General features: G+C 43.2%; 2 protein-coding genes across 2 annotated transcripts in view; both read left to right on the plus strand.

The window, feature by feature from the left end:
• Positions 1-12,357, plus strand: part of LOC309554672 (intercellular adhesion molecule 1-like) — an 89,811-nt gene extending 77,454 nt beyond the window's left edge. The window contains exons 6-8 of the mRNA XM_082256381.1: positions 2,556-2,804; positions 7,403-7,675; positions 12,109-12,357. Of these exons, the coding sequence (XP_082112507.1) occupies positions 2,556-2,804; positions 7,403-7,675; positions 12,109-12,293 (707 nt within the window). The 3' untranslated portion in view covers positions 12,294-12,357. The remainder of the gene's footprint in view (positions 1-2,555; positions 2,805-7,402; positions 7,676-12,108) is intronic.
• Positions 12,358-39,771: 27,414 nt separating this feature from the next.
• On the plus strand, positions 39,772-118,490 carry LOC309553201 (intercellular adhesion molecule 1-like). The gene is made up of 8 exons (XM_082254147.1): positions 39,772-39,965; positions 72,790-73,038; positions 75,654-75,968; positions 87,664-87,933; positions 94,007-94,279; positions 104,654-104,896; positions 106,666-106,932; positions 118,222-118,490. Exons 1-8 carry the CDS (start codon positions 39,908-39,910, stop codon positions 118,395-118,397), a joined length of 1,851 nt encoding a protein of 616 aa, XP_082110273.1. The 5' UTR covers positions 39,772-39,907; the 3' UTR covers positions 118,398-118,490.
• The last annotated feature ends 25,689 nt before the right edge of the window (positions 118,491-144,179 follow it).

Raw genomic sequence — 144,179 nt, forward strand, 5'->3', positions numbered from 1 at the left:
TATTACTATCTTGTTCTTATTTGACAGTATACAGAGCTGGACCTTTAAAGAGAATTATTTATTTTTCCTTCCTTAGAGTGAATAGCTGATCAAATAAAGGGGACATAGAAAGTAAGGTCTGAGAATACAGGATACCAGGTTATATACATAAAGCTAAATGAGTCAAAGGGGAGAAAGGCAGCCCCCTTCCACCTCATATGGCCCTGATCAGATCTTCAGCAGCAGTCTTAAGTGCAGAGCTAGTACTGGGCTTTCTTATTAGCTAGCCCAGCATGAACTAAGTATAGAAGCACCATGTAGTAAATATTTGTTTGTAAAATAGAAATTTTAGACATAATAAATATAATAATATCAAACATTAGTATTAGGCTCGGTTCACACTAGGGCGACCTGTGAGGCGACCTGGTCGCCTCACAGGTCGCCACAGGTCGCCTCCCATAGTGAAGCTGCGGACCCGTTCTAATAGGAGCGACACAAGTAGCTCCGACCTATAAAAAGGGTCCGGAGCTTCTTTGGGGCGACCAGGAGGCGATTGCGGTAATGTGAACCGGCGCTAATAAAACTAAATCTCGCCAAAAACCACTATAGTTTCCATTTAGGTCACTATCTATTGAGTTTTTAATCTCCTTCAACCAGATTACTGTTACTTGTGTAGGATTTCCCTTTTGTCCACATGATGTGAGTGGTGAAATTCCCACTTTAGGGCACGTAATGATTCTGTATACACCTTTGATATACCTCCTGTATGCTGCACTAGGTATTGGAGATTAGTTGGAGATTCCTAATCTCCAGTTTATCTGGCCCTAGTGAAAGGGCACTGCTGTAGACTAGGGGTCTCCAAACTCTCTAAACAAAGGGCCAGTTTACTGTCTTTAAGACTTTATAGGGGCCTGACTGTGGCCAGTGGGAGTCTAAATTGTTCTGGCATCAGTGGGAGTAAACAATCCATCACTGGTGTTCATGGGGAGAAATACTGCCCCATCATTGGTATTAGTGAAAAGAATAGTGCCCCATCTTTGGTATCAGTGAGAGGAATAGTGCTTATCATTGGTATCAGTAAGAAGCATAATGCCCCATCATTGGTGTCAGTGGGAGGAATAGTATTCCATCATTAGTGTCAGTGGGAGGAAAAGTGCTTCATTATTAAAATCAGAGTGTGGAATAGCGCCCCATCATTGGTGTCAATGGGAGAAATTATGCCCAATTGTTGGTGTCATAGGGAGGAATTGTGTCTTGTATCAGTGGGAAGAAAGATACTCCAAAGGCCAGATAAAGGGGAGCAAAGGGCCGCATTTTTGGTGACCACTGCTCTAGAGCCTTGAAGTGCCTAATCCTGAGCATTTCTAAGCTCCATTCATTCTGCTTGCAGAAGCTTCTGCACCGGTCAAGGGACCTTGAGCAGGCTGCTCAGTATTGCAGATTCCTGAAAGCATGCTATAACAGCCACAAAGCGCATGTTTTGGGGCATAGAGGCGTCCTGCTGCAATGCTGCATTGGGAAGCCCAGGTAAGATGAATGGACTGAATAACATCTCAATGCATGAAAAAATTCAAAGCATCGCAATGCACATCACACATTGCCATGGGCTGTGGTGCTTTGCAAAGAAGGTGCATTGTGGAGGTGTATTGGGGGGGGATTCAAAATTAGAGTCTCAGGTTGTCTCAGAGTCTGTAATGTCATAAGTACTGTAAATGAAAACATGATACTCTTTGGAATTATGGAAAATAAACTATTTTGGATCTTAGGAGATTAAAATTTATCATACAAGATATGGCCAAAAGTTTGTAGACATCTAACCATCACACCAACTTCATGGCCCGAAGCATGTAGACAAATGTATGGGTTCAGGTGTTTCCAGTGAGTGGTACTGTTAACACCACAGCACATTTTAGACACTTAAGGGAAGATTTACTAAACCTGGAGAGTGCAAAATCTGGTGAAGTACTGCATAGAAACCAATCAGCTTCCAGTTTTTATTATCAAAGCTTAATTGAACAAGCTGAAGTTAGAAGCTGATTGGCTACCATGCAGAGCTGCACCAGGTTTTGCACTTTCCAGTTTTAGTAAATCAACCCCTTAGGCACTTACAAACATGTAACAAAAATTGGGGAAGGTTTTTTTTCTGCTACTGCATGATTGTGCCCCTGTGCACAAAGCTAGTTCCATAAAGACATGCTTTAATTAGTTTAGTGTGGAGGAACTTGAATGGCCTTCGCAGAGCCTTGACTTCAACTGCGTTGAACACCAATAAGATGAATTAGAAGGCTTGTGAGCCAGATCTTTTTGTCCAACTTCAGTACCTAATCTTACAAGTTATGCCCATTCTGGTCAAATGGGCATAAATCCCCAGAGGCACATTCCATAATCTTATAGAAAGCCTCCCAGAAAAGTGTTGGCTGTTGTAGTTGGAAAGAAAAAGAGGGGTGAGTCGGGTGTTCACACATTCTTTTGGCCATATAGTGTTCTACATACTGTAAATCTAGCAGGCAGTCTTTCTACAGTATATGGACATTCTGAAATATAATTGCTCTTCTCTTTGTTTTCTTTGGTCACAGATCCGCCAGAGTTCAGTAAAAGTTCCTGTCCAGACTCTATCATTTGGGTAGAGGGACAGGAAAGGATGTTTGGTTGTAGGTCTGAAGGGAACCCAACTTCTGAAGAACAGTGCACCTTGCATCTTGCAAACTTTTCTCTGCAAACCACAACATCCATCCTTGCAAAAAGAAACATGTCTGGAACCTATAACTGCCAAGCATCAAATCCTTTAGGAACCGTGAATAAATCTGTGGAAGTTACAGTGCAATGTATGTATATACTATCAAACAATGAATTTAAGTTTGTATTTTTTAAGTTACTGTGGTCATACCTGCAGGTGCCTTATGAGTATAATGATGTAATTATAGATTTCAAATTGGCAGTCATTTGACTGATTTTTATTTTTTTTGACTTATTGCTGCAATAGTCACCAAGACACCCACAGCTAGCAATGGCTGCCAAGTCTGCAGTAGGGATGAGCTCAGGCATGTTTGAATCCTAGTCCAAACCCACCGAAGCTATGCCACTAGGAAGCTGTCAATATACTTCGCCAATCATAAGTGGCCAAGTCATTCCCCGTCCTGCAGCCGCATGTATACCCACTCCTTTTGATTATGATTGTTTATGATTATGATTGGCCAAGTACACTTACATCTTTCTGGCAGGATAGCTCAGGTGGGTGATATGGGTGACATGAGTATAAAACATTAATGCAAAACTAATTTGTTAAAACAATGATCCCATAGGCAGATCACCTGCTGGTAAAAGGATCTATCCACCAAAATTAGATATTTCAATTTTTAGTAGACACTAAAGAGTTAAAGTTGTTCTAATATCTAAACTTTTTTACTTTTATGCGTTCCTTGCATTGAGGTTAAAACATGTTTAGCTACCTTTTCTACCCCCCTTCCCCTAAACACCGGTTTCCTCTGATTATACCAGCACTGTGCCCAGCTGCAGCTCTTCTCCCTTCACTTCCTCTTCTCAACTGGAGAATTCAGGCTGCAGCCTGCTGCTGTCAGTCAAATCCAGTGAGGAGGAAGTAGGGGCCATTGCTGAGCCGCACTGTGTATGTCTATGGACACACATAGCCTGGCTTGTGCGCCCTCACAGGTGCCCCATATCACACAGCTTATGGACAGCGCAGCTGGGGAATTAAAGAAGAGGTAAGGGACTGCTCTGTGGATATCACACAGAACAGGTACTGTAAGTAAAAACCTCTTTTTTTCATTTTAATTAAAAAAAGCTTAAAGCGGAGTTCCACCCTGGAATACTTTTTTTAATAAAAATACCCCCGGGACAGTCAGGGCTAGTACATTCCACAATGGCTAGCCTCTGATCTGTCCTGGGTTGCACTTACCTTTTAGAAGAAATACTTGAATACCTTGAAAAAGTATTGTCCAGCGCTGCCATCTCAGGTGTGGGCAGCTTGAAGCCAGAGCGTCCTCTTCTGCGTCCTCTTCCTTCTTCCTCGGTCCCACGATGCACCGCCCTGGCCCCGCCGTCACTTCCGGTTCCGCAGCGTCATCCCTGCACAGCTTCTGGGCATGCCCAGAAGCTGTTTAGCAAGGTATGACGGCGCCGGTACCGGAACTGATGTCGGGGCCAGTGCAGGCGCATTGATAACTGGGAGCGATGACGTTCAACTCCCAGGAATCATTGCAAGCCAGGAAGTGACGAATCGCCGTGGCCGCTGAGGGGAGGAAGAGGAAGTAAGGTAAGTATATTTTCTTCTAAACCAGGTAAGTAAAAAAAAAAAAAAATTGCGATTATCCATTTGTTTTTCAGGTGACCCCGGGCATGAAGATGGAGGTAAGTTTAATTTTAGGGTGGAACTCCGCTTTGAGTATCACTTTAAATCCCCCAAGAAATTCATATATGACAATTTATGAGATCCCTACACTGAGCTCCCAGATCTTCTTGATTGCTGTAGCCATTATGCGAAATGCTTCTTCCTGTGATGGATATTTATTTATTTGCAATGGGAGGAACTGGAACGGTGGGGGGCTACTAATACCATTTCAGCTGCATATCTAAAAGATTAAATGAAAGTCCAATAACTGAGATAGTTGGCAAAAATGATTTAAAGTAAATATGTGCTTTGCCCCCGCAGAGCAGAGAAACAGGTTCACTTCAATACAGGTCAACCCAGTAACACATATTTACTTTTCTTTTTTTTCCACACTGCTCCGTTAAGTCATAAGGTTTAAAAAAAAAAAAAAAAAATCCTTTGTATACTGCTAGTCCCTAGAGCCTGATTGTCTCAGCGGTGTGACATGAAGTGGTTCATATGCGTCTACACACTGAAGTAAGGAGGGGTAATTCCTTCAGCTCTTGGTATTGAATGGAGTAGTGGGAATGAGGTAAAGGTAAGGAAGGATATGCTGGGAATAGGATGTTTAAAGCAAACCTGTTGCTTTGTCATGAAGGGGCAGAGCACTAATTTCCGGGACAAGGTCTTCCGGCGCCCTGGCCAAATATGCCAAACTGCGCCCCCTCCTTACCTTAGGATTAGGGTCAGGGTGCCCCCCATCCCTGCAATAACCCACTGCGCCCAGGGCAGCTGTTCCTCCTGCCCATGCCTAGTCTCGGCCCTGAGAGCACTAGTTAGCTGCAAGCAGCTCTGGGAAAAATTCCTTTAGCACCCATGGAGAAAAGGATAAAGTAGCCCCCCCCCCCCCCCCGCCATGAACAGCATAGGTTGCAGACCCTGTCCTTTATGTGCCCCCTCCTGCTGAAGCACTTAAGGCACCCCTTCTTCTACTTACCCCACAACTCAGTCTTAGTGCAAGTTTACAAGAAAAAAAAAACATAGTTCCAACTTCCTCAACAAAGTATGTATAAAACTCTAGTTCCCAGATGCAGACAAATGGGATTTGTCACTGATACCTGGCCAGGCCTGCTTTTATGTCTCTAGGCCATTCTAGTGTATTACAGTATGAAAAGTGTTAAATGTATTGGGCCCAGCCATTCCTATACAACATGCCCTCCAGTACAGTTTAATTGTGTAGCAAACATTATATTTTTCTTCTCATTTTAAACTAAACTAATTATTGCATTGCATATTTTCTAAACAGTCGCACATTTTTTATTTTTTTTTTATTTGAGCCCTCAATGGGTTCATAAAGAAATAAATAAACCATATGTATGAAAAAAGAGAATTCAAAACACATGTTGTATGTCGCTGGTCCCCTGCCAAAGAGGAAGGACCCCTCCCTGACACAAGCCTCCTGTTAAGAGCAGGGCATTCCAACTGGTCAAAAGGTCTGGAGGGCCCCTCTCCTTGAGGCTAGCTGAAGCCAACCCCTGGGTACTAGGTTTGGGCTATCCGTAAGAGAGGCTGCTTAGATACAATTAGCATTTGTCAGTGTTCAAAGTCACATAGCAAATCTTCACTTTCTGAAGTCAGTTCCACTTTAAACATCCTTATTAGTTTTTCTGTAACTCTTTGTTAAGCCTGGTACACACAGGCCGAATATCTGCCGGTTAAACAGAACCTAGACACCATTCGACCTGTGTATACATTAATATATAATGGGAATTGCTGCGCTAGATATTAAAAAATACATTAATAAAATAGTATTAAACCATATATAAAGCTGCTACACAAAATTATTCTGAAAGAAATCAATAATAACAGTATAGGTGGAGGTGTAGCGCTAATCCAAAAGTCCAATGATCAATAGTCCATGAAAGAGAATATATATCCACGTGAAACTAAAACATCACATCAGCAGGCTTAATAGTGAAAAAGAGTAGGACAGATCCACCGCTGGGATGTTCTTTAAATTGCCCTTACCAGACCGATAGACCTAAACAGGTCACACAGGCAAACGCCAGGTAGCGGAAGACAAAGGTCTAGGTCTCACTCCCCTTTTCTCTTGGCATAACATTTTGGGCCGCCTATCAATCTTAGTCATATGGATCTTAGTCATATGCTACCACTCTGCATCCAAATGACTAAGATTGATAGGCGGCCCAACATGTTATGCTAAGAGGAAAGAGAAGTGAGACCTAGACCTTTGTCTTCCGCTACCTGGAGTTTGCCTGTGTGACCTGTTTAGGTCTATCGGTCTGGTAAGGGCAATTTAAAGAACATCCCAGCGGTGGATCTGTCCTACTCTTTTTCACTATTAAGCCTGCTGATGTGATGTTTTAGTTTCACGTGGATATATATTCTCTTTCATGGACTATTGATCATTGGACTTTTGGATTAGCGCTACACCTCCACCTATACTGTGTATACATTAGCCTGTCCAATAGAATGGCTGGCTTCTGTCCAGCGGGCATGTTGGAAAAACAGCAGGCGATCAGCATCCGATCAGCACTGGCAGCCAATGACTGCGAGCGCTGACCGGTGTGTTCCGCTCTCAGACCTCTCCTCACTGAGCTCTGCCGAGTGTAATTTCTGATCTCCTCCCTCTTTTTCTGAACTTTATATTTCAGCACTTTGAATGGATGTGGAGAAGAGAAGACTTCAGATAAACAGATACAACTTACATTATAAAGGAGGATTTTTTTCATCTCTGTGTATCACCTGAGGATAGTCCCTTCACTGGGAATATGTAAGGGTTTACAGCCACCTTAAAATAATACCTTTACAAATAGCTAAAAAGATCATTGGTGTCATGCTGCTGCCTCCACCAGTTGGTGTTGGCCTGGAACTATATGGGCACCATCAGATGGATGGTCAGTTAGAACATTGGTTGAGAATGGCTGTAATATGGTGTCATGTACTGTTGATATAAAATACTGTACAGCACTCTTCCTTATGTAAGGAACAAATAAATGTTACACTGTATAACTTTGTACATAACTTGAAATCCCAATAAATATATATTATACATAAAATTCTTTTGCTTTTCAGACCCACCAGAGCCCCCTACAGTGGTCATTTCAACAACATCATCAGTTAGCACAGGAGATTCTGTCAATTTAACTTGTCATTCAGAAGCTCTGCCTCCTCCTATGTACAACTGGGAAATCCCACCTCATGCCCAGGTGGACTTCTCCCAAGACAACAGATCCATTGCCATCAAAGGAGCATCATCTTACCATACCGGAATATACACCTGTTACGTCAAGAACAGACATGGGAATTCATACGCACGGAAGGATTTAGAAGTTAAACGTGGTAAGTAATGCCAAAAGACATTAAAAGGAAGTTCATTTAAAAAGGAAATCTACTATTTGCTAGTGCGGTAACCCAAAATTGCTCCCTGTTATTGTACCTATCAAATCTAACTGCCTATGTATCAAATACTGGGATAATTTTTACAAGTTCTACAGTAGAAATAACACAATATACAGTAAGTTAGGCTGCTGCAATTCCTTTAACATTTCCAGAACCAAATATGGATTTACCCTTTTAATTTCTTGACAGAAATGTTAAATATTCCTTCTGGTATAAGTTTGTGAGTTGGTATTAGTTAGAACCTCTGTCAGGTTTTTTTTTCTTTTTTTTTTGCTTGAATAGGGACTGGATGTGAAAAGTGCCAAAAGCAGAAGGTGAAATGTCCCGATTTAATTTAAAGCAGACTCCTATATTCACGAGAGGCCAACATGTTTCTGGGATTTAAAGGGTCGGAAGAAAAAAAATCATAAAAACTAGATAGACTGAGCTCAACCTCAATTTGCAAAAGTGTAATTTATCCCTAAACTGATATATATATATATATATATATATATATATATATATATATATATATATATATATATATATATATTAAATAAACCAAAAAGTAGTGTTGCGCCAGTCATATGCACAACACTAATTTTTGGTTTATTTAGCTTACATTGTGTGGTTTAGACACTTTTAGTGTGTGCAGCCGGTCTTTATATCATTTGATTATTGCACCATTCACTATTGATATTTTTTTGCGCTGATAGTTTTTGTTATACATATATATATATATTAGAGACAATGAAATAAAAATAACTTTATTGAACACCTATAACCTAGAACATACAAAAGCCCACTATCCATCTAAAAAAATCATAATTGGGCAATTATTAAAAACCCAAACATGGCAGCTGCAGGGAAATTGTGTGAGCAACCCCTCCCCAAAAAAGAACAAAATTGTGCCATTCAAAATGTTCATAGGTATTTATACCCCAGTAGGTGGTACAGTCTGTGTGAACTTGGTCACAATATTAAAGCCTCTCTTCCATATTGATGTTCAAGATTAAAAAAAATATATGTAACTGAACATTATTCAGAATTCCTGGAAAGATCCTCTGTTAGGATGTGTTCCGGGACCAACATGTGGCTGGATTTCATTCAAAGTTCATTAAGGGATCCTCTAATGGAATATAAAGTGAAACCAACCCACATATAAACAGTGTTGATTGGCCACTACATGTGGCTAAAAAGCATTTAAAGTCTGTGAGGGTGTCCCTTAATAAAATGTGATGTGGGACCAACTCCCAAATAAGCAGCGTGGAGCCAGAGTAAATTATGCACATATATCCAGCATAACTGGAAATTCCCAGGGAGAGGTGACTATATCATCATGTATAGCCTTCATATAGCTTGTAGCATGGCACTCTATACCCTCCCTTTGTTGGCAACTAGATCCACATAGGAAAGTGCATTCAACTGCGTAGTATGCAACACATAATTGCCCAGTGTGGGAGCCATCAGTTTTGATCAGGAAAAGTTTCCAAGCCATATAACACTCAAATAGATAGTATTTAGCCATCCATGTGGGTCTTAGAAAGTCCAAGCTGTTCTTATAGAAAGTGATGGTCTAAAAGTCCATATCCAGACTAGCCATGTCCCCTAAAAGGATGGGGGAGATAGGGGAGGAGGTATCCCAAAAGCTGTCATCATGGGAGCAAGGCTGGAAGCCTGACCGGTTTCACCAGTCACGCCGGCTGCTTCAGAGGCAGCACATGAACTACTGCCAAAGTAGATCGATGCTAACTATATTAGGCCTAGACCGACTGGTTGTGCATTTTCTATAGAAATGAAGAAAATGGGAGATGGAAACAAAGGTGACTTCCAGGACGGTTTTATGGAAGGAGGGGCAGTTCTTTATGTTGTTCTTCTGCTGGCTATCGTTGGGGGTCCTTTTATGAAGTATTGGTGCACCTAACAATGGTTTTGATAAACCAGCATGCAGTAAAGGTACAGTAAAGAAAACACAAAATGAGGTTGAAGGATTGTAAGAGGTGCATGAAAGTCAGCCAGCCCCCAGTTTGATGTACTCACCTTCCAGTCTGTCACCAACCAAATAAGACCTGTCTCTTGGTACAAAGAACAGGGGTTTAGTTGACACACATTTGCCCATCCACCCATTAGCGGCCATGTGCCTCCAGTGTGAGGACACTAAATTAAGAGTGTAGGACTGCAGATTTAAACAGGGTGCCGTGACGTGGCTCTGCAGCTTTCACATGCGTTTGCAAATGTGTGTCAACTAAACCCCTGTTCTTTGTACCAAGAGACAGGTCTTATTTGGTTGGTGACAGACTGGAAGGTGAGTACATCAAACTGGGGGCTGGCTGACTTTCATGCACCTCTTACAATCCTTCAACCTCATTTTGTGTTTTGTTATAGGGATGGAGACGCCGGGCAACACCAGCTTGGGTCTCATCTAAAGTCCCACCTAGTCCATTATGTTTAAAGCAACCAGGGATGGAGACGCCTTGCTTACAGCTTGGTGCCTCATCTAAAGTCCCACCGTGCGATTTTCGTGCGTTTTTGGTGGATGCAGTTTTTGATTTGACCCTAGTGTTTTCCGTATACAGGGATGGAGACCAATAGCATGACCTGCTTGTCTCATATAAAGTCCCAAAGGAAATAAGGGATTTCAAAGGCAGTGTGCTTTACAGGCCATGCCCCATATATAAAATCCCTTCCTATCCATATACTGCATCCACCAAGGGGATGGAGGTGTAATGCTTTTCAGCTGGTCTTCTCCAGTTTGCACCATGGTTATATTTTAACCTAATTATTTGAACTTTTTGAGACAATAGCCAGTCGTGCATGGGGATGGGTTGGGGGAGGTTGGGCTGTCTCCCTCTCACCTGTTCCCCATCCACCCATTAGCGGCCATGTGCCTCCAGTGTGAGGACACTAAATTAAGAGTGTAGGACTGCAGATTTAAACAGGGTGCCGTGACGTGGCTCTGCAGCTTTCACATGCGTTTGCAAATGTGTGTCAACTAAACCCCTGTTCTTTGTACCAAGAGACAGGTCTTATTTGGTTGGTGACAGACTGGAAGGTGAGTACATCAAACTGGGGGCTGGCTGACTTTCATGCACCTCTTACAATCCTTCAACCTCATTTTGTGTTTTGTTATAGGGATGGAGACGCCGGGCAACACCAGCTTGGGTCTCATCTAAAGTCCCACCTAGTCCATTATGTTTAAAGGTACAGTAAAGATGCTGTAAAGGTGCAGTATAGATGGTATAGTATCAGTGCAGTTTACTTAAAAGGATAATTTCACCTTTTTAAAAAAAAAATTAAATGAATGGACATTTTTTTTTCACAGGTGAAAATAAAAATGTGCATTTTCTTTTGTAGGAGCTTGGCAAGCATTGCACCCGTGATCAGGAGACTGCAGGTACATACAGGGCTCCTGCAGACTGTCAGTGTAAGCTGACTGCTTGTACCTCGTACAGGCAGCCAATTACACAATGACAGGAAAAACAAATGAACTACCTAGAGCACTCAACAGCGCCCTGGAAGTTCATTGAGAATTACAAGCTGTCAGCTGTAAAGTATGTCGGTACTTCACAGAAATTTGTAAATGAATGACACGGCCTTGTGGGCGGAGCCCCACGCGACTGCACTCTTTTCAAATAGTGACAGTTGGTGCTGGGAGAAGATCACTGTTCCGCTGTTACAGAGATGGGGGTGGAGGGTGCCTTGCAGAATTCCTTCAGGCTGTCAGTGAAAGCTGTCTGCTTGTACCTCATATGGACAGGAAGAAACAATTAGCTACCTAGAATGCTCAACAGCTCTCTTGTAGTTCATTGAGAATTACAAGACAACAGCCACAAAGGCTACTTGTAGTTCTCCCTTTCACAAAACTCTGTGCATGAATGAATGATGCCACCGGGGGGGGGGGCAGCACCACATGGCAGCGTTTTTCTTAAAACTGACAGCGAGTTTGGGGAGAAGACCCCCGGCTCGCTGTCACCAGAGGTGGTGGGTCAGGGAAAAAGGCTGCATTACTAGGAACATGGAACATGTTCCACCCTAAAAACAGGTGGAACATGTAACATGTCCCCAAAGGTGAACTTATCCTTTAATTCCCTGTATGCTCAGTTTTCTGCATTGGAATCTAAAGTGTTTTCTGGCTATAGTTCCCCCAAAATTTAGCATAACAGCAGAAAGTGAAAACAAACTGATTGTAAAGAGGGAAACATCTCCTTCTTCCCCTGCTTCTGTAGTTCATCACCTGGCTACACACGTAATTCCCTTTAAGACTATAATGGCATTATGGTATAACAAATTTTCATTAGAAACTTATTAATAATGGAAAATTTATGTTCAGGTGAGTTTATACATTTATGTAAGAAGTATTAAACTAATTTGCTTTTTCCTGCTTTTTTTTTTTTTTACAGATAACACTACACTTTGGAAAATTATTGGCATTATAGGATTGGTTTTGCTAGTAGCCGCAGTAGTAGGCTTTGTCATGTACCGTTTTCTTAAAAATGGAAAAAAAGGGTTTTATGACCTTGTGAAACGAACACCAAAAAATCCTGAAACCTCAGAAGTTCCACTGCAGGAAAAAGATTCAGTCTAGGCTAGTTACCCATTTTAAGTTATACTGTCAGCACAGACATTTCGAATGTATAGCCTGGTCCAACGCAGATTCTTATGCATACCTCCCAACACAGTTATCATTTCTGAAAAAGGATCAGGCCAAGCCAAAGACACATCCTTGGAACACATGTATGAACAATCTGAGTATGAACCTTGTATATATGAGTGTCTCCCACATCCTGGACAATAGATTTTAATGGATTTTATTCTTTATATTTTGTACAGATCTCGATTTGCATGTGTGTTTGTTTGGTATGGTGTTACACTTTCCTGCTGTATACATACAGTACTTTTCTGCACTCTACTCTGGATTTAATATTTTTGCTTAAATTGGCAATGCTCCTATAGTTTGGGAATAATGCCATTATTTTTATTAGAGATAGATACTATAGAACAACACTAAAATGCACAATATTGCCGGACAGATTGGCAGAGTAGGTATAGATCTACAGTCATAAATATGTAAATGTGATCAATGTGAAAAGATGTGTATACTCTATATAAGATGGAGCCAGAGATAGGCATCATTGATTAGGATATGTATACAGATGTATGCAGGACAGAACTAAGGGTACACAGGAGAGGTGATAAAGCAATATACCGTTGTGGACATTTTTGAATTCTGTTATGTAAAATTATAAGGAATGAACTGCAAAGGTGAACGAAAGAATAAGAAAGGAGAATGAGTTGAGACCCGATAGAATAAACATTATAACACAAAGGATGGGATACAAAGGATGGGAGGATATAAATGAAAATATATAGGAAAGGATGTCAATGACCCTTAACAAGGTGGAAACAAAAAGACTGGATGGAGATGAGGACCAATAGGTTTCCATGGGCATGTTGACATACATTATTACTGAAAACTAGGATGGAATGGAAATGGAAATGTTATTAGAATAGAATGAAAATGGACCCAATAGGCTATATAGAGGGCACATTAGACCAGGAACTGGGAGAAGCAAATTAGGATTAAAGAGGATTAGAAGAGGGATGGTTTACACCATTTGGAGTAGAGCTAAATTAAAATAGGAAAGGGAGAAACAGGAAAGGACAGAATTGGGAGGGACAGAGAAGAATGAAAATGGGAATAGACGGTACAGAACTGGAAAGGGGGCAGACAACATAGGGCAAGAATGGGGAAACACAGAAAGGGGCAGGAATGGGGATACACAGAAAGGGGCTGGAATGGGGATAGACAGAAAGGATAGGGATGAGGGATGAGGGATAGATGTATTTTATGGGACAAGAATGAGGATAGACAGAGTAGTACAATACAGAGGATACACAGAATAGGACAGGGAAAGGGACAGAGTACAGATAAAAAAATATAATGTGATAAGAAATAGGTTTTTGAAACTGATATCTACAAATAAATACAACTATTTACAGCATTAGATATGCTTGAACCTCTGCCCCCTTATGTAATGCGGGACACTGATGGGGACTCTGATGTAAGGAGGGTCCCTAATGGAGACCCTGATATAAGGTTGGTACCAATGGAGATTTTTTTCGGCCCAGGAATATATGTAAAATATACAATGTGGTCCTCATACTGAAAAGTTTGGAGACCCCTGCTTAATGCCCTAGACTTACATCCAGCAGCAAGCAATACCAGTACTGGGATTCTGGTATCAGAATCTTTAATTTTGTCCTGATTATGTCCTCTTGCCAATATAGTTCCAATTCTGTACATTTTGATTTTATATCTAGTACAAATGTTTGTTGTGCATAGATGTATTTTTTTAAAGATTGTAATGTTTATATGTTTAGATTATATCTGTTACCAGGGCTTTTTTTCTCAGAGAATAGGTGCAGGAACTCCCCCCTTCTGGGTCAACCCCTGTGTCTTCCCCGTACTCACCTCTGAGCACTGTTCCTTGGTTTCATCCCCACCCCACCTCCCAGCATCACCCCTTTTAGTGACTACAGAACCAAGTATCATTTGTGGTGCTAAGTGATTTGTATGGAATTTGTTAATGATAACAAGAAAGACAGTAAAATAGATTCCCTGTAGCTAGCAACAATGAACCTCCATCAAAAATGGATCCACCCCAGCAACATTAGACTTCCAACAGCCAGCATCAATAGACCCTCCAGCAGCCAGAAACAATAGACTCCTCCCTCAACAGTAGATCCCTCACAGCAATGATCAACCCCCCCCCCCCCAGTAACATAAGACCTCACCCCCAGCAGCAATAGATCCTCCACCAGCAACAATAGACCTCCCCAGCAACAACAGACACCCCTGAAAAATAGATCCTTCCAGCAACAGTTGATTCCCCAGCAGCCAGAATCAATAGAACCTCCAGCACACCCCAAAGAAACCCCTTGCCATTACATACATTCAGTGCTAGAGGTTCCGGCACTGCATTTCCCCCACATTCCTGCTGAAAAAAAGCCCTGTCTGTTACTGTTGCTGATTATGTATTATACCTTTCGGAGCTGTGCAAATCTCAGGAACCAGGTAACCAAAGTGGTTTTAAAAAAATGCAGCTACTTCCTAATGTTTATCTTTATATGTGTGCAGAAGCTTATATGCCAAGGCTTTTTTAAGCAGAACTCAAGGCAAAGATGAAAAAGACACCCAGTCTAGTTATGTAGTCATTAAAAAATGTATTTTAATTACTTGCTAGAATAAGAACCAGAAATCAGTATTATGTTATCTCCCTATGATTTCTACGTTGAACCAGTAGGGTCTTTATTCCAATTTACCATGTGTTTAAGGCACTAGATGATGAAGGAGGAGTTGTTCAGGGAGGATCTCTTTAATGTGCTATCCAATGAGCAGGAAACTGAAAAGGTGTAACAAATAGTGTTACCCTCTGTGCAGGGTGATAGCTGTGTGTAAATCACATGACTGGATAGAATTGTAAAGTATTTTTTAGAGGTATCCATGTAATTTATATAAATATTGCTTCCCTGTAGTTCTGCTTTAAAAGTAAGTGTTGGCTGTTAGATGAAATGCACTTCCCCCATGAGGGGTTAATCCACATCCTTCATTCTAGATGCATTATTTTAAAACTACCTAACAGTCCTTTATTCATCTTGGGTATTCCTGATATCTACACTTGAGTTTCCTGCTACCTACTGTGAATGCCAATGGACCCCACTTACCCTTTTACATTTTCTATTTATTTTGTGTTGTATTTTATTGAAAAGGATGAGTAGAAGCACATAAGGTGGACAGGACAATTCATAACTCCAAGGTGGGATCAGATCAAAAACTCCTCCAAGACTATCATTTTTAGGTGGGGTGACAAAAGTGAGTGTTGCCAACCATTGAAGTGTTTACTTGAACTGGTAAAAGAAGAATGGAAGCAGAAGTGTGATAGTTCCATGAAACTCGATCCTCATAGTTGTGTCTTATTCCTCATAATTTTTCTTATGACTTTTAGTGGTCTTCATTTTCCAAGAATACTTTAGAGTTTATGTCATGATAAAGGGGCTTAAAGGGACCTTTCGTTCTCCCCAAGAAAGTGGGTGAGCACCGTTGATCTTGTTGTTCAACAGTTATGCCACCTTTCTGGCTAATGGGAGTGTTGACTTGCATTCAAGTTCGACTTGCATTCAAGTTCAAGAGATAAACAATATAGCTCTAGAGAATAAACAGAGCAGTGACTTAATGAGCCTTACAGACCAATAAGGTTTGCCATATAAGTGTACAGCTGTGGCCAAAAGTTTTGAGAACAACACTAATATTAATTTTCACCAAGTCTGTGCCTCAGTGTTTTTTAGATCTTTTTGTCAGATGTCACTATGGTATACTGAAGTATAATTACAAGCATTTCATAAGTTTAAAGGCTTTTATTGGCAATAATTTATGCAGAGAGTCAATATTTGCAGTTATGACCCTTTTAAAAGACCTCTGAAATCCTCCCTGGCATGACCTGGAATGCTGTCAATCAACTTCTGGGCCACATCCTGACTGATGGCAACCCATTCTTGCATAATTAAATGCTTGGAGTTTCTCAGAATTTGTGGGGTTTTTTATGTTTATCCGCCTCTTAAGAATTGACCACAAGTTCTCAATGGGATTAAGGTCTGGGGAGTTTCCAGGCCATGGACCCAAAATTTCAATGTTTTGTTCCCAAAGTCACTTAGTTATCACTTTCGCCTTATGGCAAGGTGCTCCATCATGCTGGGCAAGGGCATTGTTCCTCACCAAACTGTTCATGGATGGGTGGTAGAAGTTGTGAGTGAGCCCACTCCCTTGGCTAAGAAGCAATATCAAACATTAATGGTTTTAGGATGCATTACTGTTGGCATGACACAGGACTGATGGTAGCGCTCATCTTTTCTTCTCTGGACAAGGTTTTTTTCAGGTGCCCCAAACAATTGGAAAGGTGATTCATCAGAGACAATGGCTTTAACCCAGTCCTCAGCAGTCCAATCCTTATCCCTTTTTCAGAATATCAGTCTGTCCCTGATGTTTTTCCTGGAGAGAAATTGCTTCTTTGTTGCCCTTTTTGACACCAGGCCATCCTCCAAAAGTATTTGCCTCACTGTGCGGGCAGATGCACTCACATCTGCCTTCTGCCATTCCTGAGCAAGCTCTGCACTGGTGGTGCCCTGATCCCACAGCTGAATATATAGCAATGATGGTGAACCTTGGCACCCAAGATGTTTTGGAACCACATTTCCCATGATGGTCATGCACTCTGCAGTGTAGTGAAGCATCATGGGAAATGTAGTTCCAAAACATCTGGGGTGCCAAGGTTCGCCATCACTGAACTATAGGATACAGTCCGGGTGCTTGCTGGACTTTCTTGGGCACCCTGAAGTCTTTCTCACAAATGCAGCGGCAATGTTTTTATGGGATTAAGTTAATTTTCATGGGAGGGACTTTGCAATTAATTGCAATTCATCTGATCAATCTTCATAACATTCTGGAGTATATGCAAATTGCCATCATAAATACTGAGGCAGCAAACTTTGTAAAAATTAATATTTGCATCATTCTCAAAACTTTTGGCCACAACTGTAGGTTTTTTCTTGCTCAGCCCATGAGCTGAAAAAGGAAAATTGAACAGGTTCTTCCATACACACTAAGCAGCATGGATGAAGGCATCTGCCCCGCTGGCTATTGAATTCTGACAGCCAACACGCATAGCTGTCAAAATGCCTGAACAGTGACTGCATCTGTTTGGATGCAGGCGCTGCTCAGCCAACAAATTTGGCCACCCAGCTCCTTAAAAGATTGACTTTTCTAGAGCTAGGTGGTGCCAAAAGGGCCACCAATTTTGGCAATTTGTACATTTTCCAGAACCCCATGATCAAATTGTAGTGTCTTGGGTAGCAACAGGAAGGTTTTGGGAGACGTATTGGCTTTTCAATAACTGTTTTATTATCTTTTACGTGCAAAAAAAAAAATACATATATGATCCATTCTGTCAGTAACATTAGCACAGCAGTTAATTTTTTTCCTGTGGCCTGTTGATTCTGCCAGTAGATATGTTATTTTTATACTTCTTGGAGCAGGGTGACACTGTTGTTTGTTCAGCTAAAAAAATCACACAGCAGTGTTGTCACCCTGCAGACAGGATTGTTTTAGATGCACATTTAGTTTACAATGGACTTTAAGTAAGAAAAAAAAACATATAGCCTTACTGTATGTTACAGCGTTACAGCAACCATTTTTCTTTTCTTTTGGAAAAAAGGTTTAAACATATCAATTAAAGCTGCCAGGCATCTTGGCCAATGAAAAAATAGAAAATAACCGATCTATTGCCAGGATTAGTTGGTAATGCAAATACGTTTAATAGGGGCTTTAAAAAAAATGTTAAAAAAAAAAAAAAAACTGCTGCATTAATAGACATTAATGACAGACTGCATTATACTTATTTTTTTATTTTGACCAAAGTTCCCCTTTCAGATATTTGTATTACATGTCTGTAAATATTGTTTTAACGTGTTTTATTTAAAGGCTTTTGCAATAAAATTCTTTTTTCTAAAAAAAAAAAAAATTGTGTCTTTGTGATAATGAATGTACAATGGCCTATATAGGTTGCAATAAACTGTCTTAAAGCAATTGTAAAGGTTCTTCCGATCCGGGCCAATTTTGGCACTTCCCTCCTACATGAAAAAATTTGTGGGTGGTGCAATTTTTTATGTCACACGGTATTTGCGCAGCGGTTTTTTAAACACAGTTTTAAAAAAAAAAAAAACACTTTCATGAATTAAAAAAAAAAAAAAAACACTAAAGTTAGCCCAATTGTTTGATATAATGTCATGCTTCAAAGTTGCATCTGGCTGTGGAATTGCCACAAACTACGGTGCTTAAAAATCTCTATAGGTGACGCTTTTAACGCCTTTACAGGTTACCAGTTTAGAGTTGCACAGGGACCTGGTGCTGGAATTATGACTCTCGCTCTGAAATTTGTGTTGCGATTAACTTTTACATATGCGTGCGGGAGTAACGTATGCATTCGCATTTGTGAGAAAGCATGGTGGGACGGGGCCGTTCTAAATATTTTTTAATTATTACTTATTTTATATCAAAATAAATTTTTTACACTTTTTTTTGGATTAACTTTATTGCTATCACAAGGGATGAACAACATCACTTGTGACAGCATGGGCCGTGACAGGCCCGCTTTATGGAGAGAACTGGGGTCTAATAGACCCCAAATCTCTCCTCTAGCCTCCCATGCAGCCAATCAGACACAGATCGGTCTGATGGGCTACTTTTGGCCAGTTAAACAAAGAGGTGGAACTGAGAGTGATGAACTACTCGTCGCTCCCAGTTTCCACCATTACAGAGAGGAACAATGTCAGTTCCTCTCTCTCTGTTCAGGGCAGCAATCGCCGCCGGCCGCATCGTTCCTGGGCTCCGCGATGGGACGCTACAGCCCAGGAGAGGCAACAGCTGCCACCTGAGGGGGGTGGCACCCCCTTCCACCACCCGCAGAAGTGATCGAGTGGTTGAATAACCACTCAGATCACTTCTGCCTGAAAGGGAATTGCCGGCTGAAGAGCTACATACTGGGATGATGCCTGTAGGTGCAGGCATCATTCCGTTATAACCACTGAAACACGAGGACGTCCATGGACGTCCTCCCAGCGGGTAGTGTCCCCTGCCGGCACTCCTGGCTCCTTCTGCCTTGCAAGCCCATTGCTATGGGGGCCCACTCGTGTGGGCTCAATCCCGAGAAGCACTGTGTGCCTCTATTGACACACATAGTGTGGCTCAGCCCCATCCCTTGCTCCCTTGTCACTGGATTTAATTGACAGCAGCAGTACTCTGAGTCCAGTGAGGAGGGAGAGAGCAGCACTGCTGCTCTTAGGCACTGTGCTGGATCAAGATGGGGCCAATCTAAGCTTAGGGTGGGGGGCTGCTCTTTGAAGTTTTTTTTTTTTTTTACCTTAATGCAGAAGGTGCGTGACAGGAAAAAAACCTTTAGTCTTTAGCCACTTTAAAGTAAGATGTTCTCTTTGCTCACAGCAACCAAATTCCAGATAATATTTTCTTAATGCAGTGTTATGCAAGAAAAATAGGAATCGAATGGCTTCCAAAGGGGATGATTAAATATGAGAAAAAAAATGTTTTTTTAGGAAGATTGGTCAGGGAAAGTATATGAAGCCGTTTAAAGGGTAACTCCCCTTTTGTGGAAAAAAAATATAGTGCCTTGAAAAAGTATTACCCCCTGAACTTTTCCACATTTTGTCATGTTACAACCAGAAAGGTAAATGTATTTTATTGGGACTTTATGTGATAGACCAACACAAAGTGGCACATAATTGTGAACTGGACAGAAAATGATAAATGGTTTTCAAAATATTTTACAAATAAATATGTGAAAAGTGTGGTGTGCATTTGTATTCAGCTCCCCTGAGTCAATACTTTGTAGAACCACCTTTCGCTGCAGTTACAGCTTCCTTTTTTTTGGGTATGTCTCTACCAGTTTTGCACATCTGGAGAATTTTTGCCCATTCTTCTTTGCAAAATAGCTTAAGCTTGGTCAGGTTGGTTGGAGAGTGTCTGTGAACAGCAATATTTAAGTCTTACCACAGATTCTCAAATGGATTTAGGTCTGGACTTTGACTGGGCCATTCTAACACATGAATATGCTTTAATCTTAACCATTCCGTTTGTAGCTTTGGCTGTATGTTTATGGTTGTTTTCCTGCTGGAAGGTGAACCTCCGCCCCAGTCTCTTCTTCTAAAATTGCCCTGTATTTGGCTACATCCACCTTCCCATCAACTCTGACCAGCTTCCTGTCCCTGCTGAAGAAAAGCTTCCCCACAACATGATTCTGCCACCACCATGTTTCACAGTGTGGATGGTGAGTTCAGGGTGGTGTGTCATGTTAGTTTTCCGCCACACATAGTCTGCTGTTACACTTGTGTAAAATGTAATGCATAGTTATGGTAATGTTTGTATAATTGGTTTTTATACTGCCATCTTGTGGTTATTTTGGTTATAGCATCATCTTTTCCTGTTTTATTCTCTCTGCTCCACCCATTTTGTCATGTATTTCCTGTTCCTGCTTCGCTATGCTTTGGGATAAGAGATGGCCACTTCTGTATAAGCCTTTCATGCACATGTCTCACATCCAGGAATACATTAGCATGTTTTGACCTGCAAAATATGATCTTTCAATCCTCTGCCACATCTTGTTGTCTGCTGTAACTGTTGTAGTCAATAAATATCTCATGGATGGAAAAAAGTGTTTTGGTGAGTTCAGCTATCTGATAACGGCTGTCCGCGGTGATTATATCTGCTTATACAGGCCAGGCATAGGTCTCAGCAAGGGATAATTCACTATTACGACAGTTGGAGTCAGAATACATAGCATTTTGCTTTTCGGCCAAAAAGTTCAATTTTGGTCTCATCTGACCAGAGCACCTTCTTTCTTGTTTGCTGTGTCCCCCCACGTTGTTACTTGTAAACTATAAATGGGACTACTTATAGCTTTCTTTCAACAGTTGCTTTCTTCTTGTAACTCTTCCATAAAGGCCAGATTTGTGGAGTGCACTACTAATAGTTGTCCTGTGGCCAGATTCTCCCACCTGAGCTGTGGATCTCTGCAGCTCCTCCAGAGTTACCATGGGCCTCTTGGCTGCTTCTTTGATTAATTCACTCCTTGCCTGACCTGTAACTTTAGGTGGACTGCCATGTCTTGGTAGGTTTTCAGTTGTGCCATACCATTTTCAGATGATGAATTGAACAGTGCCCCGTGAGATGTTCAAAGCTTGGGATATTTTTTTATAACCTAACTCTGCTTTAAACGTTGCCACATCTTTATCCCTGACCTCTCTGGTGTGTTCCTTGTGTAGTGGTGCCCCAGTAGGGGCCGCTGGTGAAGTGGTCGTCTCCCACCCTGTACAGCCAGTCACATGGATTTTCAGACACTCCAGAGACAAGAAACAGTCCTTGCAGCTTTGTTTGTTTTTTTATTAGGGGAAATTAACTTGGATAGGGAAGGGTTAATATGGGATGCCCATTTGATTGATTAACTTTGTGAGGACTTTCAACTATATACACTCCAGTGTATTTATTCTCTTCTCTTCTACATCCAGCAAACACTTGCTTGCAGACCCAGGACCAGCTAGCACTGTTGTGAGGACCTGACACTGACTTTGTCAGGCCCAAAGCAAATGCCCTTTGCAGGCAGGGACCCCTATGGTGTAGCAAAATAGGTAGTCAATTGTGTTAGCTGTCCAACATGTGGCTTCTGCTCCCAGTACCACCTCTTCAGGCCCTGCCAGCCCTCCTGGTTGCATCTGCCTCTTTCCACTGCCCATACCAACACAGTCCTCCTGACTGGCTCTGCGCAAATCCCAGGCTGCTCCATCTAAGTCTTCTCAGGCGTGCCTCCCAGACCTCATGACTGTGTGTCTCTCACCAGCCCTCTTGGCTGTTCTTGTTGCTCCTGGAGACTTGCTCGGCAGTGTTCTCCTGCTGTCCTCTCCTTGCTCCCAGTGCCTCCTGTCCAGGACACCTCTGTGTGTCTTGAGAGGGTCCTGTTGGCTCACAAGCCTAGATTGGGGAGCTCCCTCAAAGTCCCTGACAGCCTTACACTCCATCCCCAGCTTCCACCCGATCACAACACCCCCCCACTGGCAGACCCCTGAGTATTTCAGGGGGCCTTCCCCCTACCAATCCAAGTTGGGGATTGGTCAAGGCCCTCAGAATACTCCAGGCAGCTCCACCTTAGTTTCTCTCTCATCTTTCTAGAAAGTTCCAGTACATTCTAGAAATAGGGGGGAGGTCTCAGTAATGCTGCCTATGAGTCATACAGCTCTCCCTGGATTTCTGCCCAACCCAGAAAACAAAAACACAGACAGGCTTGGAAAAAATGTACCTACACTAAAGAAAACCTATCTACAATTCTAGCACTAGAGGGTGCTATACTAACCCCACCCCCAATGTCCAGCCAGTCCAGTCCCTTGGTTGGAGAATTTGAAAAAAAGATGCAAGGTCATCCCATATAAATACAGTTTTGGTAGGGGGAAACGGAATAAACTGAGACAGGGCTAGGTACAAATAAAAATACCAAGTAGAAAATAGACATTATTGTCTGTACAATCATATATACACATTCCTAACTACAGATCCCTATGTATCCGCCAGATACAACAACAACACTGTACATCATAGACCAGAGCACCCCCCCCCCCCCCCCACTCTTAAGAAAAGACCCTTAAGAAAATCTTGACTCCATCCCGAGCAGAAAAGACAACCGTCCATGCTGGAAATCTGCAACAGAAAGGAACAACAAAAAGAACAAAACACCATCCTATCTCTACCAACTAACTGTACATACTTTCTGTTGGGAGGGGGGTTATTATCCTGCCGACAGAAAGAAACTAACATTAAATCAAACACATTACTTTTTTCTGTTTTAGTGCTGTCAGCAGGGCATTACTATCCTGCTGACAGAAAAGCTAAGGAAGTGAAAAGTAAACAGTTCTCTTTGGAGTTCCTGGTGGGAAGGGCCCCTCCCCAGACTTTCAGGCTTCTTAAGGAGTTAAAGCAGAACTAGGATTCACCCAAAGTTCCTCAGTAGGGTATGTTCCTCAAACTGGCACAAATCAAGGTGGCAGATCAGCCTAGTCCCGAATGTAATCAGAGAAGCAACACAAGCTGCAATCTTCTCAGAAGTCCATGTAACAATGTCAAATGGTGAGCTGCACACTCCAGCAGTCCCTCACGCATAGAAATGCGTATCAGGCAGTCTCCTCCTGCTTCCCTCAGCTTCTCTTATGGAGACAAAGTGGCTCCCAGCAGGCTGTCCTGCTTTCACGACCACCACTCTGTCTTTGTAGATTGCTCTTCCCAGCCTCCATTCCCTCAAAATGTCCTGAAACCAGGCCCAGGTCTCCTCACAGTTTGGCACCCACAGGGGGTTTGAGAATGTGCATGTACTCCCACACTAGGTCATCCTCCCACTCTCCCTGGGAACTCTCAGTGACATCCATAGTGTCAGGAGGGACATAGGGGTAGTTCAGACTCCACTCCAGAGCAACTCTGCACTGAATTTCCTGATGGAATCTGGAAAACCTGGGCAGTTTTCTTGGCTTCCCTTTTCCTGGCAGCACACAAGCGTTGTGGGCCCTCCTGACCCACTGCTTAAACTCAGCTGCTCTGGTCTGGGTGGTGGACGGTCTGTTATATGTAGCACTACTCCCATGAGAGCTGCTGGTTACAGGTTACCCATAGCAACAACTTGGCAATGTAACATATTCAAAGTGCTTGGCTCAGTCATAAAACAGTCTAGGGGTTTTGGTTTTTGGTTGATTTATTTGAGAACTTGGATAGGGGAAGGGATACTCCAACTATATAAACTATGCACAATTGCTGGAAATTCAATATAACGCTGAGTGTGGCAAGGCCGCTGCTTCACCTTGTTACTGCAGTGAAGGAGAATTAGATGAACTGTACTGTACTGTGTATCCCTCTTCAGGGTCCTACTTAGCACCCCCTTTGTCCCTACTCTTCAGGGTTCTAAACTGCACCCTTTTACTCTGACATTCTGTGTGAGCTGGCCCTTGATCCTCTGACTTCACTGGAGTGGTCCCCCTTCCTGGGCAGACCCTTTGGCAAGTCCCCTGGTACTCACTGACACTGTTTTTCCCAGAAGATTTCTGCCAGCAGCTCCACTGTCAGCCTCACTGGATCCTCTGCAGCTCAGCTCCACACCTGGTTCACTAGGCCGACTGCCTAAGACCACTTTCCTCTTGCTTCAGGAGTAGAGACAAGCCATCAGCCTCCTCCTTGGACTCTGCTTCCCGCCAAAGACGCCCTGCCACATGTCCCCCTGGCTTTTATGAGTAATCCCAGGATGCACTGCAAGGGTGCCCACCCACTGAGACTCCCACGAAAACCAATGTGTCACTGGCTAGGTTTCCACCACCGTCCAACAAGCTCCCCCATTGGATACAGTGGGGACACTCCGTCAGACCCAGTGAATCACACCTGGAAACATGTAACAGGCAACCTAACAGATTAGTCTCCCCTGATAAGCAGAAAGAGCAATATATGCTTTTACCTAGCACCTTTGCATAGGAATCACCAGGCTCAGAATCGACCCCGCCTTTCGCAGATAATCCAAGGCCGGCTCTGACCTTCCGGGACTTCCCTGGCTGTGGTAGACACAGTCCTGACTGCAGGTCCACAATGTAGCATTGTAGCCCCTGCTAGCTGGCTACTAGCCAGGTGAGCAGCTCATCGCAGTGCTCGCACCGGATCCAGGCACTGACCACCGCGGTTGGCACCTGGCATTCTGGACACAGCAGACACAGTCGCTCTGTCCTCTCGACCCCCCCCCCCCCTCCCGAGGGCGAATCCTCCATGATGCTCCAACCGAACACCGGTGTCCACCAGCGTCTGCTTCTGCAGATCGCACAACCAGGTCAACGCTGGAAACACACAAGCACACTCCACCATCTTGCTCTTCCCTCTCTCCACTAGCAGGCGAATGCTGGGTCTCCTTTAGGGCGTGGCTCCGCCCCCTCATTTCCAGACAGGCTGGCGTCTGCAAAGCTGATTAGCAGGCCTTTTCCCACGTGCACTGCTGTAACTCCTTGACTGTACTGAAGTTTGCAGGCACACTGATGCTAGCAGGACTTGTATGGCCACGTCACTGCTAACTGTGCCCGAGCAACTGTGAGCAGATGACTGCTGAATTTCCCAGTGGTTGCCGATAGCAACAATAATGTTTTTAGCCCATGCCTCAATGAAAGGAAAACACTTAAAACAGTCCCGAAGCCAGAGTTTGGAGAATAAAGTGACAATGTTCAGCCTTAGCAGATCGCTGGACTTATTTGTAATCCATGGGCACGGTCGCTCGCCATGGTTGCCACGGATGACAGTACATGGTAAAAGTTACTGAATAGCAGGTTTAAGCACAAGTGTCTGTCCCAGCTGCAGTTGGGGCAACTGGGTCAACTGGGTCAGATGGGTAAGCAGGGCAGCAATAACTTGAACTTGAAAGGCAGCTCCGCTGATTGCTATGGACAACAGCACTTGAGTTTTTGCAATGACAGTCACAAATGGGCAGAGCACACAAGTCCTTCCCCGGTTTAGTCCCTCTGTGGTTTTTCGAACAAAGCAGTGCTCTCTGGCTCTTTGCAACACCGGTTGCTAGGGCTTATTGCTGGCAGGTTACTCTAGGGCAGACGTCCGGGAACAAGCTCCCAAATGTAGCGGTGCCTAAGTAGCTGGTGAAGTGGTTGTCACCAGCTACTTAGGCACCCTGCAGAGTTAATATCTTGTACTGCCCCCTTTGGCAAGTATCACAGCTTGTAAACGCTTTTTGTAGCCAGCCAAGAGTCTTTCAATTCTTGTTTGAGGTAGCTTTGCCCATTCTTCCTTACAAAAGTCTTCCAGTTCTTTGAGATTTCTGGGCTGTCTGTCATGCACTGCTCTTTTAAGTCCTATCTATAGATTTTCAATTATGTTGAGGTCAGGAGATTATAAAGGCCATGGCAAAACCTTCAGTTTATGCCTCTTGATGTAATCCCCCGTGGATTTCGAGGTGTATTTAGGATCATTATCCATTTGTAGAAGCCATCCTCTCTTTAACTTCAGCTTTTTCACAGATGGCATCAAGTTACCATCCAAAATTTGCTGAAATGTTATTGAATCCATTTTTCCTTCTACTCGTGAGATGTTCCCTGTGCCACTGGCTGCAATACAACCCGAAAGCATGATTGATCCACCCCCATGCTTAACAGTTGGACAGAGGTTCTTTTAATTAAATTCTGTGCCCCTTCTCCAAACGTACCTTTGCTCATTCCAGCCAAAAAGTTAAATTTTAACTTCATCGGTCCACAAAACTTGTTTCCAAAATGCATCAGGCTTGTCTATATGTTCATTTGCAAAGTTCAAACGCTGATTTTTGTGGTGAGGACGTAGAAGAGGTTTTGTTCTGATGACTCTTCCATGAAGACCATATTTGTACAAGTATCTCTTTATAGTGGAATAGTGTACCACAACTCCAGTGTCTGCCAGATCTTTCTGGAGGGATCGTGCAGTCAAACGTGGGTTTTGAATTGTTTTTCTCACAATCCTGCGAGCTGTTCTGTCTGATATTTTTCTTGGTCTTCCAGATCTTGCTTTAACTTCCACTGTTCCTGATGACTGCCATTTCTTAATTACATTCCAAACAGAGGATATTGACAACTGAAAACGCTTTGCTATCTTCTTATAGCCTTCTCCAGCTTTGTGAGCGTCAACTATTTTCAGTTTCAGTTTTCTAGACAACTGCTTAGAAGATACCATGGTGCTGATTGTTGGGGCAAGGTCAGATGAGTCTGGGCATTTAAAACCTTTGAGATTGACATCACCTGGTCTTCCCAGACGATGATTGAGAACAATCCATGACACTGGCAGGTCTCAGCCTTGCAAAGGGGGCAGTACATGCTATAAATTCTGCCCAAACTTTCGCAGACGCCATTTTTTTTTGTTTTCTGTAATTTTGAAAGTGTCAATGATGGAAATAAAATCTAACTTTTGTTGACATATTATAAGAATGTCTAATCTGTAATTTGATTCCTTTTGGAGATTTTTCCATCTTTCCTTGGCTTCTTTATGCACATTAATACAAATTTTTACCTGGGGTGCCCAAACTTTCGATCACCACTGTATGTGTTATAGACTTTATTTCACCCATTGAATTCATTACAATAATTTTTAAACTTTTTTTCTGTGTGCGGAGAGGGAGGTGTCAGAGCCCCATGCATCTATATGGGGGAATCAGATGAGAGTGGACCGCCTGTCCGCTCTCATCCGATCCTATCCGATCCAATCCCCTGGACGGATGGAAAATAGGGTTTCCATCCGTCCGGATTTCCCGGACAGGATCGGATGCGGATGGCAGCGAGTTTCAGTGGACATGTCTCCGCTGACATCCGCTGCCCCATAGGGATGCATGGAGCATCCGATCTGATCGGAGCGCTCGTGTGAAAGGACCCTAATTTATTCACTCTGTTCTATGTTCCACTGGTGATTATTGATCATGATATTGTTCACATTTTGAGTAGCGCACCATTGTATTTATCTAGTTTAAAAAAAACTGCTGTGCTTATCAGTTTAGGGACCCATCTAAGGTATGGAGTCACCTGTGGAATGCCAGTTAATGGTGGGTTAACTAGTAGGTTAAAATTGTGAGGTATCTGCAGAATGTTGAGGTCGTCCCTGAGCCAGTGTGGTGCGGCTGGGGACCGGGTAAGTAGTTATGCAGATGCAAAGTGGATAATTGATACTTGGTGCCTCCAAAATGGGCACCCTCATGTTTCTTGTTATTGTATTATTATTTTGGTTCCTGTTTTAAGGAATGTTTGTTATATTTTGTTCGGTTTTAATCAATGCCCGTTATGGCCAAAGTTTTACTCCAACAATTGTGTTTTGGCATTTTTTCTACAAATAGTTGGGGTAAAAGGGGGTTTGGTTTGTTAGGGGTTATGATGAGGTTGAGGATTACATCCGGGGTGCCTTAGTCATGGCTCTGTATTTATTCTGTACATATGTATATATGTTTTTATTATGCTGTATGTTCGTAAGATTTTTAATAAACAAAAATTTACACTTGGCCTTCATGATGCGGTTTGTTCACTAAGGTTCTCTAACAGACCTCTGAGGGCTTCACAGAACAGCTGTATTACATATGAGATTAAATTACATACAGGTGGACTCTATTTACTAATTAGGTGACTTCTGAAGGCAGTTGGTTCCTTTAGATTTTAGTTAGGGGTATCAGAGTAAGGGCTCTTTCACACGGTCCGCCTCCATAGGCGGATCCGTTCTGCTCAGCGGGGATCGATCCGCCGATCCCCACTGAGCCGGCGGATGACAGCTCCGTCTCCGCTTGCAGTGCGGAGAGGGAGGTGTCACAGCCCCTGCTGCTCTCTATGGGGGATCGGATAAGAGCGGACCGCCTGTCCGCTCTCATCCGATCCCAAGGACGGATGGAAAATAGGGTTTCCATCCGTCCGGATTTCACGGACAGGATCGGATGCGGATGGCAGCGGGTGTCAGTGGACATGTCCCCCGTGACATCCGCTGCTCCATAGGGCTGAATGGGCATCCGATCAGCCCTAAAAAAAAACTGACAGGGGGATCTGATCGGAACGCCCATGTGAAAGAGCCCTATAGGAGGCTGAATACAAATGCATGCCACACTTTTAAGATATTTATTTGTAAAACAATTTGAAAACCATTTATTATTTTCACTTTACAATTATGTGCCACTTTGTGTTGGTCTATGCAAAAAGTCATATTTTACTTTAATGTTATTAAAAATGACCTTTCCTTTTCAATCTGCAGTGCTGTAATATTCTGTAAAATACAATGCAATATAGCAACCTGGAGGCGTTCTGTACACAGTTGGTGTGCAGAACACCCCCCAAAAAAATGTAATTTCCTGCTTGTATAATTGGCTTACTGATTTCTACACTAAGTATAATTTTGGGCATCCCCTGCAACAGAAATATCATTTTTGGTGAGATACTCCCAAAAGGTAAATCATGTCTAAAGGAATGCTGACCATTCCACTTTCCTCATTAGAAAACTGTAAGGGCAGCTGCTGATTGGTAATAATTAGGTCACTCCAATTCGCATTTATTTTGCACATGGATACATGTAGCAAGGTGCAGTGTGACAGCAGAGTCCAGTTGCAGAAAATATAACTGTATTGAAATAGAAGTTCAATAATATACAATAATAATATACAACAAGCCTGGCAGGAAGACAACCCAACCAGGCACACTCACAGAATGTACAGAGATGAGTGGTAGCAGTAGGTTTCAGGTGCGCCAGCAGCATCGCATCTCTCTCGAGGATTGGAATGAGGCCTGGCCGGTCAATACCCTAGTGGGGAGGCTTCCATGAACATCTCGTCTGGAACATCTCCCGCATACTAGCACTGTCCCTGACAAAGGGGTGACCTGTCCTTACTCTGTCCACTCATGAAATACGCACCAAACCCGGGAGCCAGGGTTTTAAATGACTCTGCCTGACCCAAGATGGCGGCCAAAGCCACATGGGATGCCAGCATCAAATCGGATGTCGCCTCTCTGTGACTGAAGAGATCATAAAAGAACGAGGCTCCTCTTGACTTACTCCTCCACATGCATTGCCGTTACGGGTGAGCGCCACCTGCAGTGAAGAAAATAGACTGCACCTGGTTACACACAGACAAACAAACAGCTATTTCTTTAGAATAACAAAAGGTAGGAATCTGCAGCAAAAGTTTGTTAAAATCCTTGCACTGTACATAGATAACTTAGAGGGCATTTTTTTCCCAACAAAGTAGAGTTACTCTAAGGCTTCATTCACAACACAGCCTTAAAAAAAAAAAAACAGGCAGATTTTTTTTTTTTACGGATCTGAACGCACCGCATTGCTTTCAATGGAGATATTTACACAAAACATACACTTTATTCAGATCCATTAAACAAAATTCTAAAAATCTGCATCTAAGGACATATAAACGTACAGACAGGCCGGAAGCAAAAAAATGAAATAAGCATAGGGCCTCATGATAGGGGAGACAGGGATACTGGTCAGTTCAAGGGGTTAACTAGCTGGGATCATGGGCAGGTCAGTTTTTGGGATTGGTCAGAATATGGATAGGTCTGGCTATAGGTAGAGTAATGCAAGGGGCAGATTATTGCGTTCAGCAGAACCCTTTTGGAATGCGGATCAAGCAAGAATCTCCACCCTCCCGCCCTGGTGCGTGTTTTCAATGGTTGTTTTTTTTTTTTTTTTTAAAAAGAAAAAAATAGTAAGTAAGTAAATAAAAAACTAATGGTTTGGCAGTTGGGGTCTTTGGAGGAAACAATGAAAAGTTCATAGGGTGACCCATCTAAAGTTTAGCCCACTCCAGTGTATCCCGGTTAATGGTGGATAAATGGGGAAGTGGTAACAAGGAGGTATCTGTGGTCAGGGCCGTCTTTAATATTGTTTGGACCCTGGGCAAGCATTTTCTTGGGCCCCCCTGACCATGCAATTTCGCTGTCTACCCCAAAAAACAACCACATACTCTGTACCCACCTGTCCACAGCCACCTCTGTATCCCTCCCCTGTCCACAGACACCTCTGTACCCCCCTTGTTCACAGCCACCTCTGTACCCCACTTGTTCACAGCCACCTCTGTACCCCCCTTGTTCACAGCCACCTCTGTACCCCCCCCATCTACAGCCACCTCTGTACCCTCCCTTCCACAGCCACCTCTGTACCCCCCCATGCACAGCCACCCCTCCTGTCCACAGCCTCCACTGCCACCGCCCTTTCCACAGCCACCACCACTGTACCCCCCCCGTCCACAGCCACCTATGCTCTCCCCCTCCCCTTTCCGCAGCCTCCACTGTACCTCCTCTGTCTACAGCCACCTCTGTTCACCCACCTGTCCACAGCCACCTCTGTATCCCTCCCCTGTCCACCTCTGTATCCCTCCCCTGTCCACAGCCACCTCTGTATCCTTCCCCTGTCCACCTCTGTATCCCTCCCCTGACCACAGCCACATCTGTATCCCTCCCCTGTCCACCTCTGTATCCCTCCCCTGTCCACAGCCACCTCTGTATCCCTCCCCTGTCCACAGCCACCTCTGTATCCCTCCCCTGTCCACAGCCACCTCTGTATCCCTCCCCTGTCCACCTCTGTATCCCTCCCCTGTCCACAGCCACCTCTGTATCCCTCCCCTGTCCACAGCCACCTCTGTATCCCTCCCCTGTCCACCTCTGTATCCCTCCCCTGTCCACAGCCACCTCTGTATCCCTCCCCTGTCCACCTCTGTATCCCTCCCCTGTCCACAGCCACCTCTGTATCCTTCCCCTGTCCACAGCCACCTCTGTATCCCTGTCCATCTCTCTATCCCTCCCCTGTCCACCTCTGTATCCCTCCCCTGTCCACAGCAACCTCTGTATCCCTCCCCTGTCCAAAGCCACCTCTGTATCCCTGTCCATCTCTCTATCCCTCCCCTGTCCAAAGCCACCTCTGTATCCCTGTCTGTGATGGTGTTCACCATCACTGGAATTTAAGGACAGATGGGTGAGGGGTTGAATTGCTTCATTTTTGTCAGCAAGGTCAATTGTTCCCTTTGCCATGAGGTTTCTGAGCAGGAAGCCCATTCCTAATATGGTCATCCCAGGAAGTTCTGAGGAGCCGGACTGTCTGGGGGTGGCTCCCCATTCAACTATTGTCAGGTGGGCTAATGCTAATGACCGCACCTGTTGTCTGCTAAGGGAGGTATTGACACAGAGTAATGTGTATTCAGGGCTCGTTAGACAACCATTGTTCTGTGTCTGACTATTGTGTACATTGATTGCCCCCTGGGGCTTCTGTCTCCTTGCATTGGTCAAAGTTATCTGACCAATCACTACTGACTCATTTTCAAGCCCTCATTTGCATTGGTCAAAGCTATCTGACCAATCCCTGTTGACTCATTTCAAGCCCTCATTTGCATGGATATTTCACTTTCTGTATAAAGTGTGCTGTGTTCTTCCAATAAATTGTCTTCCTGCTTGAACTTACATACAGCCTGCTTGGTGTTTTGTTCTAATGGATTCCGAACGGCACATAGCTGTAGTTCGGATCCCGGATCCTTGGTTGACCGAACCATCAGACGATGCGATCTGCAAGCTGACTGACTAGAAACAGAGGAGTGTCGGGAGAGCGGACAGGGCGAGCAAGGGTCTCGTCACACTGTCCATCTCTGTATCCTTCCCCTGTCCACAGCCACCTCTGTATCCCTCCCCTGTCCACAGCCACCTCTGTATCCCTCCCCTGTCCACCTCTGTATCCCTCCCCTGACCACAGCCACCTCTGTATCCCTCCCCTGTCCACAGACACCTCTGTATCCCTCCCCTGTCCACAGCCACCTCTGTATCCCTCCCCTGTCCACAGCCACCTCTGTATCCCTCCCCTGTCCACAGCCACCTCTGTATCCCTCCCCTGTCCACAGCCACCTCTGTATCCCTCCCCTGTCCACCTCTGTATCCCTCCCCTGTCCACAGCCACCTCTGTACCCCCCCCGTCCAAAGCTGCCTCTACACCCCCCCCCCCTGTCCACAGCGGCCTCTGTACCCTCCCTGTCCACAGCCACCTCTGTACCCCCCTGTTCACAGCCACCTCTGTACCCCCCCCCCCGTCACCTCTGTACCCCCCCTGTCCAAACTCACCTCTACATCCCCCCTGTCCACAGCCACCTCTGTACCCCCCATGTCCACAGCCACTGAAAATGAAAACCATTGAACTAGTTTAGTGTGTCACAGGGTTGAATTGGATTGGAAATCAAACAGATCTGCACTTTTTTTTTTTCTATTTTCTATCTAGTTTATCCAGTTTACATAGAATGCTACAAAGCCAAATCATGTTTTTATGGGTTCCTAAATTGTGTGGCTTTCTCAAGACAGTTCTGCATGGAAATATTCAGGAGAATAAATGATTACAGGGAAATAAATGGCAGTTTTAAACCTTTTACATGAGGCAACATGGTTTTAAAGCTGAAGTCTAACCATTATAAAACTTTTCTCTCACTTTAGTTAGCTAACCTGTCTGTTCTGAAGGATGTCCCATGTCATGCAGGCAGCTAGATCTGGGGAAATATTCACAGCAGGAAAACATTTTAGTACCCCAAATGTCCACAGCCACCTCTGTATCCCTTCCCCCCATGTCTACAGCCACCTCTGTATCCCTTCCCCCCATGTCTACAGCCACCTTTGTATCCCTTCCCCCCATGTCTACAGCCACATCTGTATCCCTTCCCCCCATGTCTACAGCCACCTATGCACCCCCCACCCCTTTACAGTTCTCACCTCTTTTCACAAATGCACCCCATTCCACTCACAGTTCTCCTCCTCACAGTCAGTGCAGAGATGCTGCCTGCACAGTTCTGTTATGTGTGTGCTCGTGCTCTTTTCCCATCACACACACAGTGCAGTCTCCGCCTATCAGAGCAGCCACAACACTTCACGTTTTGTGCTATTGAACTCTGAGAAGAGGAGGGGGGAGGAGGGAGGAGGGAGGAGGGGGAAGCACGGAGAGATGCTCTGCCTCACTCCCTGTCAGCTGAGCCAGCTCTTACACATAGAGCCCGCAACTGTCCTTCTCCTCTCTGTGTCTGTCTTGTGCAACAGCAAACAGGGGAGGACGGGACAGCTTAATTGACCGCTACAGAACTATTCAAGGCTCCAGGGGCAGCAGCTTTTTGGGCCCCCAACAATGACAGGGCCCTGGGCAAATGCCCCTTTTTGCCCTATGGTAAAGATGGCCCTGTCTGTGGTGAAGTGTGTTTGTCCCCGTTGCGCGGCTGGGGACCTTTTAAGTATTGACGCTGACACACAGTTTTCATTGGTTTTTTGGTGCCTCCCAAGACAAGCAACCTTTATGTTACGGGCAGGGACGGCCTTTGGGGTGTGCGAGCTGTGTGGCCGCACAGGGCACCATGGGAAACAGGGGCGCCGTGCGGCCATCACAGCTCGCAGACTGTGAGTCGCAATTAGTTACTCACATGGTTCACATCAGTGGAGTCCGATCCGAACGAGTCACACCAGCAGGTGCTGCCAGGTCCCCCTGCCCTGGGACTGGGTGAAGGCATCGCCGTATTGGCACCTGAAAAAAAAATGGCTGCTGCCAGCTCCCGAAAGGCACACTGCGCAGGCGCCGCTGCTCGGAAAAACCCGAACACGCTCGGCTATTCTCGGGCAGACGGCACATGCGCAGTGGCGTCTAAGCGTCGGGAGGCACAATTTTTAAATGCAAAGAAAGCCACCATCCACAGAAGTGACAGAACGGTAAGTGTCACTGAGCCCTGTCCAGTTTTTAAGAGAAATTAGGCTAAATACTTTTTATTTTGTGTTGACAATGAAGGGGAGGATATAAGGGACTATAAGGAAAAAAAAAAAGAAGAAGTAAAATACAATAAAATAATACATTAAAATAATATGTTTACTAATTGCATTGGTAATGGCAGTTACATACATGTATGTAGTGTATACATGTATGTAATGTAATGTATGCTTGTATGTAATGTAATGTATGTATGTAATGTATACATGTATGTAATGTAATGTATGCATGTATGTAATGTATACATGTATGTAAAGTAATGTATGTATGTAATTTATACATGTATGTAATGTAATGTATGTATGTAATTTATACATGTATGTAATGTAATGTATGTATGTAATGTAATGTATGTATGTAATGTATTGTATACATGTATGTAATGTATGTATGTAATGTATGCTTGTAAGTAATGTAATGTATGCATGTATGTAATGTAATGTATGTATGTAATGTAATGTATGTATATAATGTAATGTATGCATGTAATGTATGTATGTAATGTAATGTATGTATGTAATGTAATATATGCATGTAATGTATGCATGTATGTAATTGCCATTACCAATGCAATTATGTTGTAATAAACATATTATTTTTATTAATTATTTTATTGTATTTTACTCCTTTGTTATTTGTCTTATGTTAAGTCCCTTATATCCTCCCCTTCATTGTCTAGAATAGGGATGGAGGTGCCTGTTTCACATGTGGAAGAAGATTATGGATAGTTTCTATTTTATTTTGTTTATTTGTTAATAAAATGGCCTATAAGGCCGAATTTTCCCCAGACTGGTGTCATTCGTTATTTATTCAGAGTCAGATATACAGTATGTAAATGGGAGGTTTTGGCGTTATTAATGATTGGGTGTATGCCTCTGTAATACCCTAATCATGTATGCCAGATGCAGGTACTGGAAAGAAAAAAAACAGGACAATTTTACACAAGTATTTACTGATCATTACGCGGGAACTTTTGTGCTAAAAAAATATGTGTGATAAGATCAGTACAACTTTTACACCCATGTGAATGTAGCCTTATTAACAAAGACATTTTGGTGCCCATAGTAGCCAATCAGATTTCACTGGAATAAATGGACTCCTCTATGTAAAGTGGTTAGCAAGGAATACTGGGACAGAATGGGCTCTAGTCACTGCGCTGCAGTGTCCCTACCAATCTCCCATGTAGTAATGGATTATACAATATTTTTGGCACATTTGTAGACTGGGCTGCAGAATCATCAGCTTTGTAAATGAGAAATATGGAGTAACTGTACATGTATTAAATGCTGTATCTATGTGATCACAACATCGAGTAGAAATGGTGGACTACAGTGCCTTGCGAAAGTATTTGGCCCCCTTGAGCTTTGCGAACTTTTGCCACATTTCAGGCTTAAAACATAAAGATATAAAACTGTAATTTTTTGTGAAGAATCAACAACAAGTGGGACACAATCATGAAGTGGAACAAAATTTATTGGATATTTCAAACTTTAACAAATAAAAAACTGAAAAATTGGGCGTGCAAAATTATTCAGCCCCCTTAAGTTAATACTTTGTAGCGCCACCTTTTGCTGCGATTACAGCTGTAAGTCGCTTGAGGTATGTCTCTATCAGTTTTGCACATCGAGAGACTGAAATTTTTGCCCATTCCTCCTTGCAAAACAGCTCGAGCTCAGTGAGGTTGGATGGAGAGTGTTTGTGAACAGCAGTTTTCAGTTCTTTCCACAGATTCTCGATTGGATTCAGGTCTGGACTTTGACTTGGCCATTCTAACACCTGGATATGTTTATTTGTGAACCATTCCATTGTAGATTTTGCTTTATGTTATGTTTTGGATCATTGTCTTGTTGGAAGACAATCTCCGTCCCAGTCTCCAGTCTTTTGCAGACTCCATCAGGTTTTCTTCCATGGTCCTGTATTTGGCTCCATCCATCTTCCCATCAATTTTAACCATCTTCCCTGTCCCTGCTGAAGAAAAGCAGGCCCAAACCATGATGCTGCCACCACCATGTTTGACAGTGGGGATGGTGTGTTCAGGGTGATGAGCTGTGTTGCTTTTACGCCAAACATAACGTTTTGCATTGTTGCCAAAAAGTTCGATTTTGGTTTCATCTGACCAGAGCACCTTCTTCCACATGTTTGGTGTGTCTCCCAGGTGGCTTGTGGCAAACTTTAAACGACACTTTTTATGAATATCTTTAAGAAATGGTTTTCTTCTTGCCACTCTTCCATAAAGGTCAGATTTGTGTAGTATACGACTGATTGTTGTCCTATGGACAGAGTCTCCCACCTCAGTTGTAGATCTCTGCAGTTCATCCAGAGTGATCATGGGCCTCTTGGCTGCATCTCTGATCAGTCTGCTCCTTGCATGAGCTGAAAGTTTAGAGGGACGGCCAGGTCTTCGTAGATTTGCAGTGGTCTGATACTCCTTCCATTTCAATATTATCTCTTGCACAGTGCTCCTTGGGATGTTTAAAGCTTGGGAAATCTTTTGTATCCAAATCTGGCTTTAAACTTCTCCACAACAGTATCTCGGACCTGCCTGGTGTGTTCCTTGTTCTTCATGATGCTCTCTGCGCTTTAAACGGACCTCTGAGACTATCACAGTGCAGGTGCATTTATACGGAGACTTGATTACACACAGGTGGATTCTATTTATCATCATTAGTCATTTAGGTCAACATTGGATCATTCAGAGATCCTCACTGAACATCTGGAGAGAGTTTGCTGCACTGAAAGTAAAGGGGCTGAATAATTTTGCACGCCCAATTTTTCAGTTTTTTATTTGTTAACAAAGTTTGAAATATCCAATAAATTTCGTTCCACTTCATGATTGTGTCCCACTTGTTGTTGATTCTTCACAAAAAATTACAGTCTTATATTTTTATGTTTGAAGCCTGAAATGTGGCAAAAGGTCGCAAAGTTCAAGGGGGCCGAATACTTTCGCAAGGCACTGTACATGTAGTATAAAGGCCCATCCACACTACTGCTGCAGTAATGCACACAGTATTGTGACATACAGCAACGCATGGTATGGGGTTGGGGCTGGGCTCCCTAGACTACTTACTGGTCAGTGAGGCAGGGATTGGTATAATTTTGATCCATGTATAGGCAAGGTGGTTGTATACAAGGTGATATACCGATTGACCTTTGTACACCCGCGCTGTCAGATTTCTCCTGCTCGATTATAGCCAGCAGCACTGATCAGTGCTTTTTGGCAGAAAGGTACAAGGGCATAAAAGAAGAAAATAGTCGCACACCACCACGGAATCCAATGAAGAAATGTTCCTTTATTCACATAAGTGGTACAAGGTACAGCAGGACAGTAGACGTGTTACACACAACTGCTACGTGCTTGTTCACTAGGTAGTGAACAAGCACATAGCAGTCATGTGAAATGCGTCTACTGTCCTACCCTGCTGTACCTTGTACCACTTATGTGAATAAAGGAACTTTTCTTCATTGGATTCTGTGGTGGTGTACGACTATTTTCTTCTTTTATGCTTCTCCTGGTGGGGAGCTGAGGTTCAGCACCCACCTTGAATCCTGGACTTTGACTAGCCTGAGCGGTGTTATCTCTCTTCAGGGTACAAGGGCACACTGGGAAGGATTCCCCCTTCCATGTTGAATGTGTGGATGGGGGAATTGGGTATTTTTTTTTTTTTTTTGTTCAACCAACAGATGAACAAAAGCATCTGGGGGCTGCCTAAGGCTCCTTTCACACGATCGGACCGATCAGGTCCGCCTGTCTGTTTTTTTTTAGGCAGACCTGATCGGGCCACCCACTCTCCTCTATTGAGGGGCGGATGTCAGCTAAGATGTGTCCGCTGAAATCTGCCACCACAGGCATTTCCCTATTGGGCCTGGGACGCATGTCCTAAAAAGAGCGGCCTATTGATGAACGGGGGAGGTAAGCGGCGACTGTGGTCGCTGCTCACCTACTGCTATGCAATCATACATGTGTTTCCTTTTTCCTTTTCCAATGATGTCATCTTATCAGCAGAGGGCAGGAGGAGCTGGAGATCTGCGCAAAGAGTGGGAGTCTTTTCATATTAGCAAGCGGGTAATCACTTGCTTGTTAATATGATCCAGATCTGCAGCTCCCCTGGCCCCCTGCCCTGCTTATAGGATGACATCATTGGTGGAGCGGGAGACCCTGTAGAAGACACCCAGACTGAATACTGCCTCTGCCCTGCAGAAGGTAAGACTGTGCAGGGGAGGCAGAGAGTAAAAGCGGGCACTGTGATTAGAGAGGAAAGGGGGGGGGGGTGACTGCAAGGAGCACTGTGATGGGGGGGCTGTGATTGCTAGGGGCACCATAATGTAAAGGGGCACTATGATGGGAGGCAGTGATTGCTAGGGGCACCTTAATGTAAAGGGGCACTGTGATATAAAGGGGACTGCACTGTAATCATTACAGTGGCCCTTGACAGGGCAGTCCCCTTTATATCACAGTGCCCCTTCAGCAATCGCCCCCATGAACAACTGCCCCCTCCCTTTCCTTTCTCAGTCTAAAATGCCCGGACCAATGTTTTGACCTAGTCCCCAGGCCTGCTACTGGCTTTTGTATTCAGCAGCTGGCAGGACCTACGGCTTCCGGATACCTGAATAGTGGCTGCATCAGACTGGATGCACTCATTGTTTGGTCAGCAATTTTCCACCCAGCTTCTTTGACAAAGATCAATTGAAAATTTTTGAGCCAGGTAGTGCCAGCAGGGAAACCCACAGCCCAAATTTCAAATGATTTAGAAGAAATTGGCTGTAATTTGAATAGTGTAAGGCCAAATTTACCCACCCTATCCTGGCGAGGGTTCCAAATCGTACGTTCTAGCCAGTGGAAGCTAACAATACAGCTTTGTACGTTCACCAAGTGACAAAGTATTACAAAGTACACGCTGGGTAAGGTCAATGCCATGCAGAAGCTGAGGAAGTGCCATCCTACGCTCCCACTGATTACACTAATTCTCAGCTGGAAATGTTTTTTTTATATTTGTATTTTTTACCACTAACTGAAAAAAATCTTGTCTGTATCAAAACGAATAGACAATAAGAATGTGAGCGAAGAAGAGGGAGCCTTGCAAATGGAAGTATAAATAAACTTCCGTTAGATAAAACCTGTGAAGGGGAGGTTCAGCGTTACAGGAAAACAAGTGAGGTTCATTAATTTCCCTTGACATACCACAAGATATCAGCATTCTCAACGACAGGGGATCAGAGAGAGAAAGTAACTGACTTGTTGCATCATCGGGGTCTTCGACATTACAGCTTGGAGCTTATTCTCTGCGTTAAACCTCACCATGGGAATCTATTGGGTTCTTCTGGCTGTATTCCATGGGGCTGTCCTTGTTTATACAGGTATGCTCTAAGTGTGTATATGTATGTATGTTAAATGTTATTTGGATACTTGGACATTATCATATATTTGGGCTTTGCATAGCATATAGAACCCTTTGTGTCAGGTGACTGCACAAGGTCACTCTCGGCTGTGAGAGTAAGGGTATAACATAATGCATCTGGAAAAAAGTGGTTTACGAACACGTGGTTAACGGACAACTCTCTGCAGAAAAGGTCCTTTTCATAGATGACTTCAAATGCCCAGAATGACATGACCAAGCAGGCCATACACTAAGCAAATTTTATCTGGTTCCTAATGAACTGGACGAAATTTGGTCAGTGAGTGACCCTTTTAGCTAATCAAAGAAGCCAGGCAAAAAATTATCAACTGAACAGCTCATGAACCCAATCAAATTTTGAGTCCAACAGTTGGTGGCATCGGCTGTCGGGATACAATGGCAGCAACAAGGAGATTTGTCCATCCACCTTGTTTAGTGTGGATGGAGGAATCTATTAGACTTTTTTTTATTAAGACCGCAGACTGAACAAAATAAATGTATGGGTATGTGGTATGTATGTTAAATGTTATTTGGATAGTTAGACATTAATATGACATTGGGCTTTGCATAGCAAATAGAACCCTTTATGTCTGGTTACTGCACCAGTGGAGCTAACAGTCTAATTTCCATAGTGCAGTCATACAGCAGGTTCATAATTTGGGTTAGGAAGTATTTCGGCTGTGAGAGTTAAGTAAAGCATGTGGAAAAAAGTTGTTTTATGAACATGTGGATAACGGACAACTCACTGCAGAAAAGGTCCTTTTTACAGGTATGCTCTAAGTGTGTGTATGTATGTATGTTAAATGTTATTTGGATATTTGGACATTATCATATATTTGGGCTTTGCATAGCATATAGAACCCTTTGTGTCAGGTGACTGCACAAGGTCACTCTCGGCTGTGAGAGTAAGGGTATAACATAATGCATCTGGAAAAAAGTGGTTTACGAACACGTGGATAACGGACAACTCACTGCAGGAAAGGTCCTTTTCATAGATGACTTCAGATGCCCAGAATGACATGACCAAGCAGGCCATACACTAAGCTAATTTTATCTGGTTCCTGATGAACTGGACGAAATGTGGTCAGTGAGTGGCCCTTATAGCAAATCAAAGAAGCCAAGCAGAAAATTATCAACTGAACAGCTCATGCATCCAATCAGATGCAGGCATTGGTTGTGTATTCTGAGTCCGACAGTTGGTGGCACCGGCTGTCAGGATACAATGGCAGCAACAGGGGATTTGTCCATCCACCTTGCTTAGTGTGGATGGAGGAACCTATTCGATTTTTTTCATTAAGACTGCAGACTGAACAAAATACATTCATGGGTATATGGTTAGCTTTAGCATGCTGCCCAGTACATGACTAATTGTTACAAAAGAATCACAATTTACTGGGGGTTTAACCCCTTCATGCCCCTCCACACCTACACAGGTTGAACTGGATGGACTGTTGTCTTTATTCAACCTTAACTACTATGTAACTATGTAACTATACCTAAGCAGTTTTTTGACTCTTGTTGCTTACAAGTTAAAATCAGCACTTATAATCCCCAAATATTATATATATATATATATATATATATATATATATATATATATATATATATTTTTTTTTTTTTTTTTTTTTTTTAGCAGAGACCCTAGAGTATACAATGGTGATCATTGCAATATTTTTTGTCACACTGACAAAACAGTTAGTCCATGTTCTTAGTATAATGTGAAAGATGATGTTACGCCGAGTAAATAGATACCTAACGTGTCATGCTTTAAAATTGCACACACTCGTGGAATGGCAAAAAATTACAGTACTTCAAATCTCCTAGGAGATATTTTAAAAAAATGTAATGGTTACCTGTTTAGAGTTACAGTTAGGGGCAGACTGAGAAGCCTCAGGGCCCCTGGGCAAAATAAATCAAGGGCCCCCTTCCAGACCCCACCAATGTTCTGCCTCCAGCCACACCATTGCCCTGCCTCCAGCCACACCCACGTCCCACCTCCAGTCACATCCACATCCCTCCTCCAGAAGAAGGGGAGGAGAGCGGACGTGTGTCTGCTTTTCTCTCTCCCCTCTATGTGTCGGCACCTGCTATGCCAGGCCCAGACGCCGGAGATGGGCAAGCGGCACTCAGGATACATAGTTGAGGGAGGGGGCACTATAATGGGGTGCAGTGTTGTCAACCCCCCTGCGTGAAATTTACTGAGAGGGTGTCCGAAAATTTACTAACAGAGCCACATTTTTAACAGACAATTCAAAAAATTACATAAAATGGCTAATTTCAGTGCAAAACAGTGCAAATATCAATATTTAGGCTATATATTGTGTTAATCGCACATGTTACTAGTGTGATTAGCAATGTGTTTAGGTATACAGTAACCAAGGCCAAAAACATATTTCTCCATTTATATGAAGGTCAGGGTAATAAAACCCAACACAGGGTTTTTCTTTACAGTGTAAGTGGGAACTCTGCGGACCCTGATGTAAAAGAGAACATTGTGGACCCTGATGTAAAGGAGAACTCTAAGGACTTTGATGTAAGAGGCTTTGCTGTGGACTCTGGTGTAAAGGGAAACTCTGATGTAAAAGAGTCTCTGGTCACCACAGCCCCCTTTACATAAGACTCCATAGAGCTCCCCCTTACATTACTGTCCACAAAGACTGCATATAATGCACAAGAGATGGTCAGAGACTGCATACATTGCACAAGAGATGGTCAGAGACTGTGGACATGGCACATGGGATGGTTAGAGACTGCATAAATGGCACAAGAGACAATAAGAGGCTGCATAAATGGCCCAAGAGATGGTCAGTGACTGCATACATGACACAAGGGATGGTCAGAGACTGCATACATGGCACAAGAGATGGTCAGAGACTGCATGCATGGCACAAGAGATGGTCAGAGACGGCATACATGGCACAAGAGATGGTCAGAGACTGCATACATGGCACAAGGGATGGTCAGAGACTGCATACATGGCACAAGAGATGGTCAGTGACTGCATACATGGCACAAGAGACAATCAGAGACTGCATAAATGGCACAAGAGATGGTCAGTGACTGCATACATTGCAAGAAGAGATGGTCAGAGACGGCATATATGGCAGAAGAGACAATCAGAGACTGCATACATGGCAAGAGAGATGGTCAGTGACTGTATACATGGCAGAAGAGATGGTCAGAGACTGCATACATGGCACAAGAGAAGATCAGAGACTGCATACATGGCACAAGAGATGGTCAGTGACTGCATACATGGCACAAGGAATGATAAGAGACTGCCGACATGGCACAAGGGACAATCAGGGACTGCGGACATGGCACAAGGGGTGGTCAGTGACTGCAGGCATGGCACAAGGGGCGGTCTGCGGGCATGGCACAAGGGGCGGTCAGAGACTGCAGGCATGGCACAAGGGGTTGATAAAAGACTGCAGGCATGGCACAAGGGGCGGTCGGAGACTGCGAGCATGGCACAACGGGTGGTCAGAGACTGTGAGCATGGCACAAGGGGTGGTTAGACTGCAAGCATGGCACAAGGGGTGGTCAGAGACTGTGGGCATGGCACAAGGGACAGCCAGAAACTGAGGGCATGGCACGAGAGGCAGTCAGTGACTGCAGGCATGGCACAAGGGGCGGTCAGAGACTGCGGGCATGGCACAAGGGGCGGTCAGAGACTGCGGGCATGGTACAAGGGGTGGTAAAAGACTGCAGGCATGGCACAAGGGGCGGTCGGAGACTGCGAGCAGGGCACAAGGGGTGGTCAGAGACTGTGAGCATGGCACAAGGGGTGGTTAGACTGCAAGCATGGCACAAGGGGTGGTCAGAGACTGTGGGAATGGCACAACGGACAGCCAGAAACTGAGGGCATGGCACGAGAGGCGGTCAGTGACTGCAGGCATGGCACAAGGGGCGGTCAGAGACTGCGGGCATGGCACGAGGGGTGGTAAAAGACTACAAGCATGGCACAAGGGGTGGTCAGAGACTGCAGGCATGGCACAAGGGGTGGTCAGAAACTGCGGGCATGGCAGGAGTGATCAGAGACTGCGGGCATGGCACAAGAGGTGGTCAGAGACTGCAAGCATGGCACAAGGGGTGGTCAGAGACTGCGAGCATGGCACAGGGGGTGGTCAGAGACTGTTGGCACGGCACAAGGGGTGGTCAGAAACTGAGGGCATGGCACAAGGAATGGCTGGTACAATGATATTCACAGCCAGATTCTGACAGCATGAAGATAAAAGTTTGCCCTACCTCCCAGAGATGGTATGGAGAAATCTTCATCTGTGGTGGTACTGGTGCCACTGAGCCCCTCCCCCTGGTTTCACTCGTCTCCAGGCTCCTCTCCCTCTTCTTACTCAGCTCCAGGCTCCTCCCCCTTGTCTCACTCGGCTCCTCCCCTGGCCTCACCTGGCTCCAGGCTCCTTTACCTAGTCTTCAGGCTCCTCCCCCTCATCGACAGGCCCCTCCCCCTCACCTAGCTCGGCTCCAGGCTCATCCCCCTGCTCCGCCTCATCTCACATGCCCTCCAGTTCAGCAGCCATAGTTTGTGTGCTGCTGAACTGGAGGCGTTCCTGTCCCTCTCTCTGCCATCGCCCAGATGGAAGGAGGGATTGTTTTTTTCAAGATACAGTGATCTATGCTTTGAAGAGAGGGGGCGGAGTCTTCTAGCCGAGGCTGTCTCTCTGCCCTGCATCTGAGCAGGAATGAAGTAGGCAGTGCCGGTCCCCTCCTTCCACGTAAGTAGCACCGGCCGCCGGGCCCCTCTCCTCCTCCTACTTACTTGGTAGCCCCTTACTTGGTAGCTCCGAGAGACAACATCGGGTGAATTAATTCTGAACTGGGCGGAAGTGCCCGACCGCTCAGTCCGCTCCTGGTTACAGTGGAGGTCTAGTGCTAGAATTATGTCTCTCTCTCTAACGATTGCGGCGATACTTCACATGTGTGGTTTGAACACTGTTTACATTTGCGGGCGCGACTTACGTATGCGTTCGCTTCTGCGCACAAGCACAGAGGGATGGGGCGATTAAATTTTTTTTTTTTTTCTTATTTATTTTCTTGTATTTTTTTTTTGTTTTTACACTGCACCTTTACATTTTTTTTTCTTGATCACTTTTATTGCTGTCACAAAGAATGTAAACATCCCTTGTGACAGTAATAGGCAGTGACAGGTAATCTTTATGGAGGGATTGGGGGTCTTTTACAATAAGACCCCAAATCCCTCCTCTGCACTTGAAAGTATTTAAAATGCCAAGTTTGGTTGTTTTGAATACTGTAATTTTTTTGTAAATCTGGTGCCTTTAAGGCTCCAGTAATCGGAAGTGCTGTCATGACATCGGTGTGGATCTTTCGACTGGTCGCTCGCGTCTCCCAGTGGGACAGAAGACCCGGGCTGAGCGGCGGGAGGGGGAAACTGTTAAGCCGCATTGGTTTTTGTCACAAGAAAGCCGACCATCCGCTCTGAAAAATGGTACCGGGGTGATGCCTTTAGCTGCAGGCATCACCTCGGTACAACCCCTTGAAGCCGAAGGACACAAATATGCGTTACGTCGGCGTGAAGGGGTTACACTCACCGGCCACTTTATTAAGCACACCTTGCTAGTACCTGGTTGGACCCCCTTTTGCTTCAGAACTGTCTTACTTCTGCGTGGCATAGATTTAACATGGTGCTGGAAACATTCCTCAGAGGTTTTGGTCCAAAGTGACATGATGGCATCACACAGTTGCTGGAGATTTGTTGGCTGCTCATCCATGGTGCCAATCTCCCGTTCCACCACATCCCAAAGGTGCTCTATTAGATTGAGATCTGGTGATTGTGGAGGTCATTGGAGTACAGTGAACTCATTGTCATGTTCAAGAAACCAGTGGTGAGATGATTTGAGATTTGTGACATGATGCATTATCCTGCTGGAAGGAGCCATCAGAAGATGGGGACACTGTAGTCATAAAGGGATGGACATGGTCAGCACCAATACTCAGGTAGGCCACGGCGTTTAAACTATGCTCAATTGGTACTAAGGGGCCCAAAGTGTGCAAAGAAAATGTCCCCCAAAAATATCCCCCACACCACCATCAGCCTGAATCATTGATACAAGGCAGGATGGATCCATGCTTTCATGTTGTTTATGACCCTACCATCTGAATGCCGCAGCTGAAAATGAGACCCAGCAGACCAGGCAACGTTTTTCCAATTTTGGTGACCCTCAGTTTCCTGTTCTTAGCTGACAGGAGTGGCACCCGGTGTGGTCTTCTGCTGCTGCAGCCCATCTGCTTCAAGTTTCGATGTGTTGTGCATTCAGAGATGGTATTCTGCATACCTTGGTTGTAATGAGTGGTCATTGGAGTTACTGTTGCCTTTCTATCATCTCAACGTCTGCCCATTCTCCTCTGACTCCTGACATCAACAAGGCATTTTTGTCCACACAACTGCCGCTCACTGGATATTTCCTTTTTTTCGGAGCATTCTCTGTAAACCCTAGAGGTTATTGTGCATGAAATCCCAGTAGATCAGCAGTTTTTGAAATACTCAGACCAGCCCGTATGGCACCAACAACCATGTCACGTTCAAAGTCACTTAAACCCCCTGTAGTGAAAACTGATGAGTATAAGGAGGCAGAACTTCTGCTCCTGGGAATGTCCCTCACATGATCGTGGTGTGCCCAATGACGTCAGACAGCTAAGCTGAAACCCTGATCTCTCGTTGCCTGTCACAGAACCCCCCTCCCCCCCACACACACACACAGTTAGTAAGCATATTTAGGCATACATTAACCCCTTTGATCACCCCCAGTGTTAACCCCTTCCCTGCCAGTGTCATTTATACAGTAACAGTGCATAATATTTAGCACTGATTACTGTATTAATGTCATTGGTCCCCAAAAAGTTTCTAAAATGTCAGTTAGGGCCCGATCTGTCCGCCGCAATGTCGCAGTTGCAAAAACGCTGATCGCCGCCATTACTAATAAAAACAAAAAAATTTATAAAAATTCCAAAAATCCCGTAGTTTGTAAACGCTATAACTTTTGTGCAAAACAATTAAAATACACTTTTTGGGATTTTTTTTTTTTACCAAAATTATGTATCAGAATACAAACTGGCCTAAACTGATAAAAAAAATTGGATTTTTAAAATTTTTTTATTGGGAATGTTTTATAGCAGAAAGTAAAAAATATGGTGTTTTTCTTTTTTTTTCAAAATTGTCGCTCTTTTTTTGTTTATAGCGCAAAATATAAAAGCTGCCCAGGTGATCAAATACCACCAAAAGAAAGCTCTATGTGTGGAACAAATAGGGTATCAATTGTATTTGGGTACAGTGTTGCAGGACTGCGCAATTTTTCGTTAAAGTAACGCAGTGCCGAATTGCAAAAAATTACCTGATCTTTAAGGGGGTAAAACCTTCTGGAGCTGAAGTGGTTAACAGATGAAAACAGAGGGCAAAAGCCAAAGAAAATAAAACTTATGCAGCCACCAAATTTAATGATTGGTAAGCTGAAATATAATCCATTTTTGCTTATGGGTCTAATACCGCTTTAATAGGCTTACTCTAGAGAAGTTTTGAATCAGCTCAGAGAAGAGCAGAGAGGGAAGGAAATTGATGAAGTCATACATGTATTCACATACAGGATGTGACCGTCCCTCCCCTCACACTCACACAACCCAAACAGTGGCTTCAGTTTTAACTGTTAAGCATCGCCTTCATCAGTGTGATAAATAAGCTGCATGACTTTACTGACTGTGCATTATGTTTCCGACAAATGACTGCATCGTGTTCTGTACCCACTCACGTGTTCAGACTCAGAGTCATGTTAAGCACTTCCCGACCGCCCTATAGCAGTTTTGCTGCTACACGGCGGTGGCTGTGTGCAGAATCACGTATATATACACTGCTCTAAAAAATGTAAAGGAACACTTTGAAAACACATCAGATCTCAATGGGGAAAAATATCATGCTGGATATCTATACTGATATGGACTGGGTAATGTGTTAGGAATGAAAGGATGCCACATCGTTTGATGGAAATGAAAATTATCACCCTACAGAGGGTAGAATTCAAAGACCAATTTCAAATTCCAAAAATCGAAGTAAAAAAAAGATGTAGCAGGCTAGTCCATTTTTGCTGAAATTTCATTGCAGCAACTCAAAATGGTACTCAAAATGGTTTGAAGTAAAAGTAAACAACTGCGCTAGACCAAAGAAAAAATTGTAAAGCTGCAAACTTCAAGTGTGACTGACACCTTAAAAAACAATATAAAAATAAGTTGCGCTAAAAAATGAAAAACATATGTTGATCGTATGTTGTGAAAGTCCGTAGTAAAGTCCGTATATAAGCAAAACAGCACGTCAGATGAAATAACTGTGCAGGTACCGCTTACCGGAAACTAATAGTATTTAGGCCAAAAGAACTCCAGAAGCCCTCAGGAAGTAGACGTCAAATGAACCTCGTATTTCCTGGATGGATCTCCTCAGTGTAGTATTAACATGTGAAATACAAAAAGAGCAAACGCCATAGCGTAAAACCAAAAATACAAAAGAAAACCAAAACACCCCAAGTGATAGGAATGCCAAAAATCAGGTGCTGAAATGATTCTGGTGAGTAGATGTGAAAAGCTCAGATCCCACTAGGACCCAATAGTCCTAACCAGAGTAATGAGAAGTGATCAGCAAAGAATAAAGTCAGGAAAGCCTCCCCAGATAGGACTGCAGCTTACCAAAGGAACAAATGTGATGAACATATATGAAGTCCCAGCCGTGCAAACGAAGAGGGCTAACCGTATATATACCCTTACCAACTCCAAATTGTATGAGGCAGGAGGGTTCCGGGATCGACCAATATACTTCCACTGGGGACACTGATAGGGACTCAGCATGCAGGTGAAGATGTCAACCATAAAATATAGAAAGGCAGACCATAGCGTAACACCCACGGATAATTTATTGGTAAAAAAAGGGCAAACACTTACAAACATCGAATGTCAAATGCCAGAAAGGAGAGAGGTAAACAGCCGCTGGCTGGACGGCTCCGCTCGCCCGTTCCTTCGTAGGACAATAGCGTAAAGGTGACGTCAGCACGCCGTGATCTGACACGTTTCATCAAAGATGATGTTCTCAAAGGTACAGGCGGCGTGCTGACGCCACCTATATATAGCCAAAAAAGTCACCAAATCGATGACCGGAAGTTCCCTTACCGCCATGTTGATTATGGTGCTCCGGAACCGGAAATGAATGCACTACCCGGAATTAATAACTACTGGGCCTTAAGAAAGATGTAAACATCATGACGTAGGATCCGGGATACCCGGAAGCGAAAGTCATGTAAGAGACCCGAATCTGGTAAATAATAAAGGTAAACACCGTGACGTGGATCCTGTCACAGTATTACAAACCAGAAAAACCGGGCTTGCCATAAATTATCAAAATGGGCTAAGAATAACACTATTCCCCAATAATAATTATGGTATAAAATCATAAAATTATATTTATTAAGATATAAAAACAGGAAATTCTGGTAATGGATTTGCACCAAAGGCAATTAATAAATAAAGCCTCATACCATTAAAATACAATTGAATATTAATAGTTCAAAACAATCCATTAATTGCAATAGTAAAAACCTTAGCATAAATTGTCATAAAATCTTCGCAGGTACACCTTAATGGGTAATATACATAATACATAACATGTTAAATTTAAAATTAAATTTAAAATTATTGAAATTAGCAGCAAATATTGAGATCAATACCATGCTGTATAAGCCCATAATAGACACAATACAGCAAAGGTCAAGCCAAATGTAGATAAACCAATAAAAGTAAAGTAGATACATGGAAAGGGACCACAAAGAAATTGCACAGACCCCATCTAAAGGGAACCACTCATGAGTTGTCAATAAACGCATTCACTTCTGTGTCTACATTCAATCCAAAAGGTGTATACGTTTTGATCCTATAGATCCAAGACATCTCAAGGCGGGAAATGCCTCTAGTTAGGGGTTCTCCCCTCCAATGAGGTGTAAACTTGTCTATTCCAAGAAACAGGGTATTTTTTGGATCGCTATTGTGAGCTTGTGCATAGTGCTTGGAAACCGAATGTTTCGGAAATGCCTTCCTAATGTTGGCCACATGTTCATTGAGCCTAATGTTCAACGGACGTTTGGTCCTGCCAATATATTGGTAGCCGCAAGGGCATTGAAGCATATAGACAACTCTCTTGGTGGTGCAGGATATAAAAGGCTCAATGTCATGTGTTTTACTGGTACTGTGAGAGGTAAAGGTTTTAGTATTACGTTTTTTCACAGCATTGAGGGAACAAATTTGACACCTGTTGCATCTATAGTATCCTGTGAGTTGATCCAAAAAAGTGGCTTTAGGTTTTGGAGGTTCAAGCACGTTAGGGGCTAGGCGGTTTCTCAAGGACATAGCGCCCTTAAAGATGACCCTAGGCTTGTCAGGTAAAGTTGTGCTCAGAACTGGGTCATTGTTCAAGATATGCCAATGACGGCGAATCAGATTTTTAATGACCATATGCTGGCTGGAAAAAGAGGTAATAAAGGGTGAAACAGATAAAGTAGATGTAGTATTAGTGTTATCTATCCTCCGTGGTCTCAGGAGTTGGACCCTATCGTGTTGTTGGACCTCCATGAGTGTGAGTTTTTGGAGAGAGACTCCCAAATCCCCTTACAACAAATCTCTTTTATTATGAGACTTCTTGAGTATGCCACCCATCATAACTATTTTTGGTTTGATGGGAGGTTCTACCGTCAAATAACGGGTGTGGCTATGGGGGCCAAATACGCCCCATCCCTTGCTAACCTGTTTATGGCACAGTGGGAGGAGGACGTCATCTATGCCCACCAAAGGCCACAGCTGATGTTGTGGGCCAGGTATATGGATGACGTCCTCCTCCTCTGGGATGGCCATCAGCAGGATTTAACAGCTTTCATGGAGTTGCTGAATTCTAATTCGAGGGGCATACAATTGAACTATGAAAGTAGCCAATCCACCATCCATTTCCTTGACATAACCATATCTATCAGGGATAATCGGTTCACAACATCCACCTATTTTAAGGCTACGGATAGGAATGCATACATTCCCGTAGACGGTTGCCATCATGACCCCTGGCTAAGGGCGGTACCTAAGGGGCAATACCTCCGCATTAGGAGAAATTGTTCCGACCATCAAGAGTTCTTATCCCAGGCTGAGGTTCTGACTAAAAGATTTCTTGAAAAGGGGTACAACTATGAATTCCTCCAAGAAACACTCATGGAGGTCCAACAACAAGATAGGGTCCAACTCCTGAGACCACGGAGGATAGATAACACTAATACTACATCTACTTTATCTGTTGCACCCTTTATTACCTCTTTTTCCAGCCAGCATATGGTCATTAAAAATCAGATTCGCCGTCATTGGCATATCTTGAACAATGACCCAGTTCTGAGCACAACTTTACCTGACAAGCCTAGGAGCGCTATGTCCTTGAGAAACCGCCTAGCCCCTAACGTGCTTGAACCTCCAAAACCTAAAGCCACTTTTTTGTATCAACTCACAGGATACTATAGATGCAACAGGTGTCAAATTTGTTCCCTCAATGCTGTGAAAAAACGTAATACTAAAACCTTTACCTCTCACAGTAACGGTAAAACACATGACATTGAGCCTTTTATATCCTGCACCACCAAGGGAGTTGTCTATATGCTTCAATGCCCTTGCGGCTACCAATATATTGGCAGGACCAAACGTCCATTGAACGTTAGGCTCAATGAACATGTGGCCAACATTAGGAAGGCATTTCCGAAACATTCGGTTTCCAAGCACTATGCACAAGCTCACAATAGCGATCCAAAAAATACCCTGTTTCTTGGAATAGACAAGTTTACACCTCATTGGAGGGGAGAACCCCTAACTAGAGGCATTTCCCGCCTTGAGATGTCTTGGATCTATAGGATCAAAACGTATACACCTTTTGGATTGAATGTAGACACAGAAGTGAATGCGTTTATTGACAACTCATGAGTGGTTCCCTTTAGATGGGGTCTGTGCAATTTCTTTGTGGTCCCTTTCCATGTATCTACTTTACTTTTATTGGTTTATCTACATTTGGCTTGACCTTTGCTGTATTGTGTCTATTATGGGCTTATACAGCATGGTATTGATCTCAATATTTGCTGCTAATTTCAATAATTTTAAATTTAATTTTAAATTTATCATGTTATGTATTATGTATATTACCCATTAAGGTGTACCTGCGAAGATTTTATGACAATTTATGCTACGGTTTTTACTATTGCAATTAATGGATTGTTTTGAACTATTAATATTCAATTGTATTTTAATTGTATGAGGCTTTATTTATTAATTGCCTTTGGTGCAAATCCATTACCAGAATTTCCTGTTTTTATATCTTAATAAATATAATTTTATGATTTTATACCATAATTATTATTGGGGAATAGTGTTATTCTTAGCCCATTTTGATAATTTATGGCAAGCCCGGTTTTTCTGGTTTGTAATACTGTGACAGGATCCACGTCACGGTGTTTACCTTTATTATTTACCAGATTCGGGTCTCTTACGTGACTTCCGCTTCTGGGTATCCCGGATCCTACGTCATGATGTTTACATCTTTCTTAAGGCCCAGTATTTATTAATTCCGGGTAGTGCATTCATTTCCGGTTCCGGAGCACCATAATCAACATGGCGGTAAGGGAACTTCCGGTCATCGATTTGGTGACTTTTTTGGCTATATATAGGTGGCGTCAGCATGCCGCCTGTACCTTTGAGAACATCATTTTTGATGAAACGCATCAGGTCACGGCGTGCTGACGTCACCTTTACGCTATTGTCCTACGAAGGAACGGGCGAGCGGAGCCGTCCGGCCGGCGGCTGTTTACCTCTCTCCTTTCTGGCATTTGACAGTCGATGTTTGTAAGTGTTTGCTCTTTTTTTACCAATAAATTATCCGTGGGTGTTATGCTATGGTCTGCCTTTCTATATTTTACGGTTGACATCTTCACCTGCATGCTGAGTCCCTATCAGTGTCCCCAGTGGAAGTATATTGGTCGATCCCGGAACCCTCCTGCCTCATACAATTTGGAGTTGGTAAGGGTATATATACGGTTAGCCCTCTTCGTTTGCACGGCTGGGACTTCATATATGTTCATCACATTTGTTCCTTTGGTAAGCTGCAGTCCTATCTGGGGAGGCTTTCCTGACTTTATTCTTTGCTGATCACTTCTCATTACTCTGGTAAGGAGTACCTATTGGGTTCTAGTGGGATCTGAGCTTTTCACATCTACTCACCAGAATCATTTCAGCACCTGATTTTTGGCATTCCTATCACTTGGGGTGTTTTGGTTTTCTTTTGTATTTTTGGTTTTACGCTATGGCGTTTGCACTTTTTGTATTTCACATGTTAATACTACACTGAGGAGATCCATCCAGGAAATACGAGGTTCATTTGACGTCTACTTCCTGAGGACTTTTGGAGTTCTTTTGGCCTATATACTATTAGTTTCCGGTAAGCAGTACCTGCACAGTTATTTCATCTGACGTGCTGTTTTGCTTATATACGGACTTTATTACGGACTTTCAGAACATACGATCAACATATGTTTTTCATTTTTTAGCGCAACTTATTTTTATATTATATATACTCAAAATGGTTTGTATGGCTCCCACGTGCTTGTATGCATGCCTGACAAGGTTGGGGCATGCTCCTAATGAGATGACAGATGGTGTCCTGGGGTATTTCCTCCCAGATCTGGACCAGACTGATGTGCAACCTGGCGGCGTCAGATGGACCGAAACATAATGTCCCAGAGGTGTTATATTGGATTTATGTCAGGCGAGCGTGGGGGGCCATTCAATGGTATCAATTCCTTCATCCTCCAGGAACTGGCTGCAAACTCTCGCCACATGAGGCTGGGCATTGTCGTGCACCAGGAGTAACCCAGGACCCACTGCACCAGGATAGGGTCCGACAATGAGTCCAAGGGTTTCATCCTGATCCCTAATGGCAGTCAGGGTGCCATTGTCTAGCCTGTAGAGATCTGTGCGTCCCTCCATGGATATGCCTCCCCAGACCATCACTGGCCCATCACCATGATGAAGGATGTTACAGGCAGCATAACGTTCTCCAGACCCTTTCAAGTCTGTCACATGTGCTCAGGGTGAACCTGCTCTCATCTGTGAAAAGCACAGGGCGCCAGTGGCAGACCTACCAATTCTGGTGTTTAATGGCAAATGCCAATCAAGCTCCACAGTACCGGGCAGTGAGCACAGGACCCACTAGAGGATGTCCGGCCCTCAAGCCACCCTCATGAAGTCTGATTGTTTGATCAGAGACATTCACACTAGTGGCCTGCTGGAGTTCATTTTGTAGGGTTCTGGCAGTGCTCATCCTGTTCCTCCTTGCACAAAGAAGCAGATACCGGTCCTGCTGATGGGTTAAGGACCTACTATGGCCCAGTCCAGCTTTCTTAGAGTAACTGCCTGTCTCCATGTTCTTGAGGCTGTGCTGGAAGACACAGCAAACCTTCTGGCAGTGGCACGTATTATTGTGATATCCTGGAGGAGTTGGACTGCCTGTGCAACCTATGTAGGGTCCAGGTATAGCCTCATGCTACCAGTAGAGACACTGACCCTAAATGCAAAACTAATGAAAAAGAGCCAGAAAAGATGAGTAGGGAAAAAAAAAAATGCCAGTGGCCTCCACCTGGAAAACCATTCCTGTTTTGGAGGTCATCTCATTGTTCCCCATCTAGTGCCCCTGTTGTTAATTTCAATAACACCAAAGCAGCTGAAACTGATTAACAAACCCCTCTGCTACTTAACAGAGCAGATCAATATCCCAGGAGTTTAATTGACTTGATGCTATACACTGATTAAAAAGTGTGTGGGAAAAAGACAGGCGCCACTCTAAGTGTAATATGACTCGTGTTTATTGGAAATTCAACACACTACATACTAACAATCATGTAAGTATAAACAGCAATGGATATTCATCCATGGGGTTCGGTAAGTCTGAGTGCCTCTGCAGAAGAATCTGACTGGTCCGCTGTGGAGATCCGTTGGGGCCGATGGAGAACGGCGTATCCCGGACCCAGGGGACACTGTCGGAGCCTCCGGCGGCGTACTTCCGGCTTGGACGTGGAGTGTGATGATGTTAACAGGCGACGCGTTATCGGAGCATGCGCTCCTTCCTCAGGCCTCTATGGCGCCATCTTAGAGAAGGGCATTATATAGGGCAAAAACGCTGGACTACCGCTGGGTCCTAAACTGACAACATTGCTATTGATCCATTATTATGCACTAAAAACACCTATACGATTGTCATGACTGGGGATAAATTATGAACAATTCTAGATAAAAACATATTTTAAACTAGTGATATAAAACAATACGCAATATGGAATAAATACATGCTGATGTGAAAACAATATATCTAAAACCGATCTTGGGCCACACCACAAAAAATATTATTTTAAAAATAAAAATAATATATAAAATAATATATAAAAAAATATATATATATATATATATATATATATATATATATATATATATATATATAAAAAATAAAAAAATTATAGGGGAAAAAAATTTGAAATTTCCCTATAGTTCCCTCCCTCCCCTCCAACACATCATGTAAGGGATTTTTTACCTAAGTCCACTGTTCAGATCCCTCACTTCCACTGCTGATCCAGATGTGCAGGTTATCCCTCACCATCACCGCCCAAACCCCTAACTTCCCCTCCCAATTATGTCATTCCTCTTCTGGATCCTGAGAGAACCCCATAACTGGACAGCCAATAGGAAGTGCCCACATCAAGCAGGTAGTGATTTGGACACCCAAAGAAAGACCCTGCCAGTAAAAACAGAAGAGAAGTGAAGGGTCAGGACCTAAAAGTCATGTAATTGCAGGTTTGGGTAAGTAGAAAGAATATTTAGAAAGTCTTTATTGGTATTCTAACATTCAGCCAGAGGGTAGTAGGAAGAAGGGGCAAGAGGGAATTTGTTTCCTACCAAAAGTCAGGCTTGAAGAATTTGAACAGAACTTTAATGTACTCAAGAAAGAGCTTTCTTCTATTGATGTGTATACGTATGATGTTGGACCAGGAGAGTCAGCATCTGCTATGCAAGCATTATTGGCAGTGATAACAGCCAATATGGGGTTGATTTTGCTAAAACTGGAGAGTGCTGCTAAAAATATAGTGCTGCTCTGCATAGAAACCAATCAGCTTCCAGGTTTTTTTCCGTCAAAGCTTAATTGAACAAGCTGAAGTTAGAAGATGAATGTCTACCATGCCCAGTTGCACCAGATTTTTCACTCTTCAGTTTTGGTAGTTAGTGGTTAAACATTGCTCAACATTTTAATTCAACGGTTATCCTGGGTGCACACTGTTCATGTATGATAACACACATCAACAAGCATTGTGGCAGTCTATTAATTAGCAATGCACCCCAGCGCAGAATAAACTGTGCATAGTGTGTTGCCATATATATAGAGGCATGCTGCACCAGTGTGTTGCCTTAGTGTGTTGGGGTGCAATCATGACATCATCAGCCCTTCTCTACACCTCATCCAATTGGAGAATGCCTTGTATTCATTAAAAAAAAAATATTTGAATGGAGGTGGTGGTGAGAGAGTGACCCCCTTTGATCAGTGTCCAGTGGGGAAGCCAATCAGCACAGGACCCGGAAGATTATGGTGGTCACGCTATTAGGACCAACTAATAGTGTTAATCAACTTCCACAGTGGTCCCTTTTCGGCCTTCTTTCCCTAATGGAAGCTATCAACAATCTTTTTTCTGATTTGGGTGGTTTTATCTACTGATCAGGAGGAGAAACCTGTTCATGGACATGCTGCTTGGGATTGGAGCTGCAGCTGAAGAACTAACATCTTCTCCTGGAGGATGAGAGCGAGCGACCTAGACCTATTTTACCACACTAAGCTCTAGGGAAAATGAGCGCAACTGCACTTGCAATGTGCACGGTTTATTAGCCTTTAGTAAATCCACCCGGTGTTGTTACAATGTATTCAGACTATTTTTTTTTTATGTGCAGAATAATAACGTATGTTTTGAAATGCACATCAAATTTACAACCTCACAAATGAAAAAAACATTTTTTTTTAAGTTGTTTCTATTTAGTCCTATATTTACTCTAATTTTACCATAATCAGCCATATTTAGAATGTATAAGCGCCGGTTCACACTACCGCGACGCTACTTCGGGTGGCGACCTCCGAGGTCGCGGTGCGAGCAGCGCGGCGCGACCTCGGAGCGGCCGCCACGGACTTCATAACATTGAAGTCTATGGCGGTCGCCTCCTGGTCGCCCCAAAGAAGCTCCGGACCCTTTTTCTAGGTCGGAGCGACTTGTGTCGCTCCTATTAGAACGGGTCCGTAGCTTCCCTATGGGAGGTGACCTGCGGCGACCTGTGAGGCGACCAGGTCGCCTCACAGGTCGCCCTAGTGTGAACCGGCACTTAATCTTGAATATTGACTTATCTTGTTTGCTGCCTTTTAGTTGGTTAAATATACAATTAAAAGCATGTTGTTATATCTGTTCAATAAGTGCTAAAAACAAAACAAAACTTGGTCTTGCCTCTGCTGATTGTGATAATGGATGGGCCGAACGACCCCCTGTTCGGGTTGCGGCAGCACTTTCGAGCATCTTGAAAGTTCGGAACCGAATAACGAACCGCATTAAAGTCTATGGGACCCAAACTGGAAAAATCAAATGTGCTCATTTTGAAGGCTTATATGCAATTAATTGGGCATACAAAGGGTATGGGGGTCTGGGTACTGCCCTGGGGAACATGTACAGTGTGCATTGTGAAAGTATTCGGCCCCCTTGAACTTTTTGACCTTTTGCCACATTTCAGGCTTCAAACATAAAGATATAAAACTGTAATTTTTTTTGAAGAATCAACAACAAGTGGGACTCAATCATGAAGTGGAACGAAATGTTTTGGATATTTCAAACTTTTTTAACAAATAAAAAACTGAAAAATTGGGCGTGCAATATTATTCAGCCCCCTTAAGTTAATACTTTGTAGCGCCACCTTTTGCTGCGATTACAGCTGTAAGTCGCTTGGGGTATGTCTCTATCAGTTTTGCACATCGAGAGATTGACATTTTTGCCCATTCCTCCTTGCAAAACAGCTCAAGCTCAGTGAGGTTGGATGGAGAGCGTTTGTGAACAGCAGTTTTCAGTTCTTTCCACAGATTCTCGATTGGATTCAGGTCTGGACTTTGACTTGGCCATTCTAACACCTGGATATGTTTATTTGTGAACCATTCCATTGTAGATTTTGCTTTATGTTTTGGATCATTGTCTTGTTGGAAGACAAATTTCCATCCCAGTCTCAGTTCTTTTGCAGACTCCATACAGGTTGGTCCTGTATTTGGCTCCATCCATCTTCCCATCAATTTTAACCATCTTCCCTGTCCCTGCTGAAGAAAAGCAGGCCCAAACCTGTGAACAGATGTGCTCTATTATCAGTAACAAAATCAATAACAAAACCTCCGGCAGCACTGAATGCCCATTCGAAAAGTACGCTGGATGCAGATCAGCCCAGAAGCTCAATTGCATACTGGGCAAGTTCTGGCCAGTGGTCTATGCTCATGATATTTTAGAAAAAGGAAAAAGGTGAAAATCACTAAATAATAAAGGGGTTAAATACTCACTGACTCACCGTTAAGGTGTGGTAATTGCCTAAAAAATAAACATAATTAAAGAGAGATGGCAGCTGAAGAAACGGACTGTCAGATAGTAGGCAATAATCTACCATGCAGTTTAGTATGCAATAAAGTTTATTGAAACTTATTATAAAAATATATGTGGATAGCCATCAACTTTAAGGGTTAAATCTTCCAAAGGATGAACATAAATACATCATACAAACCACAACAATATTAAAAACAATCCGGATTGTTGCCTAGTGTTGGATGAATGCGCCTAATCCAATAAGGCTGATATAATCAATCAATAGACCATATGAAACTTGATTCAGATGAACTTCAATATAAAGGATTTAACGCACAATTCCGACATCAATGGTAGAGAAAAGATATATCCTACATATACCATGAGATATTGAAAATGGGGAATTACCCCTTTAAATTGGACATAGACTTGCAAGCTAGTCAATCCATTCAAGTAGTTGAGCAATGACTCAATATCTATTAAATGTATCACTGAGATGCAGAGGTAAGAAATATGTCCTGATAGCTAATTCCAGGGAGAGAGATAAATAATTAGTGGCCTTTTGCAAGCAGCAAGCAACAATGAATAGAGCAGGAAGCATATACATATGTCATCAGTAATAGTTAGGCAGTCGACAGATGTAAAAACTATCCAGTCTTTTGCCTTCCACTGTGGTTCAGTGTGCTACTTTGCACTTTTAGTTTAACAGTGCAAGTTAAAAAGTTGTTGACATCATTATATTGGCAGAAAGTATATTCAGCATAGCAAGCTGACAATAAACAGATAAGGTGTACTAAGCTGGAGGAATGAAGCCTTAAGTGAAATCAGAAGGTCAACGATCAAAATTGTTTTGAATATTGTTGTGGTTTGTATGATGTATTTATGTTCATTCTTTGGAAGGTTTAATCGCTAAAGTGGATGGCTATCCACGTATATTTTTATAATAGGTTTTAATAAACTTTTTTGCATACTAAATTGCATAGTAGATTATTGCCTACTATCTGACAGTCTGTTTTTTTAGCTGCCATCTCTGTCTATTCTCATGACCCAGTAACCCAGTGGATCATCAACTATAAAGCTCTCCATCTCAATTTTCGGCCCTAGATAATTGTCCACCATATATGATGCAGATGTTGCCAATAGGATGTTAAAGCTGACAGCCCTGGGCGCCGAAGACTAAAAAAAAAAGTGAAATGCATCACTTACGTGGCCCACTTCTTCACCGCTCCTCTCTTGACTAACAGAAGCCTCAAAACGACGTTTTCCAATACACTGTAACCTACCAGAGTTGCGAAAAACATCAGATAAACTCCTCTTTAAGGTGTCCTCAATAGATTTCATCTTCTGCTCCCTCTGTGGGGACAGGATGAGTTCTGAGACTTTCCCTTTCTAACGGTGGTCAAGGAGCATTGCCAACCAATAGTGATCCCTTACCTTGATGTCACGTATTCTCGGGTCATTTTGCAGGCTTTGAAGCATGAGGGAGACCATGCACTGAAAGTTTGCGGAGGCATGAGAAGCAGACTCCTCTAGGTCACTGAGGATTGCAGTATCTGGAACTGCCTTCTCCCAGGCATGTACTACTCCCAAGGGTTCTGGGGGCTGAAAACCATCTGCTAAGGTTTGACGTATGTCTTCCTCTGCATCAATGACTCCAAAACTGCCAGACTCCTCCTCCTCCCTCTCCTCTTGCGTGTTCTGTGGCATGACAAAAAATGGTATCTGTATAAAGCGGCCCTTAAGAGAAAAGGAAGTCCTCGTCTCCCTACAACCCCCCTCCCCCACCCCGCTGCTCTGCCTCCAGTGCCCTGTACATAATGCTATGCAGAGTCTGCTCCAGCAGGAACACAACAGGGATTGTGACACTGATGCATGCATTGTCACAGCTTACCAACCTTGTGGCCTCCTCAAATGATGATGTAGCACTGCCCCCTAGAGGACTGCTTAGAATTATACTTTCTGGATTTCCCCTGGGTTACCCTTAGCAACTGATAGCAGACAAATAGCACTGAAAGTCCTTGGCTCAGTCAATAATAAATCCAGGGGATGCTGGTTTTTTGTGTTTATATTTGGAACTGGGATGGGAGAAGGGATGAGTGGGATGCTCCAACTATGAACTATACACAATCTTGAGGACAACTAGCTATAGTGTGCGGCAAGGCCGCTGCTTCACCTTGCCACTGAAGTGAAGATAGATAATGTGTTCCTGTTTGAATTACTCTTCAGGATTCTAAATTGGCACCCCCTTTCTCACTTGCTGTGTGTGCTGACACCTGTACACTGAATCTCCACTGGAGTGGTCCTCTTCCTGGGCAGACTCCCGGCAAGCTTCCCGGTACTCATGGACTCTGTTTTTCCCAAGGTTGCTCTGCCTCCAACTCCACTAGTCAGCTTTCCTGGACCTCCTGGCTCAGTTTCACACTCCTGGCCCACAAGGCCGACCGCCTGTGACCACCATCCACAGCAGCAGGAGAGACGAATGTCACCCTCCTTCTGGCACCTGGCTTCCCGCCCAAAGACACCCTGTCACATGTGCTCTTGGCTTTTATAACATATCCCAGGATGCCCCACTGTTTGTGCTAACCCACTGGGATAGTTACAAAAGCCTGTGTGTCACTGGCTGGGTTTCCTCCACTGTCCAACAGGCTCCCCTATTGGATACAGTGGGGACACTCCCTCAGCCCAGATGAATCACACCCTGAGCACATGCAAAACTAACAATCAGGCTTCCCTGATAAGCAGATAGAGACTTTACCTACCTAGCACCTACCTAGGAGGGTGCTACAATGACAGTACAGTGCATGCATTCTTTATCAGCAGCCATTGGCACGAGTAAATAAAAAAGGGCCGGCCTAAGCGTGTCGTTGTGCCATACTCACACAGGTACTCGTTGATGGCTCTCTGCTGCATGTGAAGACGCAGCAGTATTGCCAAAGTCGAGTTCCACCTAGTGGGCATGTCACAAATCAGGCAGTTTATGGCCAGGTGTTCACGTTGAATTTCAGCCAACCAAGCACTGCCTGTTTATGACAGCCTGAAATGTCTACAGACTCTGCTTGTCTACTTTAGCAGATCTTCCAACCCTGGGTACCTATTTAAGAAATGCTGCACCACCAAATTGAGGACATATGCCAGGCATGCAACGTGTCAACTTTCCCTGTCTAAGGGCGGACAGGTGGTTTGTGCCATATCACGCACCACCATTCCTGACTCCAGCTGGCATGGCGTGAACCACCTCTGGGCCTGCCCCTGTAAAGCTGCAAGAATCTCTACTCCAGTGTGATTTCTGTTCCCTAGACACACTAGCTGCATGGAACCTTTTAGCCTGACTCATCAAATAGCCCCTTAAATGCTTAGGGGGTACTTGTGGTTCATAGGACAATTCAGCAGAGGAGGGCATGAGGAGGAGGAGGGGATGGAGCTGACCAATCTCACATCATCACCACTAGCTGTATGGAGACATGGTGGCACAGCAAGCTGCAGCACTGAGCCCTGTCCTGCATCCTTCCGAGTTGTATGCAGAGTTACCCAGTGTGCTGTGAACAAAATGTATCATCCCTGACCATGCGTACTGGACCACATGTCAGCAGTAGCGTGGACTTTGTGGCTGACTGCCTTGCCCAACGATGCAACAACATTGCTTTCCACGAGATGGTACAGAGCTGGAATGGCTTTACGTGAAAAGAAATAGTGATTGGGAACCTGCCATTGTGGTACATCACATTCTGCAAATTCACAGAAGGGGGCAGAATCCATCAGAGGGAAAGGCAGAAGTTGTAAGGCTAGTAGCTTTGACAAGCTTGCATTTAGATGCTGGGCATGTGGGTGGCAGTGACTGTATTTTTTTTTTCACTGCAGCAGATGGGTCAGAGAAATTTGCTGGCTATAGTCTACAGCTGGTGGTGTGCTACTGGCAGATATGCTGCAAGGACAGGGGACACTCTGGGCTATGCCATCATCCCTGTCAGTGAAGGCTGCTAAGAGGTCATGAGGTATAGTGGAGGTAGACTGAGGTGAGTAAGGAGGAGGAACCCAATTGCGTCCCTTTTATGTGGATTTCAAGTGCGTTTGCCAACGGGCTGAGTGGTGGGAGGTTAAATGCCTTGTCAAGCATGTGGTACCCAAATGGCTGGTGTTTTTGCCACGCTTGAAGTGCTTGAGACAAAGTTTTCAAATTGCAACAGTGCGGTCGGCTGCACATGTGCTAAAAGAGGTCCAGACGGCTGAGCTGTGGGAAGTGGGCTGGGAGATAACAGCTCCACAATTTGTTGGAATAGGGTGGATGCTCTCTACTCTCTTCCATGGTTGTGCATCCCCCTCACTTTCCTCCTCTGCTCTATCCAGCACCCAAGTCGAATCAGTGACCTCATCATCATCATCATCTCCTCCATCCTCATCATCACTGGAGACAATTTGGCAATACACTACGACTGGGGGAACATGACTACCAATTTGTGTACCAGTATTTTCCCCTCTCTGTAGGATCATGTTCCTACCTTTCTCAACCTGAGAACCAACTTCTGAATCAATAATGGCTGTGCATCGTCAAGGAGCAAGTGTCTGACACTGTGTTCAAATAACTCAGCTGATTCCTCCATGCCTGATGCTGGGTCTATGGCAGGAACAAGCTATGGACAAGGAGGCAGAATAAGTCACTCTGTCAGCTTCATTGGACTGCACACTAGTCTCTGCTTGGGTGACGGAGGATAAGGAGGATGAGGATGGTTTAGTAAACCAGTCCTCCACCTCCTCTGCATGCTGTGGCTGGATTGCACAGGAAACATCAGCATCTAAACAGAGCAAATGATGCTCTCTGGACTGACCACATCCGACTTTGTCAAAGTCCCCCTCCCGGTGCCATGGGAACGTCTGCCTCTCCTTTTGGCCTTCCAGACATGATGGGTAGGGGGGGGGGGGGTGCTTATTAACAAAATGTAATAAATATGTGTAAATGTGTACATGGATGCAATTTAATCAATGGAAAGTGGTGTACTCAGTACAGAGACACACTCTACTGACACATTAAAATATACTGCGTAAAACGGCACATAACACACTGAAATATACTGCCTTAAATGGGCAGTAAGGCATTGAAATATACTGCATTAAATGTGCAGTAACGCGTTGAAATATACTGCTTTAATCTTGCACAAACGCACTAAAATATACTGCCTTAAACATGCACCATTGCACTGAAATATACTGCGTTAAACATCCACTAATGTACTGAAATATACTGTGTTAAACATGCACTAATGTACAGAAATGTACCGCGTTAAACGTGCAGTATCACATTGAAATATACTGCCTTAAATGTGCACTAACGCACTAAATTATACTGCATTAAACGGCACGTAACACATTGAAATATACTGTGTTAAACATGCAGTAATGTACAGAAATAGACTGCATTAAACGTGCAGTATCGCACAGAAATATACTGCACTAAACATGCACTAATGCACTAAAATATACTGCGTTAAACACCACGTAACACACTAAAATATACTGTGTTAAACGTGCAGTAACGTCCTGAAATATACTGCGTTAAACGGCACATAACACACAGCAATATAATGTGTTAAATGTGCAGTAACACTGAAATATACTGTGTTAAACGTGCACTAAAGCACTGAAGTATACTACATTAAACGTGCATTAACACAGAAATATACTGCATTAAACGGCACGTAATGCACTGAAATATACTGCGTTAAACCGCGCAGTAACGTACAGAAATATACTGCGTTAAACGTGCAGTAACGCACTGAACTATACTGTAGTCAATCTGTCCTGACAAAATAAACTGACACTAATGTAAAAATAAATGGTCACTCACTACACTCACATGATGAAACTATCACTAGATTCACACTAAAGTGACACTAAAGTAAAAATGAATGGTCGCACTACACTCACACTGAACTATCACTAAACTGATACTCTACACTGACAATAGAATAGCACACTAACTCTCAAGTAGCACTGAACAGAGCCTTGCTCTATCTCTCTCCACGTCAATATCACACTGTAACTGGCCGCTATTGAAAGAATATTTTTTTAGTGTGGGTTGGGACTAAGAGCAATGAGCCATAATTGGATAGAGTCATCATTACAGCGTTCAATCATGGCTCTGACTGTGCTATGTGCCCTGATTGGGCAAAGCTTTTATTGCTTCAGCCAATCCGGGCTTCGAATGCACTGTGCGGCATTGTGGTCTTTCAACAAATGGTCAAACGCCCCAATAATTCAGGTGTTCGTCGAATGGGCGAACAGCCAATGTTTGCCCCTAACTCATGCTCGGGCCAAACCATTTGCCCATCCCTAATTGTGATCAGTTAGCATTGTTTCCAGTTATCTCTGTGAACTACAAAACGCCTCCCCCATGTTATGTCATCTAGGGACTGGAAAGCTGCAACCTTTAAGATTTTTAGCCTGGGGTTTAAATGCCTCTAACTAATTCAGAATATTTTGTAATTTTTAGTTAAGATGTTTTATTCTTACTTATTTAGTTCATTAACCACTTCCATACAGAGCAGTTACACCCCCTTCCTGCCCAGACCAATTTTCAGCTTTCGGCGCTCTCACACTTTGAATGATAATACAATGCTGTACCCAATCAAATTTTTTATCATTTTTTTCACATAAATAGAGCTTTCTTTTGGTAGTATTTAATCACCACTGGGTTTTTTATTTTTTGCGATATAAGTGAAAAAATTCGAAAATTTTGAAAAAAACACATTTTGTTTTAGTTTCTATTATAAAATTTTGCAAATAAGTAATTTTTTTTCATAAATTTGAGCCACAATTTATACTTCTACATATCTTTGGTAAAAATAACCCAAATTAGTGGTTATTTTTTAGTCTGTGTGAAAGTTATAGAGTCTACAAGCTATGGTGCCAAACATTGAAAATTGATCACACCTGATGTACCGACGGCCTATCTCATTTCATGAGGCCCTGAAATGTCAGGACAGTACAAATACCCCCCAAATTACCCCTTTTTGGAAAGTAGACATTCCAGGGTATTTAGTAAGAGGCATGGTGAGTTTTTTGAAGTTGTAATTTTTTCCCACAATTCTTGGGAAAATGAAGAAATATATATATATTTTTTTTTACCCAAAATTGTCATAATAACAACACAGTATAAGCATACTTGCAATTTCACCCCAAAAATACATTCCACTACTCCTCCTGAGTATGGTGATACCACATGTGGGAGACTTTTACACAGCCTGGCCACATACAGAGGTCCAACATTCAAGGAGCACCGTCAGGTGTTCTAGGAGCATACCTGATGACATGTACTCGGGTACTCTGATGGGCTGGTGACAGGTACTTTGATGGGTTAGTGACAGGCACTTTGATGAGCTAGTGACAGGTACTTAGATGGGCTAGTGACAGGTCCTCTTTATTCGGGGGGGGCAATCAGTGTGTTTTGGGGTGCACTGTAATCGGTAACTAGCTGTTACCACAATCTCCTCCTCACACAGGATCAGTGTGTGAGGAGGAGAACACTGTTACAGCTAGTTACCGTGTTCTCTGTTGACATTCTGTGACCGGCTGTGATTGACAGCCGGTCACGTGGTAAAAAGACAATTTCATTGGCTCTTTACCTGGATCGGGGATGGGCTCTATCCGAGGGATGAGCCTCGTCCTTGATCGCCGCGCTGCGCGCCTCTGGGGGCGCGCATTGAGGAGAGAATGAGCGGCTCGCGTTGGAGCCACTCATGTGATCAGCTGTGATTGACACAGCCGATCACTTGGTAAACAGCCAATTTCATTGGCTGTTTTCCTTGATCGGGGATGGGCTCAGTCCTCAGTCCCAGGGACGAGCCTCATCCCTGATTGCTGCTCAGCGTGCCCCCGGGGGCACGCAGTAGCGGCGAGAGTGGGCCGCCATCATATGACGTTCGCCCGGATCAACAAAAGCTTCCTGCCGCCGTCATTTTACAATAGCGTGGTATGGAAGTGGTTAATTTTAGTGGCATTGCTATGCAAAATACACAAAATTAAAAAAAAAGTTTGTACATACATATCTACGGTCTATATCCCACCACTCTGACTAATGCCCCTGGGTTAAGACCTGCAAAGCATTAATTATTATGGAACCCACCCAACCCTGTTTCAGCTTTTACTAAAGACACTCTCCTTTGGAAGCAACACTCTGCTTACATGATTTTTTGGGATGGTTTAGTCTACTTAAACTTAAAACTTTTTGGGGATAAGTGAGGGTTAGAACCTCTGTAAGGGAGGTAGAAATTTTCAGTGCAGAGTTAAAAAATTAGGTAATGTGGGATACAAAACGTACCGAAAAGTGTAGGCAGGTTACATAGATACATAGTGAGGTTGAAAAAAGACACCAGTTCAACCTATAATGAGTGTGTGTGTGTGTTTGCTGTCAATAGTACATCGTATACCCCTGTTTGTTGTGGTCATTAAGGTGCCCATCTAATAGTTATTTGAAACTATCGATGCTCCCTGCTCATACCACTGCTTGTGGACGAGAATTCCACATCCTTACCACTCTGGTGGTAAAGAACCCTTTACGCAGTTTAAGATTAAACCGCTTCTGTTCTAATTTTAGTGAATGGCCACGTGTCTCCTATGCTGGGGTCATCAGTACGGTATTTGTACATTGATATCATATCCCCTCTCAAGCGTCTCCTCTCCAGAGAGAATACGTTCAATGCTTGTAGTCTTTGCTCATAGCTGAAGTCCTCCATTCCCTTTATTAGCTTTGTTGCCCTTTTCTGGACTCTCTCCAGTTCCATCACATTCTTTCTGAGGACCGGTGCCCAGAACTGGACGGCATACCCGAGATGTGGCCGGACCAGAGTCTTGTACAGTGGGAGAAATATCGTTTTATCTCTGGAGTGAATGCCCTTTTTATACATGCCAGTATTCTGTTGTCTTTGCTTGCAGCAGCTTGGCAGCAGCTTGGCATTGCATGCCATTGCTGAGCTTGCCTTCTACTTGGACCCCAGGTCCTTTTCCATCTTAGATTCCCCCAGAGGCTTTCCCCCTAGTGAGTAACTTGCGTTAGTATTTTTGGCATTCAAATGAACTACCTTAAATTTTCCAACATTAAACCTCATTTGCCATGTAGATGCCCACCACATTAGTTTGGTCAGGTCTTCTTGTAGGGTTTCCACATCCTGTGTAGAAGTTATTGCCCTGCTTAATTTAGTATCGTCCGCAAATACGGAGATTGAGCTGTTTATCCTATCCTCTAGATCGTTTATGAATAAATTAAACAGGATTGGTCCCAGGACAGATCCTTGGGGGATCCCACTTTCCACACCAGACCATTCCGAGTACTCCCCATTTATTTTTACCCTTTGGCCTGCCCCTGAAGCCAGTTTTCAATCCAGGTGCTGACCCTATGGTCCATAACTATGTACCTTAGTTTGTACAGTAAAGGTTTGTGGGGAACTGTATCAAATGCCTTTGCAAAATCTGGATACACCACATTCACAGACTTCCTTTATCTAGATGGCAGCTCACTTCTTCATTGAAGGGTAATAGATTGGTCTGGCAAGAGCGATTTTTCATTATTCCATGCTGATTACTACTAATGATACCATTTTCATTACTAAAGTCTTGTATATAGTCCCTTATCATGTCCTCCAATAGCTTGCAGACTATTGATGTTAGGCTAACTGGCCTGTAGTTCACAGGGATATATCTCGGCCTATATCGGTGCCACGTTGGCTTTTTTCCAATCAGCTGGTACCATTTCCATCAGTAGACTATCCATATAAATTAGGAACAATGGTCACCAGGCTGAGTTCCTTAAGGACCCACGGGTGTAAGCCATCTGGTCCCGGGGACTTATTTATGTTAAGTTTTTAAGTCTAGTTCTGAGTCCGTCTTCTGTTAACCATGAGGGTGCTCCTTGTGATGTGTTATTAACATTAACATTACAGTCTAGATTACTGTATCCCCCCCAATTCTTTTGTGAAGACTGAGGAGAAGAATGTATTTATAACCTTTGCCCTTTATAGCCAGATTCTCTTCATTGTCCTTTATCGGGCCAAGATGTTTTGGCCTCACTTTGCTATTATTTATATACTTAAAGAATTTCTTCCGCTATGTGCCTTTCGTGTTCTATCTTAGCCACTTTGATTGCGCTCTTACATTTCTCATTGCATTCTTTGTAATGTTGGAATGCTGCCAATGACCCCCTCAGCCTTGTATTTATTGAAGGCCTCTTCTTTCATTTTTATCTGCATTTTTACCTTGGAGTTTAGCCACCCTGGGTTTACTGTAGCTTTTAAACGTATTCTCCATTGGAATGCATTGGAATGCACTGGCCAATACCTTTATTTAGTATGTAGTGTGCGGTTCCTTCTGCCAAGTCTATATCTGGATAATTAAAATCCCCCATTATAATGACATTTCCCATCCTTGCTGCAATTCCAAGCTGTGATAGGAGGTCCACCTCCCCTTCCTCCCTCTGGTTGGGGGGGCCTTTAGCATATGCCCAATATTACTTTCTCCATAGTACCTTCCCTTTAAAGCTCTACCCACAAGGATTCCACATCCTCCCTAGCTCCATTCATGATATCGTCCCTCATGTTCACTTGCACATCGTTCTTGATATACAGTCTTTTTTTTATTAGTTTGTGTCTCTCTGCTCCTACTCAGCCCTCCCTGTAAACTGACACTTGCAGGGCTTGGAAGCAGCTTCTTTCTCAATCGGTCAGCCTGCCTCTCACTGCTCCCGCTGCCTTTGCCTGTCACCTCTTGGTCTCCCAGTCCCACTGTCACTCCCGTCGCACTTGATCCCTGGGTCGTGTGCCGCCGCTCCTGGTCCCCTGCCACCGCTGCCTCTCACGATCCACTCTTGGCCCCCCGAGTCACCAGCCGCTGCCGCCTATCAGTCTCAGTGGGGGGGGGGGGTCTCAGTGGGGTGGTCCAGTCCAGTCAGCAGCTCCCAACACCACGCTGTCTCAGTGACAGTACTTCCGCTCCTTCCTCTCCTCTCAGAAATGTAACAGCCCCACTTGCTGTCTGGACTGTGTAGTCTGTTTTCTCCCCAGCAGATGAGAGGAAGTGATGAGGAACAAGGATCCTCTATTTCAGGGGTCTCCAAACTATGGCCCTCCAGTTGTTCAGGAACTACAATCCCCATCATGCCTAGTCATGTCTGTGAATGTCAATGTTTTACAATGCCTCATGGGATGTGTAGTTCCGCAATAGCTGGAGGACCGTAGTTTGGAGATCACCGCTGTATGGTTTCTTGGGTCACTGGGGGAGCTATCCTATTGGATGCTGCCACCCCATGTGACTCAAGCAGCCATCTTGGGTTTGGCAGAGCCTATATAAGGCCCTGACTTCCGGGTTTGGGACAATCTCTGGGCCTGGAAAGAGGTCCTCCTGCTGCTGGTGCTCCTGGCCCAAAAGCTAATCAGCCGCTAATTTTGAGGGCTGAAAAGTGGCCACAGGGGCAGAAGCCAGCCAGAACAGTAGAGATAGTGCTGCAGCTTCAAATTTGAAAATGTGGCAGGCTGTGCCCCTAAAGGGGTTGTAAAGGTTTGTGTTTTTTTTGTTTAAAAATAACAAACATACCTATACTTACCTGCCCTGTGCAATCAATTTTCATAGAGCAGCCCCGATCCTCCTCTTCTGGGGTGCCCCACCGGTGCTCCAGGCACCTCTTTTTCATCAGGTACCCCCACAGAAAGTCGATTTCCATGGAGGCACCCAAGCAGGCTCGCTCCTGAGTCCCGCTGCTGCATCCATTGACACTGACAGTGGGATTTGGCCCCGCCCTCCGCTCCCATGTAACTTCATAGAAATGGTGGAGACACTGCACTAGTGCATGATACTGGATCAGGCTCAGATAAGAAAAAGGGGGGTCTGGGTGGAACTGCAGCACAGAAGGTTTTTCACCTTAATGCATAATGCATTAAGGTGAAAAACCTTGAGGATTTACAACCACTTTAAGACCAAGGGCACCCACTAAAGATGTTGCCCAGGTGCCTGGTTTTAGCAACATCTATAATGTTTAGATTCAATTTAAATCTGTAAGCTATTGACCTGAAACAAGCGCGTAGATCATGCAAGTCAGACGAAAAGCTGAATATCCTTGTTGGGTTAGTTGTTCCAGAGTTTTGAACCCAAAGAACTAGCATTTGCAGAATGACAAGTCAGCCTTTATGTTTCCCCAGAAAAGGTTCCCTTTTGGAGCTTCTCACACCAGTGCACTGCAGCAATTCACAGTAACGCACATTGCAGTGGTGCACCATGGTACTATTTGTGAATGGCATCCCATCACTCTGTAAAAGTATACGTCCGGTGCATTGTTCTGCAGCAAAATGTAGCCTGCACCATTGTTAAATACTTTGCATTTCTGGCTATTCATTATGAATAGGCTGTTTAATGCAATGCAACACATCACAACATGTGTGATGTAGCACACAGTATTGTGTTGTTAATTGGTCCTTAAAGGAAGTATCTGATGAGAGAAATAGGAGGGCTGCCATTGTTGACATCCTACTTAAAATGCCTGGTTCAATCCTTCAATCGGAGGTTTGTCTGACCTGAAAGTGACAAATAGATTGAAAAGTCAGAGTTAAGTCAGAACCCTGAGAAAGAAAAAAATTAACAAAAAAAATAATAATAATAAATCATACACAATTGCGACTCAAGGCATATTGTAGTTGAATGTTATTAAAAAATACCCTTCCTTTTCAATCTTCAGCTCTGTAATTTTCTGTAAAATGCAATGCAATATGGCTACCTGGATACATTGTGTACACAGATGATGTATAGAACACCCCCTAGAAATGTAATTTCCTACTTGTGTAATTGGCTGATTTTCCCAGACATATGCACTAAGATACAAAACAGATTTTGAGAATCCTCTGCAACAAAAATTTAATTTCATTACTCTCAAAGGGATATCACATCCCAGGGGATGCAGACCTTGCAGCTTTCCTCATTAGAGCCCCACAAGTGCAGCAGCTGGTTGATAATATACTGAACAATAGATTTAGGGGTTACATACATTTTAATGCTAAGTGAACCAGTCAGACCCTCCCAAGAGTAATTACACTATGGGCAGTGAGGGGTAGCTGTATGTGGAAAGGAAGTGTGATAACTGAGATTGAGAAGTAGTAGTAAAGAAGAGCTGGGTGGTCAGGTTATGATAACATTGTAGGATAATATTACATGACTGAGAGGTGTGCAGAATGCCGAGGGTCAGGCTACCTATAAAATAAACACTTGACCCCCCTCCTTCCCCTCCAAAAATTGACCAGACAACACATATTGCTTGGAGCCAAATGGCAATAGCAGCCTTTTATTACAAACAATTAAAATACAAAAATCCACATAAACCTTTGTAATGCATATAATACAGTCAATGCATAACCAGTAAACAAAAACCTCAGCTTAATCCTACCAGGTCTAAAGGTCTTTGAAGGCCTATTTACTTTTGACCAACTGGTTTTATCTGTCACCCCATGAAAGGCCCCCAGCCGCAACTTACACTGGCTCAGGGACAATAACACACACTTGCTACAAGATACATCCAACTTAAAGCCCCCGATGTTACCATATTATTATTAGGAAGGGACTCCCAAACCTCCAGATGAGCCCAACCCCCTATTTCTCCAGTATTTTATCAAGCACCACCTTCAATTATCCAAAATACCGCCCCCCCCCCAGCCCCCCCACGCCCGCTGCTATGACTTTGAATAAATGAACCCAGAAATTGAACAGCCATGGAACAAACTTACCTAAAACAATAACCCCCACTACTTAATCCCCCCCCCCCCCATAGTACAAGAAAAATGGCTAGGAAACACCCACAGACCAAAACAAACAAGGGAGGGCAGGCAGGAGACACATTCCTGACTCTAAGAAGCTCCAACAAGATCCTCCTCCCCTCTACCCCCTACAGGACTCCCCCTCCAATCAGGTAAGTTAACTACCTCTTTCCATTTTACACCACTAATTACTCCGCCTCTACTGCCTGCCCCAGTCATGCTGGCCCTCTTTCAAGTTGCACTTAGCTCCAGGCTTTGTTATGTTCCATTTCATCCTTTTCTATGTTTTCTTCTTTTTCAGAGAACTCCTGTACAGTGCATATCGAAAAGGAGAAAGATTTTGTATTATTTGGAGAAGCAGCTGTCCTGAATTGCACCAGCAACTGTACAAATCTTTCTTGGGAAACCAGACTGACTAAACTACGAGTATCTACCGACACGACTGACACCTTCTCATGGGTTGAAGTTATAGTTCATGAGTGGGCAGACTCACCTATACAATGTCTGGCAACTGATGATGACATAGACATGGCCAGAGTGATACCTTATGGTATGTTCTTCTTATTCTTATAGATGTTATCATGTAATCAACATGCTACTTCAGTTCAAATATAGGAAAAAAGTTTCAACACGTATGCCAAAATTTAGTTTGCAAAATAATATGGTTTATTCATTCACATGTAAACATTTTTTGAAAAAGAAAATATATTCCTCTCAATTGAAAATCATTTTAAATCCCACAGTATTTCAGATAGTCATAACATCCGAAATTAGCAAAGTTCCTCCACCCCAAACTCACTTTTCCATGTCTTTATGGACCTTGCTTTGTACACTGGTACACAGTCATGTTGGAACAGGAAGGGGCCATCCCCAAACTGTTCCTACAAAGTTAGGAGCATGAAATTGTCCAAAATGTCTTGGCATGCTGACGCCTTATAAGTTCCCTTCACTGGAACTAAGGGGCCAAGCCCAACCCCTGAAAAACAACCCCACACAAAAATACCCCCTCCACTAAATGATCTGGAGCAATGCACAAAGCAAGGTCCATAAAGACATAGATGAGTGGGTTTGGGGTGAAGGAACTGGACTGGCCTGCACGGAGTCCTGACCTGAACCCAATAGAACACCTTTGGGATGAATTAGAGAGCAGACTGCGAGCCAGGCCTTTTCATCCAACATCAGTGCCTGACCTCACAAATGAGCTTCTGGAAGAATGGACAAGCATTCCCATAGACACACTCCTAAAGCTTGTGGACAGCCTTCAAAGAGTGGGCCAACTCAATAATGAACCCTACAGACTAAGACTGGGATGCCGATAAAGTTCATGTGCGTGTAAAGGCAGGCGTCCCTATACTTTTGACAATATAGTGTGTATATAGGGCCCCCCCCTACCCCCAGCATTAGGGAGGGCTGACATAGCAGCTCCATAGAGTGACCGGAGGTTCAGAAGCTGATCGATTCAGTTTGCGAGGATAGATATGGACCACAGATGTAGCTGATAGCTGGTGGCTCAAGTTCCTTTGCTTCTTTTCCTTTTATTGTTTCCCTATGATTTATTTTCCTTCTCTATTTAATTGAAGGGGAATTGGCTTTGTAACCATGTCATTGTCCCATCAACATTTTATCTATATTGTATGTCCTGGTGGTCATTGTGACAGAAAGTGAGGGAAATGGGGGACTCAGACAACACCCCTCAGTCCATTAAAAAAAAAAAAAAAGTTTAATTATTGTTGTGTCCTAGTTAACCACTTCTTGACCGGAAAATTTTCCTCTTAATGACCAGGCCACATTTTGCGATTCGACACTACGGTACTTTATGGACAATTTTGCGGTCGTGTAATTAAATAAAATTGATGTCCTTTTTCCCTCAATAGAGCTTGTGGTATACCCTCTTGTTTGGCTGAACACATATGACCACATCTTTTCTTTCACTTGATTATACATCTTCATATATAATCACATATTAATTATGACTATTAAAGAGTAAAAATATTTTTTTCTAAAACATTTTTTCAGAATCTTTGGTTACGATGTGTGAACAATTTCTGCATATCTATGTGATGTCCCTGTTTGCCCCCTTTTTGGGGCCATTCCAGTTACCCCTCCACCTCTTCCTCCCTCTGTTTTGACCTCGGCCAATTCCCGGCCAACAGTCGCTGTTAGGGTAGCTTCGCTTTCTCCCAGAGTGTTTGGGATACCATAGTAAGTAGCTTAATCTTATATTTGTATTGGAGCAATTTTTTGTATTCCCAACATGCATTTGAAATTTTTGTATTCTAATATTAGTCTACATCTACAGATTCAATTTTTAATTAGCTCCTGATGAGTGAACGGAGAGCCACGAAACGCGTAGAGCCTATTAGATACTGTATAAAGACATACCATTTGGAGACTGACCACATGTAGTTCATGTATATAATTTATTGATGAATTATTTATTTATTTATTAGTGTGAAAAATATATTTACTGTATATGAATTTGTATACTCCATGTCTAGTTCTTGATTTGTGTATATCTGTGCCCACTATGAAATATCTAATAAACTATTTATTTTTCCAATATTCCATATTACTTTGATATCTATTAATGACTTACCTCATTTAAAGTCCCATAACTACCGTTCCTTTCTCTACATGGTTGTAAAGTTCTATTTAAATAAATAAATATATATATATATATATATATATATATGTATATACTTACCTTAACCTCCTCTTCTTGGCCCCTCTCTGCCAATGCTCTTGGCTCCTCCTCTTTTGTGAGCACCCCCATATCAAGCTGCTTGCTATTGGGGCACTTCTGCAGGCTCAATCCTGAGCCCTGCAACCTGTGTCCATAGACACAGTCAACGTGGCTTGGCTTGGCTCAGCCCCACCCTTGTCACGGAATTTGACTTACAGCAGCGGTAGCCAATAGCTTCTCCTGCCTCAGAAAAGCCTGTGAGACCAGGAAGTGAGAGGAGAGAGCCGCTAAAGACGGGCCACAGCGCTGGATCGAGCGAGGACTCAGGTAAGTGTAAAGGGGGTGAGGGGCAAGGAATGCATTTAGGGACAAAATGTGTAGGCTTTAGAACCACTTTCAATTTTCAGTTAACATTTCACATTAGGTAATAATGTCTCTATGTATTAGCACAGTGAAGTGACTTGAATTTTGTGTAATTACAGTTCTACCATCGCAATTGGACATAGACCTGAAGAAGGAACTGGAGGAGGACAAAGAACATGAAGTCATGTGTTCAGTGTATAATGTGGCTCCTGTCCAATATGTCATTTTATCAGTGACCAGAGGAGGAGAAACAATATTTAGGAAACCATATAAAGAGAACACCGCTGAAGGCCCACAAACTTTTACGGAGAAATTTAGGTTCACTGCAGTACGTAGTGACAACCTGCAGGACTTTGCCTGCCAAGTCACATTAAGTCTTACAAACGTCCCCAATACAACTGTGCAGTCATCTCCTGTCACTGTCAGGACATATGGTAAGTCACATCATCTATATACTGTACACACTCTGTAATGGTTCTCTGAAATCTCGTTGCTCTGCTTATAAATGGCTGCTTTTTCAATCATGAAAATGTTAATAAAGCACAATTTTAAACAAAAAAAAAAACTCCTCAAGCACTTTAAAGAGATTTTTAAAAACACAGTTTTATCTAATTTATATAAAGAAAAAACACACAAGCGCCTTCTAAGTGCAGCGTACAGGAGATTTTATTTAGATCAAAGTTAAGATATTACTCACAAAGGCAAGTATATATAGGACACATAGCGCTAAGTGAAGGGTTCTCAGCATCACCATCCTGAGGTACCCGATGGTGGTGTTGGTGTTTTTCCGATGGTTGGGACTGCCTCAGTAGCCTCCGCTGCTTTCCAGTCCTGTGGAACGCAAAGTCTCGCCGTCAGGCTAACAGTGACATCACTTCTACAACAGCGTCGCCAACGTCTAGGCATCACATCCCAGAAGTGATGTCACGGTTAGCCCGATGGCCTGGGAAGCAGCTGAGGGAGCACCTTCAGGCATTATCCACTTTGAAGCAGGGGGGGGGGGGTGGGGAAACCTGTAAGACAAAGGCATAATGAGCTGGTATGCACCGTATACTAGCTTATTATGAAATACTTGCATTAGAACGAAGCCCTCCAGCGTCACCCACACACTGCTGAGACAGCTGATATCTTCCGGGCTTGCAGGCTTTGGCCTTGTTATAGGCTTACCTGTAGGTACAATTCAAAAATAAGACTTTACTTCCGCTTTAAGATCAGACCTTCTTCTGACACTTTTTTTTTACAAGTGAAAATCTGTATTTTTGTGAGAAAATTAATTAGAACTGCCCCCCCCCCCTATATTTTTAGAAGAGGCCCTAGAAAATAAAATGGTGAGTTTTGCAATTTTTTATGTCACACGGTATTTGCACAGTGGTTTTTCAAATGCAATTTTACACATTAACTCAAAAATACACTTTAATTAATTTTAATGCACACAAACACAATATATAATATGCTGTATATTGTATAATAATAATATAATGTAATAATAATATGATAGAAATAAACAAAAAGTAACCAGATGGGACTTTAGGAGTGTTGAACTCCCTTTCAGTATAATTATAGATACACATACAGTACAATGGTAAAAGAAAAAATACTTTATTCATATACAATCATTATTAGTTAAAAAGTCTAGATATGGGGAATACCAGTTCCCCTAAAAACAATAAATGGTATTGCACATCCATATTGTAACCTAAAAAGGCACCCCTGAAACATTGTATAACAGGGAACCCAGATATGTGGAGAAGGCGAGACTCATCCCAATGGGTTTCGCCTTTGTTGGCTTCTTCAGGGGTATTTGGGGGTGCAGGTGAATTACTGAGAAAAAAATGAAAAAGAAAATAGTTTATTATAAAACATATTACATCTTATCAGTTACATCATCAATAACTTCCATTAAAGGTATGTTTAAATCAACTCACATTTGTGAAATATATTGCAATTCAGAAAGAAACACAGGTACTCATCTCTCTCTGGTTAGATCCCAAGTTAGACCAAGACGTCAGGGGCTAGGTGAACCAGAACACCTCCCAGCAAACAGGAGGGGGAGAGGACCATCCAGAGGTGCCCAAACAAGGTGGGGGGAGGAAGGAACAAATGGCTCTGCCCCCACTTACGTATTTTTACAATAGTACTAGTAAAAAGAAAAAGAAAAGACGCCCTATTTATCACTCCTGTTATCAGTTATAACACAGTGGCATCCATATTAATAGACCATGCCTGTATGAATAGACATACCTAGCCCCAAAGAAGGGTCAATAAAGAAAGGATGCCGAGATGGTCACAGAGGAAAGCCACTACATTAAGGATGGATGTATATCTCATTGAACAAAAACAACAACAGAAATAAGCTGTTTCCATCAGTATTCTATAATGCTATCAGACGTATACATATACTTCTACATGTCTGTGTTTTTAAGAGGCAGGAACAACAAAACACAATACCTCTAAATCCTCCTGTAGTCCCTTGCTCATCTGAATCACCACAAAAAACATCCTCGGTAGCCTGTAAATTACCTTACTATTTCAGTCCGTTTATATTGTGGTGAACTGGCGCCAAAACCCTCTTGGTCCCTCCTCCCTGCCCGCCGTTGCCATCTCCAGCGTAATCCAACACTGGAGGATGGACGGAGTGGAATATGCTATGGTTAATGCGTGATAATGGCGGGACGCATCACAGCACTATATATCCCACCAGCGCCAATGGGAGTGGCATCCAAGGGAAGGGGCAGGGAGAGGCAAAGGGACACATCAATATACCCCCATGTCCCGCCACATGCCTATATATTAGGGCCCATACCTTAAAGAGGAAGTAAACCCTCCTCTGCAACTTGTACCTATAGGTAAGCCTATGATAAGGTTTACCTATAGGTACTGTAAATATCTCCTAAACATGTACCGTTTAGGAGATATTTACTTTGCATGCAGCCAGTGACATCACTGGCGCATGCGCTCTGAAGGAACGGCCTTCAGAGCCCCATGCAGTGACCGTCGGCTCCCGTGCGCATGCGCGGGAGTGACGTCATCGTGGCTCCAGCCAATCAGATGGCTGGATGCCGCAAACCCGGAAGAAGGGCAACCGAACATGTCACCCGTGAGAGAGGTGAGCGGGTGGCACTGCAGGGCTTCGTTCTAAGGTAATTATTTCATAATGAGCTAGTATGCGATGCATACTAGCTCATTATGTGTTTGTCTTTCAGGTGTTCGTTTTAAAAAAAAATAAAAATGTCTGAGGTTTACAACCTCTTTAATGCGAATATAGACAGCACTCCAATATGCTGCCATCTTGCGATCACTGAGGGAATAGGGATTTTTAAACCGAGCAAACCTAACGCCATCTTGTAGGTAAACAGTAGATGACACCTAGGCTGCAAAAATAATAAAAATAAATATCTTGTAATGGACGAACATCGGCCGGGGCGTTTCGCGAACGTTAGCTGCAAACTTTCTCAAAAGTTTTTTCAATATAAAATGAATATATTCAACCTCTATATCCTAAACACAATTTACATAGATGTAAATGTGAAATTATAAAGCCAATAGTGATTTATAAATAAATTCCAATAATCTGTGAACAAAAATATAAAAAATGCACCTTGTTGGAATATCGTGGGAGCCATCCATGTTAACATAAAGAGACAGGAAAAGTGCCCGCAGTTTCTATCTGGTGACCGAGAGGCTGTCTTTTCTTTGTTATATGGGATACCGTGTGAGCCATCCATCTTAACATAAGGAGACAGGAAATGTGCCCGCAGTTTTTTTCTGCCAACCGAGAGGCTGTCTTTTCTTTGTCATCTGGTAAGAGGCTTCATAAGCTTTTATCACCGGGGGGACCGCGCACGTTTGCAGGTGTATACTAGGATACATATAAATCACCATCACAGGAATCTTTTATCAGGCACTTACCTTTTTTCCGTCGGGTAAGGAGGCATTTCACCAGGTGGAGGGATCACTCAATTACTCATCACTGTATTGATTTGTTATTGGACTCTTCTTCACCATATCACTTGTCTTTATTGATATCACAATACTTTGAAGGACTATTATAATCTTCATGTGTGAATTTTTTCACTCATTCACGGTCGAACATTTTATATATTTTTGTTCAAAGATTATTGGAATTTATTTAAAAATTACTATTGGCTTTATAATTTCACATTTATATCTATGTAAATTGTGTTTTGGATATATAGGTTGAATATATTCATTTTATATTGAAAAGCGCACCATCACATTTAAACACATAATTTTCCTTTATTCTGGTAGCAGCCTTTCACTCAATCAGCGCACCTTTCTTTTCCCATTTATAAAAGTAAGTGTCGCCTGGCCATTACAGGCCCCAAAAATTAGCCCACATGCGTTTACCTGACACCTAAGAACGTTGTATTCTGTGGCTGAAGGTACATTAGGCATTCACAGGATGCAGAAGTAAGTGTGGCCTGGCCATTACAGGCCCCAAAAATTAGCCCAAATGCGTTTACCTGACAGCTAAGAACGTTGTATTCGGTAGCTGAAGGTACATTAGGCATTCACAGGATACAGAAGTAAGTGTCGCCCGGCTATTACAGGCCCCAAAAATTAGCCCACATGCGTTTACCTGACAGCTAAGAACGTTGTATTCTCTGGCTTAAGGTACATTATTCATTCACAGGATACAGAAGTAAGTGTCGGCCATTACAGGCCCCAAAAATTATCCCACATGCGTTCACCTGACAGCTAAGAATGTTGTATTCTGTGGCTGGAGGTACATTAGGCATTGACAGGAAAAATAATTGTCAGCCATAAAAGGCCCCAAAAATTAGGCATTCTAAGGACATGAAATGCCTTTTATGCCGCTGTATTTACCGAAGACAAGGACCATGAATTGTTGTGGGTGGATGGCTGGCGGATATTTGTGCTCTGTCATGGGGAATTTTAATCGAACATGGTCTATTGGTCACATGTGTTGAATTCCTCTGAGATCCATGCCTCATTCATTTTTATAAATGTGAGGTAGTCAACACTGTCATGAGCTAGGCGAGTGCGCTTATCGGTCACGATCCCCCCCTGCTGCGCTGAACGTCCTTTCGGACAGGACACTGGACGGGGGGCAAGCCAACAGTTCCATTGCAAATTGTGAAAGCTCTGGCCACCCAGTAGTCCAGGGGTCCTTCACTCCTCAGAGCGTCCACATCGGCCGTTAGCCCAATGTAGTTGGACACCTGTCGGTCTAGGCTGGATCCGGAGTACAGCTGTCGCTGGTTCGGCTGAAAGAATGATCTCATATCTGAAGTGAACAACACATCTTCAAACCACCCTCTTCTTGCAGGCGCTGTTGGATTGCTACCCGCAACTGTTTCTCTGTGAGTGGAAATTTCTCTGCCAGCGCACGCAAAAGCAGAATGCAGCATTTCTCGAAGCAAGGCCTGGAAGTGCTGCATTCTGACCGCACTCTGTGATGGTGGCAACATTTCCGCCGTTTTTTGTTTGTACTGGGGATCTAAGTACGTTGCCACCCAGTACTGGTCCTTGCCCTATGCTTGTTATACGGGGGTCCCCCTTAAAACACAGGAGCATGAAGGCCCCCATTCGCACTAAACTGGAATCGGTGTAGTGGCCTGGCTCCTGCTCATCATCCAGGATAACGTTGTCCTCGTTCTCCTCCCCCCATCCACGGACAACACCAGGGATCCCAGAAAGGTTTAAAGCATGCTCTTCTTGCTCCTCCTCATTTTCCCCGACACCATCCTCCTCTGACTCCTCTTCAGACTCCTGTTGTTGACTTGTCTCAGATGGAGTAGCACCCCTTGGGATTTCATCCAACATTTCTATTTCCTCATCTTCCTGCTCCTCGACAGCTTGATCAATGACACGACGCAATGCACGCTCCAGAAAGAAGGCGTAAGGTACGATGTCACCGATGGCGCCCTGGCTGTGACTGACCAGTTTGATGATCTCATCGAATGGCCGCAGAAGTTCTTCATGCGTCGCTCATGAGCAGCCACTGGCGAGGTGAAAAAACCCAAGCTCCCCACATGACGTCCATAGACACGTCATCATCGACGTCACCTTCCCCACCACTGACATTTGGGATCTCGAAGTAGGCAGCAACAGCGGGGAACAACCTCCTTGGGCTGATCTGGGTACTGTCGTCAGACTGCTGAGTGGTGGCTGTTGCTACCTCCTCTTCCTGATCCAATGCCAAGAATGGCTGCGCATCGCAAATGTCTTGTGATGGATTGGAAAATAATTCCAGTGACTCAAGCGGAGAGTATATGGTGGTGGGGGTGTTGGTGGTGGTGTCTTTGGGGGTGTACACAGCAGAGAGTGAAGAGGGTGCAGAAGAGGAAGGCTGAGTGAGCCACTCAACCAAGTCTGGTGCGTCCTTTGACGTAATCGAACGCACCTTCTCCAACTTCCCACTTTGGCTCTGGCCTACTGCTCCTGCCCTACCCCTACCACCCCTGCATAAGGGCCTGCCTCTTCCTCTGCCTGTAATTTTTTAAATTCCCCTGTGACAAAAGTCTCTAGAGAAGCACAGTATATGTGGAAGAAGGTATATAACACCCCGCTTCAATCTGTGGTATTGGGGGGCCACTGGTCTATCACACCAGTTCTACAAAAAATTGGCCAGTAACTGTTGTCACTGTGTGTAGCACAGTTAACGCAGCAAAAGAGGCCAAATTTTTGCAGGACTAAAATACACTGTTATAAAAGTATACTCTTAGATAACACCCCACTTCAATCTGTGGTATTGGGGGCCACTGGTTTATCACACCAGTTATACAAAAAATTGGCCAGTAAGTTTGGCACTGTGTGTAGCAGAGTTAACGCAGCAAAAGAGGCAATATTTTTGCAGGAAACAAATACACTTATAAAAGTATACTCTTAGATAACACCCCACCTCAATATGTGGTATTGGTGGGCCACTGGTCTATCACACCAGTTCTACAAAAAATTGGCCAGTAACTGTTGTCACTGTGTGTAACAGAGTTAACGCAGCAAAAGAGGCAACATTTTTGCAGTACCCAAATACACTGTTATAAAATCGTTACGTGACCACTTAACTCATAGCCATTTACTATGAATTAAATGGTCACGTAACGATTTTGCCCGACGATAGGTTACTTGAGATCTCTCCCCAATATATTTGTCCACTATTGGGTCATCTTTTAATTGGTGCCAATGACATGATAAAATTATTTCCACTTGAGTGTGGGTCTGAGAAAAACAGGTAATGATACGTGTAGGTTCTATAACAGGGGTACTGAATTAAAATTCACGGAGGTCCTCTTTGTAAAATCTTCTTCCAGCGGCAGTCTGAATCACATGTTTGTGTATTGATTCAGATCCTTTACCTTACAGAACCCTCTCCTAGGCGTTTCCATCTCTGCAGCTGGGGAACGCAGGTGAAATTGCACGTTTCCAGCTTGCAGAGGAACACGCCACACTTCAGCACATGCGTGCTCCAAACTGCATTGTTCCTGCAGCACCATGCAGCTTGGTGCTGCGCAATTTAAAATAAGGGCCAGGGACTTGTTTCCTTGCATTTCTCATGGGTAATGCAGACCATTAAAATGAATGGGCTGACCTACCTGTGACATGCGCAAGCAAATGCGCATGCACAGATCTGAACTGAGCCCCATATCACAATCATATCCTTACATCAGTTCCACAGTGTCCACTGCACATCACAGTTCCCTTCCCTTCAAGATCCCCCCTTGTGTTCTCATACCCCCTTGACATAAACACCCTTCTTAGCCCCCTCATTACAGTACTCATATCCCCCACACTCTCCTCAGCCCCCCATTACAGTCCACAGCCCCCATTACAATCTCAAGCCCCCCAATACAGTATTTAGCTCCCCTAAATTACTGTCCTCAGCCCCCGATTACAGTCCTCAGCCTCCTCCATTACAATACTCAGCCTCTTATTACAGTATCCAACTCCCTATCCTCAGCCCCCCCATCACAGTACTCAGCCCACCAAATACAGTACTCAGCTCCCCAACATTAATGTCCTCAGCCCCCCAATACAGTATTTAGCTCCCCCACATTACTGTCCTCTGGCCCCATTACAGTATTCAGCCCCCCCCCCCCCCATCACAGTACTCAGCCCACCAAATACAGTACTTAGCTCCCCCACATTATTGTCCTCAGCCCCCCAATACAGTATTCAGTTCCCCCACATTACTATCCTCAGCCCCCCCCCTCCACATTACTGTCCTCAGCCCCCCACATTATTGTCCTTAGCCCCCCCTCATTACAGTCCTCAACCCCCTCATTACAGTCCTCAAGCCCCCATTACAGTCCTCAAGCCCCCCCATTACAGTCCTCAAGCCCCCATTACAGTCCTCAAACCCCCCATTACAGTCTTCAGCCCCTCCAGAGTTGTGTAAGGAGGACTAACCACAGTATACTACTATGGAAAAACTTTATAAAAAAATAAGCCAAATTTAGCAAAATTTATAGTCTTATAGGCCATCACCCTCCAAACACACAAATCTTAAAGTGGTTGTAAACCCACTTTGTTGACATTTACCTATAGGTAAGCCTATATTAAGGCTTACCTATTGGTGCTATAAATATCTCCTAAACATGCACCGTTTAGGAGATATTTACAGTGCATGCAGCCGATGACGTCATCGGCGCATGCACTCTGAAGGTATGGCCACCCGTTGGAATAAGTTTTGTGCACTGGCACAGATTTTGGTGTGACACTAGTACACTGTGACAGATGTTTTGAGCCCTGGTACAGAAGTTGATGTGACACTAGTACATTGTGAATGAAGTTTTGTGCACTGGTACAGATTTTGATGTGACACTAGTACACTGTGACAGATGTTTTTGCACTGGTACAGATGTTGATGTGACACTAGTACACTGTGACAGATGTTTTTGCACTGGTACAGATTTTGATGTGACACTAGTACATTGTGAAAGAAGTTTTGTGCACTGGTACAGATTTTGATGTGACATTAGTACACTGTGACAGATGTTTTTGCACTGGTACAGAAGTTGATGTGACACTAATACACAGTGACAGATGTTTTTGCACTGGTACAGAAGTTGATGTGACTCTAGTACACTGTGACAGATGTTTTTGCACTGGTACAGAAGTTGATGTGTCACTAGTACACTGTGACAGATGTTTTTTGCACTGGTACAGAAGTTGATGCGACACTAGTAAACTGTGACAGATGTTTTTGCACTGGTACAGAAGTTGATGTGACACTAGTACATTGTGAAAGAAGTTATGTGCACTGGTATAGATTTTGATGTTACACTAGTACACTGTGACAAATGTTTTTGCACTGGTACAGATGTTGATGTGGCACTAGTACACCATGACAGATGTTTGTGCACTAGTACAGATGTTGATGTAACACTAGTACGCTGTGACAGATGTTTTGTGCACTGGTACATATGTTGATGTGACATTGGTACAGATGTTATTCAGATACTCATACAGGGACAGATGGTGCTTTGTGTACTTTGTGGGATGGCTGCACTGACTAATCTGTGTCTACCTGAGCACTAAAATCATCTCCCCCACCCCCGCATTGAGCTCTCACTAAGCTTAGCGGGGAGAGCTGACACAGAGACATGTGTCTCTGTTTACACTGTATGATGGCTGCGATTGGCCAATCACAGTGTCCATGTCCCAATATGTGATGTTCTGTGGCCCTGAGGCTGTGTAATGCGCTTGTTCTGACGGGATGTACATCCCTGTACAAGCTCCCACCGGGCACTGCAATGCACATAATCAGCTGGGTGGGAGCTTCGCCGTTTTAATTGGACGTACCCATACATACAATCAGATCATGCACTTTGCTCGGCCTTGGGGCCACACAGTGCCGCGATCCTGTGATCTGCTCTGTCCCTGGGACACAGCACATTCCAGATCTGGACATGGGCGCTGTGGTTAGAAAAATAGGCAGTAGGAATAAGTTCTATTCTGACATGTTTCATACTAGGCACAGCATGAATGAAAGCCCTGTGCCTAGTGCAAAACATATCAGGATAGAATGTATTTCTGCTGGCTATTTTAATAAAGGAAGAATATTTTTTTGCATCTTGGTATGTGGCATTCTTGTTGCTGGTACAGTTGTATGAACCTACGGGAGGAACTACAGCTTCCGATGGGGAAAACAGGTATTTGACTAACCCAAAGAGTCAAATATTTGCAGTGTGGGCAGGAAGAAGTGGTGTAAAACAGAACAAAATAGAATAGAAAATAAAAGAACAGAACAGAATAGAATATAAAAAAAAACAATAGAATAGAAAGAATATAACCATTTCCCAAAATTCAAATAGAATCAATTCAAATTTGAATAGAATTGAAAAGAATAGCATACAATAGAAAATAACAGAATAGTATAGAAAAAAACAACAGAATAAAATAGAATAGAATAGAAAGAATATAACCATCTTCATATTCTAATCTATTATTTTCTATTCTAATCAAATTTGAATTGATTCTTTTGAACTTTGGAAAATGGGTATATTCTTTCTATTCTATTCTTTTCAATTGTTTTTTTTTTAATTCCTTTCTTTTTCTATTTGTTTATTCTATTTGGTTCTATTCTTTTATATTCTATTATTTTCTATTCTATTTCATTCCATTCTTTTCTATTCTATTCTATTATTTTCTATTAAAATTAAAATTTATTCTATTAAAAATGCGAATTTCGGAAGATGGTTATATTCGTTCTATTCTATTCTAATCTAGTCTATTGTTTTTTCTATACTATTCTGTTATTTTCTATTCTATTCTAATCTATCTTTACAATTATATTCAAATTCGAACTGATTCTATTTGAATTTTGGGAAATTGTTATAGTCTTTCTATTCTATTTTTTTTTTCAATTCTATTCTTTGCTATTCTATTATAGTCTTTTATATTCTTTTTTTTTTAATATTTTATTCTTTTCTTATGTATTTGAGTTCAAAATTTTTCTATTTGAAATTTGAATTTCAGAAGATGGTTATATTCTTTCTATTTTATTCTATTCTTTTTTATTCCATTTTTTCTATTCTATTCCTTTACTTTCTATTCTATTTTATTCTCTTTGGAAATTGGAAAACAAATCAAAGACTATTTGAATTCGAAAACTTTTCAAATTTGAATTTGAAAACTATTTGAAAAACTATTCTAAATTGATTCGAAAACCATTCCAATCTATTCTAATTGCAATTTCGTCTAAATTTTTTTTTTGTTTTGGGTTATTTTTTGAATCTGTTTAAATTTGGTACTATTATAATTCGAAAATTTGGATACATCTGAATTTCCAAAAATGGAGAATTAGGGCTGTGCTGCTCAGCAGAAGATCGTAAACACAGATCCCCGCTGAGCAGGAAGGTGACATCTCCCTCTTCGCTCTGTATGCGGAGAGGGAGATGTCAGAGCCCCATGCATCTCTATGGGGGAATCGGATGAGAGCGGACCGCCTGTTCGCTCTCATCCGATCCCATCCAATCTGATCCCCTGGACGGATGGAAAATAGGGTTTCCATCCGTCCGGATTTCACAGACAGGATCCGATGCGGATGGCAGCGGGTGTCAGCGGACATGCCACCGCTGACATCCTCTGCCCCATAGGGATGGGGCAAAAAAACTGACAGGCGGATCTGATTGGATTCCTCGTGTAAAAGGGGCTTTAGTCTGAATTTCAATTCGGAACGAAGCGAACTACACATGTCTAGTTGGCACTAGAGAAGCAAACCTCAGGTATGTGTTCTGTTTAAAATGCCTCTTTATGCATTGACTTACCTCCTTAGACCCAGTCTGTCCAGACAGTATGGTCACCTGCTGACTTGGCACCATCCACAGGCAGTTTGACTCTTCAACAAGGCACCAAGGTTGAATTCAACATCATTTTTCTTATTGCAGTACAGAGGATGTTTTTCCAGTCTTTTGAAGTGTAGTTTGGGGGGTTTTACGCTCTGGGATTGAAATGTTATCTGCTCTAACAGTGTGACCAAAGGTCCTTACTATATTCATTTCTTATTATGAATGATATGAGTGTTGGTTGCTGTAGGTTGCTGCTCTTTGCACATTCGCCTTCCTCTTTTATCTACATTATTGGTTAAGCCCATTTTATGTTACCGGCATCAGTCATTTATTTATGTGTTATTTCTGATGACAGCTCTGCCGGATCCCCGGATTACAGCCAAGGAGTGGGTGGAAAAAGGGACAGTGACTACAATCAGCTGTGAGGTCCCCGATGCCTTCCCTCCAGAAAATATCACTACAGTGTTGTCTGTTGATGGTTTTCCTAACATCAATGCCACTGGGAAAGTGTCTGTTCCATTCAGTCTGAATACCAGTGACCTGACAGCGGCTCGGCATACTTTGATCTGTGAATCTCAGGTGTTCAGTGTCTCCAAGCAGAGCGATAAGCGCATATATATTTATGGTAAGTATACATTCCTCACTATAGTATATATATTGTCACTGTAAAATACACATTATCATGCTTTTCCACTTTGGTTTTCCTTTTAAAAAAAATGTTTTGTATTTGAATTGTGTATGTATTCTTCTACCTGCATATTACTTAAAACCTGATTGAACCTGGTGGAAAAAAATGACCCTCTCCAACCACACTGCGCCCCACTGTACTGCAAGCATTAACCACTGTAGCCCCAAGCCCATTTTTGACACATTTTGTTCACAAGTTAAAATCAGTATTTTTTGCTAGAAAAATACTTAGAACCCCCAAACATTATATATATATGAAATATAAAATGTTAACAGTTACCAGTTTAGAGTTAGAGAGTAGCACTTTTTTGTTAATTATTGCTCTCACTCCGAGGATCGTGGCGATACCTCACATGTGTAGTTTGAACAGAGATTTAATTTGCGGCGCAACTTCCGTATACGTTTTATTTCGTGCACGAGCTCACGGCGACGGGGGGCAGTTTAAATATTTTTTTTTCCTATTAATTTGATTTTTTTTTTCATTTTAGCACAGGTTTTAAAAAAAAAAAAATAATCTGATCACTTTTATTGCAGTCACAAGCAATGTAGACATCCCCTGTGACAGCAATAGGCAGTGACAGGTGGTCTTTATGGAGGGATCGATGGTCTAAAAGACCCCAGACCCCTCCACTACACTTCCATGTATTCTAAACTCCGAAAAATGCATTTTTTTAAAACATTCACTTTTTAAATCCAGGCACCTTTAGCAGCCGAGTAACCCGGATGTGACGTCATGGACGCCGCCTCCGGGTTACGTCTTCGGGGACCCGATCGAACCCACATCTGGCTTTGATCGAGACACCATCCAGCCGGCGTATGGCAGCGGGGGTTCCCCTCCCGCTCGCTGGGGCAACGATCAAGTGGCTCCCAAGCCACATCGGTCGTTACCGCTGGAAAGCCGACCGCCGGCTCTAGAAAAGGTACCGGGGTGATGCCTCTAGCATCACCCCCCGGTACAACCACTTAAAGTCAGCCGACGTAGGTCTACGTGGCTGGTCGTTAAGTGATTAAAGTGGTTTTAACCACTTAAGAACCACCCGCTGCATATATATATTATATATATATATATATATATATATATACAGCGGCAGGCAGCCCTTCCTGCACGAACCAACATATGGGTACGTCGTCAGCGCACCTCGTCTTGGGGGGGGGGTGAGCGCGCGCTGCCGGTGGCGCACTCGCGCCCCAACTCGGCAGCGGGGATGCCGATGCATGGGGCCGGCGGCCGCGATTGCCCCCCCCCCCCGCTGAGAGAGAAGGACGGTCAGCTGTATTTACACACTCGCCCAGCACCAGGCGCGCGACCGACGTAGCCATACGTCGGTTCACGCAGGAGGGGCTGCCTGCCACTGTATATATGCAGCGGGCGGTCCTTAAGTGGTTAAAACCCCTTTAATGCTTGCAGTACAGTGGGGCGCAGTGTGGTTGGAGAGGGTCATTTTTTTTCCACCACCCAAAATCAGGTTTTAAGTAATATGCAGGTAGAAGAATACATACACAATTAAAATAAAAACATTTCTTCTCTCTGAAATGATCACAGAGCGCTTGTGATCCTTCCAAAAGTGTCAAAAATGTCAGTTAGGGGTCCTATCTGTCCGCCACAATGTCGCAGTCCCACTAAAAATCGCTGATCGCCGCCATTGCTAGTAAAAAAAATTAAAAATAAATAAAAATGACATAAATCTTTCCCCTAGTTTGTAGACGCAATGACAAAATACGCCTATTGCGATTTTTTTTTTTACCAAAAATATTTAGCAAAAAGCAAATTGGCCTAAAAGGATGAAAAAATTAGATATTTAATTTTTTTATTTTTTTTTGGTAATGTTATATAGCAGAATGTGAAAAATATTATTTTTTTTTTCTTCAGAATTGTCGGTCTTTTTTTGTTTATAGCGCAAAAAATAAAAAATCGCACAGGTAATCAAGTACCACCAAAAGAAAGCTCTATTTGTGGGGAAAAAAGGACATCATCATTTTATTTGGGTAGAGCGTCCCACGACCGCGCAATTTTCCGTTAAAATAATGCAGTGCCGAATCGCAAAAAATGGCCTGGTCATTAAGGGGGCAAATCCTTCTGGTCCAGAACTGGGTAAAAGTGATTCTAAAGTCAAAAAGGTTTTTTTTTTAACCTTAATGCATTGTATGAATTAAAGTGTAGCACCCTCCTAGGTAGGCGCTAGTGAGAGAGTATAGTTTTGGGCTCTGTCTGCTTCCAGAGGGGCTGCAGGTAAATCTATATTGTTCTCTGCCTATCAGGGAGCAGGATCTGTTAGTGAGGTCTGCTCATTGTGCTCAGTATGCAATTCATTCAGTCTAGAGAATGTTTCATGCTGGTCCAATAGGGAGGCATGTTGGACAGTGGGAGGAAACCTGACGAATGGGTGCTTAAGCTTTTGATATAGTCCTGATTGGCAGAAGGCATGTCACCTCAGTGCATGTTGGGATACTGTATAAAAGCCAGGAGCACATGTGCTGAGGGGTCTTTCATTGGAGAGTGGAGTCCCGGAGGAAGGGGGTGGCTGCCTCCTCTGTAGAGGTGCAATGTGGTCTCAGGAGGTCGTTCTGAGGGCCAGAGGAGTAGTCGATAGGAGCTGAACCCAGAGGTGCAGGGAAGCTGACTGAGAGGGGAGACACTGGAGGTCCTGTTTCTGCAGTATTGAGAGTACAGGAACTCCTGTCAAGGGGCCTGACCTGAGGGGGGCCACCCCTGGTCATAGGATAGTCAGTGGATGGATGTCAGCAGAAAGAGGATGCTAGTGAGAGTGTCCTGAAGATAAGATATTATTCATCAAGTCGTCTTGTAAGAGAGAGTAAATAAAAGAGACTGAACCCCATTCATCTAAAGTGGTAGGATGAATTAACAGCCTGGGTGTTCCATACCTACAAGCAGAATTGTGAAGACAGAAGTCCTCAGATATTGTAAATAATTAAATTGGAGTATCCCGCTATTCCCTTCTCCTATCTCAATTACCATTAAACAACAAAAAACCAACACCACTAGACTGTATATTCTTGGTAAGAGCCAACAGGAGTAAGGAGAGATTTAGGAACTTCACTTATAGCCGTGTGCTGGTAACCAGGGGAGCCCGCAGAGTCAGTATCCAGCAGTCCCTACGGGGGCAGTGCTACAAAAGTATAAAAACACTTCAGTACCTTTTTCTCCCTGTAGGTGGGGTGCAGAATGGTGCGGAGGCAATAATTCACACAGTGAAGTGCAATATAAAACGTTTATTGAATGCAGCAACAGTTCACAACAAACCTGGTGGGAAGACTGACCAGCCGGGTGCACTCACGGTTTACAGCAAGGTGAGCAGAGCGGGTTCCCACTGGACTGACAGCATCCTGACCCTCTTTTGCCCAATCCCCACCAATCTGTGACCATTGCACAGAGCAGGGAAGTAACACATTTTTTTTTTTAAAGCAAAAATGTATCGCCTTAGTATTACTTTAAACCCTAAATCAAAAATGTAAAATATCAAAGGCTAACCCGTCCTTAGCAGCTACGGGGGGACTAGTCTCACGGCAAGGGGGAACAGTGGAATAAGTTAATGCTTATTCCTATCCCTCTAAATGAGGATTTAAAGTGGCATTAAACCTAAAAGCAAACATTTATTATATTGCAGCTCACCAATTCTTAGTGGTGGCTGCCTTAGTTTTCTTTTTTAAAAGTAAAAGTAAATAAATACCAATTAATGTATATTTATCGGTTTGCATGAACATAATAGTTTCTGTTATAGATACTGGAATGTATTTATTTTTTATTATATACTAGTGGGACTTATAGTGGGACTGCAATAGTGTGGCAGACAATCTGATACTAACTGACACTGGTTCGGGGATACACTGACTGACTGACACTGACAGCAATAGTAGCAGTAATACAGTGATCAGTGATAATACTATACACTGTCACTGTACTAATGACACTGGCTGGGAAGGGGTCAACATCTAGGGGCGATCAAGGGGTTAAATATGTGCCTAACTATGTGAAATGTTTATTATGTGAGGCTTTTACTAAGCGATCTTGCTGTTTTTTTTTTTTGTCTAATAAAAACAACAGCAAGATCGCCTGTCAGTATTTGGAGCTCTGTGTCCTTTGCAACACAGAGCTCCCTTTCCCTAAATGACAGAGCCAATCAGGGCTGTCTTTAGTATTGATGGGAACTGGGTCAATTTTTTTTTTTGCCCCCTCCCCTTTGCAATTTTACACTCACATTACACAGAACCCCCACCCTCATACCTCCCCCATTATTATACACGACCCACTCCCCCATACTGCCCCCATTATTACACAGGACCCCCTCCCTCATACCTCCCCCATTTTTATACAGGACCCATTCCCCCATACTACCCCCATTATTACACAGGACCCCCTCCCTCATATCTCCCCCATTATTATACAGGACCCACTCCCCCATACTGCCCCCATATTTACACAGGACCCCCTCCCTCATACCTCCCCCATTATTATACAAGACCAGCTCCCCCATACTACCCCCATTATTAAACAGGACCCCCTCCCTCATATCTCCCCCATTATTATACAGGACCCACTCCCCCATACTACCACCATTATTACACAGGACCCCTCCCGCATATCTCCCCCATTATTATACAGGACCCACTCCCCCATACTACCCCCATTATTACACAGGACCCCCTCCCTCATATCTCCCCCATTATTACACAGGACCCCCTCCCTCATATCTCCCCCATTATTACACAGGACCCACTCCCCCATACTGCCCCCATTATTACACAGGACCCCCTCCCTCATATCTCCCCCATTATTATACAGGACCCACTCCCCCATACTACCCCTATTATTACACAGGACCCCCTCCCTCATACCTCCCCCATTATTATACAGGATGCACTCCCCCATACTACCCCCATTATTACACAGGACCCCCTCCCTCATATCTCCCCCATTATTATACAGGACCCACTCCCCCATACTGCCCCCATTATTACACAGGACCCCCTCCCTCATATCTCCCCCATTATTATACAGGACCAACTCCCCCATACTACCCCCATTATTACACAGGACCCCCTCCCTCACATCTCCCCCATTATTATACAGGACCCACTCCCCCATACTACCCCATCATTATACAGGACCCCTTTCCCCTCCCTCCGCGGACCCCTGCATTGCCTTCAACCCCCGTTGGTCTCACCTCGATAGTGTCCAGAGGATGTTAGGCGAACACCAGGCACACCCACCCCAAACCCTGAAGAAGTTCTTTAGTGGGCCAATGGTCTGCAGGCTTGTCAGAGATGGTGAGGGGGGTCAGTGTGACTGTGCTCCGGATTGACAGGTGCTCTCTGACAAGGTTTACATTACCAAGCTTGCCAGTCACTGCCCAGGCTGCAGACATTACACCTAACCAATCACCAACGCCCCCAGCATTCAATTCCACCCTCATCTCCTGAGTGATAGCCAATTCTAATTATCAACTGTTTATGGGCAGCATAGGCTCAGCTGCTTTGGGCCCCACAACAATGACTGGGCCGAGGGCAGCTGCCCCTTTTGCCATGTGTAAAAGATAGCCCTGGAGCCTTTCAGCGGGTGCCAGCAGTCAATTTTTGGCAGGCACCTGCTGATTGACTTGAGCTGTGACCAATCATGGAGTAGCAGACGCGCATGCACACGCCCCCTAGCCAGGAGTGCTGGATTACATATCAGATACTTGATCCAGTGCAGCGAGGCCCCTTTGCCACCATACTTCTAAGTAAGGCGGTTGGCAAGAGGTTTAGATATTAAGCCAAGAATAATATAATCTACATTAAGTTGATCTGTTTTACATGCATTAGTTAAAAGATTGTATATTCCCTTTAGGTTTTTGAAAAAATGTGGACATGATTTTGCATTAATGTGTGTAATCTGGGTGGAATTTGTAAAGATAAAAAAACGAGACTTGCAATGTTAAAATTTAGAAAATTGATATCTCAGCTCCTAGTACTGCCCTCACCCACACCTTTACTGATTTTTTTTTTTTTTGCAGAACCTCCTATGGTGAACCTCACAGTGTCAGGTAAGGTTGCAAACCTGGGTGACACGGTGACCGCTGACTGTACTTTGATTCGGGGTAATGCAGATAACTTTGGTCTGTCCATAAGTGTGGATGGAGAAGAAGTGAAGAAGGAGGAATCCCCAGACCTGGCTGAAAATATCACCATAACAAGAAGAAAACCAAATCTTACTCTTACCTGTAAAATTTTCATTCGGGACAATAAAAAAGTGCTACTTACCAAAGAAGAGACCCTCACTGTGTACTGTAAGTTTTTTGTGACATTAACAGGTTTTGCAATTCAGCAAACACTACCGATATTCATCAATGTTTCTTACCACTCACTGACCAGCCGTCGTACTTACATACAGCGGCAGGTCGGCTCTGTCCATGGTACGTCACTTTGCGGGACCGTTAGTGGGGGTGCACGCACGCGCCAATTGGCTACAGGGGAAGCCAATCAGCAGGTCCGGCGGCCACGATGTCCGATGGACACCCACAATCGCTCCCCGTGGAGACAGGACGGCGGTCTGCCTTTGTAAACACAACAGGCCGCTGTTCTGTCAGTAATGAACACAGGGATCCCGCGTTCCTTTTATTTACAAACACAAGTCACTGAGTTCATCAAGTGAGCATACCCCCCACCCACACAGTTAGAAAACACCCCCTAGGGACACATTTAACCTTTTGATCGCCCCTGGTGTTAACCCCTTCCCTGCCAGTGTCATTGGTACAGTTACAGTGCACATTTTTAGCACTGATTACTGTAGTAATGTCACTGGTACCCCCAGACGTGTCAAAAATGTCAGTTCGGTGTCCGATCTGTCCGCCGCAATGTCGCAGTCCAGCTAAAAATCGCTGATTGCTGCCATTACTAGTAAACATAAATAAATAAATAAAAATGACATAAATCTTTCCCCTAGCTGTTAGACGCGATAACTTTTGCGCAAACCAATCAATATACACTTATTGGGATTTTTTTTACCAAAAATATGCAGAATACAAATTGGTTTAAAATGATGAAAAAATTTGACTTTTACATTTTTTTATTGGGAATATTTAATAGCAGAAAGTAAAAAATATTGCTTTTTTTTTTTTTTTTTTTTCAGAATTGTCGCTCTTTTTTTGTTTATAGTGCAAAAAATAAAAATCACACAGGTGATCAAATACCACCAAAAGAAAGCTCTGTTTGTGGTAAAAAAAAGGACAGGAATTTTATTTGGGTACAGCGTCGCACAACCCCACAATTGTCAGTTAAAATAATGCAGAGTCGAATTGCAAAAAAATAGCCTGGTCATTAAGGGGGTAAAACCTTACGGTCCAGAAGTGGTTAAAGAATATGTTACCCCAACATTTCATATTTTTTGATATGTCTATGTTATACCGTGTACTTGTGTTAAAAAGTATCCTGTTCCTTTTGTGTACCTTTCTTTGTGTGTAATACAGGGTGATCCTGCCATTCTCCTCCTTAATCAAAGGAACACAGCCCCCCCCCCCCCCCTCTTCGTATATGGCTCTTAAGCAGCAACGATAAGTACAGATCTAGTTCTGTGCTCTCTTATTAGCTTGTCCAGCATGCAGAAACATAGGAAAACCCTATTTTGCCTGTAAATTAGTTGTTTTAGACTTAATAAAGATAATGATATCAAGAATTGGTTTAGGCAAAAATAAAATTAGCCAAAAATGACTAAAGTTTATATTTAAACCACTTTCTACCGAGCTGTTGATCTCTGCCAACCAGATTAATGTTACTTGTGTAGGATATCCTCTTTGTCCACATGATGTAGGTCAGGGGGTGTCAAACTCAATTTCCTCGTGGGCCGCATCAGCATTATGGTTGCCCTCAAAGGGGCGGTTATATCTGTAAGATTAGATGTCCAGAGCACTCCACGCCCCCCTTACATGAGATGTCAAGAGTCCCCCACCCTTCCTTACATCACATAGCACACCCTTACCTTGTACTGCTGCCAGAAAGAATATGCGGGTGGATCTAGGAAGAAGTGCAGGATCTTGAGGAGTACCAGAGGAGGGCTGGAGTCATCTACCAGAGTCTGCTGAATGCTGAAACCAGGAGAGGTGGAGGCAAGGTGGTGTTGTGGCTGCACAGAGAGGTGCAGGATCTGTAGGAGGAGTTCTGCCTTCCTCTCTGCTGCAGACTGCTAAGAAGAGGGGGTGAACCCTCTTGCAGCTGCACAGAGGAGTGCAGGACCTGGCAAAGGCAAAGGAGTTCTGTCCTCTCTTCTGCCGACTACAGAGACAAGGGGGGTGCCGCAGCTGCAGGAGAGGTGTAAGGGCCACATGAAATGGCCTGGGGGGGCTGCTTTCGGCCCACGGGCCTTGTGTTTGACACCTGTGATGTAGGTGGTGACAAGTGCACTTTAAAAGACATAATGGTTCTATATAAACCTTTGATGTTTCTCCAGTATGCTGCATTTAGAATTGGGAAATATATAAAGATCCCATCTGGCCCCAGTGCTAGGGCATTGCTCTGGACCCTTGGGTCTCTTGCACACAATACTCCTGTTTGAGCATCTACTTTTTCATCGTTAAAAAAGGAAGCTGTCCTGAGCTTTTTCAAGCTGCAGTGCGCAAGAGGCCTTGAAGTGCGCAATTCTAAAGTTTAATTATTCTGCTTGCAGTAGCTTCTGCACAGAATGTGGAACCTTGGGCAGACTTCTATGCACTGTAGATTATTATAAACATCCTGTCAAAGCCACATTGCACTGCACCACATTGGACATTTGATACATTGAGGCGTGCTGCCACAACACTGCGTTAGGCAGCCCATTTAAAATGAATAGGCTGCAACAGACTGTATAATAATGCATGAAAAATATGCAAAGCACCCCAATGCACACAATGCATTGTAGTGTGCTGTGGTGCCAATAGCACAGGTGTCTTGTAGAGGTGCATTAGGGTGCCAAAAAAAAAAAAAGAAAAAAAACAAGAGATGGATCCTTGCCCAGCTATTTCAGAGTCTGTAATGGCACAAATATAAATTAGACAAGCATGGCTCAGTATAGAACACTAACATTAAATTGTATGTAACTATGTAGCATTAACTATTTTGGACCTTTAAAGATTACATTTTATCATATGCTATATGGCAAAAAGTTTGTAGATACTTGACTATCACATCAACTTCATGGCCAAATTTTTTTAGACACCTTACCATCACACCAATTTCTTGGCCAAAAGTTTGTAGACACCTGACAATCACACCAACTTCATGGCCAAATGTTTGTGGACACCTAACCATCACATCAACTTCATGGCCAAACATTTGTGGACACCTAACCATCATATCAACTTCATAGCCAAATGTTTGTGGACACCTAACCATCATATCAACTTCATGGCCAAATGTTTGTGGACACCTAACCATCATATCAACTTCATGGCCAAATGTTTGTGGACACCTAACCATCACACCAACTTCATGGCCAAATGTTTGTGGACACCTAACCATCACACCAACTTCATGGCCCAATTTTTGTGGACACCTAATTATCATATCAACTTCATGGCCAAATGTTTGTGGACACCTAACCATCACATCAACTTCATGGCCAAATGTTTGTGGACACCTAACCATCATATCAACCTCATAGCCAAATGTTTGTGGACACCTAACCATCATATCAACTTCATAGCCAAATGTTTGTGGACACCTAACCATCATATCAACTTCATGGCCAAATGTTTGGGGACACCTAACAATAACACCAACTTCATGGCCAAATTTTTGTGGACACCTAATTATCATATCAACTTCATGGCCAAATGTTTGTGCACACCTAACCATCACATCAACTTCATGGCAAAATGTTTGTGGACACCTAACCATCATATCAACTTCATAGCCAAATGTTTGTGGACACCTAACCATCACACCAACTTCATGGCCAAATGTTTGTGGACACCTAACCATCATATCAACTTCATAGCCAAATGTTTGTGGACACCTAACCATCATATAAACTTCATGGCCAAATGTTTGTGGACACCTAACCATCACACCAACTTCATGGCCAAATGTTTGTGGACACCTAACCATCACACCAACTTCATGGCCAAATGTTTGTGGACACCTAATTATCATATCAACTTCATGGCCAAATGTTTGTGGACACCTAACCATCACACCAACTTCATGGCCAAATGTTTGTGGACACCTAACCATCACACCAACTTCATAGCCAAATGTTGGTGGACACCTAACCAATCACATCAACTTCATGGCCAAATGTTTGTGGACACCTAACCAATCACATCAACTTCATGGCCAAATTTTTGTGGACACCTAATTATTATATCAACTTCATGGCCAAATTTTTGTGGACACCTAATTATCATATCAACTTCATGGCCAAATGTTTGTGGACACCTAACCATCACATCGACTTCATGGCCAAATGTTTGTGGACACCTAACCATCATATCAACTTCATAGCCAAATGTTTGTGGACACCTAACCATCATATAAACTTCATGGCCAAATGTTTGTGGACACCTAACCATCATATCAACTTCATAGCCAAATGTTTGTGGACACCTAACCATCATATAAACTTCATGGCCAAATGTTTGTGGACACCTAACCATCACACCGACTTCATGGCCAAATGTTTGTGGACACCTAACCATCACACCAACTTCATGGCCAAATGTTTGTGGACACCTAACCATCACACCGACTTCATGGCCAAATGTTTGTGGACACCTAACCATCACACCAACTTCATGGCCAAATGTTTGTGGACACCTAACCATCACACCAACTTCATGGCCAAATGTTTGTGGACACCTAACCATCACATCAACTTCATGGCCAAATGTTTGTGGACACCTAACCATCACATCGACTTCATGGCCAAATGTTTGTGGACACCTAACCATCATATCAACTTCATAGCCAAATGTTTGTGGACACCTAACCATCATATAAACTTCATGGCCAAATGTTTGTGGACACCTAACCATCATATCAACTTCATAGCCAAATGTTTGTGGACACCTAACCATCATATCAACTTCATGGCCAAATGTTTGTGGACACCTAACCATCACACCAACTTCATGGCCAAATGTTTGTGGACACCTAACCATCACACGAACTTCATGGCCAAATGTTTGTGGACACCTAACCATCACACCGACTTCATGGCCAAATGTTTGTGGACACCTAACCATCACACCAACTTCATGGCCAAATGTTTGTGGACACCTAACCATCACACCAACTTCATGGCCAAATGTTTGTGGACACCTAACCATCACATCAACTTCATGGCCAAATGTTTGTGGACACCTAACCATCACATCAACTTCATGGCCAAATGTTTGTGGACACCTAACCATCACGCCAACTTCATGGCCAAATGTTTGTGGACACCTAACCATCATATCAACTTCATAGACAAATGTTTGTGGACACCTAACCATCATATAAACTTCATGGCCAAATGTTTGTGGACACCTAACCATCACACCAACTTCATGGCCAAATGTTTGTGGACACCTAACCATCACACCAACTTCATGGCCAAATGTTTGTGGACACCTAATTATCATATCAACTTCATGGCCAAATGTTTGTGGACACCTAACCATCACACCAACTTCATGGCCAAATGTTTGTGGACACCTAACCATCACACCAACTTCATAGCCAAATGTTTGTGGACACCTAACCAATCACATCAACTTCATGGCCAAATGTTTGTGGACACCTAACCAATCACATCAACTTCATGGCCAAATGTTTGTGGACACCTAACCAATCACATCAACTTCATGGCCAAATGTTTGTGGACACCTAACCAATCACATCAACTTCATGGCCAAATTTTTGTGGACACCTAATTATCATATCAACTTCATGGCCAAATGTTTGTGGACACCTAATCATCACATCGACTTCATGGCCAAATGTTTGTGGACACCTAACCATCATATCAACTTCATAGCCAAATGTTTGTGGACACCTAACCATCATATAAACTTCATGGCCAAATGTTTGTGGACACCTAACCATCACATTGACTTCATGGCCAAATGTTTGTGGACACCTAACCATCACACCAACTTCATGGCCAAATGTTTGTGGACACCTAACCATCACACCAACTTCATGGCCAAATGTTTGTGGACACCTAACCATCACACCAACTTCATGGCCAAATGTTTGTGGACACCTAACCATCACATCAACTTCATGGCCAAAGGTTTGTGGACACCTAACCATCACATCAACTTCATGGCCAAATGTTTGTGGACACCTAACCATCACACCAACTTCATGGCCAAATGTTTGTGGACACCTAATCATCACACCAACTTCATGGCCAAATGTTTGTGGACACCTAACCATCACACCAACTTCATGGCCAAATGTTTGTGGACACCTAACCATCACATCAACTTCATGGCCAAATGTTTGTGGACACCTAACCATCATATCAACTTCATAGCCAAATGTTTGTGGACACCTAACCATCATATAAACTTCATGGCCAAATGTTTGTGGACACCTAACCATCACACCAACTTCATGGCCAAATGTTTGTGGACACCTAACCATCACACCAACTTCATGGCCAAATGTTTGTGGACACCTAATTATCATATCAACTTCATGGCCAAATGTTTGTGGACACCTAACCATCACACCAACTTCATGGCCAAATGTTTGTGGACACCTAACCATCACACCAACTTCATGGCCAAATGTTTGTGGACACCTAACCAATCACATCAACTTCATGGCCAAATGTTTGTGGACACCTAACCAATCACATCAACTTCATGGCCAAATGTTTGTGGACACCTAACCAATCACATCAACTTCATGGCCAAATTTTTGTGGACACCTAATTATCATATCAACTTCATGGCCAAATTTTTGCGGACACCTAATTATCATATCAACTTCATGGCCAAATGTTTGTGGACACCTAACCATCACATCGACTTCATGGCCAAATGTTTGTGGACACCTAACCATCATATCAACTTCATAGTCAAATGTTTGTGGACACCTAACCATCATATAAACTTCATGGCCAAATGTTTGTGGACACCTAACCATCACACCGACTTCATGGCCAAATGTTTGTGGACACCTAACCATCACACCGACTTCATGGCCAAATGTTTGTGGACACCTAACCAATCACATCAACTTCATGGCCAAATGTTTGTGGACACCTAACCAATCACATCAACTTCATGGCCAAATGTTTGTGGACACCTAACCAATCACATCAACTTCATGGCCAAATTTTTGTGGACACCTAATTATCATATCAACTTCATGGCCAAATTTTTGTGGACACCTAATTATCATATCAACTTCATGGCCAAATGTTTGTGGACACCTAACCATCATATAAACTATATGGCCAAATGTTTGTGGACACCTAACCATCATATCAACTTCATAGCCAAATGTTTGTGGACACCTAACCATCATATAAACTTTATGGCCAAATGTTTGTGGACACCTAACCATCACACCGACTTCATGGCCAAATGTTTGTGGACACCTAACCATCACACCGACTTCATGGCCAAATGTTTGTGGACACCTAACCATCACACCAACTACATGGCCAAATGTTTGTGGACACCTAACCATCACACCAACTTCATGGCCAAATGTTTGTGGACACCTAACCATCACATAAACTTCATGGCCAAATGTTTGTGGACACCTAACCAATCACATCAACTTCATGGCCAAATGTTTGTGGACACCTAATCATCACACCAACTTCATGGCCAAATGTTTGTGGACACCTAACCATCACACCAACTTCATAGCCAAATGTTTGTGGACACCTAACCAATCACATCAACTTCATGGCCAAATGTTTGTGGACACCTAACCATCATATCAACTTCATAGCCAAATGTTTGTGGACACCTAACCATCATATAAACTTCATGGCCAAATGTTTGTGGACACCTAACCATCACACCAACTTCATGGCCAAATGTTTGTGGACACCTAACCATCACACCAACTTCATGGCCAAATGTTTGTGGACACCTAATTATCATATCAACTTCATGGCCAAATGTTTGTGGACACCTAACCATCACACCAACTTCATGGCCAAATGTTTGTGGACACCTAACCATCACACCAACTTCATGGCCAAATGTTTGTGGACACCTAACCATCACACCAACTTCATGGCCAAATGTTTGTGGACACCTAACCATCACATCAACTTCATGGCCAAATGTTTGTGGACACCTAACCATCACATCAACTTCATGGCCAAATGTTTGTGGACACCTAATCATCACACCAACTTCATGGCCAAATGTTTGTGGACACCTAATCATCACACCAACTTCATGGCCAAATGTTTGTGGACACCTAACCATCATATAAACTTCATGGCCAAATGTTTGTGGACACCTAACCATCACACCAACTTCATGGCCAAATGTTTGTGGACACCTAACCATCACATCAACTTCATGGCCAAATGTTTGTGGACACCTAACCATCATATCAACTTCATAGCCAAATGTTTGTGGACACCTAACCATCATATAAACTTCATGGCCAAATGTTTGTGGACACCTAACCATCACACCAACTTCATGGCCAAATGTTTGTGGACACCTAACCATCACACCAACTTCATGGCCAAATGTTTGTGGACACCTAATTATCATATCAACTTCATGGCCAAATGTTTGTGGACACCTAACCATCACACCAACTTCATGGCCAAATGTTTGTGGACACCTAACCATCACACCAACTTCATGGCCAAATGTTTGTGGACACCTAACCAATCACATCAACTTCATGGCCAAATGTTTGTGGACACCTAACCAATCACATCAACTTCATGGCCAAATGTTTGTGGACACCTAACCAATCACATCAACTTCATGGCCAAATTTTTGTGGACACCTAATTATCATATCAACTTCATGGCCAAATTTTTGTGGACACCTAATTATCATATCAACTTCATGGCCAAATGTTTGTGGACACCTAACCATCACATCGACTTCATGGCCAAATGTTTGTGGACACCTAACCATCATATCAACTTCATAGCCAAATGTTTGTGGACACCTAACCATCATATAAACTTCATGGCCAAATGTTTGTGGACACCTAACCATCATATCAACTTCATAGCCAAAAGTTTGTGGACACCTAACCATCATATAAACTTCATGGCCAAATGTTTGTGGACACCTAACCATCACAACGACTTCATGGCCAAATGTTTGTGGACACCTAACCATCACACCGACTTCATGGCCAAATGTTTGTGGACACCTAACCATCACACCAACTTCATGGCCAAATGTTTGTGGACACCTAACCATCACACCAACTTCATGGCCAAATGTTTGTGGACACCTAACCATCACATCAACTTCATGGCCAAATGTTTGTGGACGCCTAACCATCACATCAACTTCATGGCCAAATGTTTGTGGACACCTAACCATCACACCAACTTCATGGCCAAATGTTTGTGGACACCTAACCATCACACCAACTTCATGGCCAAATGTTTGTGGACACCTAACCATCACACCAACTTCATGGCCAAATGTTTGTGGACACCTAACCATCACATCAACTTCATAGCCAAATGTTTGTGGACACCTAACCATCACATCAACTTCATGGCCAAATGTTTGTGGACACCTAACCATCATATCAACTTCATAGCCAAATGTTTGTGGACACCTAACCATCACATCAACTTCATGGCCAAATGTTTGTGGACACCTAACCATCACATCAACTTCATGGCCAAATGTTTATGGACACCTAACCAATCACATCAACTTCATGGCCAAATGTTTGTGGACATCTACCCAATCACATCAACTTCATGGCCAAATGTTTGTGGACACCTAACCATCACACCAACTTCATGGCCAAATGTTTGTGGACACCTAACCAATCACATCAACTTCATGGCCAAATGTTTGTGGACACCTAACCAATCACATCAACTTCATGGCCAAATGTTTGTGGACACCTGACCATCTTACCAACTTCATGGCCAAAAACATGACCAAAAACAAATGATTGGGTCGGGTGTTTTCAATAAATTATAATGTTATCACTAAGGAAAATTTTGGACAATTTTACACTTCCAACCTAGTAGTTTGGGGAAGGGACTCTTCTTTCCACCATGACTGTGCCCCTGTGCATAAATCCAGCTTCATAAAGATTTGGTTTGATAAGTTTAGTGTGGAAGAATATGAATGGCCTGCATAAAGCCCTGCCCTCAACTGTATTGAACATCTATAAGATTTATTGGAAGGCTTGTAAGGCAAGTAATTTTGTCTGAAATTAGTGCCTATTCTTACAAAAAGTCTTTTTACTGAAGGGGCATACGTACAGATGCACCCCAAAATCTTTTAGAAAGCCTTTCCTTAAAAGGATGGATTGGTAATAATGACTTTATTATCAATGACATAATAATGACTATGGTTTTTGGAATGGGATGTTTAACACAATAGGTGTGATGGTCACGTGTCAATATAGTGTAAATTCTGCATAATCCACATGGGTCTTGCTAGATTATATGAGAATGTTAAAGTACTGTATAATGGCTCTTCTTTGTTTTTTTCTTGTCACAGATCCACCAGAGTTCAGTGACAGTTCCTGCCCGGACTCTATTGTCTGGGTAGAGGGACAGGAAACGATCTTTGGCTGTAGGTCTGAAGGGAACCCAACTCCTGAAGAAGAGTGTGTCTTTAACGACTTTTCATGGCAATCTTCAAGATCCTTTACTGCAGAAAGAAACATGTCTGGACTGTATACATGCCAAGCATCAAATCCTATAGGAACTGTGATGAAATCTGTGGAGGTTACAGTACAATGTATGTATACATCAACAATCAATGAATTAGGATTGTATTTTTTTACCACTTTAGGACCGTCTGCCAGTATTGTGATATGGATAGGAGTCTCCTACAGGCCTTCTTCCAGTTTCTGCCCCCCCCCTCCCCCCTCATGACTCCCACTGTAATTGGGCTCAGTGGGATTTGTCAGGCTGAGACCTGCAGATCCCCTTTATCTCATCACAGCCCAGAGCCCTGTGTTGGCAAACAACACAGGGCTCTGTACAGAGGGAATGATCCTTCCTTAAAGGAACAAATAGATTTTTTTTTGTAAAAAGCAGCATATAATACACACATGAACACTTGTTAGGCACACACTTAACCCCTTGATTACCCCGAGATGTTAACCCCCCTCCCAGCCAGTGTCATTAGTACAGTGACAGTGTGCAGTACTATCATTGATCACCGTATTAGTGTCACTGGTGATGTCAGCGTCAATTGTCTGCCCTCATGTTGTAAAGCGCTGCTCTAAAATTCCTGTATATTAATAATAATAATAATAATTAGTAAGTTCCCACCCAGCATCAGTTAGTGTGGGATTGCCCGCTGCACTATCATTATAAGTCACTGATCACCACCATTACAAGCATAAAAATTATAACAAAAAAATATAACAAAAAAGTATAGAAAACATGGGGGAGCTACTACTATCTTTTTCAACTGTGCTGATAAAACTACGGTTTAAACAAGATAAGAATAGATGGAAGTCAAATAACTGAGATTTTTGGCAATAAGTGATTCAAAGTAGCTATGTGCCTTGCCTGTGCAGGGCAAAGAAACAGGTAATGTCAATGCAGACCACCCAAGCAGCATATATATATATATATATATATATATATATATATATATATATATATATATATATATATAAATAAATATATATATATATATATATATATATATACAGTGTGTCACAAAAGTAAGTTCACCCCTCACATTTTTGTAAATATTTTATTATATCTATATCTTTTGTGATGACACTGAAGAAATGACACTTTGCTACTATGTAAAGTAGTGAGTGTACAGCTGGTATAACAGTGTAAATTTGCTGTCCCCTCAAAATAACTCAACACACAGCCATTAATGTCTAAACCACTGGCAACAAAAGTGAGTACACCCCTAAGTGACAATGTCCAAATTGGGCCTAATTAGCCATTTTCCCTCTCCGGTGTTATGGGACTCATTAGTGTTACAAGGACTCAGCTGTGAATGGGCAGTAGATGTGGTAAATGTGGTGTTATCGCTCTCACTCTCTTATACTGGTCACTGGAAGTTCAACATGGCACCTCATGGCAAAAAACTCTCTGAGGATCTGAAAAAAGAATTGTTGCTCTACATAAAGGTGGCATAGGCTATAAGAAGATTGGCAAGACCCTGAAACTGAGCTGCAGTACGGTGGCCAAGACCATACAGTCATTTAACAGGTCAGGTTCTACTCAGAACAGGCCTCGATGTGGTCGACCAAAGAATTTGAGTGCACATGCTCAACGTCATATCCAGAGGTTGTCTTTGGTAAATAAACGTATGAGTGCTGCCAGCGTTGCTGCAGAGGTTGAAGGGGTGGGGGGTCAGCCTGTCAGTGCTCAGACCATACACCGCACACTGCATCAATCACTGCAGAATATAAGTAAATATGTTGATGTCCACAGTTTCACTTTAAATGCCTGAGTATTTCTCAAAATATTTGCAAACGTTTTTTAAATCTAAATTTGGTCTAAAAAATTTTTTAATCATCTTTTGTTTTTCAGACCCACCAGGAATACCAACAGTGAATATTTCAACAACATCACCAATTCATGTAGGAGGTTCTGTCTATGTAACTTGTCATTCAGATGCTCTGCCTCATCCTACATACAGCTACAAAATCCCACCTAATGCTCAGGTGGACTTTTCCAAAGACAATAAATCCATCACCATTAGAGAAGCATCATTGTACCACAACGGAATGTACACCTGTCTCGCCAAGAACAAACATGGTCAATCATCCACACCATGGGATTTAGAAGTTAAAAGTGGTAAGTGACACTGCAAAGCATTAAAAGGGATTTTATTATTAGACTACAGAGTTTACCACCTCATGGTAAAATATGATATTGCATTACACACATACTGATCCAGCTCTTGTCTATAAACCTCATTGTGTCTGACTGATCAGACTTCTGTAGGTGGGGGTCACTAAATCCAAAGGCTCCATGGAGGTAAAAAAAAAGTTTTATTCAACCCCTTCCTAATGTGTAATGAGTGAGGGAGACTGTACAAACTTGTCTATTTAAATGATAGCTCCACCTATCAAACCATGTTTTATTGTACATCCATATTTAGGGAGTAACATAAAGAAATGGTCAGTCTAGACAGCCCCCAAAATTCCCCTCCCTATTTCAGGGTTGCGGGGTTCTTCTTCCTATTGCATCCTGTCAACTTTTAAATTGTGGCTCTGCCTGCTCAATAATGATATTCATTTACAGGAAGTAGTGAATGAAAATATGACAAGTTAAAAATCTGCCACCACAGCAAAGGCACTGTAGTTCACAATGGAGAACAAGTGCAGAGATGTCACCACATTTGTAGCTCCTTGATACTTCCTCCAGCTCTGTAACTGAAGGTTGCTGGAAAAAGAGTTGCAGGAGCCAGAGCATCACTCTTGCGATCCACTGTTAATGGATAAAGTGCTTTGTAGTTAAAAAAAGTACATATTTTAGTTTTTTTTCAAAATGGGTTAATTTACTATTTTTTGCACAGGGTATAATTCTCTTTTAACCACTTGACCTCTGGAGGGTTTCCCCCTTCTTGACCAGGGCATTTTTGTTATTCAGGACTGCTACTTTAGCTGGCAATTGCGCGATCATGCAAATCTGTACCCAAATTAACTTTTCACACAAATAAAGATTTATTTTGGTGGTATTTGATCACCACTATTTTTTCTTTATTTTTTGGCAATAGCAACAAATTTAAACGAAAAAAAAGACAAAAAATTTCGATATTTTCTCATTTCTGTTATAAAACAAATCCAATAAAAAAATAAAAAAAAAAAACGGAAAAATTGAATATCGAATACTTAGGGCAAATTTTCCTTTCCTGCATGCTCCATGTCAGCCTACCAATGGGTATGCTCCGCCAATACCCCCACCTGCAGTACCTAACTCATAAATTTGACACCCTCCCTCAGGCCAGTGTTCCATAACTCGATTTCCTCACTTGGTTGGGGTCTTTGCTGAAAATTGCAGTAAGTATTTGATCTTCAATTTTCTGTTATCCTGAAAGCTCCATGTCAGCCTACCATGGGGAACTAACTAGTTAACCAGGGAGGGATTATGCAGAATCAAAAAAGGGTTAATTATGGCCTCAGGCCATGAGATAACCATTTTACCAAAATTAACAGTTGTCAAAAATGACTGATCTATGCGATAATAAGAAATAAAGGTTTCTATGGATGGCCACGTTGCCGCCTTGCATTTTGACTTAATCGAGTCTCTACAGGCGGCTGCCCAGGAGGTTGAGACGATTCTTGTAGATTGCGTTTTTATTCCTCACAAAAGGACCAACCCTCTATCCTTATATCACTTTCAAAATCCAAGAAGCAATCACTCTGCTCAAAGCTCTGGCCCCCTTGCGTGAACCTCTGGGAACCACAAACAAGCAATCTGATGACCTGAAAATCGGGATAGCATGGATATATGTTTTCAGTGTCTCCCCGACATCCAAAGGACTAACTTTTTGTCCATCTTCCAGATGAAAAGTAGGCAACGCGATGTTTCTTGACTTAGATGAAAACTTGAGGCCACTTTTGGAATAGAATCCAGCATCTGGAGCAGAATAACTCTGTCTGCCAGGACTTATAGGGTTCTTTATATCCTAGAGCCACCAACTCAGAATTCCTCCAAGAGGTCTTTAACGACAATTCCCATAGCGACAACTCCTTGATGGATTTTTTGATCAGACGGGTAGTTGAGTACTATTGTGAGGTTCCCTGTAGAAATGTGGGGGCTCTAGGAGGCCTTAACTTTACTACGGTCTTAAGAATTGAAGAATCAGAGGTCCACTGAGTCCCATTAAGAACCAATGTGGAAGAGGTGTGTTCTTTGAGTGTGCTTGCGCTCACACCCATATTGAGACCTCTTTGAAGAAAACCGAGCACATGACAAACTCTTGCTTCCCTGGAGAAAACTTCTGAACTAGCATATTCTTGGAATTTGTGCCAGACTTTGTTGTAGACTATGTTCATGCTGCTCTTCCGTGCTCTCCAGAGGGCATCTATTATTCTCCAAGAGCAACCTAAATCCGCAAACCTTCGCCTCTCAAAATCCAGGCTGTTAACTTGAGCTTCTCCAGGGCTGGATGGAGAACTTGACCTTGTGCCACTGACGGGAAACTGAGAAGATTTGTACTAGGTGTCTGTGAGATACAAACAGTTTGGTGCATATCAATTATTAAAGAAAAACCCCTGGAAAGAATATCTTCTCCACTGAGCCACTCAACACAAGTACAGGAGAGACCATGGTCCCGATTGTCACCAGGCATGAATTTAGTACCTTACCACCACTAGGTTCTCTATCAGCAGAGAAAGGCATAATTTGAACCATGATTAGTTGGGCTTCTAATTACAGAAGGACTGTGCAGGGGTCAGATGACCCTGTTTTTAATTTGCCAACTGCCAACTCAGGCATGTATCTTGAGGCAGGAAGCCTGACTGTCCACAATCACAGAACCTTGCTGTCAACTTACTATAAGCTTCATCTTCTATGAACAAATGCAGTGGATGAGTTCTTCCTTGAAGGCCACATCATCTTCTAATGGTAAAGTAATGTAACTGGCCAATCCTATTAGGGGACACATCGACCAAAAGTGGTGACTCCAAACACTAGACACTTCTCTCTTCACAAACCCATAGTTTTGACATCTGCTTTGAAAACATGCTTTTTGTTCCATTCTTCTAGAATGAGCCCTAATTCAGTCACCATAGGGAAATTGCAAAGCGGTCTTCAGAGGCACTTGAAAAATACTTCTACTGCATTCCGTTTGTCCTAAGGCATCTCACCAGCCTTACAAAGGAGTGCTTAAAGTGGATAAAGGTCATTCTGATCTGCATCTTATTTCTTTGGAAGAGTCTGAAGAAGGTTGGTTGGCCTGAGAAAGCTCTTAAGACCAGTTGCTGGTTTTGGAAGGAAAACTAGACCTTGCCAGAATAAAGGACTTTTGCACAAAGGGAGTTCAAAACACTCATTTAGAGCATTTTGACCACATTTATGAATTGTGACAACCTTTTGGTCCTTGTCACCTTCATCATTGATTGGTTGAACTAAGCATTTATCCAAGATTCATTAAGTCATGTTTATTTGCATCCCTCTCTCTGGAAGAGTCTGTAAAGGGCTGTTTACCTAGGAAGCAGATGGGCATTGCCCCCTACCTTCTTTGGTAGTGCTGGTCTTTATTTGGGGTTGGCATTTGTTTTTCTGCAGAAGACAGGCAAAAAACATGTTTGATGACTATTAAGCAGCAGTGCAGTGCCTCATCCATAAGGAAGCACAGTATCTCCGTAATATTAAGGCAAGTGTCCATTTCAGTCATGATATTGCACTGTTTCCCTATTGAGAGTGATGGACAGCCCGTACCTTATACGAGCAAGGTAGGAGACATGTGCCAATTTCCTGGATCCTGTCCTTTCACAGGGTGAGTGGAAATGACTCCTTTAGAGTGTATTGACCACATGCTTAATGAATGTGACAACCTGTTAGGTGTTGTCATCTTTCTTTTTAAATGTTTTTTTATTAAAGGCAAAAGAAACATGGTACAGCAATATGCAGTGGAAATAGTAGGTACATGCCTAGGTAAAACAAGGTGCATTGAAATACAAAACTGCTCTATATAACACACAAACAACATGTAGCAAATGCAATACGTATATGGGATCGACCCGGCGTCCCGTCTGGGATGCAATGAGGGTGCACTCAAGCTACAGGAGTGGCCGAGGCCACGCTGGGTGGATGGACCCCCACACAGGTGTTGTCATCTTTATCCTTGGGTACTGGGACAAGGCAGCATTCTTGCAGTCATGTTTAATCTTATCTTCTCTTTGGAAGAGTCTGAAGAAGATTTCTTACCTGGAAAGGCTTGGAGACTGTTCATTGCCAGAATCACTAACCCCTTCACAGGGTAATTGGAAATACTATTTTAGAGTGTATTGACCACAGGCTTAATGAATGTGACAACCTGTTACGTGTCATCATCTTTATCCTTGGTTGCTTGAACAAGGCAGCGCTCTTGCAGTCATGTTCATCCATATCTTCTCTTTGGAAGAGTCTGAAGAGGATTGTTTGCCTGGGAAGTCTTGGAGACTGCATGGTAACCTCTTCACAGGGTGAGTGGAAACATTCCTTTAGAGTGTATTGACCTCAGGCTTAATGAATGTGACAACCTGTTAGGTGTCGTCATCTTTATCCTTGGTTGCTTGAACAAGGCAGCATTCTTGCAGTCATGTTCATCCCTATCTTCTCTTTGGAAGAGTCTGAAGAGGATTGTTGGCCTGGAAAGACTTGGAGACTGCTCAGTAACCCTTACACAGGGTAAGTGGAAACACCCCTTTAGAGTGTATAGCCCACATACAGGGTTTGCCTGCCTAGGCATGAGTGGCACAGGCCCAATTTAGTTGGTGCATGATGCTTGCCAATCTTGAGGGACTAATATAACAAAAAAAACTATCAGCGCAAAACCAAATATGTGATATAACACTCAAAATAGGTAAAAACACTATGTGTGAATAATGTACTGAAAAAGTGCTTGAATATCACTGTGCATAAAACAAATATAGCCGGCAGCAAACACCAATCGTGTTCACATCCCACAATAAATCAAAATAAATACAAAACCGAGGAAGACGTTGGAGTCATACGCTTGTCGCAACGCGTATAGGGGGGCGGAGCTTGCGTGACTGACGCCGAACATCTCTCGAGTGACACACGCTATTACTATTGCCATAACAGCAGGCACGGTGTAGTGCCCTGTACATGTGAGTAAACTTCTATTTTCCTCAATAAAGCCTGATTGTTGAAACGGAGAGCACTATATTTTCCCTTTTATATTTTGCATCGCATGTCCCGTGTCTTGAGACCTCCGGTGGTGAGAGGCTGGAGTGTCTTTCCAGGAGTCTGATATCCTCAGTACATGCTTTTGCTGGCCCGTCTGGGTCTTTTTTGGAGGTGAGAGGCCAATCTAGCAGGTGGAGGGATTTCACAGATTGGTGTGCACTTTTCACCAGATTGCATTTCTGATTTGGACACTAATGCACATTTATTGAATTTTGAGCACAATCACAGTTTGTATGGACTTCAGATATTGATTATATTAACATCATTTATGTTTATTGGTGCACGTCTGGCGCAGCACATTTTTTGTATTTATTTTAATCTTGAGGGACTCAATGACAAGAGCCCATAGTTCGCTTACCATACACCTGAAAGAAAATCTCTTACCTGAACAGTGCCCCTTACCTTCTTGCAATGACTGGCTACCAGGATGGGATGACACTTATGGCTCTGCAGCAAATCAGCAGCAAAAAATACAAGGAAGTAACAGCACGGGGATTTACTGCTTGCTGCACAAGGACTTGTCTCAGGAAAAATCAATCCCTAACAAGTAGGGATACTGAGCAAGTCTAAAGAAGAACTCCACATTAAAAATAATAATATAACATGTAACAATGCTATGCAAGTCATCTGGTAACTTAAGATAACTAAGATGTTTAAAAGTTAACCATCTACTTAAAATTACATCCCTGCAGACTAATAAAGCAGTACATAAACAAATTCAGTGCAATAGGAATTAGGTTGCTTGGAAATAACCCTCTAAGGGGTTAACTACTGCTAAGGAAGGCATACTGCAGCTTCCCAGATCAGAGCTCCAACATTTCACTAGGTGATAATTCATCAACTCAGTCATGCCAGAAGCAGGACAATGAAAAAGTTTTGTTCAGGACAGAACCAAAAAGGTAGGACTCTGTAACAGATTATAATAATATTCTGCTGTGTACACAGATCACTCAAGGGAATTGTAAATATCATCATTGCACATTTTAACAAAAGTGGAGTACACTTCAATAGCCCACAAGCAGCTGGTGTATTTAACCCCAAGCTGCTGTGGAGCTTAAAAAGAATATTTAACGGCCTGTTCTGTGGGGTCTGCACCCGGGGAGCAACAGGTGGACGGCCACAAGTTTTTTTGCAGTCAGGTAAGGGATGCTGCTTGGTCCTACAAGGTCCGGCCTGAGGGAGAGAGTCAAATTTATGAGTTGAGTCCTGCAGGTGGTGGTATGGTTGGAGCATACCCAGCGGTAGGCTGACATGGGGCTGTCAGGAAATCTAAATTCTTCATCAATATGTGCCAAAATGTATTCTGCTGCATGGTAAAAAAAAATCCCAATAAGTGTATATTAATTGGTTTTGTGAAAGTTATAGTGTCTATAAACTATGGTATATATACTGGAATGTACGTAGCAATAGATGCTGTTCTGTAATAGCAGTGATCAGTGACTTATAGTGGGACTGTGATAGGGTGGTGGAAAATCTGGTACAAACAGACACTGGCTGGGAGAGTCACTAACTGACACTGGCATCGCTAGTGACACTATTACAGCGATAATACTGTACACTAACACTGTACTAATGACACTGGGTGGGAAGGGTTTAAAATCTAGGGGCATTTAAGGGGTTAACTGTGTGCTGAGCAAATGTAATGTGTGCTGCTTTTACTTACTGATCTGGCTGTTTTTTCTCCCTGCTTTTCAGGGAGAAGAAACAGCTAGATCGCTGTTCACTGTGCACAGAGTTCTGTGTTTTTGTAAACACAGAACTCTGTCTGAATGGACACAGCTGATCAGCAGGTTGCAGCTGAAATCATTGGCTGAAATCTGCTGCATGTGTGTGTACACTCACATCACGTGTCGGCAGGGGGAGAATGCATGCGCTCCCCAAATCAGGAAGAAGGCCGGCAACTTGCATGTACGTTGCTGTGCTTGTACCCACTGCCTGCTCACAGTATATTTACAGACAAATAGTTAAAGTAAATATTAACCCTGTGACGGAACGGCTTGGCACCCCGATTAGGTGCTTCCTCCTGCCATACAGTGCCTTTTGCCGGCGGCAAGATGTGGGGTAAAATCCAAAAGAATGACTGTTTATTGAAACTCAGACACATACTTTATACCCCACAGGAGGATGTTCCCCATCTTATCATATTACCCTAACAATACAAACTGTAAACAGAATATAATTAACAGCTAACAATCTCCTTCAACAGTAAATTAATTAAACAGTAAGTTAATCAACAAACATATAACGCCCCACAATAATTTGGCAACAAGTTAAAGTGGTCACCAGATTAATCTCATCTCCAAGAGATGATCAGACAGACAAAACTATAGAACAATGGGAAAGACTACTTAACAATAAACATGTAGCACTGCCCCCTAGAGGACTGCTGAATTATTCACTTTTCGGATCCCTCTGGGTTACAGTTAGCAACTGCATGCAGAACTTAACACTTTACTTTTCCAGCTCAGTCAATTAACAGTCTAGGGGTTGTAGTTTTTGTTGTTTTATTATAAATAGGGATGGGAGAAGGGAGGAGTGGGATACTCCGGAAATTGAACTATTCACAATTCTGAGGACTTCTATCTGCAGATGCAGCCAGGCTGCTATTTTCACCTTGCCACTAGATGAATTGTAGATACCGTGTCTCTGAACAAAAGACTTGGTTGCACACTATCTTCAGAGTACTCGCCTAGCACCCCCTTTTACTCCACCAGCTGACACCCGACCTCTGACTACTCTACTCCCCCTTCCTGGTCAGACCCTTAGACACGATCCCCTGTACTCACGATACTGTTTTTCCAAGTTCTCCAGTGTCTCAACCCCTCTAGTCAGCTCTCCTGGACCTCTGGGTTTAGCTCCTTCCTTCTGGCTCACCAGGCCGACTGCCTGTGGCCATACACCAACTGCTGCAGAAGAGGAGGCAGCCGCCACCCTCCTTCCAGGACTCTGCTCACCAGCTAAAGACCTGCTCCTGGTTTTTATACCACACCCCACAATGCACCGAGACATCAGTCTGCGCCAATCACTGGGGTTGTTTCAAAGCCTGTGTACCCAATAGTCAGGTTTTCTCCACTGTCCAATATGCCTACCTATTGGACCAGTGTGAAACACTCCCCTAGACCAGATGAATCACACACTGAGCACCATGAGCAGACCTAACTCACAGATCCTGTCAGTTTTTTTAAATTAATGGCATTGGCAGCCAAATGGACCGGAAGTGACGTCATTTCCGTGTTACTTGAGCGGAGACCCAATCGAAGCAGAATCTGGCTTTGTTCGGGACTCTAACCACCCGGCTGGTTGCTTGCATCTCCCGGTTGGACGGGAGACCCAGGCAGAAAAGCGGAAGGCAGAAGGCGGCAGGAGGGGGGGATGTCTCCTTCCGCTCGCTGTGATAACAGCCGAGTGGCTGCTGAGCTGCATCGGTTGGTAACATCAGAAGGTCGACCACCGGCTCTAAAAAAATGGTACCGGGGGGGGTGATGCCTCTAGCTGCAGGCATCATCCCGATACAACCACTTCTTCAAGCCGACGTACAGGCATAGTCCTTAACTGTCCCTGATTTCGAGGGACTGTTCCTCATTCAGAACAATGTCCCTTTGTCCTCCTCATTTGTCCTATATTTTGGGTCTGATCTTTGAAATTGTATATAAAATGCACTACTTATCTATCACAACGTACTTTACAGTGCTAAACTTTTCGTCCAATTTCTAAATTGCTGCATTTGTAAATTGCAAAAGCCATTATAAAGAAATAGTAGTGGTTAAAAAAAAAAAAAAATAGCACTTGTGGGTTTAACCAATCGTTTTTTGTTTTTTTGTGTGCAATTCTTCTTTAAGAGGGCGTGGCCGGGGGGTGTCTTATGCCTACATACTTTTGCTAATTGGTGTCCCTCATTCCCATCTAAAAAAGTTGGGAAGTATGGTACAGGTACGTCAGTTTGCGAAAAGTACTCAAAGGAGTTGTAAAGTCAGGAAGGTTTCTTATCTGAATCCATTCTATGCATTCAGATAAAAAACCTTCTGGGTGTAGCAGCCTCCCCAGCACCCCCTAATACTTTCCTGAGCCCCATCTCTTTCTAGCAATGTTCACGAGTCCCTCGGAGGTCCTTGATTCTCTCTCCTTATTGGTTGAGACACAGGCACAGTGCCATTGGCTCCTGTGGCTGTCAATCAAAGTCAGTTAGCCAATAAGGAGAGAGAGGGTGGGGCCGAACGGCAGCTCTGTGTCTGAATAGACACAAGGACCTGCAGCTGGGCCCTGGTGCCCCCATAGCAAGCCGCTTGCTGTGGGGGCACTCAACAGGAGGGAGGGGCCAGGAGCAGGAAAGAGGGATTTGAGAAGAAGAGGATCCAGGCTGCCCTGTTCAAAACCAACTGCACAGAGGAGGTGAGTATAATATGTTTGGTATTTAACCACTTGCCGACTGCCGACAGTAATCCTACTGCAGCATTGCAGCTCCCCTGGGTCCAGCGACATAGACCTACCTTTCTGGACTCCTAGTGGTATCGGCGGCACGCGCGCCACCGGAGGCTCGCTCAGTCTTAACACAGCGGGAGTCGGCCCAGAGGAGGAGAGGTGCCGATCGCCGCCTCTCTTCCCCGATCATCAGGGAAAGTGTGAGAAGACCCGTTTGCTTATGTAAACAAAGCAGGCGGATCTTCTCAGTGACAGACAGGAGTAGATCACAGGATTCAGCATAGCTGAACCTGCGATCTCTGTCTGTGTCAAAGAACCCCCCCCCCCCACATGTCAGTAAGCATGAGGCATACATTTAACCCTTTTATCACCCATAAGGTTAACCTCTTCCCTGCCAGTGTCATTATTACAGTAACAGTGCATATTTATAGCATTTATGTCACTGGTCCCCCCAAAATTGTCAAAAACGATCTGTCTGCAGCAATGTTGCAGTCCCGCAAAAAATCGCAGATCGCTGCCATTACTAGTGAAAAAAAAAAAACAGCAAAAATGACATAAATCTTTATCGTGGTTAGTAAACACGATACATTTTGCGCAAACCAATCAAAATACAGTTATTGCGATTTTTTTTATCAAAAATATGTAGCAGAAAACAAATTGGCCTAAAATGTTAAAAAATTTTGATTTTTACATTTTTTTTGGGAATGTCACATAGCAGAATGTGAAAAATATTGTTTTTTTTTATTTTTTTAAATTGTTGTATTTTGTGTTTATAGCGCAAAAATTAAAAATCGCACCGGTGATCAAATACCACCAAAAGAAAGCTCTATTTGTGGGGAAAAAAGGACGTCAATTTTATTTGGGTACAGCGTCGCAGGACCGCGCCATTGTCCGTTAAATAACGCAGTGCCGAATCGCAAAATAGGGCCTGGTCAGGAAGGGGGTCAAATCTTCCAGTCTTAAAGTGGTTAAAAAAAAAAAAAACACGAGACTTACCCAAGCACTTTATAAAAACACTGTGCAAATTCCGTGTGACATAAAAAAAAATTGTAACACCCATAATTTTTTTCTCTATGGCCTCTGCTTCAAAAAATATATAATGTTTGGAGGTAATGTTCTGGCAAAGAAATGCTGATATTTACATGTATACGAGAGATGTCAGAATTGTCTCAGTATTCAGGTGGTTAAACACACTTTTTATTCGTAAATGTCAATGTTGCTTGTAGTAGATTATATACATGGAACAGGTGTGTCACTGCACAGCAGGATCAGGGCATCTCCCAGGTTGGTATTAAATTGAGTTTTCCATTTTTATTGTTTCAATTTAAGCATTAAAAAAATCCCTCCTCCCTGTCAAACAGAATTTATTTTATATATTTTTTTTTTGCTTTGTTCCATGTCCCCCAGGCCAGTGCCCAACCGCCCATTGTTTGATAATATTAGAATAGAAAATGTCCTCTACTGTTTTTTATACATTCAGTTTCCATTGACTTCAATGGAGCTCAGATTTGGCACCTAGTAACGTTTACCAAACCAGGTGGATTCGGTTTAACACTACTGACTAGGAAAGATGTGTCACAAGAAAGTCTGGCCAAAATTAGTAAACAATAAATACTTATTTCAAGCATGTACTTACCATGGACTCATCTTTAATCATTAGCGTAAGTATGACAATGTATAAAACAATATATATCAGTAATTAAAAATGTAAAATATACTATGGTTTGCCATTTAGAATTTGGGTGCATTTTATACTTGGAAAAATGTGAAACTTATTTTTTTTTTTTGCTGTTTTCTTTACAGATAACACCACATGTTTGACCACTGGTGTGGGTGTTGGAGGAGCAATTTTAGTAGCTGTTTTCATAATAGGAGTCATCTACTTCTTTTTACGTCAAAGAGACAAAAAAGGGTTTTATCCTGTGGAAACAAATTCTAGAAGTAGGGATATTCCTATGGAAAATCTAAACACAGCCTAGGTGTTGGGATCCTTTTTTTACTCTATGGATGTGTAGTCAGGCTGAACTCTGATGCCCAACACAGATCCCCATACATAGCATTGGAAAAACAATTGTCATGTATGTAAAGCATCATATCTTGTCAAAAGCTTGTGACATGTCCATGTATGAACACTGTGGGTGTACACCTTATGTATTGAAGGTCCTCTATCCAGGGCCATCTTTAATATTGATTGGACCCTAGGTAAACATTTTCTTGGGCCTGAAGATTTGAGGTACATAAGTCTCAGTTTATTGGAAACATCACAGTAGAAAAGATCCAACTAATAAAATGAGAGACATGTGTAATGGCATGGGTAAATAAGCAATAGTGGGCAGCTATTAAGGAGGAGAGGAATGCCAAATGAGACTACATGTTTCGGGTAACCCCCTTTTTCAGGTCTAAAGTTTAGACCTGAAGAAGGGGGTTCCCCCGAAACATGTAGTCTCATTTGGCGTTCCTCTCCTCCTTAATAGCTGGCCACCTCACTAACACAACGTTGCCGCTTAGTGTGGACACTGCATTCCCCTTTACTGGTCTCTGTCTACCCGGTGACATCATCTCCCGGCGCAGCTGCGGGACTACAACAGTAGGAGACGCCGGTGCTCTCTGGAGATACTGCCGGTGACTACACAGAAGTGCCTGCAAATTTGCCTCCCCAGTGCAGGATGGCACTTGCGGGCTTTCTTCTTCAATGCGGCATCCCTCTTGTCGAGTCCTCTTCCATCTGTGCCAGGCTAAGGGGGTGACATCTCCTGTACAGCACACTCTCACCGGAATTGGTTCCCACTAAGGTATTGCTTATTTACCCATGCCATTCCACGTGGTGGCCAGCGTCTCTCATTTTATTAGTTGGATCTTTTCTACTGTGATGTTTCCAATAAACTGAGACTTATATACATCAAATCTTCAAGCAAGGTTTGTCCTTGGTCTGGGGGAGCGCTTTCTATCCCATTTTTGCTGTTTGTGTTGTTCATCTCATTGGGACGGGGTATGGGACAGCTGCACCCCTGACGAGATTCATGTTCATTTTTATCAATCACCATTTTTACTGTTTTATTTATTTTTTCTGATCTCTAGACTTGTCAACTCTTAGCGCCAAGTTTTTCTGTGTGTCTTAACCACTTCCATACAGAGCAGTTACACCTCCTTCCTGCCCAGACCAATTTTCAGCTTTCAGCGCTCTCACATTTTGAATGATAATTACTCAGGCATACAACGCTGTACCCAATCAAAGTTTTTATCATTTTTTCCACACAAATGTAGCTTTATTTTGGTAGCATTTAATCACCACTGGGTTTTTTTATTTTTTGCGATATAAGTGAAAAAAGAGTGAAAGTTTTCAAAAAAAAACATTTTGTTTTAGTTTCTATTATAAAATTTTGCAAATAAGTAATTTTTTTTATAAATTTGGGCCAAAATTTATACTTCTACATATCTTTGGTAAAAATAACCCAAATTAGTGGTTATTATTTAGTCTGTGTGAAGGTTATTGAGTCTACAAGCTATGGGGCCAATCATTGAAAACTGATCACACCTGATGTACCGACGGCCTATCTAATTTCTTGAGGCCCTGAAATGTCAGGACAGCACAAATACCCCCCAAATGACCCCTTTTTGGAAAGTAGACATTCCAGGGTATTTAGTAAGAGGCATGGTGAGTTTTTTGAAGTTGTAATTTTTCCCACAATTCTTGGGAAAATTAAGAAATAATTTTTTTTTTTTTTTACACAAAATTGTCATAATAACAAGTTATTTCTCACACACAGTATATGATACTTGCAATTACACCCCAAAATACATTCTGCTACTCCTCCTGAGTATGGCAATACCACATGTGTGAGACCTTTACACAGCTTGGCCACATACAGAGGCCCAACATTCAAGGAGCATCGTCAGGTGTTCTAGGAGCATAAATTACACATATAATTTCCTAACGACCTATCACACTTTCGAAGGCCCTGGAGCACCAGGACAATGGAATTACCCACAAAATTACTCCATTTTGGATAGCAAACACCCCAACGTATATTCTATGAGGCATAATGAGTCTTTTGTACATGTCATCTTTTTCCACAAGTTTTTGGAAAATGTGGAAAGAAAATGAAAACTAATTTTTTTTTAAGCAAAGTTGTCAATTTATAATATATTTCTAACACATAGCATGTACATACCAAAAATGACGCCCCAACACATAATCTAGGAGGCATGGGCTGCAGATAGGTACTCAGGTACTCTGATGGGCTGCAGACAAGTACTCAAGTACAATGATCGGCTTCAGAAAGGTACTCGGGTACTCTGATGAGCTTCAGAGAGGTACTTGGGTATTCTGATGGGCTAGAGACAGGTACTCGAGTAATCTGATGGGGTGCAGATAGGTACTCGGGCACTCTGGGCTGGAGACAGGTACTCGGGTACACTGATGACAGGTACTCGGGTACTCTGATGACAGGTACTCAGAGTACCCGAGTACCTGTCACCAGTCCATCAGAATACCTGAGTACCTGTCATCAGAGTACCTGATGGGCTGGTGACAGGTACTCGGGTACTCCGATGACAGGTACTTGGGTACTCCAATGACAGGTACTCGGGTACTCCGATGGCAGGTACTCGGGTACTCTGATGGCAGGTACTCGGGTACTCCGATGACAGGTACTCAGAGTACCCGAGTACCTGTCATCAGAGTACTCGAATACCTGTCACCAGCCCATCAGAGTACCCAAGTACCTGTCACCAGCCCATCAGACTACCCGAGTATCTGTTATCAGAGTGCCTGATGGGCTTATGACAGGTACTTGGGTACTCCAATGACAGGTACTCGGGTACTCCAATGGCAGGTACTTGGGTACTCTGATGGCAGGTACTCGGGTACTCCGATGACAGGTACTCAGAGTACCCGAGTACCTGTCATTAGAGTACCCGAATACCTGTCACCAGCCCATCAGAGTACCCAAGTACCTGTCACCAGCCCATCAGACTACCCGAGTACCTGTTATCAGAGTGCCTGATGGGCTGGTGACAGGTACTCGGGTACTCTGATGGGCTGGTGACAGGTACTTTGATGGGCTAGTGACAGGTCCTCTTTATTGTGGGGGGGCAATCAGTGTGTTTTGGGGTGCACTATGATCGGTAACTAGCTGTTAATACAATCTCCTCGTCACAGAGGATCAGTGTGTGAGGAGGAGAACACGGTGACAGCTAGTTACCGTGCTCTCTGTTGACATTCTGTGACCGGCTGTGATTGACAGCCGGTCACGTGGTAAAAAGCCAATTTCATTGGCTCTTTACCTAGATCGGGGATGGGCTCTGTCCGAGGGACGAGCCTCTTCCCCGATCGCCGCTCTGCGCATTGCAGAGAGAACGAGCGGCTCGCGCTGAGCCGCTCATATGATCGGCTGTGATTGGACACAGCCGATCACGTGGTAAACAGCCAATTTCATTGGCTGTTTACCTTGATCGGAGATGGGCTCTGTCCGAGGGACGAGCCTCATCCCTGTTAGCCGCGACGCCCCCGGGGGCACTCAGTAGCCACGAGAGAGGGGGGGGGCGGTCAATCGAGGAGCCCTTCCTGCTGGCGTCATTTTACTATGGCCCGGTATGGAAGTGGTTAAGGAGATTAGTGACACTCACTTATTGTCATCTGTCAGTTAGTGCCCAGAGAGGGGGGTGAGAAAGAGAGGGTAAAGGAGAGAGGGGGTGAGAGACAGAAGGGAGAGAGAGAGAGAGGGGTGAAAGAGCAAGAGGAAGGTGAGAGAGAGGCTGGTTGCGTTAGAGGAAGGTAAGGGAGAGAGCAGGGTGAGAAAGACAGATGGGGTGAGAGAGAGGATGGGTAAACGAGAGGGGGGTATTGGAGAGAGGGGGTGAGAGAGACAGAAGGGAGAGAGAGAGGGGTGAAAGAGCAAGAGGAAGGTGAGAGAGAGGCTGGTTGAGTTAGAGGAAGGTAAGGGAGAGAGCAGGGTGAGAAAGACAGAGGGGGTGAGAGAGAGGATGGGTGAGCGAGAGGGGGGTATTGGAGAGAGGGGAGTGAGAGAGACAGAAGGAAGAGAGAGAGGCGGTTAAAGAGCAAGAGGGAGGTGAGCGAGAGGGGGTTGAGAGAGAGATGAGGGGTAAGAGAGGAGGGTTAGGGACGGAGAGGGGTGAAAAAGAGAGGGTGGGTGAGAGAGAGAGGGGGGTGAAAGAGACAGAAGGAAGGGAGAGACAGAAGGGAAAGAGAGAGGGGTGAAAGAGCAAGAGGAAGGTGAGCGAGGGGAGTCAGAGAGATGAGGGGTGGAAGAGGGGGAGTGAGAAAGAGAGAGGGGTAAGAGAGGGGGTGAGAGAGAGGATGGGTGAGCGAGAGGGGGGTATTGGAGAGAGGGGAGTGAGAGAGACAGAAGGAAGAGAGAGAGGCGGTTAAAGAGCAAGTGGGAGGTGAGAGGGAGGGGGTGAGAGAGAGTGAGCGTGGGTGAGAAAGAGGGAGGGTGAGAGACAGAAGAGAGAGAGGGGGCGAAAGAGCAAGAGGAAGGTGAGGGGGGGTGAGAGAAAGACCCCCAACCCTGTCTGCAGTCCTTCCAGTGTAGGATAGGTGTGGGTGATGCCCGGTACCTTGCATTCTAGCAGCGGGCAGGGTCCATTCTTGATGATGATATGGGTAATCTGCAGTCCCTGGCTGCTTGCGCTCCTGTCCTTCCTCCTAGTCCCTGGTCAGCCCATCCGCCTGGCCCCTGGTCAGCCTATTGGTCAGAGCTGGAAGCAGAGGGGAGGTTGGAGCAGTTCAGGCTCTGGTAGGTGTTGGGGATGCTGCACCCGCTGCTGCTCTCCTCTCTAGGGGTCAGAGATGCGATGGAGGTCTTCTCCCTCATGGGCTCTCAGTCCTAGCTGCCGCCCTTGCTGCTCGCCTTCCCCCGTGGAGGCACCATGACTCTGCATGAAAAGGGGCAGTTGCTTTGGGCCCCACAACAATGACTGGGCCCAGGGGCAGCTGCCCCGTTTTAAAGATGGCCCTGCCTTTTTCCTATATAATACAGTTGTATGATGCCATCTTCTTCCTTTTAGGATATCATATGGACTTTAAAAGTTATGTATACTTGTACAGATTTTTAATAGTGTCTGTTTGACGTAACCCTTCGCTGTACCTATTCTCATGTACAAGGTCAAATTTCAAACAAATCTCTCTTTAAGGGCTCCCAAAATCTGGGTGTGTAGCTTGTGTATAGAGGGTCCTGTATCCTATACTTTTGTTTGTTACTTTTCCTATACTTTTAGTTGTATGCTGCCATCTTCTTCCTATTGAGACATCACATGGACTTTAACAATTCTGGATGGATTCAACAGTTCTTTTTGTACAGTTTTTTTAGTTTTTTTATTTTATAGTGTCTGTTTGGTATAACCCATTGCTGCACCATGTACAGAGTCACATTTCGAATAAGCCACCCTTCTTTGAGGGCTCCTAAAATCTGGTAATATAGCTTTTGTGTATAGAGGATTCTGTATCCTATAGTTTTCAGATGTATGCTGCCATTGTCTTCCTATTCAGACATGTTGTGGATTTTAACAAATCTGGATAGCTGAAAAAGTTATTTTTGTACATATTTTGAATAGTCAAATAAGCCACATGTCTATATGCACCACTCTTGGAGGACTCCCAAAATGTTTTATCTATTTGTAAGGCTGCGTTAATTGGCATCATATACAGATCAAAAGGTCATCCCTTTGATCTGCACATGAATTACATGTAGTAAAGACAATGTAACAATAATGTTGCTATACTGTATTTCTTGCTGAAGCTACTGAGCTATGCTCGGACACTTCTCATCCAGCGGCTACAACTGCTTCTGAATTATGGGGTAAGATTTGCCAAGCAATTGCAGCTGGGGAGCAGTGGCTGGTATTAGAATATTTCTTTCTCAGGAGGACTATATACTGTAGATTTCTGGACGCAGGATATACTACTATCTCTTTTGGGTAGGATTTTTTGGCAATGTCTACCTATGATATATCAACAACCAGTATCATTGTGCGCTTCTTTTGAGGTCCTTATGGTCCCATCGTTTAACCTGTGGATTTTCCCCAGATGCCAAGGCAACAATTGACATGATTTTAATACAGCTGAGATTATGAACCCTGACTTCAGCAGAACAAATGAGAACTATGACAGGACTATTTTTTGTTTTGAACACCACCAAGCATAACTCAATCCCTTATTTCTGCATTGTCGCATAGATAGCGTACCTCCTGCAATGCCAACTGGCAGGCACTGCGCTTTTAGGGTTGAAGAACATATACAGAATATTAAGAAAGGGTTTAAAAAATAATCACCTCCTATTACATTTTTCTAAATTACACAATAAAGAATCTAGCGATCTGAGGAATATAGAGATTAATCAATTAGGATAGAACAGATGAGGATTGGATAAGACTAAATTAGAGACACTATGGATATACAGCAACGATTAATTGAATGTGTGTAGGGGAAGGTATAGATCAAAGTTGTGTACAGTTTGAGCGTATTGTCCTTGTTTCAAATATTTTTGGAACAGAAAGAGTAAGTAGGACTTTAAATGCCCCTCCAAAGTACACAAAAGTATAAATAAAAATACAAAATATTTTATTGGTTATTTGACAATAAAAATGCGTTAAAACATACAACATATGAAAAATGAGCTTGCATATTGTTTCTACCAAATATAGCCACCATGGAGTTGCATGGTATATGATCGAGATATAGGATTGAGTACCGCTTCTTTGGGACCACCTAACTCTCGAGGAACCATAGGTAGAAGAGCATATCAGTGTGATTCATAACATAACATAATCATATTTATTCACAAAAAATCATTATGAAAACTTCACTGAAAGACAGAACGAAATACTTTATACATCAATACGACAATACTATCTCTCAGAGAACGAGATGGAGAAGAGAAGAGAGGGGAAACAAAAGCTATAAATGAGGATCACATATTTACCCATATATTTAATTATACCTTTTCAGGGGCAATATGCCAGTTATCTTGACCTGTTTGTTAAAGTGCGAGGGCAAACGTACATATGTATATGGAGGAAGCTGCGCTAAGTGACACAAAACATAAGTCAGATTGAGTCCAATATAAGTCCCAAAAAATGGTTTGATTGATATATAAATATTAAATCAACAAAAAGAAGTCCAAACATTCGACCGAAAATCCACAGGTGCAGAAGATGAATGAAGTTACTGCTTACCAGATATAGCAGTATAATAAGCCTTGTGTATAAATAGCCGAGCCAGATGAAGATCTATGACGGGTTCCTCACCAGCGATAGCCGTCCCAGGGTCACAAAATGGTGAATGTTGAAGTAAAAAACAAATACAAAAACATAGCGTGATACTGTATAATGAAAATGTATAGTACCACTCCCGTGTGTATCATGAAAGAAAGGTGCTACTAGAAACCACCACCATCACAGGCTGCTTACCAGATAAAAAGTGAAAAAGGCAGATCAATCCAAAGCAATCCCAAATGAATGAAATAAGCGGTATGAAAAGCCACCACCTTATTTCCAATATAATTACCAGATAGTGCAGATATGACAAGCTTGTAAGTTCACTCAAATAGCTCGTGACCCCCTTTAAGACCGTCACCAGAAATCCCTGCTTACCAGAAATAAGCAAATAAATGCATATATCACAAATCTGGATGGCCCAGGATATGATATCTTATCCACTGTGAACAGGTCCGGTCCCTGGTGGTATAGAGGCTGACCCACAGATATGGCTCCGAGGTTCACATATAAATAATAATGGAATTGCCCATAGTGTAAAACCGTTTATTGCAAACAAAGATAAAAAGAAATGCACTTACAAAGAAAGTATGTAAAGATGCGCTGAATCAAAAGCTGCCGGCCGGACAGCTTCGAACACCCGCCTGAGCGTCTCGTAGAGGTGACGTCAGCACGCCGCGACCGACGTACGTTTCGGTGACGTTCTCAAGGTACCTACGAAAACGTACGAAAACGTACATATGTGGTCGAGTCTCACCGGCCTGTGAAAGAGTGACCAGCCCCAGAGAGGACATCACAGGGAGCATACAGCTAAAACTAAAATTCAAAAATGCATAACATTCATATGCTCAAGAAAGGGGGGCAATGTCAAATTTAACAAGAGTGCTTAAGACACCTGGTGCAAGGGATTGTAAAGGTCCAGAAAAGGAGAATACAGTCAGCCTAGGTTGCTGAGCTAATTAAATATAGCTGGAGAGTTTACATGCTGTCTAGAAGATCGTCAAAGACAAACAATCCCACTTCAATCCATTGTGTCCAGAGTCAGAATGAATGAAAATGAAATGGATCGGATAGGGATAAATTTATCCCTCTGCAAGGAAGAGTTACATCTGTGAGTGATAGCATCTACATCAAGTGTAGGTGTATACTAGATAGGTAACACTTGTGCAATGAAATGGGGAAGTGCCAAAGTGAAGAGGGTTGGGTATGGAGTTAGTGCTCATAGGGTAAATAAATGAAAAAGTTAGTTTTAATGAGTGAAGGCGGAATAATGGTCCAAAAGTGGACACATATAATTCCTAAAGTGCACAGTAGTGAAGAAACAAAAATGGAGGGTGAAGACTCCAGACAGGGGGGGTGGGGAATGATAGTGGGGAAGGGGGGAAGAGGGGATACAAGAGTATGGCATGGACTTAACCATAGATTGTCTATTAGAGATGAGTGAAAAGGTTAGATTTAAAGCAGCAAAGGGGAGTCCACGTGGTATGGTGAATTGAGGAGCAAGCCTAATTAGACCCTGAAGTTTGCCTTTTTAAATATCCCAAACTGGGGGAATGGTCATCTCCGGAGGCCGACCATGGCCACTAGATGAGGGCCAATGCGGTGGTTCAAAGCTTGATAGACAAGGGAGGGCTCCTTCCCTCTCCTGATAATCCTGGTGTGTCAATAAAGAGGGAACCAGGTGTACCCTCCAATTGAACTGATAACAGTCCCTCCCTTCATGTAGGGGGCTGAAGTATAATACTACACAACTATGGGAGACGAACATACACTTGTGTCATAACATGAAAGCCGAAAGTGACTTGAAATGCCAATTCCAGTATACTGAGAGCGTTCCATCTTGGAACGCAAACCGGAAATGACGATTAAGAAGCGGAAGCATAGCACTGTAGAGCGGTGAATGGTGTGCATATGGCCGCGTCATTGCATGGAAGCCAGAAATGAAGATGTCACTTCCCATGTACGAAAGACATTTTAAACCAAATAAAGTGATATAGTTATAACCCACTTTAAAAGAACAGTCAGTCAGAGGGTAACAGGATAACAGGACACAGCTGGGCAAAGAAGATACTGGTCAGATAGAAGGTCACCGATCCTTTTCAAGAGGGGGAACACGGGCCGGCAGAAGCAAGCACCACACAAAATGAACAAGGAACAAATGGGCTTACTTAGCTCACTTCTCCTGGTCCATACCAGTCCTGGGGAATGCAATCTGAAAAGCAATAGAACTCTTTTCTATATAGCCAATATCAGATCAAAACATTTTTTGACAATAACATAAAAGTGTTTATATCCATGTAGAACATTGGCGAGACAATGTGTGCATCCCAGTTAAAAATTGCATGGGATGCACACAGGTCAAGCCGACTATTATGTAGGATGTAGAGGAAGGCTGCAAAGCTTAAAGCGTAACTCCACTTTTGTTGAGAAAAAAACATTCCCCTCTGGGTGATCTCTGTACATTACAAGGATTGTAACAAACTTTGTTGCAGATTCCTACCTTTTGTTATTCTGAAGAATATCCTGTTTGTTCCTCTGTTCCTCTGTGCTGAGTGGCTCTAATGGGAGTGGTTTCATAATTATCTGTTAGCTGTGGAAGCTGCAGGGCTCTAATGAGAAAAACTGCTAGGCATGCATCCCTTTAGACGTGTTCCTATTGGGAGTATCTCACCAAAAATGACATTTTTGTTGCAGGGGATGCCAGAAATCTGACTTGTATCTTAGTGCAGACTTCTGGGAAAATTGGTGAGCCAATCACACAAGCAGGAAATTATGTTTCTTGGTGTGGTCATGGTCAGTACACATTCTCTGTACAGAACACCTCCCGGTTGCCATATTGCATTTTCAGAAAATTACAACAGCTGCAGACTGAAAAGGAAAGGTCCTTTTTAATAACATTCAATTACAACATGATTTGTGTCGCAATTGTATACGCTATATTGTTTTTTCTTTATTTGCTATTTTTTTCACCCACGAAAGTGGCATTACCCTTTAAAGAGACATTTAGTCCTGGAAATGTATTAGCATTAAGGTTGAAAATCCATTTAGCCTTCACCTGGAGTATCTCTTTGTCGAAATCCCCGCTGCGTGGCTCCGCAAAGCACGTAAAACTCTATTCAATATCTCAGTCATATACAAATGCAACTCCATGGTGGCTATATTTGGTAGAAACAATATGCAAGCTCATTTTTCATATGTTGTATGTTTTAACAAACTTTTATTGTCAAATAACCAATAAAATATTTTGTATTTTTTTGTATACTTTTGTACTTGTGTGTACTTTGGAGGGGTATTTAAAGTCCTACTTGCTCTTTCTGTTCCCAATATATAGATATACAGTATCAGTTAGAAATGTTGCTTCCTAGAGGTTAGAACATAGATAATTAATTTGTATCTGGTTATTGCTTTTTATTGTTTTTCTTTTCACAGATAATGTATTGGTTTTTTTTAAGTTTATGAATTTATTATGCTCACGTGTATGAATGGTTATTTATTATGGTTGATGATACTAAGGTAGGGTTAGATATTTTGGGGTTTTACCTCTTTATACTATTTTTAAATAATGTTAAACATCCCATTGCTAACCTTTGATAAAGACTTAATAGCCAAAAATATTTAGGGTGGAGCAAGCATTGGTGACGTCTGATGCTATTAGCACATTGTGTATGATCTGGACTTTTGAATGTTCTTAATGACTTTTACTGTTTTTAAAGCCTAACGCTGGTCATACATGGATCATGGGGGACTGAATGGCTACAGAGACATTTTTTCCAATAGTCCTGTTCAAGAGAAGTCGATCATTAGATCATTATACCTTAAGCATTTGCACAGGCATCATGAATAATAATTGTGTCTAATATATTTATTTCCCTCTTATTGTCCCCCTAGTGATTATAATGTAATATTTTCCTAAAATACATCAATCAGGAAAATACTATACCCACTATAGCCACTAGGTGGAGCTGATGATCATGGGAAAAATCAGTTAGAGACATTACAGTGATTATTTGTGATAGCTGTGCCAATGCATGAGATATCTATACAGCATTTGTTTTAAATAAATAGACCCCTTTGTATGGGGAAGAAAGGGTGCCCGGAGAGAGCCCCGAGACACTTATGGAGGCTCAAAGTGACATAACCGGTAGGGTATCGGTGACCAGAGGTCAAGCTAGTACAAGGGATTTGTCAAAGCCTAATGGTAGACAATTCTCAATTCTCAATCCACGGTTTCCAGAGCTTTTCGTAAGGTGTAAGTTTATCCAGCAGGATAGCTTCAGTTTTAGCATGCATCATAGCTTGAGTGACTCTACTTTTCATAGTCAGGAAACAAAGAGTGGAAGTTTTCCAGGTCTTCGCTATGGTCTGTTTGGCTGCCGTGGTGATATACAGAAAAAGTTTAAACTGGCGACGTGTGAGAACAGGTGGCTTGTGGTTCAGGAGCGCAGAAGCCGGATCAGGGGTAAGTGAGGTGTGGAAGATAGGAGATATAACCTGATACACTTCGGACCAAAAGGCACGGACCGTGGGGCATTTCCACCAAATGTGTGCATGGGTACCTGGAGACTCGCAACCACGAAAGCAACGAGGTGAATACTGAGGCACATATTTGGAGATTCTGGCTGGGACCAAGTACCATCTGGTAAGGACTTTATAATTAGTCTCCAGGGCTACAATATTTGGGGAAGCTGATTTTGTGGCTTGCCAAATTTGAACCCAGTCTGAGTCTTCCAACGAGAGGTGTAGGTCCCTTTCACATATAGTTGCTTATGCAGGGGGGGTGGTCTCCTGAACCGATAGGAGTTGAGCATAGAGATCAGAAATGAGCCCCCGCCTATGCCGGTCCGTTTTGCAAGCCCGTTCAAAGGTTGAGAACGCAGGGGAGCTATCCTGCACTGGTGCGTTTTGGCCAAAGAAGTGTTTCGGTTGCAAGTAGCGAAACAATTTGCCAGGAGGGAGGTTGTGGGCTCCACGCAAGGCTGGGAAAGTTTTAAAGGCACAAGGAGTGAACAACATGTAAGCACGTATCAAGCCAGCCCTAGCCCACTCGGAGAAAGAAGTCCGAGAGGACCAGGCCGGGTAGAACGAGGGGTTGCGGAGAATAGAAAGCAGGGGATTATGGGGGGACTGAAGGTTAAAGCGTTGTTTAAGTCTATCCCAAAGGATTAGGCTATGTTTAGTGATAGGGTTGGTAACACATCTCCGTTGTGAGGGTGGAAGCCAGAGGAGGTTAGCTACTGATAGAGGATCCCAGTCCACTGCTTCCAGGGAAACCCACAATGGGATTTCCTTTGTTGCGTGATACTTAGGGAGCTGAGCCAACTGTGCTGCATAATAGTATTTGGCGAACTGTGGCACAACTGAAGCCCGCCTCGGATACGTGGTCGATACAGCGTTGGTCTGGGTAAGCGGGGGTTTGGCGTTACCCCAAATGTATTCCTGAGCCTGCTTCTGTAAAATGCGTAAGCAAAAGGCTGGTACCCGTATCGGGAGAACTCGAAACAGGTATAAGATCTTGGGTAAGATCGACATTTTGAGGAATGTAATTCTCCCCATTCAGGAAAGAGGTAGGGAGAACCATTTGTTCATAAGTGTTGTAAGCGTAGATAACATGGGAGGGTAGTTTGCAGAAAAGAGCTCATCAGGGTCAGCTGTGAATTTGACACCCAAGTAGGGGATATATGAATTGTCCCAAGGGAATGGGAGAGAAGACTTGAGGTGGTTAAGGACATCACCTGATAGGGATACATTTAGGGCTAGAGACTTCTGTGAGTTGACAACAAGGCCCAAGATTGATCCAAATTTTTTTAGAGTATCAAGGAGATTAGGAGCTGATCCGAGTGGGGCGGTAAGGAAAAGCAGGACATCGTCTGCAAAGAGGCAGAGTTTATGGTGGTTCAATTCCCAGAATATTTGGATTGGATCGTATGAGGATCGCAAGGGGTTCAATGGCCAAGGCAAATAGTAGGGGGGAAAGGGGACAACCCTGTCTCGTGCCGCGCTCTATGGGAAAGGGGTCCGACCGGTAGCCTGAGTAATAGTCGTAAGCTCTAGGGTTCTTGTAGAGGGCATTCACCCATTTGCAGGAAGTGGGAGCCGAAACCCCAGTGACCGAGAATCGAGGTGAGGTATGGCCAAGACAGGGAATCAAAGGCTTTGCTAATATCCAGGGAAAGAAAGCAAAAGGGAATTTGGCGTTTTATGGCAATGTGAGCCAGCAGGGTGGCACGGCAAACATTATCACCAGCTTGGCGGGATGGGATAAAACCCGTCTGGTCAGCATGGACCAAAGTGCAGATTACCGCATTGAGGCGAGAAGACAGGACTTTAGCAAGTAGTTTAATATCCATGTTGAGTATAGAGATTGGTCTATAATTAGACCAGGAGGTGTCATCCGAATTGGGTTTGGGAATCAAGGAAATGGCAGCCATGAGCGAGTCCACATGAAAGGAGTGTTCATCGAGCAGGAAATTAAGTACCCCAACTAACGGGGGGATAAGTAATGAAGCGAAGCATTTATACAGTAGTATGTTACTGAAAAGCCGTCAGGGCCTGAGCATTTATGTGGTTTCAAAGACTTAATTGCCTGTAACAGTTCCATCCTCAGCAGATATGGGTCTATTAAGATTCTCTCTTTGGGAAGCGGACAGTGTAGGGAGTTGGACAGAAGACAGGAGGCTGTCTAAACGAGCGCAGTCAAATGTGGAGGGGTCCTTGTAGAGCGTAGAGAGTTTATCATGAAAGGTGCAGAGAATTTTAAGGGGATTACAGGAGTATGTGTCCTTAGTCAGTTTAAGACGTATAGGTTTGGGAGTATAATCAGCTTTGCGAAGCGTCAAGGCTAGAAAGGTGTCAGGTTTGTTAGCTTTCATATATAGAGTGTGTTTCGACTTTCTGAGTATTTGTTCTGCCGATTCTGAAAGGAGAAGATCAAGCTCAAGCCAAGCTTTGTCAAGAGCTTGTTTCTTGGGGGGCGAGGGGGTTGCTTGGAATTCTGCGGAGGCCTTATGGAAGACTGCTTCTAAGTTTTGTAATAAGAGGCGACGTTCCTTACGGAGATGAGAGGTGTGGCTAATGCAGACCCCCCGTATAACTGGTTTGTGAGCTTCCCACAGCATGAGTGGGGATGTGTTCGGATGAGTGTTGGTGGACAAATAGTCAGAAATGGCATGCTCCAATTCAAGTCGGTGGGTCGGGTTGGCCAACATACCGTCGAGTTGCCAAGAGCGAAGGTTGGGTTTAGGTACCAAGGAAGAGAAGGAAGAGATAACTGCATTATGGTCCGACCAGGCGCAAGGGATGATAGTGGAGGTGGTAAGGAGAGGAGATGAGCCAGTGTGGGTTAATATGTGGTCAATTCCTGAAAACAGCTTATGCGGATTGGGAATAATGTGTGTACTGTCGTCGAAGTGGGTTATGTTCACGCCACGTATCCACTAATAAATGTTGATTTAGGAGTTGTTGGAAAGAAAGGCGCTGAGCGGATAGTGGGGCGGGAGACTTGTCCTGTAGAGGGTAGAGTACTTGGTTGGAGTCGCCACAAAGCAAGAGAGTACCCTGTTTGTGGGTATCCGTGACAGACAATAGGTGGGAAAGGAAGGCCTGGGGTTTCTTATTAGGAGCATAGTATGAAACTATGGTGACATCTGAGTCAAGGAGCCGTCCTAGCAGTATGAGGTAGAGACCCTCAGGGTCTTTTATTTCCTTCTGCAGAGTAAATGGGTTAGTTCTGTGGAATGCTATCAGCACACCTCGTTACTTCGTGGGAGCGGAGGCAGTGTAGACTTGTGGGTATTGGTGACCAAAGTGTTTGGGAGTTGATTGTGCGGAAAAGTGCATCTCCTGAAGGCAAGCCACATGAACTGATAGCGAAGAGAATGATCGGAACGCCTTCAAACGTTTGGAGGGGGAATTTAGGCCTTGCACATTAAGAGTAAGAACTTTTAAGGTGGACATAATGGAACTCAAGGTTAGTGTGGCAGGGGCAGGAGGCAGGTACGGCGGGCAGGGCAGCCCCCCCCCCCCCCGGGTGGGGATGGAAGACAGGAAGAGTAGGAGTAGGAGGGCAGGAAAGGGGGAGGAAGGGAAACGGGGGAGAGAAAAAAGCTCAAGAGAAAGAAAGGGTGATGGAAAAAAAAAGGTCCTCTGGAAGGAAGAATGCTTCTCCCCAGAAGGAGTCAATGAGTCCAAGGGATATCAGTCCAAATAGGGCTGGTACTGAAGGACTAGAATTGGGGTGCAGTAAGCAGTCTCTGGGACAGGGACAGCCTAGTAGCAAGCGTTATGAAAAGTGGAGGTAATGAGTCAATAACATAGCAGATTACAAACAATAAAACAAATCAAGCCAACTTAGCAGACCCAACCATGAGAAAAAATAAAGGGGACGTGGGGTCCACAACTGGTAAGTGTAAACCATGATACTCAGAACAGGCAGTATGATGGAAGAGTCAGGAGAACGGGCCAATGGAAATGCCCGTTTACTCCGTAATTGTATGCAAAGTTGAAGCTACCCAGGAGGGTCGCAGCACCTTTCATGGTGCAAGAAGGAATAACGAATAAATCCGCCATAAGTGCCTGGTATGAGCATAAACAAGGGTGCAGTATAGAACCAAGTGTACAGTGTAAAGCTCTCACTCGGGTCAGGACCCAAGAAGAGGTATAGTGTATGAGTGAGGGTGATGGCAGAGCGAAAGGCTAAAAAAAAAAAAAAAAATTGTGGAACAGCCACCAGTCTCACCTATATAAGTGGTACATCCTGAAAGGGTACCAAAAAAACAAAAACAAAAAAAAAAAATAAAAAAATATGATTATGGTTCCAGGAGGATGGTGACATCAAATAAAGGGGTTAACAGGACAGCAAGACGACTGTCCTAGTAAGGAAAATCAGATGAATACTGCGGGGTCTCCTCAGTCCATGGAGTCCTCAGGAGCTGGGGCTGGAGCTGGGGATGAATAGCGGTCTCTCTTATGGATCCCTTGCTGGGAGACATGGTCCTGGTGAGCTTGAGTCTTCTGCAGAGAAGATGATGCAGCACGTTGCCTGGAGCCTTCAGCAGGGTGATCAGGGGGCGTCAGGTGAAGTTCACCAATAGTACCATGAAGATCCTCAGGGGATTTACATTGGTAGAAGGAGCCTTTATAGGAGAAGCGGACAGCAAAGGGAAAGATCCATCTGTAGAAGATCCTGTGGTGTTGTAGAACAAGCAGATGCGGCTTCATAGCCTCTCGTTTAGCCAGGGTAGCTTGGGATAAATCCTGGAAGAGTTGGTAACGGTGACCCTGAAAGATTAGGGAATCCTTATTGCGGGCAGCTACCATAAGCTGTTCTTTAGTGCGAAAAAATTGAAATTTCACTATTATGTCTCTGGGGGGGATGGGCCGTCATCTGACCGTGGGGCCAGTGATCTATCGATCCTGTCCATTTCCAGGCGCTCTATAGGAATTGAAGGGGATAATTCCTGAAAAAAGGCAGTGATGGTGGATTGAAGGTCCTCCACAGACTCTGGGATACCTCTAATCCTGACATTAGATCTCCTGGCCCTGTTTTCAAAGTCCTCTAAGCTGGATTGTAGGCATGAATTCTCCTCTCTAAGGGTTTTCAATTCCTCAGAATGGTTGCCAAAACGGAAAAAGAGCAAGAAGCTGGCGCTCAAGGGTGCTACATTGGGGTCGGTTATGACCAGTGTATGAGGGACCAAACAATAAATATACATGCAAATAGTGTGATAAAAGTAATAAAATCATATACATGACATTACATGAAGGACATTCAAGTCCATAATAATAGTAAATGACAAGGGGGAAAAGAGTGCCAGTAGGCCCGGAATATGAGTCTGCAAAAAAGGGCTAGCTCCACAGCACAGGGAAGTCAGCTCTGTGAAAAAGGCAAAACAAACAGAGCGCCTCTAAGTGCAGTAAGTTTTATTCCAGAAAGCACACAATAATATGGAAACTCACATGAAGTAAGAAATAATCTACACTTGAAAAAAGAGCGCGCATGCCCGTTGTGAGCTTGGCGCATGCTCTGAAACGCATCGTGTCATTCCCCTGATCCCGGTGACGTCACGCGGCATACGCTGCATTCCAGCTTGGCACACGGAAATCAGCCGAACCCCGAAGACCACAGCCGGATTTTCCATCTTCTGATTCAATCCAACCGGCTCCAGTCACCAACTTATTTCCAGACGCTGGACCCCATTACCATCTCCGCAGACCACCGGCACCAGATTGAGCCCATTATTTCTTACTTCATGTGAGTTTACATATTATTGTGTGCTTTCTGGAATAAAACTTACTGCACTTAGAGGCGCTCCGTTTGTTTGTTTTGTCAGAATGGTTGCCTGCTGTGAGTTCCAGCTGCTCTAATAGAGTAGTGTGGTGGCCCACCTCCCTAATTTCTCTGGTGAGCCTGTCTGTAATGGCATCTGAGGTGTGTTTTAGGGCTTTTGTGAGCATCCGCTCAAATTGCTGGAGCAGGTCTGGCTGCAGTGTTTCCCCCCTGAATTCTAGGAGTGTGAGGCCAAAATCATAGTCAGGCTCACCCTCTGGGAGCAGTGCTGCAGGCTTGGTGTGAGAAGCTGTGTGTGGCGAGCAGGAAGATGGCGCCGCCGCCATCTTAGGAGTAGATTTTAGTAGCGTATCCCGGATGGATTTACTCTTGAATTTGTTCTTCGGTCCACCGTAGACCATCGTGGGCTGATCCCGGGGGTCCCTGGATGCCATTAGGTCGGTAAGTAGCAGGGTATGCATCGGTGACTCGGTGCGGAGAGGCTGTATTGTCCCGAGAGACGCGGAGCTCTAGGCAGACATGTCCTGCTCAGACGACTCCGCGCATGCGCCCCATTTTGTTTTTTTTTTAATCCACATGTGCACTTTAAAATTCCAGCAGACCACCATTTATTTAGAAATGTTTTATTGTTTTTGGACTTGCATATACTACGGTAATATTAAAATTTCAGGATGCAGTACTCATATTCACCAGTGGATGGAGCCATTGCTTTGGTCATATTGGAAGACTTTCCAGGCATAGTTTGTTCTAAAGAAGTGCTACCACTAAATTATACAGCAAGTGCTAATAATTACAAGCACATTGGGAACCACATCACACTGATAGAATTATTATTATTATTATACAGAATTTATAAAGCACCAACAGTTTGCGCAGCGCTTTATAGAATGCTTTTCCTCCACTTTACTGCTAGTTTAACCCCTTCATGCCTTGTTCTGACACTTGTTGCTTACAAGTTAAAATCAGTATTTTTTGCTAGAAAATTACTTAGACCCCCCAAACATTATATATATATATATATAAAGTATATATATATATATATATATATATATATATATATATATATATATTTACATATACAGTATCTCACAAAAGTGAGTACACCCCTCACATTTTTGTAAATATTTTATTTTATCTTTTCATGTGACAACACTGAAGAAATGACACTTTGCTACAATGTAAAGTAGTGAGTGTACAGCTTGTATAACAGTGTAAATTTGCCGTCCCTTCAAAACAACTCAACACACAGCCATTAATGTCTAAACCGCTGGCAACAAAAGTCAGTACACCCCTAAATGAAACTTTCAAAAGTGGGCCCAAAGTGTCAATATTTTGGGTTGCCACCATTATTTTCCAGTACTGCCTTAACCCTCTTGGGCATGGAGTCCACCAGAGCTTTACAGGTTGCCACTGGAGTCCTCTTCCACTCCTCCATGATGACATCATGGAGCTGGTGGATGTTAGAGACCTTGCGTTCCCCCACCGTCCATTTGAGGATGCCCCACAGATGCTCAATAGGGTTTAGGTCTGGAGACATGCTTGGTCAGTCCATCACCTTTACCCTCAGCTTCGTTAGCAAGGCAGTGGTCATCTTGAAGGTGTGTTTGGGGTCGTTATCATGTTGAAATACTGCCCTGCGGCCCAGTCTCCGAAGGGAGGGGATCATGCTCTGCTTCAGTATGTCACAGTACATGTTGGCATTCATGGTTCCCTCAATGAACTGTAGCTCCCCAGTGCTGGCAGCACTCAAACTGCCCCAGACCATGACACTCCCATCACCATGCTTGACTGTAGGCAAGACACACTTGTCTTTGTACTCCTCACCTGGTTGCTGCCACACACGCTTGACACCATCTGAACCAAATAAGTTTATCCTGGTCTCATCAGACCACAGGACATGGTTCCAGTAATCCATGTCCTTAGTCTGCTTGTCTTCAGCAAACTGTTTGCGGGCTTTCTTGTGCATCATCTTTAGAAGAAGATTCCTAATGGGACGACAGCCATACAGACCAATTTTATGCAGTGTGCGGCATATGGTCTGAGCACTGTCTATTTCCTAGAGACAACCTCTGGATATGACGCTGAACACGTGCACTTAACTTCTTTAGTCGAACATGGCGAGGCCAGTTCTGAGTGGAACCTGTCCTGTTAAACCGCTGTATGGTCTTGGCCAACGTGCTGCAGCTCAGTTTCAGGGTCTTGCCAATCTTCTTATAGCCTAGGCCATCTTTATGTAGAGCAACAATTCTTTTTTTCAGATCCTCAGAGAGTTTTATGCCATGAAGTGCCATGTTGAACTTCCAGTGACCAGTATGAGAAAGAGAGAGAGCGATAACACCAAATTTAACACACCTGCTCCCCATTCACACCTGAGACCTCGTAACACCAACGAGTCACATGACACCAGGGAGGTAAAATGGCTGATTGGGCCTCAGTTTAGACATTTTAATTTAGGGGTGTACTCACTTTTGTTGCCAGCGATTTAGACATTGTGGTGAATTATTTTGAAGGGACAGCAAATTGACATTGTTATACAAGCTGTACACTAACTAATTTACATTGTAGCAAAGTGTCATTTCTTCAGTGCTGTCACATGAAAATATTTACAAAAATGTGAGGGGTGTACTGACTTTTGCGAGATACTATATACATATATATACTTTTTAGCAGAGACCCTAGAGAATAAAATGGCGGTCGTTGCAATATTTTATGTAACACTGTATTTGTGCAGTGGTCTTTCAAATGCAACTTTTTGGGAAGGAATATACTTTCGTGAATTAAAAAAAAAAACAGTAAAGTTAGCGTAATTTTTTTGTATAATGTGAAAGATGATGTTACGCCGAGTAACTGAACAAAATTATAAACGCAACACTTTTGTTTTTGCCCCCATTTTTCATGAGCTGAACTCGAAGATCTAAGACTTTTTCTTTGGTTATGCAAACCGATGGTTGCAGCAGCTGTCCGGGTGGCTGGTCTCAGACGATCTTGGAGGTGAAGATGCTGGATGTGGAGGTCCAAGGCTGGTGTGGTTACACGTGGTCTGCGGTTGTGAGGCCGTTTGGATGTATTGTCAAATTCTCTGTAACGCCTTTGGAAATGGCTTATGGTAGAGAAATGAACATTCAATTCACGGGCAACAGCTCTGGTGGACATTCCTGCAGTCAGCATGCCAATTGCACGCTCCTTCAAAACTTACCAAAACTGTCCCACCCAATACTCTTTGGTGCCTTCACGCTTAGAGCCCCATTGTGGACCATATCTAGAGACAAAATAAAACACAGTCCTGGCAAATTACTTACCCCTGTTCAGGGAACTTTCAAACCTCTTGACCTCCTGGCATGCTTATCCCTTTTTGAGACATCAAAATGTCATACCTCTCTAAAATATTCTATTACTTTAGACTCCTGCTAAAACTTGTCGCAGGCCACATTCTTCAGACTGAAAAAAAGAAAATCCTAAAATGTATATAGGGTAAGCAGAGACTGAGATTAGCTGCTCTTGTTTTATACAGTCAAGAAACTCATGGAGAGCTCAGTGTACCCAACTTGAGTGACCATAATAAGGCAACACAAATACCACCGGTGTTGGCTCTTCACACCACAACGTAACTTCCAATGTCTTCATACCTAATCATTATGAATAGCTCTCCCCGTCTGGTATTCAACTTGATTTGGACCCCCCAAACCTAAGATCATCTGTTTCAGACCCTTCCATGCGCAATCATTCCAACAATGGGAATAATTCTAGTAAACTAATTTCTACACAACCCCCTATTTCCTCTAGCATCAGAAAACTCTTTTCCCTAGTGATCTATAAGACACATTTAATATATCCAAAAAATGTTCTCACTGGATGGTATCAATTCATTCTCTTACGTTCAGGGACATTGGAAACTTCCTCAATCGCAGTACTTTAGAATCCACCAGATCATGCATTTTATACACACACACACTCAGGGCCGCTGATAGGGGGGGACCACCAGCCCTCTTGTAGGGGGCCCGAGCTCACAGGGGGGGCCCACACAGAGAGGGGGATTAGTGATGGACAACAAATGCAGAAATCTTCCTCCAGCAGCTGAATCTGATCTGTCCCTCTCCCTGCTATCAGCTTTTATCTATTGAGAAAGAGACAGTTGTCCCTCACTAATCCCCCTCCCTGTGTGGGCCCCCTCCCAGCACTTATCTCTGCTCAGGAGTTTATTTGTAACTTTGTTTCTCTCTCTCTCTGTCTCTCTGATCACTGAGCTCCAACTGCCCAGCCTGTATATTTTTTTCATCTCATCTTCTTTTTTATTTAACATAGTTGTTTTTTTAGATTTAGCATGAATTATGCGAGTTATGTTATATTTGTGTCTGATAATAGTGATTTTGTTGTAATTTTAGCTAAATATATCTTTAATATTTTCTTGGGGGGGCCCTGCCAGGTAGTCTGTACGGGGCCCCGTGATTTCTAACAGCAGCCCTGCACACACTACTTAAACAGAACAAGGACTGTCCATTACTCAGCAGCAACATTTTCCATTCATATTCTAGCTAAAAAAAATGGTTAGAGTATAACTGCAATCTGAACCTTGACCAGCCCTTACAATTGCTTTGAAGTATTAAGATCCTCCTGATATGGGAACATCTGACAAGGCCCCCCAATGTGCCTCTTTTCTCCTCCATTCCCATTTTTTTTCCTATCCTACCCCCACCCTTGCCCTGCCTCCTTGCCTCCCTTAACACCAAATAAAATGTTATCAACGCCAGCTGTAACACTCTGAACCCTGGTTTGCTATAGTTAGATAGACACACTGCTATACCCCTTCTAAGTATCTGTTATTGGAAATACTGTCCTCCTGCAACTAATCAGCAGGCACCTGTTTACACTATTTTCTGCTACTTACATAACCATTTATATGATGTTTTATCTGTTTGTACGAATGCTCTTAAATCTGTTGTAAACCTGCTGAAAAAAAAAAACCTGCAAGATAAAGGCATAATATGCTTGTATGCATCAGCACATTATGAAATACTCACCTTAGACCGAAGCCCACTCAGATGCGCCCATTCACCGCTGAGAGGGCTGACATCTTCTCCCGTCCTGTCATCCAGGATCGCAGGCTCTGGTGCTGTGAGTGGCCGAAGCCACGGTAATTTCACATTTGCGCAGGAGCCCTCGGTTCTGGCAAGAAGCTCTGAAGTTCCGGCATGGTACGCCAGACCTTCAGAGCGCATGCGCCACTCACGTCAGCGGCTGCATGCAGGGTGAATATCTTCTAAACTGTGCAGGTTTAGGAGATATTTATTTTACCTACAAGTAAGCCTTATCATAGGTTTACCTGTCGGTAAAAATAAGAAAGTGGGGGTATACAACCGCTTTAAAAAATAAAACTGCTGTGTTAATACTAGTAAATAGACTGCTTCGGACACATTTTTTTAAATCATAGTTATATAGTAATATGTGTCTGTAAATATTGTTTTTATGTGTTTTATTTAATAGCTTTAGCAATACATTGTTCCTAAAAGAAAATGCCTTTATAAAAAATTAATGCACAATGGCCTACATGTTGAACTAAAAATGTAAATGTAAGTAAAATGTTCTGTTTGCTCATATCAACCAAATTCCAGTTAATGTGTTTTTAGAGCAGTGTTATGAAGAAAAAAAAAAAAAAAAAGGATTTAACGCGTTCCAAAGGGCAAAAATAACAGTTTTCCTTTTGAAAACATTACACTGAATGATTTAGTATGAGAACATACAGTATATATTTTTTTAAGAAGATTGGTCAGAAACAGAATATAGGGTGGTTTTGATAAAAAAAATAAATGTTGTTGCCAATAGTAGCCAATTATATTTTCATTCAAATAAACTGACTCTTCTTTGTACGTCATGTGAAGAGGTCAGTAAGGAATATTGGGATGGAATGGGCTCTGGTCCTCTGCAGGGTCTTTATTATTCTCCCATGTAATAATGAATTTTACGATATTTTTGGCACATTTGTAAGACTGGGCTGCAGAATCATCAGCTTTGTAAACAGGGAATGGGAGTAAATTCACATGTGCTAAATGCTGTATCCATTTGATCACTACATCGAGCACAAATGGTGAAGTGCATGTAGTATAAGGGCCCATCCACACTTTTGTGTTACGGTAACACATGCATTTTTACAACATACAGTAATACGCCATGATGCGGTGCCACTCAACTGTACTTTTCTCAATGCACTTGCATTGCATAACACATGTTGGCATGGTTAACTCTACCACCCTAATGCTGCACATCTATGTGAATGGGCCTTTACAGGCCATGGACTGGGTGAATAGCTCTTGTGTCCTTTATGGGCCTAGACAGGGCTGCTGTTAGAAATCACAAGGCCCCGTACAGCCTACCTGGCTGGGCCTTCCCCAAATTTATCAAGACAATATTTTCGGCGGCTGGTCGGCAAGTGGTTAAGGAGGCTCTCATAGATTTAGAGAGTTAAGACTGCAGATAATAGCGGTTAGTGATCCCCATGTCCTTCCATGTTTCTAGGGCATGAAAACCATTTGTTTTCACTCCCACAATTCTAGGAATGAGCATCTAATTAATGATTTTCCATCCTAACAACAAGTCAGGACATGGGGGATACTAACTAGGAGTTTTTAGTCAGGCTTCTGAGGGGACCCAAGCAATATATCACACAGAACGGGCAGGTAGTGTGTCAGTCAGCGATCACAGACATTTAAAGTGGACAATAAGGGATCGATAACTGGGGGGGGTTACAACTCCTAGTTAGCATCCCCCATGTCCTGGCTTGTTGTTAGGATGTAAAAATCATTAGATGCTCATTCCCAAAATTGGTCTCTTACTAGCCCTGTGAGAGCGGGTGTGACAGCTGGAGACGCCGCCGGTTATATACTTCCATACGGCGGGTCCGAGCTTATCCCCATAGTGGTCTTCTCATCCCTCATGTTGGCTGGCTGCTTGATTGGTGATCCACATCCACCCTGTGTGCAGCTTTTAAGATACTTTTATGTAAGTGTATCTGAATAAAGTGTTAATTGTTTTGACTATCACACTGACCCAGGCGCCCTTTTTTTTTTGCTGTTTTTGTTTCTGAGGGGACCCAAATGGCCTACAGGTGAAACAATAAAATTAATAGTTATTTTATTAAGCTGCTCAGATTTCTAATATCTACTGGGGCCCCTTGATAGCATAGGCTATTTTCTGTAAAGTCTCAGCGCTAAACAAAATATTCATACCGGAATAAAAAAAAACAAAATCACAATCTTTCCCCCCTCTTTAGCGTAACCTACATATTTGGTCTTTTGTCCAAAAAGTACTCCATGATATTAAATCTCTACCAAATACGCCTACGAATGGCGATAATTTAACTACGATGCAACAGGCTGCCCTACATAATCTGAAGAATAATGACAATATTATCATAAAACTTTCAGATAAAGGGGGGAATGTAGTAATCATAGACCTGTCAAATTTTTTTAAAATGTGTATGACTATCGCCAGCACAGCCATGTGTGTGAAATCACCGTGCGCTGATCAGGGGGATTGGGGCTGGATCAGCACTGCGGGTGGAGAAAACAGTGACCACAGCCTGGAGTTGGCCCCGGCCCACAGGGCAATCGCCTGCAATCTGGGGACAAAACCGGGACAGACTGGGTACTGTCCCCAGAAACTGGGTGTCAGGGAAATGGCCGTGGTGAAACTGGCACTTTCGCCAATACTCGTAATGGGCGCATGTGCACCGGCAGAAGATTGGTGAGCGGCGCATGCATGACATGTTGATGCAATCACTTGCTGGTCTATATAAGACCTCTTCTCAGCCCATCAAATTGCTGGATTGTCATCAGCCTTCCTGTGTCTTGTGCATCTGCTAAACCAACCTTGGATTTCCTGTTGTGAACCGGCTTGTTCCTGTCCAGTCTGCTCTCCTCTCCCGACTCTGACCCCCTATCTTGTCTCACCTACCTGGCTCCTGTTTGGCTCTACTGTGCATGACCTTGGTTTGGTCTACAGACTGTGACCTATCTGCCTGCCAGTGTATGACCTCTGCTTGTTCCACAGATCCTGCCATTGCCTTATCCCTGCCTTTTTGTTGTGACCTTGGCTGTAGTTCCTGTTTCCGCTACCTGCCTGTGCCCTAGGACTGATTAACTGTGTTTGACCCTCAGCCTGCTTCTATACCTTTTTCCGGGCTGCACCAGTTGTCTAGTTCATCTGAAGACTCCAGTAGGACTTCTGCCTGGCATCCTTCAGAGGACCA

This window comes from Pelophylax lessonae, assembly GCF_965119305.1.
Source record: "Pelophylax lessonae genome assembly, chromosome: 4".
In the NCBI taxonomy this organism is placed as follows: domain Eukaryota; kingdom Metazoa; phylum Chordata; class Amphibia; order Anura; family Ranidae; genus Pelophylax; species Pelophylax lessonae.

What these genes read in the sequence shown, in the direction of transcription:
- LOC309553201 (XM_082254147.1), top strand. Translation starts at nt 39,908, where the DNA reads ATGGGAATCTATTGGGTTCTTCTGGCTGTATTCCATGGGGCTGTCCTT. An exon ending in GGCTGTCCTTGTTTATACAG is followed by an intron (nt 39,966 to 72,789) that starts GTATGCTCTAAG and finishes CTTCTTTTTCAG; the next exon opens with AGAACTCCTGTACAGTGCAT. An exon ending in AGAGACCCTCACTGTGTACT is followed by an intron (nt 94,280 to 104,653) that starts GTAAGTTTTTTG and finishes TTCTTGTCACAG; the next exon opens with ATCCACCAGAGTTCAGTGAC.